This window comes from Coregonus clupeaformis, chromosome 8 (assembly GCF_020615455.1).
Source record: "Coregonus clupeaformis isolate EN_2021a chromosome 8, ASM2061545v1, whole genome shotgun sequence".
Lineage (NCBI taxonomy): Eukaryota > Metazoa > Chordata > Actinopteri > Salmoniformes > Salmonidae > Coregonus > Coregonus clupeaformis.
Window position 1 is genome coordinate 58,084,807 of NC_059199.1, and position 104,796 is coordinate 58,189,602.

Here is a 104,796-nt window from a genome sequence, read left to right on the forward strand (position 1 = left end):
CCAGTTTTACCGCAAGCAACTCTAGATCCCCCACGTGGTAGTTGCGCTCGGCCTCAGACAGGCGGCGAGACATGAAGGCACAAGGGTGTAATCTCCCATCCGCACCCCTCTGTGACAGGACGGCTCCCACCCCCACCTCTGAGGCGTCCACCTCCACCACGAAAGGTCTCTCTGGGTCAGGGGTCACCAGAATCGGAGCAGACGTGAAGCGGCGCTTGAGATCCTCGAAGGCCCCTGCTGCTTCCGGACCCCAGTGAATCTTGGTCCCTCCTCCCTTAGTAAGCGTCGTCAAGGGAGCTACCACCGAGCTGAAATTCTTAATGAACTTCCGATAGAAGTTAGAAAAGCCAATGAACCGTTGAACCTCCTTGACCGTGGCAGGTGTGGGCCAATCGTGGACCGCCTTGACCTTCTTAGGATCCATCTCTAGGTGCCCGGGAGTGACAATAAACCCGAGAAACTGAGTCTGAGAAACATGAAATTCACACTTCTCAGGCTTAACGTAGAGGTGATTGTCAAGGAGCCTCTGGAGAACCCTGCTAACATGCCCCTCATGCTCCTTCAGTGACCTCGAGAAGATGAGGATATCGTCCAGGTACGAAGACGAACAGATTAAGCATATCCCGGAGAACATCATTAATCAGGGCTTGGAATACTGCGGGGGCATTGGTGAGCCCGAACGGCATCACCCGATATTCATAGTGCCCCGTGGGCGTGTTGAACGCCGTCTTCCATTCGTCTCCTTGCCGGATCCGCACGAGATGGTAAGCATTGCGGAGATCCAGCTTAGTAAAAATGGAAGCCCCCTTGAAGCAGCTCAAAAGCAGTGGCCATGAGAGGAAGGGGGTATCGATTCCGAACCGTGATCTTGTTGAGTCCCCGGTAATCAATACAAGGCCTAAGACCCCCGTCTTTCTTTTCAACAAAAAAGAAGCCCGCCCCAGCCGGGGAAGTAGAGGCATAGATGAGGCCGGCTGCCAAGGACTCCTTAATGTAGGTGTCCATAGCTGCGTGCTCGGGGAGGACAAGGAAAAGATCCGACCTCTAGGAGGGCAGCACCCAGGGAGTAGATCAATGGCACAGTCATACGTGCGATGAGGCGGTAAGGAAGTAGCCCGGGCCTTGCTGAACACTGCCTTGAACCGATGGTAAACACTGGGGACTCGGGAGACGTCAACAGACTCTTGAAACTGGGTACTAGGGGCTGAGGGACTCTGTAGCATGCAGGTGAGTTGGCAGGCGGGACCCCAGCTTAGAATGGTGCCCGTAGGCCAGTCGATCTGGGGATTATGTCTGCATAGCCAAGGGTGACCCAGGATAATAGGATACTCGGGAGAGTCAATGAGATAGAAGGTCTCCTCCTGCTGGTGTTGAGAGATGGTAAGTCGCAGGGACTGAGTCGCCTCGGTAACCTTTCCTGGTTCCAGAGGTCTGCCATCTAAGGCTGTAACTGCCTGGGGTTGAGGAAGTAGTTGGGTAGGGATCTTAAGTTCCTTAGCCAAGGTTACATCCAGGAAATCACCTGCGGCACCGGAATCGATCATAGCCTGGACCCGATGCTGGTGGCCCCCAGGACAGAGTGGCTGGAATAGCCAGGACAGCGTTAGTAGGAGGCGCTCTAACTCTCCCCATCACAGCCCTCCTGTAGCTGGGCGGGGACAGGCGTTTCCCGAAGCTCGGGGCAAGCGGAGCGGAAGTGGCCGGCAACCCCGCAGTAGAGGCACCGACGTTCCCTCATGCGACGTTCCCTTTCGTTGGGAGAAAGCCTGGAACGGCCTAACTGCATGCTCTCCGGGGAATCCTGGAGCAGTTCAGGAGCCGGGGACGCTCTGAATGACGGAGTCCAAACAGGAGAAACAGAGCTGCTCAGAGGAACTTGGGAATGAGACACCTGACGGCGAGCCGTTCTCCGCTCTCTTAGACGATTGTCCAGGCGGATGGCCAAGGCTATGAGGGACTCGAGATCACCAGCTGGTTCTCGGGTGGCTAACTCATCTTGAAGGGGCTCAGATAACCCTCCCTGAAAGCAGACCCTCAGCGCTTCATCATTCCATCCGCTCCTTGCTGCTATGGTCCGGAAATCAATGGCAAAATCTGCCGTGCTTGGGGCCCCTGACGGAGAGACAGTAGGCGCTTGGAAGCCTCCCGCCCACTGACAGGATGATCGAACACCCGCTTGAACTCTTCTACAAATGCAGCGTGGGAGTCACAACAGGCCTCCTGGGACTGCCACACCGCAGAAGCCCAGGCGAGCGCCTTGTCTGAAAGAAGGGTAATGATGTAGGCAATCTTGGAACGGTCTGTGGGAAAACTTGAGGGTTGGAGCTCGAAGGTGAGGGAGCATTGGGTGAGGAAACCCTGGCAAGAGCTTGGATCCCCAGAAAGGGCTTGGGAGGTGGTAGTCGGGGCTCCGCCAACCGAGACGACCTGTCGTCACTGGGTGACCTGGGGGAGAGGACCAGGGAGGCGTTCAAAGAGCTGGCGGAGGGAACTCATCATTTCGGCCAGGAGTTGAGAATGACTAGCCATCAGCTCCTCTTGTCGGCTGAGAACGGCTTCATGGCGCTGGAAAGAAGCCTCATGTCGAGTGATCACCGCCAACAGGTCCGGGAACTGAGTGTTTCTGGGTCCATGATTGACTTGGTTATTCTGTCACAAGCCGGGCTAGAAACTCCGGTCTCAGATGTGGAGAGCTGGGGGTACTACCCCTTAGCCACAGAGGAGGTATTGTAGGACCCAAATGAAACACCCAAGGCAATACTCCAGGCAAGTAGATTTAATGTTCCAAAACAGGAGGCAAAACAAAACAACTCCACGAGGGGAGAAAAAACAAACTAAAGATAACTTTGAACAACTTACTAGGACTGACACGGTGGGACAAAGCAGGAGACACATAGTCAGGGACGCAATAACCAAGTGAGAAACAAGGGGAAAACACACAGCTAAAATACACAAGGGGAAACAAGGCACAGGTGACCTGGATCAAGCTAATTAGGACACATGAGGAAGAACTAAGGCAGAGGGGAACACAGATGACCTCTAGAGGCCCGGAGACAAACAGGAGGCAGGAAGCTGACACACACGAGGAAGAACTAAGGCAGAGGGGAACACAGATGACCTCTAGAGGCCCGGAGACAAACAGGAGGCAGGAAGCTGACACATTGAGGCCAAGATGCTGAAGAAAAGTAAGAAGATGATGGAAGATGATATTTCGAGGACAGTGCTTAGAATATAAGCTGTTGAAGAATCCTGATATGTCAACAACAAAGAACAGGACGAAGAAACTCTCAGAAAACTCAATCATACAACTGGTGGAGAAGAGAAGCTTTGGTTATGAAGAATCAGAGTGAACCAAATCAACAATCACTGTTACAGCTTCAACTGAACAATATCAAATGCAATTGTACCAGCCAAGGGGGGTACCAGGTGTTCCATATCCACAGCCAGTTTCTGGACAGACACAGAATTGGAGAGGAAGAGGACGAGAAGGCTTAGAAGGAGGAGGAAGATTTCAGCTACACTTCCAGCAACTTCAGAAGACTGTTATAATTATGGACAGGTTGGTCACTTTACCTGTGAGTGCAACAAGTCAGGAGGAAACAACAGAGAACATTTTTAAGGAAGATACAGGGGCCAGTCAAGATCACCTGTTCTCCAGGTGAATCCTAAGGATTCTAGAGTGCCTAGAAGATACGAAGGGGGGTGTCAGCTGATAGCATCGATTAGAGAAGAAGAAAATATCTAACAATTGAAGTAAAAACCAGAGGACTATGAGAAGTGATAGTGAATAGTGGAAAAACTTATCTGTGTTCAGCCTAAAGAGGTTAAACATCTCACTATGTAAAATGAACTAATTAGGATAGGGAGTTGAGGTAGTAAAACAGTTAATTACTCTTAGGGAACCAATTGAGCTATGCTATAAAAAATCAAGGAGAAATTAAAATAGACATACTAATATTAGAGCATATACCTATTGCAGTGTTGGGAAGAGATGCATTGTTTAAATTGAATTGTACAATAAGATGTACACTAGACAACTGTCTGGTAGAGGATTTTGAGAATAGGGTTTTTGGGAATCATATTGGCTTAAAAAGATCATATCATAGGAAGGATGATAATCTATTAGACTGCCTATTAGACAATCTGTCTGAAAAATAAAGTTAAAAGGGGTGACTGTTATTCTGGGTTACATTCTTACACCAAGAGATTTCAGGCTAGGCTAAAAGGTGTTTAGTCGTTTGCCAAGTCTGTGTGTAAAGAAGTCAGAAGCAGGTGGGGACTTTCCCAATCACATATTCTAAAATTTGGTGGTAAAGGGATTTTGTGAATAAATCAGTGGGAAAAGGTTTTTAAAGGTTAGGAGAAAAGATTAGATTAAAAAGTTAGGAGAACTAGGTTGAAGGAACTCTAAGACAGTAAGCTAAGTTTCAAAGTTAGTAGTAAGAGAGAGAGAACAGTGGTGAAGGACACTTTAGAGTAGGGAGATCAAGGTAATTATAGGTGTATTTTTATAATCAAAAGTTTGAAAGTTAGGGTTTAGAGTAGGGAGAGAGAGTGAATGTAAGTTACATTTACGTCATTTGACACTAGTGGTGATAGATGGAAGTACAAGCAAAGAGTTCAAAGCTTTGGGGAAATGGATGAAGTAACTAAGGACATTAACACTTCAGTCTATTAAAACAACAGTGAGAAGCAATTTAACTCTTTCAACATTGATAGTTATTAAAGCCATAAATATATCGCATTTGATTATAAGGGAACCAATAGCTCCAGCACCAATTTTAGGGAAAAATACTTATTAGGGTTAGGATGGGGACGTTCCTCCCACATGGAGAGATAATTATGGAGAAGAAGTATTGTTATCAGGACCAAGAGTAGAAGCTGTTGCACCTAATCAAAGGAGGTATAGTTTGGAAGAGGGTTATGAGTGACTGTTCACTTATGTTGCGTAATGTTACAGAGAAAGGTCAGGGAGAATATATGTGTACTTATCTAGTGCAAGCATTAAAATTTGTTCCGGTTAAGAATTATTGGTTAAAAGGCTATGTAATTCATAAAGTGACGCTTATAATGGAAGATTTGAAGTCTGTTGAAGTTTCCACAGTCACCAAAGGAGTTCAGGAAGAATATGTTGCAGTAGTCACTCCAACAGTAAATAATACACACAGGAATAGGGGTAGCTTTCGCACTAGAAATAATTAAGGTTGATACATCAACTAAATCAACTACTTTAATGGTAACTTTGGAAGGGATTAATGATATGATGGCAATAGCAAATGTAGGAAGTATGACACCGACAACAACTTTTCTGAAATTAAAGGGGGTCAGGGGTTTTATGTTGAGAGTGCTGTCAATGATAGTACGAATAGGGTTAAAATAGGAGAACAGATAGTAGTAGAGAGAATATAGATTCATCATGGAGGTACAGGATGAGGTCTTTGATTTTAATGACAGACAAGGAGAGGTATCTGATCAGTACCGCTCGTTAGGGAAGAGAGAAACTAAATGGAGTGGTTTGATTCTTCTGTTGTGAAAATTAGAGATAGATGGCAGGTAGGAATCTTTGGTTCCAGCAGCTCATTCTGTAAGATCAGTGAGGAATCTTGAGGGTCCATGTCTGTTGAGAATTCCAGCACCAGACACGTGGGGCTCGACCTCTATCAAGTATGTGTCAATCTTATGTTTTGTCATGACTGTTGTATCAGCAACAACAATCAGTAACAGATAAAATAATGTCGTTGTCAAAACATTTGTTTAAGCCTAGGGTTAGGTGGTATTGGGTTACTTGTGTGCATTTGTTAGATGGGAAGGAAACTCAGGTAACAGCAAACCCTGAAGCATTTGAGGTGTAACCATTGAGGGCTAAAAGTTGTTTGGTTCTAATAAAACATATGAGGTAAGGGGTATGTTTATGGGAATATCAGATTGTGATGACTATATGATAACTTTGGGTATGCATGACCTTAAGGGTAGTAATGAGAAATATGTTACTTTTTATGTACCAGGTAGTAGGAACAGCAGGACTTTGATGGTTAAAAGATTAGCTTTTGCCTGACAATGTGACTATGGGACATTTTAGAGATATTTTGAGGGTTTGTGGTGATAAAGCATATATATTCTTACCCTATTGATGGATAGGATGTTGTTACATATCAACGTTGAAGCTTCCATATGAGGTTTCTACCATTAAAAGAGGGGTACCACCGGACACAGAAATCTGAAGCTAGGTTTGAAATTGGATGAAAAGAGACATGGAGACATGTCATAGTCTTCAAGCCTATCATTGAAGGATGAGTCTAAGGGAGAAGGGGGGACTTTTCCATGGTATGGTGTAACATTTGGGAAGATCATATTGATAATGCTAGTTATACTTTGAGTCCAGATAGTTCAGATATTATCACTAGGGTTATATATGCATTAAAGAATATAAGGGATGCATTTGGTATATCTGAAGGAGCTGGAAGTCAGCGAAGACTTGGTTGCAAGATCAGGTAGGCCCAGTAGGGGCAGTGATGGTTCACATTTTAATTGCAGCTTTGATAGCACTGTGTGTGAGGTTTGTAATTTGTTACTGACCTTTGAGAAAGCTATGATATTGAGATAGGTTGGAGAGTGATGCCTGGAGACAACACTCAGATGCCGTTGTTGACTGTTCCTGATCTGGATGAAGATGGACAAGTAGAACTGGATGGATAAATATCCTTTTTGATGTTTTGATCATTTTTCAAAAAAAAAAAAATTCAATATTGGGGTGATTTTGGTATGATTTTATGAATCAAAGGGGGGAAGTGTATGAATGAATAATTATCCTAGTTCATTATTCTATCATTTATATTGATTCATGCATCATTTATATATCATTTTTATATTCTTAGTTGATATTGATGTTTAATTTGAAAGTGTTGTTTTGCAAAAGATACTGTTTGGTTTTTCCTTTTCTTCCAGAAGCATTTGGGGACATGTGGAGATTGAAATACTCAAACAAGGACAATATGAAAGGACAATATGACTGGAGGAGATGAAACAAGGAGGGTGTGGAAAGATTCCGATTCCATCATCAACAATCCATTGGAAGAGGAGACTACGGGGAGATGAAGTGTAGTGGACTACATTCCAGTGTCTGCAATGAAATATAGACATATTTGATGTGTAATACATAATTGTGTCATATTCTTAGGTATTACGTTTTGTAGAATGATATTTGATGTTATTGAATAGATGTGAGGATCTTAGATGTTTTTGTTTATTTCGTGAATGCTTAGGGACAGGGAGTCTAGGCAGGGAGAGGTCCACTATAGGGTCCAATGGGTTGACCAGCCTTAGAGTGGATATTTTTTGGATAGGATTTTGTTTGCAGGGGCTTACATGTGTATTTAATTGCATCATAGTTTCAAATGCATTTACATTGTTTATGAGGTTATCTGGAGTACTGAGGTGGTTGCCTGGGGCAGAGGGACCGTGAGAGAATTTTACTGTCTTGATTGATGGATGGATTTGGAACGAAGGTTGCCGGACAGTTTTTCGCTCTTACACTCCATAAAGATTTGTTCATATTTCATAGTAATGTATTCACACTTCATAAACAGTTATTCATATTTCATAGAAAGGTATTTACACTCTAGAGAAGAATGGTTTTGGTTTAATGTTAAAGATACTCAATAAGATAAATTGTTACTTGTCATAATCCTATTCTGTTTGTTTTCGAGACTTTTAGTTCGTCTCGAAGGGGGGATATGTCGTGTATTGAGATTATGACGTTGTTAATGTTTTAAGTGGAACCAGAGAGGACGTTAATTTTAGTATCAAGAGGGAATGTTTTAGTGTAACGCCACATACAACAGACAGGAAGTGTGTTGTAGACAGGGGAGACTGGTGATTGGCCAGAAGAGGGAGCCCATCTTTTTGCATTGTTTATAAGTAGGGGCTAAACGAAGGAGAAGGCAGAGCGGCCATTCTGAGGCGTCGCTCTCCGGATGTCATGTCATCTGTCACTTATGCTGAAAGCTTGTGATCTGAATAAACCTTATGATCAAAGTTCAGTATGAGCGGACTCCTTTGTTTATCAGCAATAATTGCCACCATTCACCCGATACGACACTGCCACCCTAGATGTTGTGGTTGCAGCTGCAGCGAAGTACTTGGCTGTACAATGATTTACTGCAGAAGAGTTACAAGGTGTGTTGAAGTACAGAGTCCCTTCCTCCAAGGCCATCCGGTCTGGTGTAGGATCAGTTAGGGTCAAAGTAGTGGAATGGGGTGGTGATTTTTATTTATGAAATAGTGGTATAGGGTCAAAGTAGTGGAATGGGGTGGTGATTTTTATTTATGAAATAGTGGTATGTAGGGTGAGGGTATGTAGGGACATTATTATAAATTCTAGCTATCTACCTTGTGTGGCGATTATTTATTTTTGTAGTCCGTTTCAGATGTTTTCTTCCGGTTCACAGGCCATGCTCTACAACCGTGATAACCAATCATTGTTAACAGCGGAGCGGCGAACCAATTAAACGCCCTGCGAACCGGAAGTACTTCAGGGCTTCGTACTTGTGTAGAAAGCAGTTCGTCGAGAGAAAAGTTCATTCATTTAGGACGACAGTTAAATTCTACTAAATCGTTTTTTATTGATTTGCTTAGCCATGATTGAGCCAAAGAAGAGACCGGGGGACATGGCTTTGGTTCCTGCCGGCGGAGTCAAGAGGCCCAGGACCGAGCTGATCGCTGCGGCACAGTCGCAACAACTCGTGGCCATGGTTAGAAAAGATACAAAATACAAGGGGAACGTTCCTTTCTCTAGCTAGTTTCAGAACGTTGTTAGCTAGTTATATATGTTTTCAGTCTTTCGACTAATGGCAAATTATCTCAAATGCAGCTATGATAAGCTATTAAGCTGTGACTGATATGTGGACTGTTTGCTAGCTAAAGGAAGGCTATCCAATGTAAATACTGCTAGCAGGAAGCTAATTTACTTACCGCTAGCAAGGATACCGGATAGCATGGACCGTTTCGTCGATACCAGATTGCTAGTGATCCATGCACATACAGCAACGCTCTGATAATTGTCCCCAGAGTGTGAGTAAGAGCCAGTGACTGTGTGATATGATAACATGATGTCCCCCTCCTCTCCAGGGCCCTCCCCGCAGCTCCAGCCTGCAGGCTCCCATCATGTTGATGTGTGGCCATGAGGGAGAGGTCTACTGCTGCAAGTTCCATCCTAACGGGGCCACACTGGCCTCCTCTGGCTATGACCGGCTCATCTGTAAGTTATACACTTACTTTATATATATATATATATATATATATACATACATACAGCTCTGGAAAAAAATTAAGAGACCACTGCAAATTTTTCTTAAATCAGCATCTCTACATGTATGACAGTCATTCCATTCCAGTGTCTGTTGAATTCCAACACAGGCACACCTCATTCTACTGAATTAGGTACTGATTAGGTGATCACATGAACCAAATCTTATTTAACAAGGAAAAGTATAAAAACCACTGCTGTGGTCATCACTATCCTCTTGCAATAGGACCAGCTGGATGGCAAAAACAGTGCTAATAGTACCTCAAAAGTAATATTAATCAAAAAATAACTATAGACCATGCCAAAAGAGTTGAAAAGGAAAGTTTTGAGTGAGGAAAAGAAGGGTTCAATTCTGGCTTTACTGGCAGAGGGATACAGTGAGCGTCAGGTTGCTTCCATCCTTAAAATTTCAAAGACAGCGGTTCATAAGAACAAGGTCAAGCAGCAGACATTGGGGACAACAAAGCTACAGACCGGCAGAGGGCGAAAATGACTCTCTACTGACCGGGATGACCGCCAACTCATTCGAATGTCACTCAACAACCGTAGGATGACATCAAGTGACCTACAAAAAGAATGGCAAATGGCAGCTGGGGTGAAGTGCACGGCGAGGACGGTTCGAAACAGGCTCCTAGGGGCAGGGCTGAAGTCGTGCAAAGCTAGAAAAAAAGCCATTCATCAATGAGAAGCAAAGAAGAGCCAGGCTGAGGTTTGCAAAAGACCATAAGGATTGGACCGTAGAGGACTGGAGTAAGGTCATCTTATCAGATGAGTCCAATTTTCAGCTTTGCCCAACACCTGGTCGTCTAATGGTTAGACGGAGACCTGGAGAGGCCTACACGCCACAGTGTTGCGCACCCACTGTGAAATTTGGTGGAGGATCGGTGATGATCTGGGGGTGCTTCAGCAAGGCTGGAATCGGGCAGATTTGTCTTTCTGAAGGATGCATGAATCAAGCCACGTACAAGGTTGTCCTGGAAGAAAACTTGCATCCTTTTGCTCTGACATTGTTCCCCAACTCTGAGGATTGGTTTTTCCAGCAGGACAATGCGCCATGCCACAGCCAGGTCAATCAAGGTGTGGATGGAGGACCACCAGATCAAGACCCTGTCATGGCCAGCCCAATCTCCAGACCTGAACCCCATTGAAAACTTCTGGAATGTGATCAAGAGGAAGATGGATGGTCACAAGCCATCAAACAAAGCCGAGCTGCTTGAATTTTTGCGCCAGGAGTGGCATAAAGTCACCCAACATCAACGTGAAAGACTGGGGGAGAGCATGCCAAGACGCATGAAAGCTGTGATTGAAAATCAGGGTTATTCCACCAAATATTGATTTCTGAACTTCCTAAGTTAAAACATTACTATTGTGTTGTTTAAAAATGAACATGAACTTTTCTTTGCATTATTCAAGGTCTGTTATTTTGACCAGTTGTCATTTTCTGCAAATAAATGCTCTAAATGACAATATTTTTATTTGGAATTTGGGAGAAATGTTGTCAGTAGTTTATAGAATAAAACAAAAATGTTATTTTTACCCAAACACATACCTATAAATAGTAAAACCAGAGAAACTGATAATTTTGCAGTGGTCTCTTAATTCTTTCCACAGCGCTACATTTAAGCATATATGACATTTGAAAAACAACAACAACTTTTAAATGTAGCTAGTTTATGATGTGTGCCCCATAAAAAGACAGGCCTACACGGGTTTCACGCGTTTGTTGTTATTCTCGGCCAATCAAAGTGGTGCTGTCTACATTCAGTGGCTCCATGGGTAGCAAGCAAGGTGGGAGATCTCTAATTAATGCAAGACGGAATTAAAATTACGTAATTTAAGTTAGTTAAATGAGTATGAGTAGGCTACAATGATCAACCAACAGGTAGGCTGTTGTTTAATCTGAATGGAGTTGTTGTAGACAAGGACGGGAAGTGCAGGAAAATAGCCTCAATTTGAGCCTAGTAGCAAAGCTAGCTAGCTGGCTAACAAAACTGGCTGTCTTAGCTAGCTTCTTTATATTGATTTAATGTGGTCAAAACAGGCACTACCAGATGGAATGATGGATAACCTATAGCATCTACAAGTTAGTCTAACTAGGGCAACTCTCTCTCTGTCTGTCTCTCTCTCTCTCTCCCCCCGTGTCAAACTCAAAGGCCCCTGTGGACACTGATACAAGCAGAGCAGCACTTCTCTCCCAAGTTGTGCGCAGCAAGCCAGTTCCCAAGTTAAAAAAAAAACATGATTTTTTAACACATGTATTTCGAATATATGGATATCTGAAAAAAATGTCATGATATTATTTGAATGTGAAATTATTTCAAATGCCCATACCTAACGTACATATTAGAAATACACACACACACACCATACTCTCGCTCACTTGACTAGTTGGCAACAACACTCATCCATCTCCATCTTATCTCTCTCCATCTCCTTCTCTCTCTACAGTGATGTGGAATGTGTACGGGGACTGTGATAACTTATCCATCTCCCTCTCTCTCTACAGTGATGTGGAATGTGTACGGGGACTGTGATAACTTATCCATCTCCCTCTCTCTCTACAGTGATGTGGAATGTGTACGGGGACTGTGATAACTTATCCATCTCCCTCTCTCTCTACAGTGATGTGGAATGTGTACGGGGACTGTGATAACTTATCCATCTCCCTCTCTCTCTACAGTGATGTGGAATGTGTACGGGACTGTGATAACTTATCCATCTCCTTCTCTCTCTCTACAGTGATGTGGAATGTGTACGGGGACTGTGATAACTTATCCATCTCCCTCTCTCTACAGTGATGTGGAATGTGTACGGGGACTGTGATAACTTATCCATCTCCCTCTCTCTCTACAGTGATGTGGAATGTGTACGGGGACTGTGATAACTTATCCATCTCCCTCTCTCTCTACAGTGATGTGGAATGTGTACGGGGACTGTGATAACTTATCCATCTCCCTCTCTCTCTACAGTGATGTGGAATGTGTACGGGGACTGTGATAACCTATCCATCTCCCTCTCTCTCTACAGTGATGTGGAATGTGTACGGGGACTGTGATAACCTATCCATCTCCCTCTCTCTCTACAGTGATGTGGAATGTGTACGGGGACTGTGATAACCTATCCATCTCCTCTCTCTCTACAGTGATGTGGAATGTGTACGGGGACTGTGATAACCTATCCATCTCCTCTCTCTCTACAGTGATGTGGAATGTGTACGGGGACTGTGATAACTTATCCATCTCCCTCTCTCTCTCTACAGTGATGTGGAATGTGTACGGGGACTGTGATAACTTATCCATCTCCCTCTCTCTCTACAGTGATGTGGAATGTGTACGGGGACTGTGATAACCTATCCATCTCCCTCTCTCTCTACAGTGATGTGGAATGTGTACGGGGACTGTGATAACTTATCCATCTCCCTCTCTCTCTACAGTGATGTGGAATGTGTACGGGGACTGTGATAACTTATCCATCTCCCTCTCTCTACAGTGATGTGGAATGTGTACGGGGACTGTGATAACTTATCCATCTCCCTCTCTCTCTACAGTGATGTGGAATGTGTACGGGGACTGTGATAACTTATCCATCTCCTTCTCTCTACAGTGATGTGGAATGTGTACGGGGACTGTGATAACTTATCCATCTCCCTCTCTCTACAGTGATGTGGAATGTGTACGGGGACTGTGATAACTTATCCATCTCCCTCTCTCTCTACAGTGATGTGGAATGTGTACGGGGACTGTGATAACCTATCCATCTCTCTCTACAGTGATGTGGAATGTGTACGGGGACTGTGATAACTTATCCATCTCTCTCTACAGTGATGTGGAATGTGTACGGGGACTGTGATAACTTATCCATCTCTCTACAGTGATGTGGAATGTGTGCGGGGACTGTGATAACTTATCCATCTCCTCTCTCTACAGTGATGTGGAATGTGTCGGGGACTGTGATAACTTATCCATCTCCCTCTCTCTACAGTGATGTGGAATGTGTGCAGGGGACTGTGATAACCTATCCATCTCTCTCTACAGTGATGTGGAATGTGTACGGGGACTGTGATAACTTATCCATCTCTCTCTCTACAGTGATGTGGAATGTGTACGGGGACTGTGATAACTTATCCATCTCTCTCTACAGTGATGTGGAATGTGTACGGGGACTGTGATAACTTATCCATCTCCCCTCTCTCTACAGTGATGTGGAATGTGTGCGGGGACTGTGATAACTTATCCATCTCCTCTCTCTACAGTGATGTGGAATGTGTACGGGGACTGTGATAACTTATCCATCTCCCTCTCTCTCTACAGTGATGTGGAATGTGTACGGGGACTGTGATAACTTATCCATCTCCCTCTCTCTCTACAGTGATGTGGAATGTGTACGGGGACTGTGATAACCTATCCATCTCTCTCTACAGTGATGTGGAATGTGTACGGGGACTGTGATAACTTATCCATCTCTCTCTACAGTGATGTGGAATGTGTACGGGGACTGTGATAACCTATCCATCTCTCTCTACAGTGATGTGGAATGTGTACGGGGACTGTGATAACTTATCCATCTCTCTCTACAGTGATGTGGAATGTGATAACCTATCCATCTCCCTCTACAGTGATGTGGAATGTGTACGGGGACTGTGATAACCTATCCATCTCTATCTACAGTGATGTGGAATGTGTACGGGGACTGTGATAACTTATCCATCTCCCTCTCTCTACAGTGATGTGGAATGTGTACGGGGACTGTGATAACTTATCCATCTCCCTCTCTCTCTACAGTGATGTGGAATGTGTACGGGGACTGTGATAACTTATCCATCTCCCTCTCTCTCTACAGTGATGTGGAATGTGTACGGGGACTGTGATAACCTATCCATCTCTCTCTACAGTGATGTGGAATGTGTACGGGGACTGTGATAACTTATCCATCTCCCTCTCTCTCTACAGTGATGTGGAATGTGTACGGGGACTGTGATAACCTATCCATCTCTCTCTACAGTGATGTGGAATGTGTACGGGGACTGTGATAACTTATCCATCTCTCTCTACAGTGATGTGGAATGTGATAACCTATCCATCTCCCTCTACAGTGATGTGGAATGTGTACGGGGACTGTGATAACCTATCCATCTCTATCTACAGTGATGTGGAATGTGTACGGGGACTGTGATAACTTATCCATCTCCCTCTCTCTACAGTGATGTGGAATGTGTACGGGGACTGTGATAACTTATCCATCTCCCTCTCTCTCTACAGTGATGTGGAATGTGTACGGGGACTGTGATAACTTATCCATCTCCCTCTCTCTCTACAGTGATGTGGAATGTGTACGGGGACTGTGATAACCTATCCATCTCTCTCTACAGTGATGTGGAATGTGATAACCTATCCATCTCCCTCTACAGTGATGTGGAATGTGTACGGGGACTGTGATAACCTATCCAGCTCTATCTACAGTGATGTGGAATGTGTACGGGGACTGTGATAACTTATCCATCTCCCTCTCTCTACAGTGATGTGGAATGTGTACGGGGACTGTGATAACTTATCCATCTCCCTCTCTCTCTACAGTGATGTGGAATGTGTACGGGGACTGTGATAACTTATCCATCTCCCTCTCTCTCTACAGTGATGTGGAATGTGTACGGGGACTGTGATAACCTATCCATCTCTCTCCTCTACAGTGATGTGGAATGTGTACGGGGACTGTGATAACTTATCCATCTCTCTCTACAGTGATGTGGAATGTGTACGGGGACTGTGATAACCTATCCATCTCCCTCTCTCTCTACAGTGATGTGGAATGTGTACGGGACTGTGATAACTTATCCATCTCTCTCTACAGTGATGTGGAATGGGTGTGATAACCTATCCATCTCCCTCTACAGTGATGTGGAATGTGTACGGGGACTGTGATAACCTATCCACTCTCTCTCTACAGTGATGTGGAATGTGTACGGGGACTGTGATAACTTATCCATCTCCTCTCTCTACAGTGATGTGGAATGTGTACGGGGACTGTGATAACTTATCCATCTCCCTCTCTCTCTACAGTGATGTGGAATGTGTACGGGGACTGTGATAACTTATCCATCTCCCTCTCTCTCTACAGTGATGTGGAATGTGTACGGGGACTGTGAGTAACCTCATCCATCTCTCTCTACAGTGATGTGGAATGTGTACGGGGACTGTGATAACTTATCCATCTCTCTACAGTGATGTGGAATGTGTACGGGGACTGTGATAACTTATCCATCTCTCTACAGTGATGTGGAATGTGTACGGGGACTGTGATAACTTATCCATCTCCATCTCTCTCTACAGTGATGTGGAATGTGTACGGGGACTGTGATAACTTATCCATCTCTCTCTACAGTGATGTGGAATGTGTACGGGGACTGTGATAACTTATCCATCTCTCTCTACAGTGATGTGGAATGTGTACGGGGACTGTGATAACTTATCCATCTCTCTCTACAGTGATGTGGAATGTGTACGGGGACTGTGATAACCTATCCATCTCCCTCTCTCTCTACAGTGATGTGGAATGTGTACGGGGACTGTGATAACCTATCCATCTCTCTCTCTACAGTGATGTGGAATGTGTACGGGGACTGTGATAACCTATCCATCTCCCTCTCTCTCTACAGTGATGTGGAATGTGTACGGGGACTGTGATAACCTATCCATCTCTCTCTACAGTGATGTGGAATGTGTACGGGGACTGTGATAACCTATCCATCTCTCTCTACAGTGATGTGGAATGTGTACGGGGACTGTGATAACTTATCCATCTCCCTCTCTCTCTACAGTGATGTGGAATGTGTACGGGGACTGTGATAACTTATCCATCTCCCTCTCTCTACAGTGATGTGGAATGTGTACGGGGACTGTGATAACTTATCCATCTCCCTCTCTCTCTACAGTGATGTGGAATGTGTACGGGACTGTGATAACTTATCCATCTCCTTCTCTCTCTCTACAGTGATGTGGAATGTGTACGGGGACTGTGATAACTTATCCATCTCCCTCTCTCTCTACAGTGATGTGGAATGTGTACGGGGACTGTGATAACTTATCCATCTCCTTATCTCTCTCTACAGTGATGTGGAATGTGTACGGGGACTGTGATAACTTATCCATCTCTCTACAGTGATGTGGAATGTGTACGGGGACTGTGATAACTTATCCATCTCCATCTCTCTCTACAGTGATGTGGAATGTGTACGGGGACTGTGATAACTTATCCATCTCTCTCTACAGTGATGTGGAATGTGTACGGGGACTGTGATAACTTATCCATCTCTCTCTACAGTGATGTGGAATGTGTACGGGGACTGTGATAACTTATCCATCTCTCTACAGTGATGTGGAATGTGTACGGGGACTGTGATAACTTATCCATCTCCCTCTCTCTCTACAGTGATGTGGAATGTGTACGGGGACTGTGATAACCTATCCATCTCTCTCTCTACAGTGATGTGGAATGTGTACGGGGACTGTGATAACCTATCCATCTCTCTCTCTCTACAGTGATGTGGAATGTGTACGGGGACTGTGATAACCTATCCATCTCTCTCTACAGTGATGTGGAATGTGTACGGGGACTGTGATAACCTATCCATCTCTCTCTCTACAGTGATGTGGAATGTGTACGGGGACTGTGATAACTTATCCATCTCCCTCTCTCTCTACAGTGATGTGGAATGTGTACGGGACTGTGATAACTTATCCATCTCTCTCTCTACAGTGATGTGGAATGTGTACGGGGACTGTGATAACTTATCCATCTCCCTCTCTCTCTACAGTGATGTGGAATGTGTACGGGGACTGTGATAACTTATCCATCTCCCTCTCTCTCTACAGTGATGTGGAATGTGTACGGGGACTGTGATAACTTATCCATCTCTCTCTCTACAGTGATGTGGAATGTGTACGGGGACTGTGATAACTTATCCATCTCTCTCTACAGTGATGTGGAATGTGTACGGGGACTGTGATAACTTATCCATCTCCTTATCTCTCTCTACAGTGATGTGGAATGTGTACGGGGACTGTGATAACTTATCCATCTCCTCTCTCTCTACAGTGATGTGGAATGTGTACGGGGACTGTGATAACCTATCCATCTCTCCCTCTCTCTCTACAGTGATGTGGAATGTGTACGGGGACTGTGATAACTTATCCATCTCCTCTCTCTCTACAGTGATGTGGAATGTGTACGGGGACTGTGATAACTTATCCATCTCCCTCTCTCTACAGTGATGTGGAATGTGTACGGGGACTGTGATAACTTATCCATCCTCTCTCTCTACAGTGATGTGGAATGTGTACGGGGACTGTGATAACTTATCCATCTCTATCTCTCTCTACAGTGATGTGGAATGTGTACGGGGACTGTGATAACTTATCCATCTCCCTCTCTCTACAGTGATGTGGAATGTGTACGGGGACTGTGATAACTTATCCACCCTCTCTCTCTACAGTGATGTGGAATGTGTACGGGGACTGTGATAACTTATCCATCTCTCTCTCTACAGTGATGTGGAATGTGTACGGGGACTGTGATAACTTATCCATCTCCCTCTCTCTCTACAGTGATGTGGAATGTGTACGGGGACTGTGATAACTTATCCATCTCCCTCTACAGTGATGTGGAATGTGTACGGGGACTGTGATAACCTATCCATCTCTCTCTACAGTGATGTGGAATGTGTACGGGGACTGTGATAACTTATCCATCTCTCTCTCTACAGTGATGTGGAATGTGTACGGGGACTGTGATAACCTATCCATCTCTCTCTACAGTGATGTGGAATGTGTACGGGGACTGTGATAACCTATCCATCTCTCTCTACAGTGATGTGGAATGTGTACGGGGACTGTGATAACTTATCCATCTCCTCTCTCTACAGTGATGTGGGAATGTGCACGGGGACTGTGATAACTTATCCATCTCCCTCTCTCTACAGTGATGTGGAATGTGTACGGGGACTGTGATAACTTATCCATCTCCCTCTCTCTCTACAGTGATGTGGAATGTGTACGGGGACTGTGATAACTTATCCATCTCCCTCTCTCTCTACAGTGATGTGGAATGTGTACGGGGACTGTGATAACTTATCCATCTCCCTCTCTCTACAGTGATGTGGAATGTGTACGGGGACTGTGATAACTTATCCATCTCCCTCTCTCTACAGTGATTTGGAATGTGTACGGGGACTGTGATAACTTATCCATCTCCCTCTCTCTACAGTGATGTGGAATGTGTACGGGACTGTGATAACTTATCCATCTCTCTACAGTGATGTGGAATGTGTACGGGGACTGTGATAACTTATCCATCTCCATCTCTCTCTACAGTGATGTGGAATGTGTACGGGGACTGTGATAACCTATCCATCTCTCTACAGTGATGTGGAATGTGTACGGGGACTGTGATAACTTATCCATCTCCCTCTCTCTCTACAGTGATGTGGAATGTGTACGGGGACTGTGATAACCTATCCATCTCTCTCTACAGTGATGTGGAATGTGTACGGGGACTGTGATAACCTATCCATCTCCCTCTCTCTACAGTGATGTGGAATGTGTACGGGGACTGTGATAACTTATCCCTCTCTCTACAGTGATGTGGAATGTGTACGGGGACTGTGATAACCTATCCATCTCCCTCTCTCTACAGTGATGTGGAATGTGTACGGGGACTGTGATAACCTATCCATCTCCCTCTCTCTACAGTGATGTGGAATGTGTACGGGGACTGTGATAACTTATCCCTCTCTCTACAGTGATGTGGAATGTGTACGGGGACTGTGATAACCTATCCATCTCCCTCTCTCTACAGTGATGTGGAATGTGTACGGGGACTGTGATAACTTATCCCTCTCTCTACAGTGATGTGGAATGTGTACGGGGACTGTGATAACCTATCCATCTCCCTCTCTCTACAGTGATGTGGAATGTGTACGGGGACTGTGATAACTTATCCATCTCTCTCTACAGTGATGTGGAATGTGTACGGGGACTGTGATAACTTATCCATCTCTCTCTACAGTGATGTGGAATGTGTACGGGGACTGTGATAACTTATCCATCTCCCTCTCTCTACAGTGATGTGGAATGTGTACGGGGACTGTGATAACCTATCCATCTCCATCTCTCTCTACAGTGATGTGGAATGTGTACGGGGACTGTGATAACTTATCCCTCTCTCTACAGTGATGTGGAATGTGTACGGGGACTGTGATAACTTATCCATCTCTCTCTACAGTGATGTGGAATGTGTACGGGGACTGTGATAACCTATCCATCTCCATCTCTCTCTACAGTGATGTGGAATGTGTACGGGGACTGTGATAACCTATCCATCTCCATCTCTCTCTACAGTGATGTGGAATGTGTACGGGGACTGTGATAACCTATCCATCTCTCTCTACAGTGATGTGGAATGTGTACGGGGACTGTGATAACTTATCCATCTCCCTCTCTCTACAGTGATGTGGAATGTGTACGGGGACTGTGATAACTTATCCATCTCCCTCTCTCTACAGTGATGTGGAATGTGTACGGGGACTGTGATAACCTATCCATCTCTCTCTCTCTACAGTGATGTGGAATGTGTACGGGGACTGTGATAACCTATCCATCTCTCTCTCTCTCTACAGTGATGTGGAATGTGTACGGGGACTGTGATAACCTATCCATCTCTCTCTCTCTCTACAGTGATGTGGAATGTGTACGGGGACTGTGATAACCTATCCATCTCCCTCTCTCTCTACAGTGATGTGGAATGTGTACGGGGACTGTGATAACCTATCCATCTCTCTCTCTACAGTGATGTGGAATGTGTACGGGGACTGTGATAACCTATCCATCTCCCTCTCTCTCTACAGTGATGTGGAATGTGTACGGGGACTGTGATAACTTATCCATCTCTCTCTCTCTCTACAGTGATGTGGAATGTGTACGGGGACTGTGATAACCTATCCATCTCTCTCTACAGTGATGTGGAATGTGTACGGGGACTGTGATAACCTATCCATCTCTCTCTACAGTGATGTGGAATTTGTACGGGGACTGTGATAACCTATCCATCTCTCTCTACAGTGATGTGGAATGTGTACGGGGACTGTGATAACTTATCCATCTCCCTCTCTCTCTACAGTGATGTGGAATGTGTACGGGGACTGTGATAACTTATCCATCTCCCTCTCTCTCTACAGTGATGTGGAATGTGTACGGGGACTGTGATAACCTATCCATCTCCTCTCTCTACAGTGATGTGGAATGTGTACGGGGACTGTGATAACTTATCCATCTCTCTACAGTGATGTGGAATGTGTACGGGGACTGTGATAACCTATCCATCTCTCTCTCTCTACAGTGATGTGGAATGTGTACGGGGACTGTGATAACCTATCCATCTCTCTCTACAGTGATGTGGAATGTGTACGGGGACTGTGATAACTTATCCATCTCTCTCTCTCTACAGTGATGTGGAATGTGTACGGGACTGTGATAACTTATCCATCTCCCTCTCTCTCTACAGTGATGTGGAATGTGTACGGGGACTGTGATAACCTATCCATCTCCCTCTCTCTACAGTGATGTGGAATGTGTACGGGGACTGTGATAACTTATCCATCTCTCTACAGTGATGTGGAATGTGTACGGGGACTGTGATAACTTATCCATCTCCCTCTCTCTCTACAGTGATGTGGAATGTGTACGGGGACTGTGATAACTTTGCCACCCTGAAGGGACACAGTGGAGCTGTGATGGAGCTTCACTACAACACAGACGGCAGGTAGGCTATACACACACACACACACACACACACCACACACCACACACCACACACCACACACCACACACCACACACACACACACACACACACCACACACACACACACACCACCCACACACACCACACACACACACACACACACCACACACAACACACACACACTCGCTCAGGTCAGGAAAAATGTGATGTTGTGTGACGGTTATTGTTATTGTTGTTGACAACATGTTGGGGACAATATGACGTGTGTTTTCTGGCCCTGTCCCCTGTGTGTAGCCTGCTGTTCAGTGCCAGCACAGATAAGACTGTGGGAGTGTGGGACAGTGAAACGGGCGAGAGGATCAAGCGCCTGAAAGGCCACACCTCCTTCGTTAACTCCTGCTATCCTGCTCGCCGCGGGCCTCAGCTCGTCTGTACCGGCAGCGACGACGGAACCGTCAAGGTAACCATGGCGACCGGTGTCGTTCAACCCTGGTCCCAGACAGCAACCTGGGTGTGCAGGCTGCAGTTCCAGCCTAGTACAAAGACACCTGATTTAACTGATATATTAATTGAAAGCTGCTTTGAGGAACAGTAAATAATTGACCGACAGTGATATTTGCTTATCTCAACTAGCTATCTTAAGATGAATGCACTAACTGTAAGTCGCTCTGGATAAGAGCGTCTGCTAAATGACTAAAAATGTAAATGTGTTAATGTTGGGCTGGAACTAAAGCCTACCCCGCACAACCTGTGAGTGTTGGTTGACTGCTGTTGTAACTGTGGAACATCAGGAAGTTATATGTGTGTTGTAGCTGTGGGACATCAGGAAGTGTTATGTGTGTTGTAGCTGTGAGACATCAGGAAGTTATATGTGTGTTGTAGCTGTGGGACATCAGGAAGTTATATGTGTGTTGTAGCTGTGGGACATCAGGAAGTTATATGTGTGTTGTAGCTGTGGGACATCAGGAAGTTATATGTGTGTTGTAGCTGTGGGACATCAGGAAGTTATATGTGTGTTGTAGCTGTGGGACATCAGGAAGTTATGTGTGTGTTGTAGCTGTGGGACATCAGGAAGTTATGTGTGTGTTGTAGCTGTGGGACATCAGGAAGTTATATGTGTGTTGTAGCTGTGGGACATCAGGAAGTTATGTGTGTGTTGTAGCTGTGGGACATCAGGAAGTTATGTGTGTGTTGTAGCTGTGGGACATCCGTAAGAAGGGGGCGGTCCATACATTCCAGAACACCTACCAGGTGTTGGCCGTCACATTCAACGACACCAGCGACCAGATCCTGTCTGGAGGCATCGACAACGACATCAAGGTACACGTGTGTGTGTGTGTGTGTGTGTGTGTAGCTGATGTGTGTTTGTGGGAGAGGGAGAGGCGTGGCTACTGTGTCATACGCCATGACATCATGGCACCTCATTCAACCTCTATAACCATGAACCCAGAGCGACTGTTTGCATTTTGGATTCACCACATTGAAAGATCAATCAAGCTAGTCCAGATGAATTATGAATGAATCATGGAATGGCACGCTCCATCAGAACTCAATCCAAACAAATAAAAGGCTATTAAGAATTCTAATGGGATTATTGATCAGGTGGTGGCTGTGTAATGGAGACGGTGAGCTCACAGGACAGGTGATGGACAGGGATAATCAGTTGTGCAGAAGGTTACAGAGAGTGGAGGAGTGACTACAGGACCAAACTGCTGTCGGACCAGGGCTATATGGGAACAGACAACTGGACATGCACACGCACGTTAACACTAAAGCACATTAGCAAGCATACATGCACACTCCCAAACCACTACTGACCTTTATACATCCAGCTCCTACAACTCTTCAACCTTGACCTTCAACTTAACCCTATTTTAAACCAGAGAGAGGCAATCATGTATTCACTTAAAGCAACTGCATATCCCCGGGACCACCCATACACAAAAATGTATGCACGAATGACTGTAAGTCGCTTTGGATAAAAGCGTCTGCTAAATGGCATATTATTATTATTTTCCCAAGGCTTTTTCTGAAATTCTTTTTTTAAAGTTGTCTCTAGTTTCCCTGAAACTGGCTGGCAGGTGGACTTCGTAGACAGCGGCTTCTTCCTCCACTTTGGCGCGCAGGGCCTGTGGGGACTCCATGTGTTGCAGCTCAGAGATTCCCAGCTCCAGGAGCCTGGGATTTCTGGAGCCAGACTGGGGGGGGTGGGTGGGTGTGACTATTTTCTACATTGTAGAATAATAGTGAGACATCAACACTATGAAATAACACATGCCAAGAGTGTGCAAAGCTTTCATCAAGGCAAAGGGGTGGCTATTTGAAAAATCTTAAAATATATTTTGATTTGTTTAACACTTTTTTTTTTTTTGGTTACTTCATGATTCCATATGTGTTATTTCATAGTTTTGATGTCTTCACTATTATTCTACAATGTAAAAAAATAAAGAAAAACCCTTGAATGAGTAGGTGTGTCTAAACGTTTGACTGGTAGTGTACATGTAGGTAGGGGAAAAGGGACTGCATAGTTAATGGATAATAAACAGCGAGTAGCAGTGTAAAAAAACGAAAGGGGGGGGTTAATGCAAATAGTCCTGGTAGACATTTGAATAGCTGTTCAGAAGTCTTATGGCTTGGGGGTAGAAGCTGTTCAGCAGTCTTATGGCTTGGGGGTAGAAGCTGTTCATCAGTCTAATGGCTTGGGGGTAGAAGCTGTTCAGCAGTCCAATGGCTTGGGGGTAGAAGCTGTTCAGCAGTCTAATGGCTTGGGGGTAGAAGCTGTTCAGCAGTCTAATGGCTTGGGGGTAGAAGCTGTTCAGCAGTCTTATGGCTTGGGGGTAGAAGCTGTTCAGGAGTCTAATGGCTTGGGGGTAGAAGCTGTTCAGAAGTCTTATGGCTTGGGGGTAGAAGCTGTTCAGCAGTCTTATGGCTTGGGGGTAGAAGCTGTTCATCAGTCTAATGGCTTGGGGGTAGAAGCTGTTCAGCAGTCCAATGGCTTGGGGGTAGAAGCTGTTCAGCAGTCTAATGGCTTGGGGGTAGAAGCTGTTCAGCAGTCTAATGGCTTGGGGGTAGAAGCTGTTCAGCAGTCTAATGGCTTGGGGGTAGAAGCTGTTCAGCAGTCTTATGGCTTGGGGGTAGAAGCTGTTCAGCAGTCTTATGGCTTGGGGGTAGAAGCTGTTCAGCAGTCTAATGGCTTGGGGGTAGAAGCTGTTCAGGAGTCTAATGGCTTGGGGGTAGAAGCTGTTCAGAAGTCTTATGGCTGGGGGGTAGAAGCTGTTCAGAAGCCTTTTGGACCTAGACTTGGCGCTCCGGTACTGCTTGCCGTGCGGTAGCAGAGAGAACAGTCTACAGTGCATTCGGAAAGTATTCAGACCCCTTGACTTTTTCCACATTTTGTTACGTTACAGCCTTATTCTAATTAAAATGGGATTACATTGTTTTTTCCCCTCATCAATCAACACACAATACCCCATAATGACAAAGCAAAAACAGGTTTTTAGACATTTTTGTACATTTTATAAAAAACAAAACAACTGAAATATCACATTTACATAAGTATTCAGACACTTTACTCAGTACTTTGTTGAAGCACCTTTGGCAGCGATTACAGCCTCGAGTCTTCTTGGGTATGACGCTACAAGCTTGGCACAGCTGTATTTGGGGAGTTTCTCTCATTCTTCTATGCAGATCCTCTCAAGCGCTGTCAGGTTGGATGGGGAGTGTTGCTGCACAGCTATTTTCAGTTCTCTCCAGAGATGTTCGATCTGGTTCGGGCTCTGGCTGGGCCACTCAAGGACATTGAGAGACTTGTCCCGAAGCCACTCCTGCGTTGTCTTGGCTGTGTGCTTATTGTCGTTGTCCTGTTGGAAGGTGAATCTTTGCCCCAGTCAGGTCCTGAGCGATCTGGAGCAGGTTTTCATCAAGGATCTCTCTGTACTTTCCTCTGTTCATCTTTCCCTCGATCCTGACTAGTCTCCCAGTCCCTGTCGCTGAAAAACATCCCCACAGCATGATGCTGCCACCACCATGCTTCACCGTAGGGATGGTGCCAGGTTTCCTCCAGACGTGACGCTTGGCATTCAGGCCAAAGAGTTTAATCTTGGTTTCGTCAGACCAAAGAATCTTGTTTCTCATGGTCTGAGAGTCCTTTAGGTGTCTTTTGGCAAACTCCAAGCGGGCTGTCACGTGCCTTTTACTGAGGAGTGGCTTCCGTCTGGCCACTCTACCATGAAGGCCTAATTGGTGGAGTGCTGCAGAGATGGTTGTCCTTCAGGAAGATTCTCCCATCTTCACAGAGAAACTCTGGAGCCATGTCAAAATAACCATCGGGTTCTTGGTCACCTCCCTGATCAAGGCCCTTCTCCCCCGATTGCCAGCTCTAGGAAGATTCTTGGTGGTTCCAAACTTCTTCCATTTAAGAATGATGGAGGTCACTGTGTTCTTGGGGACCTTCAACGCTGCAGACATTTTTTGCTGCCCTTCCCCAGATCTGTGCCTCGACATAATCTTGTCTCGGAGCTCTACGGACAATTCCTTCCACCTCATGGCTTGGTTTTTGCTCTGACATGAACTGTCAACTGTGGGACCTTATATAGATAGGTGTGTGCCTTTCCAAATCATATCCAATCAATTGAATTTACCGCAGGTGGACTCCAATCAAGTTGTAGAAACATCTCAAGGATGATCAATGGAAACAGGATGCACCTGAGCTCAATTTCGAGTCTCATACCAAAGAGTCTGAATACTTATGTAAATAAGTTATGTTTTAAAAAATTAGCTAACATTTCTGAACATGTTTTTGCTTTGGAATTATGTGGTATTGTGTGTAGATTGATGAGGAAAAAAAGTAATTTAATCCATTTTAGAACACGCTGTAACGTAACTGTGGAAAAAGTCAAGGGTCGGAATACTTTCCGAATGCACTGTATGACTAGGGTGGCTTGAGTCTTGGGCAATTTTTAGGGCCTTCCTCTGACACGAACTACCCTCTGTAGCGCCTTGCGGTTGGAGGCCGAGCAGTTGCCATACCAGGCGGTGATGCAACCAGTCAGGATGCTGTCGATGGTCCAGTTGGATAACTTTTTGAGGATCTTAGGACCCATGCCAAATCTTTTCAGTCTCCTGAGGGGGGAATAGGCGTTTTCATGCCCTCTTCACGACTGTCTTGGTGTGTTTGGACCATTATCATTTGTTGGTGATGTTTACACCAAGGAACTTCAAGCTCTCTACCTGCTCCACTACAGTCCTGTCAATGAGAAGGGAGCGTGCTTGGCCCTCCTTTTCCTGTAGTCCACAATCATCTCCTTTGCCTTGATCATGTTGAGGGAGAGGTTGTTGTCCTGGCACCACACGGCCAGGTCTCTGTCCTCCTCCCTATAGGCTGTCTCATCGTTGTCGGTGATCAGGCCTACCACCGTTGTGTTGTCAGCAAACTTAATGATGGTGTTTGAGTCGTGCTTGGCTACGCAGTCATGGGTTAACAGAGAGTACAGGAGAGGACTAAGTACACACCCCTGAGGGGCCCCCGTGTTGAGGATCAGCGTGGCAGATGTTGTTGCCTACCCTTACCCCCTGGGGGCAGCCCGTCAGGAAGTCCAGGATCCAGTTGCAGAGGGAGGTGTTTAGTCTCAGGGTCCTTAGCTTAGTGATGAGCTTTGAGGGCACTATGGTGTTGAACGCTGAGCTGTAGTCAATGAATAGCATTCTCACGTAGGTGTTCCTTTCGTCCAGGTGGGAAAGGGTAGTGTTGAGGGCATTAGAGATTGCGTCATCTGTGGATCTGTTGGGGCGGTGTGCAAATTGGAGTGGGTCTAGGGTTTCTAGGATGATTGTGTTGTGAGCCATGACCTGCCTTTCAAAGCACTTCATGGCGACAGACGTGAGTGCTACGGGTCGGTAGTCATTTAGGCAGATTACCTTGGTATTCTTGGGCACAGGGACTGGTGGTCTGCTTGAAACATGTAGGTATTACAGATTCTGCCAGGGACATGTTGAAAATGTCAGTGAAGACACTTGCCAGTTTTTCAGCGCATGCTCGGAGTACACGTCCTGGTAATCCGTCTGGCCCTGCGGCCTTCTGAATGTTGACCTGTTTAAAAGTCTTACTCACATCAGCTACGGCGAGCATGATCACACTGTCGTCCGGAACATCTGGTGCTCTCATGCATGCTTCAGTGTTGCTTGCCTCGAAGCACATAGAAGTAATTTAGCTCGTCTGGTAGGCTTGTGTCACTGGGCAGCTTGTTGCTGGGCTTTCCTTTGTAGTCCGTAACAGTTTGCAAGCCCTGCCACATCCGACGAGCGTCGGAGCCAGTGTAGGAGGATTCAATCTTAGTCCTGTATTGACGCTTTGCCTGTTTGATGGTTCGTCGGAGGGCATAGCGGGATTTCTTATAAGAGTCCGGGTTAGAGTCCCGGTCCTTGAAAGCGGCAGCTCCACCCTTTAGCTCAGGACAGATGATGCCTGTAATCCATGGCTTTTGTTTGGGGTATGTACGTACGGTCACTGTGGGGACAATGTCATCGATGCACTTATTTATGAAGCCAGTGACTGATGTGGTATACTCCTCAATGCCATCGGATGAGTCCCGGAACATACTCCAGTCAGTGCTAGCAAAACAGTCCTGTAGCTTAGGATCCGCTTCATCTGACCATTCCATATTGAACGAGTCACTGGTACTTCCTGCTTTAGTTTTTGCTTGTAAGCAGGAATCAGGAGGATATAATTATGGTCAGTATTTCTAAATGGAGGGTGAGGGAGAGCTTTGTACCCGTCTCTGTGTGTGGAGCAAAGGTGGTCTAGAGTTTTTTCCCTCTGGTTGCACATTTAACATGCTGGTAGAAATTAGGTAGAACGGATTTAAGTTTCCCTGCACTAAAGTCCCCGGCCACTAGGAGTGCCGCCTCTGGATGAGCATTTTCCTGTTTGCTTATGGCTTCATACAGCTCGTTGAGTGTAGTCTTAGTGCCAGCATCGGTTTGTGGTGGTAAATAGACAGCTACGAAATATATAGATGAAAACTCTCTTGGTAAATAGTGTGGTTTACAGCTTATCATGAGATACTCTACCTCAGGAGAGTAAAACCTTCATATTTGATTTTGCGCACCAACTGTTTTTGACAAATAGACACAGATCGCCACCCCTTGTCTTACCGGAGGCAGCTGTTCTGTCTTGCCGATGCACGGGAAAAATCAGCCAACTGTATATTATCCATGTCGTCGTTCAGCTACGACTCGGTGAAACATAAGATATTACAGTTTTTAATGTCCCGTTGGTAGGATTGTCTTGAATGGAGCTCATCCAGTTTATTCAAATCAAATTTTATTTGTCACATACACATTTTTAGCAGATGTTATTGTGGGTGTAGCGAAATTCTTGTGTTTCTAGCTCCAACAGTGCAGTGTATCTAACAATCCTTCGCGTCCGACTCGTTAAAGAAAAACATTTGTCCAGTTCGAGGTGAGTAATCGCTGTTCTGATATCCAGAAGCTCTTTTCGGTCATAAGAGACAGAAACATTATGTACAAAATAAGTTTAAAAAAATAATAATAATTACAAATATCGCGAAAAAACACACAAAATAGCGCAATTGGTTAGGAGCCTGTAAAACAGCAGCCATCTTCTCCGGCGCCATTATATTGAGTCAGGGTCATGGTTGATCACAGCGGGACGGCCAGAAGATTCGGCTTCCTCAGATATACTCACCCATAGTCTTGAGGGATCATCCTGTGAGACACCTGTGAGGACGAGGCGCTCATGATGCATGGATGCATGACTGGTATATTCTGGACCAGTCAGCTGGTGGGTGTTGAGCACAGGAGGGTTCAAGGCTTGTTGAATGGCAGGTTCAGGCTGGTTGAGGTTGAAAACTGGGTTGGGCGAGGCCATGACGCTAGCAATCCGCTGCAGGTGGCGGTTCTTCAGATACTCGTGCTGTTGGAGCCACTAATAGCAGCTTATTGGTCACAATGTGGCCGTTCATGTCCCTCAAAGCCCTGGTGGCGTCCTCAGCGGAGGAGAAGGCCACAAATCTAAAACCTTTGTTTCGGCGGCACTCCGTCATCACCTTGGCGCTAATGATGGTTCCGAAGCGGCAAATCATTCTGGAGACAACGATCGTCCTAGCTATCATCCAGATTCTTTACGTACAGGGTTGACTCTGTGGACCTGCGTTTCAACACCGTCTGGCGCTCGTATTTCTTCTGCCAACATGGATCCACAGCCTGTTCACCTCCTTACCATTCATCTGATCCACAGCCTGAGGAGGTCAGATGCACTACAGTGACATTGGGCTCCTAGACTCTGAGCTCTATAACACATCTAGACAGTGACAATAATGGATGGGATCTCTCTCTCTCACCTTCTGTGCATCTTCAGGCCTCTTTAAACTGAGGAAGCCGAATCTTCTGGCCGTCCTGCTGTGATCAATCATGACCCTGACTCTCTGGACCTGACGTGGACAGAATCATCCTCAACTCAATAATAAGGCCGACTAAACCGGCACGAAACACAAGATCACATACCAGTAGGCTACACTAGACACATCTGGCAGAAACCCACCATACTTTGACAAAAATTATTGCAGGTTGTCGCCAATGTTCTTGATGTGCACATTGGTGATTGGTGAACTATTTTGTCCTGGATCCAAATTCAGCCTCTCGCTGTTCATGAGATTTGAAGGGTTCGATAGTCACTCTTTCTTCAGCCAACTTCTTACCATTTCAATATCTTGGCTCGTCCTGCAGCGTCCTGGGTTGTGTCGTGACCATAATCATACCCACAAACAGTCTTGGAGGACCGAAATATCTCAGAACACGTAAAACATGACCTCTGGTGCTTGGCTGATAGACTTATCAATATTCTCAACGCCTCTCTTCCTCAGTGACGGATGTCGTTGATTCCTCATGATTCGCATTGGTCTTCCGTTGATTCTTTCCCATTTTCAGATTGTCCAAGGCAGACTGTGCATCCTTTTGATGGTAAAAGTTTATATGTAGGCGTATCCCAATGATCATTGGGTTTTCTGGTCCCTGCAGACCTTAATTGAGTGGACTGGTGCTTATGGACTGAATTTCCGGAACAGCGTATGCTCGTTGGTGTGCAATATGGAAATCACCCACAAGGAGGCCAGAGGTGCCCTTGGGTCGATGTTTGAAGACAAGGTTTAACACATTTGACATGCTGATATCTTCTCAGTAGAGTAGTTTGATAGATACCTTGCATGCGAGCCAAATGAGTGTTTGTCACGAGAATTCTGTTATCTCAATGGTTGAAGCCGAATAATTCCCAAAAGGTTGTAAATCTCTTAGTTGAAATAAATTAAACAAAGACTCAATCCTGCAATGGTCAGCATATTTATTCATGAGAGCGCTCTGAAACAAAATGATCGTACAATATTTTTTATACGCACACGTCAGAGGAAAAATCCCACCCCTCTTTAGGCGGGCTGTAGTTTTCCACTGGAAAACTGCTCTCCTGACCATCAGGTCACACACACACACACACACACACACACACGCACTCTTCCAAGCCGAACCGTTTCTCTCCTCCCTAAATTGGGAGGCCCCTTTATCTTGGGTTCTCAGTTGTCTGTAGCCAGTTCTCCTTGTCCTTTGTTGTCTGGTCTAACTCCTACTCAAATTGCTAAATAGTAACACAATGTCAATCTTTACTGGTCATACACACACACACACACACACACACTATTAGATTATAGTCTCAGGATTCTAACACATTTCATAAAGTGGAGTGTAATAATTAGTCATTACCAAATGTATTCTATCAGTGTTCCAGCACGAGATATCAACAAGTGTGATTCTGGAACCCCCATATGTCACAGACCCTTTTGTCATAAAGAGTATGTGCAATGAGGGTGCGTTCGTAAATTCACTCTGGCTATCTACTCCGATTTCAGAGCACTCTCGCCTGAGTGTGCCAGAGCGCAGAATAACTGATGAATTTACGAACGCTCAACACCCGTTGAATATGTCCAGTGTCAGTAAATGTCGGCAAAAAAGCCCCCCCTTTTCCCTCAGAACAGCCTCAATTCGTCGGGCCATGGACTCTACAAGGTGTCCAAAGTGTTCCACAGGGATGCTGGCCCATGTTGTGTCAATTTGTCTGGATGTCTTTTGGGTGGTGGACCATTCTTGATACACAAGGGAAACTGTTGACCGTGAAAAACCCAGCAGCGTTGCAGTTCTTGACACAAACCGGTACGCCTGGCACCTACTTCCATACCCTGTTCAAAGGCACTTAAAATGTTTGTCTTGCCCATTCACCCTCTGAATGGCACACATACACAATCCATGTCTCAAGGTTTAAAAATCCTTCTTTAATCGGTCTCCTCCTTCATCTACACTGATTGAAGTGGATTTAACAAGTGACATCAATAAGGGATCATAGCTTACACCTGGGTTCACATGGTCAGTCATGGAAATAGGTGTTCTTAATGTTTTGTATACTCTGTGTATATTGCTGCATGTGTCCTTGGAGGTCTTTTTTGATTTAAAAAAAATATTGTTAGAAATATGTGCTACATTTTCATAATTTTATTAGTCTGCTTGCATCAGCAAGGTTAGGGTGCTGACATATCGCTTTTTTGAAACCATTACTACTTCATAAACGGCAAAGCTTTTTGTCCTTCCAAAAAACCTCCCTTCCACTTCAGAGAGGATGGACTGTTCAGTTATTTCAACACTGTCACAGTCCGACGGTTCCACAGTTGCACACGGTGTACTCTGATTGTCTTTGTTTTGATATCAGCTTGTTTCATTTGTAATTTGATTAATGGTTTGTTAGTTTTGAATGGGACCTCCAGTTTACTGTTTTAGTCCCCTTATTCTTTATTCTCATTGTAATTAATTGAAGCTGAGTTTCATGAGGCCTGGTTGGCCCAATCAGAACATCTGTGAGTGTCAGGTGATGTATCAGTCCTGCCAGGGTTCTTTCTGAGAAGGTTTACAAAAGATTCTAGTAGTGCTGAGGGATTAGTGCTTTTTTGATGTCGGTTTCGGTTAGATTCTTTCAAAAATAATCACGGGTGTCGATTTATGCATTATGTGGGTTGAACGCTGTAACAACACAGAATAAAACAATTAATTAAAAGTCCCATGACGGTAGTGACTGCCCATTACTGCTTATCACTTATTAACCAGCAGTTATTCACATTACTTTACTTCAATAAAATATTTCAGTTGATGTGTATATTACATTAGTTTAATTTGACTGCGTTATTATTTAATTCCTAGTCATCATCTCATCTCTATAGAGGTGCTGCCTGTGCTGTCTGACTAAATCACTATTTTAGTAGTTCTTCAAAGTAAATAAGGCATACTTTTATGACTGCTGAATACCAACTATCAATCACTTAGATCAGTGGTTCCCAAACTGGCGGGGGCTCGGCGCGGGAACTCAGTCCGGCTTTCAATTTAGAGACATTCCTAAATTGGGTAGTGACTCATCAGTTTTCCTCTTGTCTTGTCAGTCATTGTATACCTTAGAGAGCTGTTTATAACTTGTCCGGATCATCTGGCCCATGTCGGCTAACGTTTTTCAGCCAATAGATTTTGTTGTCATGTTTGAGTCACTCAAATATCACATGAATAAACATTAGAAATGGCAAAATGTATAGAATTGCAAGAAAATGCGCTTTAAAACGGCACAATTTTCTCTGCACCAACAAGAGGGGTGTGAACAGTTTGTGTCGTGAAACAGTGCTTGTGCCCATAGAGCTAGACGTGGTGCGTGCGCAGGGAGGTGCGTGATGTTTCCCAATGCTGGATGGAGGAGCTGAGTGAAACGGTTTAGGAAGCCCTGACTTAGTTCATGTATTTTCAGGTAGAGACGCCTCGTGAAGCAAGGGCTCTACATCCCTCTCGATCGCACGTTCTTCTAGTTTTCTTTTTTCAGTGTCCGTGTTTGCCCCCACACAGACCGGACAAGTAGGCGCGCAATGGATTATGGTCATTGTAGTTCATGACCATCTTTTCTGTGCTAAACTATGTAGAATATTGGCTTTATCTCTAGGAAAACGAAATGGAATTCAAATCATTGAGTCGGTGAATGAGTTGTTTTAAACAAAAAAACACAAAACTCTAGATTCTAGACTCAGATGGTGACCCTTAGTTTATTTACAGAAAGGAGAGGGATGAGCGGTAGAGCGATGTCTCTTGTCTGTGAACACATTAGTCTCCACATCTATGTAACTTTAACCATGTGCAGAAGGAGAAATGGAGGTAGACGAGATGCCTCTCTACATGCAGAACCAAGCAGTCTTTCCATGGTTACAGGCACATCTCCTCTCTTCCTCCTGCCATCTGTCACCTATCCCTTTCTCCCTCTCCTCTCTTCCTCCTGCCATCTGTCACCTATCCCTTTCTCCCTGTCTTCCTCCTGCCATCTGTCACCTATCCCTTTCTCCCTGTCATCCTCCTGCCATCTGTCACCTATCCCTTTCTCCCTGTCATCCTCCTGCCATCTGTCACCTATCCCTTTCTCCCTGTCATCCTCCTGCCATCTGTCACCTATCCCTTTCTCCCTGTCATCCTCCTGCCATCTGTCACCTATCCCTTTCTCCCTGTCATCCTCCTGCCATCTGTCACCTATCCCTTTCTCCCTGTCATCCTCCTGCCATCTGTCACCTATCCCTTTCTCCCTGTCATCCTCCTGTCACCTATCCCTTTCTCCCTGTCATCCTCCTGCCATCTGTCACCTATCCCTTTCTCCCTGTCATCCTCCTGCCATCTGTCACCTATCCCTTTCTCCCTGTCATCCTCCTGTCACCTATCCCTTTCTCCCTGTCATCCTCCTGTCACCTATCCCTTTCTCCCTGTCATCCTCCTGCCATCTGTCACCTATCCCTTTCTCCCTGTCATCCTCCTGCCATCTGTCACCTATCCCTTTCTCCCTCTCCTCTCTTCCTCCTGCCATCTGTCACCTATCCCTTTCTCCCTCTCCTCTCTTCCTCCTGCCATCTGTCACCTATCCCTTTCTCCCTGTCTTCCTCCTGCCATCTGTTGTCTCTGTCTCTGGGTCTCGCTCTGTCTCGCTGTCTCGCTCTGTCTCTGTCTCGCTCTGTCTAGCTCTGTCTCGCTCTGTCTCTATGTCTCGCTCTCTCTCTATGTCTAGCTCTCTCTCTAGCTCTCTATGTCTCTGTCGCTGTCTCTCTCTCGCTGTCTCGGTCTCTCTCTCTCTCTCTCTCTCTCTCTCTCTCTCAATCGAATGTACTTTATTGGCATGATGTAACAATGTACATATTGCCAAAGATTACTTTGGAGATTTACAATATTAACATAATTATTAATATTAATAATAATCAATGTTGTCAATGGGACAACAGCAACAACAATAACCATTGAACAATAACAATATAGAGGACAGTTTGTTGGTCTGTCAGACACTGTCCCTCATCTTATGGCAGGCAGCAATGTAGTGAGCTGCCAACCCACAGCTCTCTAAGTCCTCCCCCAACAGGACGGGTAGCCTGAGTCCTCCCCCAACAGGAAGGGTAGCCTATTCTCATCAGAGGTCTTTGAAACCTTGAAAAACTGTTTCAAATTTGGGGAAATGACACTGTTTTATATTTTTTTTTACATTTTGTCAGGAAATGCAGCTCTGTCTCAGGTTCTGCTGTGGTGCAGTGGTTGCACAGCCTTTCCTCTGTCTACCCTTCTCAAAGGCAAGGCTGTGCTCACTGAGCCTGTACTTTGTCAAGGTTTCTCTAAGGTTTTGATCAGTGATCATGGTCAAATAGTTTGCCATGGTGTACTGTCGATTTAGGGCCAGATAGCACTGTATTTTGCTTTGTGCGTGTGCTTCCCAATAGATAATGTAGTTTTGGTTTGACTGTGTTGTAATTTGGTTTATTCTGATTGATTGGATGTTCTGGTCCTGAGGCTTCAGTGTATTAGTAGAACAGGTTCGTGAACTCAGCCCCAGGACCAGCTGGATGAGGGGACTCTTTTCTTTGCTCAGCTCTTGGCATTGCAGGGCTTGGGTATGATATTAGAGGGGGTCACTGTATTTTAGATGTTTCCAAAACTTAATTGCTCTTTTTTTTATTAGTGGAAATTGGCCTAATTCTGCCCTGCATGCATTGTTTGTAGTTTTCCTTTGGACATGTAGGAGAATCTTACAGAACTCTGCATGTAGGGTTTCAATGGGGTGTTTGTCCCGTTGGGTGAAATCTTGTTTTGTAAGTGGACCCCACACCTCACTGCCATAAAGTGCAATTGGTTCAATGACACATTCAATTAGTTTTAGCCTAATTTTAATAGGTATTTCAATTTGAATTTGTTTTTTAGTAACGTAGAATGCCCTGCGTGCTTTCTCTCAGTTCGTTCACTGCCTCATTTAGGTGTCCAGTTGAGCTTATTTTTAAACCTCAGTAATTGTAGTGTGTGCAGTACTCTATATATTTTGTACCAATGAAGAACTTTGGTCTAATTCCCTGAGATAACAATAAGTACCCCCTCTCCCTCTGTCTCTCTCTCCCTCTGTCTCTCGCTCGCTGTGTCTCTGTCTCTCTCTCTCGCTGTGTCTCTGTCTCTCGCTGTCTGTCTCTCGCTGTCTGTCTCTCGCTCTGTCTCTGTGTCTCGCGCTCTGTCTGTCTCTCGCTGTCTGTCTCTCGCTGTCTGTCTCTCGCTCTGTCTCGCTCTCTCTCTCTGTCTCTCTCTCTCTCTCTGTCTCTCTCTCTCCATCACATTGAGTCTATTTCTTAGTTATTGGCTGAATCCCAAATTTTACCCCCTTCCCCTCTGCATTGCATTATTTACAAGTGGAACATGAATTAGATCATTGAAGTCAGTAGTGTGTCCCGAAGTCGATGGGTTTAGTGATCCCGCCACTCTCTGGAAGTCACCCTCTGAGTTTCATCAGCAACGTGACAACGGAGGGTCCACCGAGCAAGTTGGTAGGGGAGAGGGGGTGGTTTGGGATGCCCATAGGGGGCACAAGGGCACGCGCCCCCTCAGATTTGTCCAGTTTTTTTATTTAAATGATATTTTGCGGAGAGGGCAAGCTGACTGGACGCCCCTCTCTTTTAATATAACCACCTAGCAATTTTATGAAGTTGGTTTTAGCTAGCCAGCGAGATAGGTTCCCAACCTCATAACTAGCTACCAAGCCATTTCAGGCTGTAAATCTAGTTAGAGTAGCTTATCTAAGGATCTTAGCTGGCATGACTGTTGGCAAAGTTGCTAGACTTAAGAAAAATACTTAAATGTTTTTAATTATTGGGTTATGATAGTGTATACCAGTGTGGAAGTTGTACTAAGCTCCTCAGGTATAAAAGTTCTTAAAGAATAAATGTGCATCATTTTATTAAAATGACAATTGAACAGGTAAAGAGGTATGCTTAGATAACCTATCCAGAAAAATATACATATTTTTGACATAGAATTAGGCATAATGAATATGGATTGCAGGGAAAAGCTGTTTCAGGTCATTAAAGAATGCCCACTATCCCTCCACCCTCAAATAATGCCCCTGCTCACTCACACATTTTCTTGTGTACATATTTTACCCCCCACTCTCATCTTTGTGGTATTGCACTGATTCGCTCTCTCTCCCCTATCTCCCTCTCTCTCTCCCCCCATCAATCTATTTCTGTGTGTTAGTCTGTGTGCCAGTGAGCTCTCGTGTGTTACTCCATTTTACATTAGGTTACGTCCCCGTACGTACCTTCAGAATGATGCGTGAAAAGAGAGACCAGATCCTACTAGACTGTCGCACCGTCAGACAGTGAATAACTTACTTCCTCTCTCTCTCTCTCGCTCTCTCTCTCTCTCTGTGAGTGCAGGTGTGGGACCTGAGGCAGAATAAGATGATCTACAGTATGCATGGTCATGGTGATTCTCTGACTGGACTCTGCCTCAGCTCAGAGGGATCCTACCTCCTCTCCAACTCCATGGACAACACAGGTCAGTGTGTGAACGAGCAAGATTGTGTGTGGTTTTCAGTACTTGAGTGTTGTCCAATGTGGCTCGGTTGCTTAGGGTATGGCGTTCATAATGCCAAGGGTCGTGGGTTGGATTCTCGCTGGGGGCACCTATACGAGAAATGTATGCACCCATGACTGTAAGTCGCTTTGGATAAAAGTGTCTGCTAAATGGAGTATATTATATATTTATTTAATGTTTTTTTATTGAATATTAAAAAATACAATCTACCTGCAGTGAAGCCGCTCAACATTTACACTACAGTTCAAAAAGTTTAGCTTCACTTAGAAATGTCCTTGTTTTCGAAAGAAAATCATTTTTTTGTCCATTAAAAATAACATCAAATTGATCAGAAATACAGTGTAGACATTGTTAATGTTGTAAATGGCAATTGTAGCTGGAAATGGCTGATTTTGAATGGAATATCTACATAGGCTTACAGAGGCCCATTATCAGCAACCATCAGTCAAATCAAATGTTATTTGTCACATACACGTGTTTAGCAGATGTTATTTCGGGTGTAGCAAAATGCTTGTGCTTCTAGCTCTGACAGTTCAGTAATATCTAACAAGTAATATCTAACTATTTCACAACTTATACCCAATACACACAAATCTAAGCAAGGAATGGAAATAAGAATACATACAGTTGAAGTCGGAAGTTTATATACACCTTAGCCAAATACATTTAAACTCAGTTTTTCACAATTCCTGACATTTAATCCTAGTAAAAATTCCCTGTTTTAGGTCAGTTAGGATCACCACTTTATTTTAAGAATGTGAAATGTCAGAATAATAGTAGAGAGAATGATTTATTTCAGCTTTTATTTCTTTCATCACATTCCCAGTGGGTCAGAAGTTTACATACACTCAATTAGTATTTGGTAGCATTGCCTTTAAATTGTATAACTTGGGTCAAACGTTTCGGGTAGCCTTCCACAATAAGTTGGGTGAATTTTGGCCCATTCCTCCTGACAGAGCTGGTGTAACTGAGTCAGGTTTGTAGGCCTCCTTGCTCGCACACGCTTTTTCAGTTCTGCCCACAAATTTTCTATAGGATTGAGGTCAGGGCTTTGTGATGGCCACTCCAATACCTTGACTTTGTCGTCCTTAAGCCATTTTGCCACAACTTTGGAAGTATGCTTGGGGTCATTGTCCATTTGGAAGACCCATTTGCAACCAAGCTTTAACTTCCTGACTGATGTCTTGAGAATGTTGCTTCAATATATCCACATCATTGTCCTTCCTCATGATGCCATCTATTTTGTGAAGTGCACCAGTGTGTGTATCCATTTGTACACGCGTACAATATATGATATTGTTATATTATGTACTAATGTGTGTGTTGTCCCGTAGTGCGTATTTGGGACGTCCGTCCGTTCGCTCCCAAGGAGAGGTGTGTGAAGATATTCCAGGGGAACATTCACAACTTTGAGAAGGTAAATTTAAGACTTGATCGGAGTATGAGATTCAAGTGTTTTGATTTTGGAACTGAAGAGACTTTCAGTGCGAGTGTCAATGTTTGTGCGAGTGTCATGTTTGTAAGCCTAGTGGCCTGCTATATCATGTTAATAAACTTGTTTCTGCTTTGTCCGCAGAACCTTCTGAGGTGTTCCTGGTCCGCTGACGGCAGCAAGATTGCCGCAGGCTCAGCCGACAGGTGAGAGAGCGCGCACACACACAGCAATACAAAATCCCCCCCCAAAAAAGGCACCAATCACCTCTTGTATTATCCTTTATAAGCTGTGTGTGTGTGTGTGTGTGTGTGTCCAGGTTTGTGTATGTGTGGGACACCACCTCTCGTAGGATCCTGTACAAGCTGCCAGGCCATGCTGGGTCAGTCAACGAGGTCGCCTTCCATCCCGAGGAGCCTATTGGTGAGAGGACTACTGGCTAATCACCTTCTCCCTGTGTCTTTCTATTGCTTTTTTCCATTGAGCGTTTAATATTTTTTCCATCCTCTCGCTTGTTCTTTAATAGTGTTTTGTTTCCTTTCCCACAGTCCTCTCTGGCGCCAGTGACAAGAGACTCTACATGGGAGAGATTCAGTAGGACTGTCGTGTGTGTTAGAGAGAAAGTGTGTGTGTTTTTACGTATGAGCATGTAGTGTGAGTGTGTACAGTATTGGTCTTCACAAAGTTCGCTGCTTCAGTGTTATGATATATTTTTGTCAGATGTTGCTATGGTATACTGAAGTATAATTACAAGCATTCCATAGGTGTCAAATGCTTTTATTGACAATGACATTAAGTTTATGCGAAGAGTCAATATTTGCAGTGTTGACCCTTCTTTTTCAAGACCTCTGCAATCTGCCCTGGCATGCTGTCAATTAACTTCTGGGCCACATCCTGACTGATGGCAGCCCATTCTTGCGTAATCAATGCTTGGAGTTTGTCAGAATTTGTGGGTTTTTGTTTGTCCACCCGCCTCTTGAGGATCGACCACAAGTTCTCAATGGGATTAAGGTCTGGGGAGTTTCCTGGCCATGGACCCAAAATGTTGATGTTTTGTTCCCCGAGCCACTTAGTTATCACTTTTGCCTTATGGCAATGTGCTCCATCGTGCTGGAAAAGGCATTGGTCGTCACCAAACTGTTCTTGGATGGTTGGGAGAAGTTGCTCTCGGAGGATGTGTTGGTACCATTCTTTATTCATGGCTGTGTTCTTAGGCAAAATTGTGAGTGAGCCCACTCCCTTGGCTGAGAAGCAACCCCACACATGAATGGTCTCAGGATGCTTTACTGTTGGCATGACACAGGACTGATGGTAGCGCTCACCTTGTTTTCTCCGGATGCCCCAAACAATCGGAAAGGGGATTCATCAGAGAAAATGACTTTACCCCAGTCCTCAGCAGTTCAATCCCTGTACCTTTTGCAGAATATCAGTCTGTCCCTGATGTTTTTCCCGGAGAGAAGTGGCTTCCTCGCTGCCCTTCTTGACACCAGGCCATCCTCCAAAAGTCTTCGCCTCACTGAGCGTGCAGATGCACTCACACCTGCCTGCTGCCATTCCTGAGCAAGCTCTGCACTGGTGGTGCCCCGATCCCACAGCTGAATCAACTTTAGGAGACGGTCCTGGCTCTTGCTGGACTTTCTTGGGTGCCCTGAAGCCTTCTTCACAACAATTGAACCGCTCTCCTTGAAGTTCTTGATGATCCGATAAATGGTTGATTTAGGTGCAATCTTACTAGCAGCAATATCCTTGCCTGTGAAGCCCTTTTTGTGCAAAGCAATTCTAACTCAATCAGCATGACAGAGTGATCTCCAGCCTTGTCCTCGTCAACACTCACCTGTGTTAACGAGAGAATCACTGACATGATGGCAGCTGGTCCTTTTGTGGCAGGGCTGAAATGCAGTGGAAATGTTTTTTGGGGATTAAGTTCATTTTCATGGCAAAGAGGGACTTTGCAATTAATTGCAATTCATCTGATCACTCTTCATAACATTCTGGAGTATATGCAAATTGCCATCATAAAAACTGAGGCAGCAGACTTTGTGAAAATGAATATTTGTGTCATTCTCAACTTTTGACGACGACTGTATGTTCTGCCCTGGAGCCTTGTGTGTGTGTGTGTGTGTGGATGGATGCAGCCCCTCCCCTGTGTGAATGATCAGTACTTTTCTATGCTTCTGTTTATTTAGTAACAACCTCAAAAGACTGTGATTTAGTTTAGAATGTCCAGTCACAACAACCAACACCTGTGTTTTATTTTTTATTTTTTTTATTGATCTGAATAAATTACATCTGGGAAAAATATTGTTCTGCCATATTCTTTTTTTTTTTTTTTTTTTTTAAGGGTCGTTCCACCAATTATTCTGTAAAGTGCACATGTTCAGCTTCACAAAAAACACATTTTCCCATCTCAAGAGGTTAAACAAATAGAATGACTATAGTAAGCGCCTATTGAAGGTGCTACACAAAGGATTTAATTTTATTTTTGCATTGTAATTTCAGAAAATGTCCATAATATATCTGCTGTAATAGTGGAATGATAGTGTTTCGCAGTATTACTTACCCTGCCAAATAAAGTAACAGGGTTGACAATTTAATCTTAAATCAGCCATAAATCCCCTTGTGACAGCGGGGATGGAAGAGTGTTGTGTGCAACAGTGAGTGGCAATTAAATGCAAGCTTCACCAAAAAAAAAGTCAGTGTTAAAACATTTCTAGCCTGTCTATTTATGGGTAACCGGGTTGATGCGTTACGCTCGACCCGCTCAGTTTTCCACCACAAAAGACCAGAACATTTGCCTGGCTACCCAAACTCATTGCACCGGCCAAATGCCACGCCCACAAACGTTTTTTTCCCTAGATTTGAGTCCTTTGCCAACGATTCCTACAACACAAACACATTCTAACCGTTCTGATTTGATCCAGAGCCAGAACACACGTGGGTTTAGCGGTGGTTTAAAAATGATTCATTGGCTTTGATACATTGATTGGTTAGAGATTATCCAATAGCTGATTACTTTGTTTTGTACAACACCCCTCAATTTGATGTCACCACAAACGACTTCAATGATTGCCGTCTCAGACTGAAGTATGCAGCGGAAGAATTCAGTTGGAGTCGTCAGGCATCCAGAAAATGGCCAAAGAGTAGAACCAGCTCACCTGCTTTTACACTATAATTTGACTATTAGATGTTCAATGTTTCGTTTGAAAAATATATTTGAAAAAGAATAGTTTCACTGGATTAAAACAAGAGTTCAATTCACGTAACAGGATTGACCTTAAAATGAGGGACAGATTTAAATGAATCACTAATCACATGAAATAAATAATCTTCAGAAATTACTTTGTCAAAGCAACAAAATAACTAGGGCTTTACAATGATGGTGAAAACTTGGAGAAATGTTGGAGTTATGTGGGTTGAAATCTTAGAAGTCAGAGGGTGCACGTCAAAATGCTGGATTTATTTAATTCTCCATGTGGTCTATATTAAAGGACACTTCATTTAATATAACAGGCTTTTAAAACACAATACTGCTGTCTACAATGTCTACTTAATATATCAAAGAGATGCAAAAGGACTCTTTTTGTAGAAAGACCCTAAAGCTGAATGTGAGTTTTGTAATACCTGTCATTACTCTGAAAGTATTAGTACTACGTATCCTTTTTTAAAACTGTGACACTCTTAAACACAGCCATACAACCAAATAGGGATTTAAATAGCTATACGGTTTTTGAGAGTTTTAGAATGTTCAATCCAAATCGCACAATCTAAGTAATAAATTAGGTTTATGCAAATGTGAATATTTTTTTTTTTATTAACCACTAGCTGCCTACCAGTATAGAGCATGGACCTAGATATTGTATTTGCTGTAACTTATTTTCTTCCTCTGGTATTATTCACAAACTTTTATTAGATTCGGTCCTGGCCCTGTTTCTTTTGTCTATCTGCTGAACGCCTCGCGCTCCTCTGTTCCGTTCCCCATGCGGTCGCGCGCACGCGGTCGGCAGAATTCAGGGGCCGTGTTCGACTACTTTAACATGTTATCCTCCCTTCCTCCTACGCTCTTCTCCTTGAGGTTATAATTGATTTGACAAAGTTTGAAAGGTAAAATCAATGTAGTGGGAACACTTCCTCTCACCTATCTAATGATGTAAGATCAGTGATCGCCACAAGGATGGAAAGAAGCATTTTTATTGTTCAATCTCGAACACGGCCCAGTTCCTCTGAAATGAGGGGGACTTGCGCTGCCCCCCTGCTCGCGCCCGCCCCAGCAGGCACCACCGATTGTTGACAAAGACGCCGCGAGACGGAGAAGAGAGCCCGAGCCTTGGTTTTAAGCCACAGACCACCGGAGGACTACGGTTAAAGACCCCATCCGTTTACGGAGAACGAGGAAGGAGCGCGAGCGTCTTGAAAACCAACCGTGAGTCACAATGAACCGCTTTGTGTGTGTCGGTGCATGGTAGATTTTATTTAATCAGCCCAGGCAGCAAGCTAGCTACCTCCATCTGGTCATTTCATTCCTCTCTCTCTCTCCCTCCCTCCCTCCCCGTGTGATCCGTTATCATATGCTGCTCATTTCTACCAGTTAACCCGCGAGACCTGCCCCGTTATGACAGCTTTCCGTCTTTCTTTGTGTCTTGTCTCTGTGTGTCTCTTCCCCCTCCTTTCGCGACCAACCCGAAGGTGTGGCCGGCTCGAGGCGATTCGGTAATACTGTCTTTGCTTTAAACAGCGGTCGGACCGGCGCGTGAAGAAGAGAACCTCCCCCGGCAAACCACAGCCACCTTTACATACCCACACCGACAGAATGATCACAGCGGGCCGGGATGGGTTGGTGTCGGTGTGATTAACGTGAGGAGTCTTCAAGGAGTCTTCCATACCAAGAAGAACCAGGAGGCCGGGGTCCAGGCGAGGTCTGGCCGGGCATGGTGTGATCTGAGTTGGGCAGCCAGTCTGGATCTGACCGGTGACCACCCGTCCTTTCCCCGGAGCCTGCGTGGCCCCAAGCCGCGTCCAGAGCCCTCCAAGATGGGGAAATGTGACGGGAGAGTTACACTGGTGGCGATATGTTCACTGCAGCTGGTGAGTGTTTGTTGCAGTGAGGTGGGATTGGGAGAATGGGAAAAGCTTTTTGTTGCTTATCCACAATGCCCATATTTTGACACTCAGTCCCTGTTCCCATCTCTCTCCCTCTTTCACTCAGTCCCTGTTCCCATCTCTCTCCCTCTTTCACTCAGTCCCTGTTCCCATCTCTCTCCCTCTTTCACTCAGTCCCTGTTCCCATCTCTCTCCCTCTTTCACTCAGTCCCTGTTCCCATCTCTCTCCCTCTTTCACTCAGTCATTGTTCCCATCTCTCTCCCTCTTTCACTCAGTCCCTGTTCCCATCTCTCTCCCTCTTTCACTCAGTCCCTGTTCCCATCTCTCTCCCTCTTTCACTCAGTCCCTGTTCCCATCTCTCTCCCTCTTTCACTCAGTCATTGTTCCCATCTCTCTCCCTCTTTCACTCAGTCCCTGTTCCCATCTCTCTCCCTCTTTCACTCAGTCCCTGTTCCCATCTCTCTCCCTCTTTCACTCACTGAATCTTACATGTGTGCCTAAGAGAGAGAGAGATGGTCTGACTGAAAAACGTTTGAACTATTAACAGTGTGTGTCCCATTATTGGTATTATTGGCAACCACAGGACAAGTGTGTGTGTGTGTGTGGCGATCACTGTATTCTGGGAGACCACGTGAAAAGGAACACTTCAGCTTTTGAAAGTTACAGCAGGAAAACAAGGGAGCCCTGTCTTCCTCTCATCTGCTATTCCTCTCTTCCTGCTCTCTCTCTCTCTCTCCTGTCATTCTTGCTGCTGCTTGTCCCTCCGTCTCTCTGGTCAAAACTTTTATTTCTGTTTCTTATTTTCTACTTTTATTTTCTGTGTTTTTATTTGTGTGTGTGTGGCAGTATTCTGTGTTTATTTGATTGTGATATATTGTGACAGTGGGTACTTGGGAATGCAGCTTATTTTCAGTAGTTTGGGGAGTTTATTTGGGTGTTGGGGGGGGGGGTAGTCCCTCGGCTGGTGCTCCTTGCAGTTTCCATGGAAACAACTGCAGCATACTGTGTGTGAGAGACAGTTGTTTCTTTGTGTGTATGTGTGTGTCCCTGTGCATATCTCAGAGAGGGAGTGTGTGTCAAACTGCATCAATGTAATACCATGACGATCCCCTATAAGTATCTTGTGATATACCTGTGTGTGTGTGTAGATGGCAGCACTACAGAGACAGGTGTTTGACTTCCTGGGCTACCAGTGGGCTCCTATCCTGGCCAACTTCCTCCACATCATGGCCGTCATACTGGGGATCTTTGGAACGGTGCAGTTCAGATCCCGCTACCTCATATATGTGAGACGCGTACACATACACACACAAATACACACAAATACACATACACACACACACCCTAATCCCTCTTTGTCTCTGTGGATATCAGTATGCGGTGTGGTTGGTGCTGTGGGTGGGTTGGAACTCCTTCATAATCTGTTTCTACCTTGAGGTGGGACACTTGTCTCAGGTAAGAGATGTGCGTGTGTTTATAACGTGTTTATAACGTGTTTATAACGTGTTTTATAATGCATTTATGTTTATAACGTGTTTATAAAGTATTTGTGTGTGTAAGGTGTTTCTGATTATAACATGTTGATGATGTGTGTTTATGTATTTATGATGTGTTTATAACATTTGTGTGTTCATAACATGTTTTTTCTCATTTGTGTGTGTGTGTGTGTGTGTGTGTAGGACAGGGACTTCCTGATGACGTTCAATACGTCGCTGCATCGGTCCTGGTGGATGGAGCACGGCCCTGGTTGCCTAGTAACGCCGGTGTTGGACTCCCGCATCGCCCCTGACGACCACCATGTCATCACCGTCTCTGGCTGTCTCCTTGACTACCAGTACATTGAGGTGCTGAGCGCAGCGCTACAGGTCCTTCTGGCTGTGAGTAACACACACACACACACCAGGGTTCCCGTTAGGAAAATGTGGTGCCGGACATTTGACCCGCAACGTTTTAATTTACCCGACATTTGAGAAATTTACCGGACCCATATGCATTGGGTGCATAACCTGATTATGGCGTCCACCCACGGTGCTCAGAATGACAGAAATCACATTTAGATTATGGTAAATCATAAACTATTATTTCTTCACATTATAGCTGCGTAGCAATGCACACACGGCAGTAGGCTACGCGCGAATGTCAAAAGCACACTGCCCATGCGAGCGGTTTCTTGTGACAGAGATTAAAATATCGGTTATAAAGTTAGAAAGCTGGGAGATCTAAAGATGCAAAAACTAGCATGGGTTGCTAATGTGACTAGGATTGTGGCTTTGGCTACCGGACAGTGAAAGAAAGTTTATTTGAACACCAATAGAACATGAGAGAAATAGGCTACTTGTTTCATGGCATATGTAAGTCTTTATAAAATAATTGACTCCACGTTTAAAGGAACGGATTTTGGCTCGGCTACTTTGAAACAAGGTAAGACATGCCTCATAATATGTAGTAAAACGTTCAGGTTTCACACAATTAAGTATATGTTTTCAAAATGCACACTGCCTCCAGCTCACATTGCAAAGTGGTGTGTGACGTGCTAAAGCCTGCCTACTGCTGCCAAAGCACTTGAATGGATTGCGTTTAGAATTGTTGTGCAATGATTGGGCTTTATTAAAGCACGTTTCACTCCAGCAACAACAGGAAACAAAGCAGCAGCTCTAGCACTGTCTGACAGATTTTACGCTCAAACGCTGTATCTGTTTGCTGTGCGCGTGTGATAAATACGAAACATAACGACTTACGAAAATACACACGCAACAATTTTAATTCCACTAAATTATGCAAATTAACCTATAGACCGATATGCATGACCGTTCAAATGTATTTCCATCGACTGGTATTTCCATCAATGAATAGGGTAAAAAGCATTATTTTGCACTGGATTTTTTTATTCTCCCGGCTGTCCAGTGCCAATGTTATTTATCAGCTTTTCATATTTTTTTGGGGGGGGGGGTGCCAAAGGCCTGGCTATTACTGGCTAGCGGAAATCCTGACACACACACACACACACACACACACACACACACACACAAACAACATAATACTAACCTTAACCTCCCTGTCTCTCCCTTAGCTCTTCGGCTTTGTGTATGCCTGCTACGTGAGCAAAGTCTTCCAGGATGACGAGGATAGCTGTGAGTGTTGCGTCTGTCTAAGTGATCCGTCTATCTCTGTGTTCTGTCTGAGTATTCCATCTGTCTGAGGGTTCCATCTGTCTGAGGGTTCCATCTGTCTGAGGGTTCCATCTGTCTGAGGGTTCCATCTGTCTGAGGGTTCCATCTGTCTGAGGGTTCCATCTGTCTGAGGGTTCCATCTGTCTGAGGGTTCCATCTGTCTGAGTATTCTATCTGTCTGAGGGTTCCATCTGTCTGTGTTCCGTCTATCTCAGTGTTCCATCTCTCTGAGGGTTCCATCTGTCTGAGGGTTCCATCTGTCTGAGGGTTCCATCTATCTCAGTGTTCCATCTCTCTGAGTGTTCCATCTCTCTGAGTGTTCCATCTCTCTGAGGGTTCCATCTGTCTGAGGGTTCCATCTGTCTGAGGGTTCCATCTGTCTGAGGGTTCCATCTGTCTGAGGATTCCATCTGTCTGAGGGTTCCATCTGTCTGTGTTCCGTCTATCTCAGTGTTCCATCTGTCTGAGGGTTCCATCTGTCTGAGGGTTCCATCTATCTCAGTGTTCCGTCTGCCTCTGAGTTCTCTGTCTGCTTCTGATCTTTCTCTCTCAGTTGATTTCATTGGTGGCTTTGACTCCTATGGTTACCAGCCTCCTCAGAAGACCTCCCACCTCCAACTGCAGCCCCTCTACACGTAGGTAACCTCTAACCTTTCAACCTTAACCTCACGGTGACCCCTTACCCTAGCCCTTAAGGCGTCCGCATGCTTCCCATCCGAAACGTTTTTGTTCGAATTAGTCTTCAGCAAGGGTTTTTTCAGCTGTTCGTGCACACAAGCCTAAGTCGGTAGCCGAAGTCTATAAAGTGTTTGTTGTCATTCAACGAGAGACAAATCGTTTTCATGCACATTTTTTCACTTGAGAAATACATTTGACATTTTAGTCATTTAGCGACTTACAGTTAGTTAGTGCATACATTTTTCATACTGGCCCCCCGTGGGAAACGAACCCACAACCCTGGCGTTGCAAGCGCCATGCTCTACCAACTGAGCTACAGGTGAGCTGCACCAAACATCTTAGTTAGATGTAAAATTGCGTGACTAAGATCTCGACAAAAACGTAAAAATTGATGACAGATTTCTTGAGTTATCTTAGATAAATTCTGACTATTTTCAGGAAGTGTAGACTGGCTACGGTGTCTCAAGATGGACAAACGTTTTTCAAGCGGAGGTCTTTTGAGGGAGTATGCGAGCAACACTCGTTTGGTTTGCGTAGCCGAGTTCGGCTAGATGCCAGCCGATCCAAAGCAGTCGGAAGGCTTTTGGGAGGGAATTGGTTTAACAAAATATACACTGCTCCAAAAAATAAAGGGAACACTTAAACAACACATCCTAGATCTGAATGAATGAAATAATCTTATTAAATACTTTTTTCTTTACATAGTTGAATGTGCTGCCAACAAAATCACACAAAAATTATCAATGGAAATCAAATGTATCAACCCATGGAGGTCTGGATTTGGAGTCACCCTCAAAATTAAAGTGGAAAACGACACTACAGGCTGATCCAACTTTGATGTAATGTCCTTAAAACAAGTCAAAATGAGGCTCAGTAGTGTGTGTGGCCTCCACGTGCCTGTATGACCTCCCTACAACGCCTGGGCATGCTCCTGATGAGGTGGCGGATGGTCTCCTGAGGGATCTCCTCCCAGACCTGGACTAAAGCATCCGCCAACTCCTGGACAGTCTGTGGTGCAACGTGGCGTTGGTGGATGGAGCTAGACATGATGTCCCAGATGTGCTCAATTGGATTCAGGTCTGGGGAACGGGCGGGCCAGTCCATAGCATCAATGCCTTCCTCTTGCAGGAACTGCTGACACACTCCAGCCACATGAGGTCTAGCATTGTCTTGCATTAGGAGGAACCCAGGGCCAACCGCACCAGCATATGGTCTCACAAGGGGTCTGAGGATCTCATCTCGGTACCTAATGGCAGTCAGGCTACCTCTGGCGAGCACATGGAGGGCTGTGCGGCCCCCCAAAGAAATGCCACCCCACACCATGACTGACCCACCGCCAAACCGGTCATGCTGCAGGATGTTGCAGGCAGCAGAACGTTCTCCACGGCGTCTCCAGACTCTGTCACGTCTGTCACATGTGCTCAGTGTGAACCTGCTTTCATCTGTGAAGAGCACAGGGCGCCAGTGGCGAATTTGCCAATCTTGGTGTTCTCTGGCAAATGCCAAACGTCCTGCACAGTGTTGGGCTGTAAGCACAACCCCCACCTGTGGACGTCGGGCCCTCATACCACCCTCATGGAGTCTGTTTGTGACCGTTTGAGCAGACACATGCACATTTGTGGCCCGCTGGAGGTCATTTTGCAGGGCTCTGGCAGTGCTCCTCCTGCTCCTCCTTGCACAAAGGCGGATGTAGTGGTCCTGCTGCTGGGTTGTTGCCCTCCTATGGCCTCCTCCACGTCTCCTGATGTACTGGCCTGTCTCCTGGTAGCGCCTCCATGCTCTGGACACTACGCTGACAGACACAGCAAACCTTCTTGCCACAGCTCGCATTAATGTGCCATCCTGGATGAGCTGCACTACCTGAGCCACTTGTGTGGGTTGTAGACTCTGTCTCATGCTACCACTAGAGTGAAAGCACCGCCAGCATTCAAAAGTGACCAAAACATCAGCCAGGAAGCATAGGAACTGAGAAGTGGTCTGTGGTCACCACCTGCAGAAGCACTTCTTTATTGGGGGTGTCTTGCTAATTGCCTATAATTTCCACCGGTTGTCCATTTCCATTTGTACAATCAGTGTTGCTTCCTAAGTGGACAGTTTGATTTCACAGAAGTGTGATTGACTTGGAGTTACATTGTGTTGTTTAAGTGTTCCCTTAATTTTTTTGAGCAGTGTATATTATTTATTGTGTGACCTACTTTTTCCTTTGAACTGTATGCTATCATTCTCTCTCTTTCTGTCTCTCTCTCTCTCTCTCTCTCTCTCTCTCTCTCTCTCTCTCTCTCTCTCTCAGGGCCAAGTAGGTGAAGGGGGCGCCCCCATCAGATCACACCTCAGCGGTGAAGCTGAGTCGCCTTGGGAACAGAACACTCACTCTGTGTGTCACAGTACAACTGAAAGATGGACTCACCTGTGTGTGTGTGTGTGTGTGTGTGTGTGTATGTGAGACCGTGTGTGTGTGTGTGTGGTAACCGAGGGCAACTGACTGATACCCCTGAGGTGAATGTACAGAGGTCAGTGTGGAACCAGCCGTTCTATGGGAAATGGGGGAGACACTGGGCATGAGAGGACACTCTGCACCTATCGGCTCTCTGCACTCCTAGGACTCAGCGTGTTTGTGTAGCTCTACAGGACTAGCTGAATGACCTCTGAACTATTGTGGGAGGTGCCTCAAAGTCACATGGCTCTTCATGTTGTCGTTTTAGAATGTGATGATGTCATAATAGAACAATCGTACCCCCAAATCCCAAGCTTGTCCCTAGTTCTGTTGTGACAGGGTGAACCTATGTACTCACAATCACAGCAAAAAAGCAGAAGCGGTTTTGTCGCGATTGTGTTTACACCAGGTTAAGTGATCTGTTATGGACCGGTTAAGGATTGGGCTTTAGTGTCTCTGGGGAAAGATGTGGGGATTCTGTGGATGTAAATATCTGACTGATTGGTTGTTGTTTTGTTTGGGGGTGGGGAGGGAGTTGCGTAGCCACGCCCCTTTACGTTTCTCCTCTCACCTTTTTGTCCTTGATGACTAGAAATGCTTCCTCCCTCACACACTACAATCCTTTCTTCCTTCTGTTATTCTCCCTCAACACTTCATTCTCCTTTCTTCCTTAAAGAAATCATGGGTCTGACCTCATGTTATTGATGAAAGGAATACAAGGATACTGATTTATTTCACCAACACAATAGGTCAGAGTGCATTTCTAGGTCGGAAAGGATGAGGGGAGGAGGGAGGCTGTATTTCTGAAGTGGTTTACCTGGGTAATACAGACAGGTGTGTAAGGAGACATTGGGGGTGGGTTGGTGAAAATAAAGAAACTGTTTCTAAATTAAATCAGTCCTGTGTTTTCTGCACACACACACCTTGGGACAAATTGATGTATGAATTTCGCCTCATATTGCATGATAGACCATGTTGCATATAGTATATTCTAGTGACAGTGACATACTAGACTAGTGACACTGTTGAATGTTAATAAAATGTTTTGTAACAGGCTATGTTCTACTTTTCATTAAAGTTGAGTAATTTAGCAGACGTTCTTATCCAGAGCAACTTACAGGAGCAATTGGGGTTAAGTGCCTTGCTCAAGGGAACATCAACAGATTTTTCACGTAGTCGGCTCGGGGATTCACACCAGCGACCTTTGTTAGTGGCCCAACGCTCTGAACCGCTAGGTTACCTGCCGCTACCGCCCTGCCCTTTTTCACACTGGCTGTTGGTTGGTTCACATTGCACCGGTCTAGTAGAGCAGTGGTTCACAACTGTTTTCAGTTACTGTACCACCAAATGAATTTTGCTCTGCCCGAAGTACCCCCTCGTGTGCATTTTACCAGTAGGCCTATGGTCATGAGTCTTCTCAAATACCCCCTGTGGACAGGCCAAGTACCCCCAGGGATCCTAATACCTCTGGTTGGGAACAACTGTAGCAGAGCATCCAGATCCAGCCTCACGAACACCCTCTGGCCCTCTGTGTAGTCAGCACGTTGCCATGGCTGCAGCTGGACTCCAACCATTACCATCATCATCATCATCATCATCCCCTGAACGTTCTGTACAGACCTGAATAGACAGCATTCTGAACATACCTAATAACGGTATATCTGGGACTGGGAATAACAAACTGTCCACACTCACTCCCTAACCAGTGTTAGAGAGACACCACTATAATCTTTATTATGAATGTATTTATTAGTGTATTTTAGATTATTAGTGTATTTTTGCCCAATGTGAGATAGAACAGCATGTCAACAGAGCCACACGTATGTATAACAAAGGGACTGGTGAGACCCTCCCCTCCCAGTTGGCGCAATGAACCGCACGCTCTCAGCTCTCATCCGTTCCCATGATGCAGCGCGTCTGCCTGTCTCTGCTCCCCTCCGAGCCGCCATGTTGTCGGAGTGAAAGCCTGGAAGTCTGGAGAGAGAACTGGGGCTGAAATCTGCGACCATCCGCCCTCTCCGCCTGTAAGTAGCCCTCACCCGGGGGCACAGCGCGCCTCTAGCCGCCTCAAACCACACATCGCCCGATGTATTGCCTTTAACGGGCTGTAACGATAGTTTTGTGGGTTATTTTAACAGCTGTGTTGCCTCCTCTCCCCTGCCTCCTCCAGCTGTTGCCGTCTTCCGCTCTAGCCAGACAGCTAGGGCCTTTGTTAGCTAGCTAACTTACACCCGCGTCACGGAGACCTGTAGAGCCCGAGTTCACGGAAGACGGACAGGGCTTGCCTCTCACCCATCCCGGTGCTAGCAATGGGTCACCGGTGTGTGTTATCCCTGGTAGAGGGGGTGTCGGGGGCGAGTTGATCTGGTCGCTGGCTTGGAGGCCGTGTATTGTTTGTTGGTAGACTTGGGTAGTTAGTTAGCTACTGGAACCAGTACCGTGGTTGGCATCAATACATGCCACTTAAGCTAGTTGGCTAGCGAACACTCCCGTGCATTGATAACTTAATTACCAAGTTATATGTCAACCAGACAAACACACATATTTCTTTACGTCCATTTTCATGTATAAATGGCCTCGTTTTGTTTAGTTAGCTGGATGTTGTGAGTTGTGCCTCGTCCACGTTCCGTTTTTATTGTTCTGGCCCGGGTGGACAGGACAGTAGTTCGCGGTGATAATCGATCCACGGTATTAAGTAATGATTAACCTAGTAATGGGCAACAATGCTATTTCCGGCTGGCGAACGTGATGAGAGGAGACTGGCTCGCTAACGTTACTGATTTCCGGGTGTTTCCAAATAGGTTACGTTACCTAGTTATGATAACATACACCGCTGAGAAATGAATGGCTGTTTGTTTTCTGCTTACATTGAATAACATATTTTCAGACCCAAACAGACCGGAAGTATTTGTGTGTGTTTTCATTGTAAGTGGTTGTCTTGAAGCAGTGTTGGCAGGTTGGCAGGAGCTAGCTGGCTAACTAACATTGCCTGCAGAGGGGGGCGTGCTTGTTATGGAATAGCTCAGACATTATTAACGGCGACCCTGGAGCAATTAGGACAGTGTGTGTACACCTCTGAGCCATAATGGAGGTGTGTGTGAGGTAGAGAGAGGTGTTATGTGATTTGACAGATTCAGGCTATATTTCCCAAATACTTTTGTGGCTTCCTCTCCATCAGAGGTTGGCCGGGTTGAATGCTAAATAAAACCTAGAAACCTAGAACAGATCGCCTGATTGTCTTGAACATAGCTTTCGACTGAACATACCCATCATCCGTGGAGTGGGTGGAATTCACATCACCTGGCTGGGCCACATTCAGCAGGACACAATGTTGTGTTAATGTTGCAGATAGAAAGGTCATGAGTAAAACTGACACTATTTATTTTCTGCAAGTCAGAGAAGAATGTTTGTTCTGCAGAATACAGTTATTCAGACAGTTGGTGAACATAAACAAAGCAGGCTAACTCATCCAAGCCAGCTATGCCCATGGTGGGACACAACGCAAATATTTGCTGCACAATCATGTACAGTATAAATGTCATAGACAGTGTTTCTGTCTAACGTCACGTAGGCCTACATTTTACATAAGGCGAAATAAACCAGACCAATATCCTGTAACTTACACCAGACTTCTGTTACCTACCTACATTACCTAGCTACCTTCAGACCATCTGTAACTAGTGAAAGGGAAAAGACTAGTGGTAGGGCTGGGCGATATGGTCAAAGTATCATATCACAATATATTTCGCATTTACGGCGGTATTTGTCGGTATTTTATCTTTCTGAATAAGAAATGTTCTAAATATGTTTTATGAGTAGGCTAGTGCATAAGCCTAGAATGGCAACAAATTAATTCTTAGTGGTTTTAATGGGCTTTCGGCAAATGAATTCTTAGTGGTTTTAATGGGCTTTCTGCGTTCTGATTTGTTTTATATTCAACCCAACTAGGACAAAACTGATTGAAGTAGTTCAATTTGTTGAACTTTTAATTTATTTAGCACTGTATCAAAATATCGTTATAGGCATTATTGTAAAAATCCAAAACGGACCGGTATGTGGATCCATACCTGTATACCTTTAAAATATGATATATCTCCCAGCTCTAGTTTGTGGTAATGTCATGGTTTTTCTAAGCAAAGGAGTCAGGCTTTAGTTCCATTTCATACTCTTGTTTGGCAGTTAAATCGAACATGGAAATCCCCCACTTGAGTCATGACTTGAATGAAAGTATAATTTAGCTGGAATTTGACTCCATCTTTGCTCTGGGGCTGGGGTGTGTGTGTATTTGTGACACCGTGTGTGTGTGATTCACAACATGTTAGGTATGAAAATAAAGGGACAGTCCCCCCTTAAAATGTAAGTTGGTCAGAAGTTTTCATAACTCAGATGTGACGTTAGAAGAAATCTGCAGGCCTCAACCCCAAATGAATGGGAACGATTGGCATGGTATAATTAGGAGTTAGGTGGTGACAATGTTTCCCATTCATTTGGGACAGAGGATGGTGTCGTAGACCATAAACTCAGCTCCAGCAATGTTTCCCATTCATTTGGGACAAAGGATGGTGTCGTAGACCATAAACTCAGCTCCACCAATGTTTCCCATTCATTTGGGACAGAGGATGGTGTCGTAGACCATAAACTCAGCTCCAGTAATGTTTCCCATTCATTTGGGACAGAGGATGGTGTCGTAGACCATAAACTCAGCTCCAGTAATGTTCCCCATTCATTTGGGACAGAGGATGGTGTCGTAGACCATAAACTCAGCTCCAGCAATGTTTCCCATTCATTTGGGACAGAGGATGGTGTCGTAGACCATAAACTCAGCTCCAGTAATGTTTCCCATTCATTTGGGACAGAGGATGGTGTCGTAGACCATAAACTCAGCTCCAGTAATGTTCCCCATTCATTTGGGACAGAGGATGGTGTCGTAGACCATAAACTCAGCTCCAGTAATGTTTCCCATTCATTTGGGACAGAGGATGGTGTCGTAGACCATAAACTCAGCTCCAGTAATGTTTCCCATTCATTTGGGACAGAGGATGGTGTCGAGACCATAAACTCAGCTCCAGTAATGTTTCCCATTCATTTGGGACAGAGGATGGTGTCGTAGACCATAAACTCAGCTCCAGTAATGTTTCCCATTCATTTGGGACAGAGGATGGTGTCGAGACCATAAACTCAGCTCCAGTAATGTTCCCCATTCATTTGGGACAGAGGATGGTGTCGTAGACCATAAACTCAGCTCCAGTAATGTTTCCCATTCATTTGGGACAGAGGATGGTGTCGTAGACCATAAACTCAGCTCCAGTAATGTTTCCCATTCATTTGGGACAGAGGATGGTGTCGTAGACCATGAACTCAGCTCCACCAATGTTCCCCATTCATTTGGGACAGAGGATGGTGTCGTAGACCATAAACTCAGCTCCAGTAATGTTTCCCATTCATTTGGGACAGAGGATGGTGTCGTAGACCATGAACTCAGCTCCACCAATGTTCCCCATTCATTTGGGACAGAGGATGGTGTCGTAGACCATAAACTCAGCTCCAGTAATGTTTCCCATTCATTTGGGACAGAGGATGGTGTCGTAGACCATAAACTCAGCTCCAGTAATGTTCCCCATTCATTTGGGACAGAGGATGGTGTCGTAGACCATAAACTCAGCTCCAGTAATGTTTCCCATTCATTTGGGACAGAGGCTGGTGTCGTAGACCATAAACTCAGCTCCAGTAATGTTCCCCATTCATTTGGGACAGAGGATGGTGTCGTAGACCATAAACTCAGCTCCACCAATGTTTCCCATTCATTTGGGACAGAGGATGGTGTCGTAGACCATAAACTCAGCTCCAGCAATGTTTCCCATTCATTTGGGACAGAGGATGGTGTCGTAGACCATAAACTCAGCTCCAGCAATGTTTCCCATTCATTTGGGACAGAGGATGGTGTCGTAGACCATAAACTCAGCTCCACCAATGTTTCCCATTCATTTGGGACAGAGGATGGTGTCGTAGACCATAAACTCAGCTCCAGTAATGTTTCCCATTCATTTGGGACAGAGGATGGTGTCGTAGACCATAAACTCAGCTCCACCAATGTTTCCCATTCATTTGGGACAGAGGATGGTGTCGTAGACCATAAACTCAGCTCCACCAATGTTTCCCATTCATTTGGGACAGAGGATGGTGTCGTAGACCATAAACTCAGCTCCACCAATGTTTCCCATTCATTTGGGACAGAGGATGGTGTCGTAGACCATAAACTCAGCTCCACCAATGTTTCCCATTCATTTGGGACAGAGGATGGTGTCGTAGACCATAAACTCAGCTCCACCAATGTTTCCCATTCATTTGGGACAGAGGATGGTGTCGTAGACCATAAACTCAGCTCCACCAATGTTTCCCATTCATTTGGGACAGAGGATGGTGTCGTAGACCATAAACTCAGCTCCACCAATGTTTCCCATTCATTTGGGACAGAGGATGGTGTCGTAGACCATAAACTCAGCTCCACCAATGTTTCCCATTCATTTGGGACAGAGGATGGTGTCGTAGACCATAAACTCAGCTCCAGTGCTCCACACATTAAAACACTTAGAATATGTTGTCATTTATTTTTTGCAAGTTGCCTGACTTCACTGGCTGGTGGACCAACGTGTTGATTGCAGTCCCTGCAAGTGTGTGTATATGTTCCAGATTGTGTTAAAAGGAATGTAGCGTGTGTGTGTGTGTGTGTGTGTGTATTGGAATGAGTTGTGTTGAAGCTGTGTGTGTATTGTAATGAGTTGTGTTGAAGCTGTGGGTGTGTGTGTATTGTAATGAGTTGTGTTGAAGAGGTGTGTGTGTATTGTAATGAGTTGTGTTGAAGCTGTGGGTGTGTGTGTATTGGAATGAGTTGTGTTGAAGAGGTGTGTGTGTGTATTGGAATGAGTTGTGTTGAAGAGGTGTGTGTGTATTGTAATGAGTTGTGTTGAAGCAGTGTGTGTGTATTGGAATGAGTTGTGTTGAAGAAGTGTGTGTGTGTATTGGAATGAGTTGTGTTGAAGTGTGTGTGTGTATTGGAATGAGTTGTGTTGAAGCAGTGTGTGTGTATTGTAATGAGTTGTGTTGAAGAAGTGTGTGTGTATTGTAATGAGTTGTGTTGAAGCTGTGTGTGTGTATTGGAATGAGTTGTGTTGAAGCTGTGTGTGTGTGTAACTAGAGTCCGACCATCAGTTGACCGATACGAGACTTTTACGGATGTATTTGTATCGGTGTTTAAACCACCGAAAAGGACCAATATAAGATGCGGAGAAAACGCTCGGGGGGGAAAAAGCTGTTCTTCATAGAATTTGACTCCGACTCGTTTGCCCTGAAGAGGACACTCTTTACATGGCTATAAGACTATCTTGTTAGACTAGTCGGAGAGGAGAGTGAAATACTGTGAACTAACGGTTACTGCTTCTAGTGAGTGCTAAGTAGATAGAAGCTTGCCAGCTCAATAAAGAGCCAAAAATGTGCACTGGCCATACACTGTTAAGTGAAGTGTTATGGTAGGGTGTTGGATGTCGTGACAAACAACGGATGATATGCCCAAATGTAAAGCAAGTGCTGTGCTAAGAACGTTCAACGTTGTGGCGATGTTAACGTTACAGCCACTTAGTGAAGCCCTCTAAATCTGGTGTGTTTATATTTAAGCAATATCGCACGAGGGGGTGTGGTAGAGCATGGCGTTTGCAACGCCAGGGTTGTGGGTTCGATAAAATAATGTATGTGCTAACTGTAAGTCGCTCTGGATAAGAGCGTCTGCTAAATGACTAAAATGTAAATGTAATGTAATGTATATGGCTAAGGGCTGTTCTTAGGCACAATGCATCGTGGAGTGCCTGGATACAGCCCTTAGCCGTGGTATATTGGCCATATACCACAAACCCCCGAGGTGCCTTATTGCTATTATAAACTTGTTACCAATGTAATTAGAGCAGTACAAATAAATGTTTTGTCATACCCGTGGTATACGGTCTGATATACCATGGCCAATCAGCATTCAGTGCTCGAACCACCCAGTTTATAATTGCTCTTTGCGAAGGGTATTCCTCAAGCTCTGCCTCTGTCATTCAAATGTTTTCAAAGACACTAAAAAACATAGCAGGTTACAAAGTAGCGCTTCGTTGTTACGTTTTAATCTATGGGTTGTCACTTGTCAGGGACTGGTCCAAATTCCCGTTTTGCCACCCCCATCTAGACAGCCAACTAGCTGTGGGAGAGGACTTGACACCGTTCACTGAGGGTTAGTGCTATCCGGGATCCTTGGGACATCCCAACCCTAAACCTTATAGTGGAACTGACAGCGTTTTAACTACTTTGCAGATATGAAACAGACAAACATAATCAGTGAAAAATATACAATTCCCAGTTTATGCTACAAAACCAACCGTATGAGGTTTTAGAAATAGGTTCTATTTGACACAAAATTCTATGACGTACAGTAAGACATTGTTGGCAGAATAGATATGGATGCAGTTGTGAAGAAGGCTTCAGGGTGCCCAAGAAAGTCCAGCAAGCGCCAGGACTGTCTCCTAAAGTTGATTCAGCTGCAGGATCGGGGCACCACCAGTGCAGAGCTTGCTCAGGAATGGCAGCAGGCAGGTGTGAGTGCATCTGCACACACAGTGAGGTGAACTTTTGGAGGATGGCCAGGTGTCAAGAAGGGCAGCAAAGAAGCCACTTCTCTCCAGGAAAAACATCAGGGACAGACTGATATTCTGCAAAAGGTACAGGGATTGAACTGCTGTGGACTGGAGTAAAGTCATTTTCTCTGATGAATCCCCTTTCCGATTGTTTGGGGCATCCGGAGAAGACAAGGTGAGCGCTACCATCAGTCCTGTGTCATGCCAACAGTAAAGCATCCTGAGACCATTCATGTGTGGGGTTGCTTCTCAGCCAAGGGAGTGGGCTCACTCACAATTTTGCCTAAGAACACAGCCATGAATAAAGAATGGTACCAACACATCCTCCGAGAGCAACTTCTCTCAACCATCCAATAACAGTTTGGTGACGACCAATGCCTTTTCCAGCATGATGGAGCACCTTGCCATAAGGCAAAAGTGATAGCTAAGTGGCTCGGGGAGCAAAACATCGATATTTTGGGTCCATGGCCAGGAAACTCCCCAGACCTTAATCCCATTGAGAACTTGTGGTCGATCCTCAAGAGGCAGGTGGACAAACAAAAACCCACCAACTCCAAGCATTGATAATGCAAGTATGGGCTGCCATCAGTCAGGATGTGGCCCAGAAGTTAATTGACAGCATGCCAGGGCGGATTGCTGAGGTCTTGAAAAAGAAGGGTCTACACTGCAAATATTGACTCTTTGCATAAACTTAATGTAATTGTCAATAAAAAGCCTTTGACACTTATGGAATGCTTGTAATTATACTTCAGTATACCATAGCAACATCTGACAAAAATATATCATAACACTGAAGCAGCGAACTTTGTGAAGATCAATACTTGTGTGATTCGCAAAGCCTTTGACCACGACTGTGAATGGTGGCAGGCCCTTGTGGCAAATGGCCTATTTGTGTAAAGGCCTACGTAGCTAATCAAATGGCCACCCGGAATATTTACATTGACCCCCCCACTTGTTTTTACTCTGCTGCTACCCCCTGTCTATTATCTATGTATAGTCACTTTACCCCTACCTACATGTACAAATTACCTCGACTAACCTGCTCCCCCGCACATTGACTGGGTACTGGGACCCCCTGTATGTAGCCTCGTTTATTGTTATTTTATTGTGTTAATTTTTTACTTTCGTTTATTTGTTAAATATTTTCTTTACTCTTTCTTGAGCTGCGTTGTTGGTTAAGGGCTTGTAAGTAAGCATTTCACGGTAAGGTCTACACCTATTGTATTCGACGCACGTGACAAATAAAGTTTGATTGGCTATGGCGCACCGGTCTGCGTAGACTCCGGTCCTGTACGAGATATGTTTTTATGAGGGTTTATTTACTGCAGTGTCTATTAATTGTCCAAACGCATGGCCACTTTCCCACTCTATTGATATAGAATTTTCACAAATGCCTTACTCTACGTCATTCCAAAACATTCTATGAATTTATCTATGCTCTTGCTTGTCAGAAAATGTATAGGAAGTTATTTGAATACGATTTCGTTGTCAGTTCCACTTTAACCCGAACCTTAACCCTTACCCTAACCATTTTAAATGTAAACTTCAATGTAGTGAGGATGGCCCAAGGATTCCGGATAGCAAGGACCGTTCACTGAGGCAATGCTTGGGGTGTATTTTGTGATGATCCAGGCTCTGTTGTAGCCGGCCGCGACCGGGAGACCCATTTGGCCCAGCGTCGTCCAGGGTAGGGGAGGGAATGGCTGGCAGGGATGTAGCTCTGTTGGTAGAGCATGGTGTTTGCAACGCCAGGGTTGTGGGTTCGATTCCCACGGGGGGGTATGATTTTTTATTTATTTTTAATGTATGCACTCACTAACTGTAAGTCGCTCTGGATAAGAGTGTCTGCTAAATGACTAAAAATGTAAAAAATGTCTAAAATGAAGTTTGGAACATCCGTGCGTCACAACTGTTAAACGACCCCATTTTGATATCTGAAGATTCTCTCGACTCCAACCATGTGAAAAAAATTATGTAATTAACAGCCAATGTTTTACTTTTTTTATTCGGGGTTATGGCAGTCAATTGAAAAACATTCTAACAGTATTTCTGATTTGTCTTATCAACTCGCCATCACATACTGTTAATGTGGGGCTATGACAGTCAATTGCAAATTAGTCTTACTATTGAGATGGGTGTGGCTTGATGCATGTCGCGTCGGAGCTTCTCAAAGTCAGGGGGCGTGGTCAACAGTGTGCACCTCATGTCTGCTGTCGCATCCAAGCTGGTTCGATATTTGGTTTTAATGCAGACGGGAGCACTGAATCCAGCTTCACACAGGTATGAGTTGGCGAACGGTACCATGAGTTTTACGATGCTTTCAAGACAACTGGGAACTCAGAAAAATTAAAGGTCAAATCATGACCTTCAGTTCGGAAAGTTGGAGCTCTTGAAAGAGTCCAGAGTTCCCGAGTTGGAATTCCGAGTTGGATGACCGTTCAAAACGATTTTTCCCAGTCGGAGCTCGTTTTTTTCCTGAGTTAGGCAAAGAGAATGCACGGTATTCCCTCTGAGTCAGGAACCAAAACGCCTCCATAGTGACCCGTGAATGCGTTGTCTGCAGCATTTGGTCACATGACAGCTCAATCAGCTGTTCGATTTCACTTATCGGCATGTCAACTGAGCCAGGATCAGTGTCAAACGGATTGGGAAGTAGGTCCCAAAGTTCTCTTCCAAGTGTTTGAGGTGAGCAGTCATCACTCGCGTGGGACACTTACTGATTCAGTTTTTTGTTAGAAACATGCACAGCCGAGGGAAGGGGCCATGGTTCTCTTGAAAGAGACTCTCTCCAATAAGAATTCTTTCCTCTGAATCCACTGATTCGGTCACTCATCTGTAGAATGTTTTGGTATTTTCCCTGCATGCTTGCGTTCAGTTAGTTCCATTTCCCAAATATGTCTGTTACATAGGCAAGGAGACATATTTTATTTTCTTTACACAGAAAGTCAAACAAGTCCGTTTATTATTTTTTACATTCATTGTGAATGACAACAGTTAATCTCTCAATGCGAAAAAATCTTTCCAACACTCACCATCGATAACCACCAAGCCTCGGAGTGATATAGGACATTGTCATGCTCTGATCCCATATCTCCACATAGTTTTGCCAACAGACGTGCGCGCAGTGGACGTGGTTTGATGTAGTTTACAATCGAAGTTACCTGCTGCAGTATATCTGAGTTCTGTGCTTAGCTCTTTTGCCGCCGGTTGCTCTCGGTGTATCATACTCAATGCGTCCATATGGCAGAGGGAGACGCATTCATAACTAGAGTGCAGAGGCCTGCCCGCCGTCCCGCCATAGATGGAGCCCCATCTGTGCAAAAACCCACCATTTTGATCCCATATGGAATCTGTTTTTCGTCAATCTAGCCACGCAGAACACCGAACATCCCCTGTGCCGTTTCATGCTCGGGAATCTTGAGACAGAACAATATGTCCTCGTGAATAGCAACCCCCGACATGTATTGCGAACAAAAGTCAATGCATGGGCATCTCGGCCCTCAAAGTTAATGTCCATTTGGAGAGCATACGCTGCAGAGTTTTTGAGTCGTTCATTCAGTTTCCTCTCGATTGCTAGCAATAGCATAAATTATTTAACAGTGTTATCTGACAAAGGTATTGATGTGAGTTTCTGTGCCTATGCCTCCCCACATGTTGTTTTCACCATATCAATTGCGGCCGGTAATATCAAAGTCTCTGCAAAGTCTCTGCGGTAATATCAAAGTCCCTGGTTAGATTCCAGGCTGTATCACAACCGGCTGTGATTGGGAGTCCCATAGGGCGGCGCACAATTGGCCCATCGTCGTCCGGGTTTGGCCGGTGTAGGCCGTCATTGTAAATAAATAATTTGTTCTTAACTGACTTGCCTAGTTAAATAAAGGGTCAATAAAAAATGTAAATAGCGTGTGGTTTCATAGCGTAGTGGGCGTTCACCATGGGAATGATTCAAGTGCTTCCTTTTCCCATGATGTAAGGGCGCTCTCTGGTTAAATTTGATCTTTATTTGAATAATTTTCATTTTAGATTTTTACGGTTAACCACATAACAATGATTTAGAGATACAAATATGATATAGTGTGTGTTAGGGCTGATCTCAATTATTCGACTGGTCGATAGGCTGTTGGTGGACCGTGATTTTTAAAAATTTGTTGAGCGGTAACGAATATGTATATATATTATTTTATGGCACACGGGACACCTGTCTCATTTGCGCCCATTTTAGTGAGCTAATCCGTTGCGGAGGCCGAGACTAATCCGTTACTGAGGCCACGGGGATGGCACAGTCCAAGAAGAAGGGGGGTGTGGCTGCGCAATGCATGTCTCTCTCCAGAATGTGGTCTCTCCTGCCAATTTGTGCACATTCATTGTTTCATAACTTCATTGTGTAAATTGTTTGCGTTTGATTGTTAGTGTATATCAATTCCCCATTACATATATCACCAGTAGTACATGTACCGTTAATTTCTATCCTTTCCAATCTACAATGTTTGTTTGGTTACGGTAATGTCTGTTAATGAGTGAGTGGACACATTTATTGCGCACAACCTATGCTACACTTGTGAGAAACAAGTTTAGATTTATTTCATTCCACTTATGAGTTTTGTCAATTTAGTGATCGTCTTTTGTTTGGAACGCTCCTGTCAATGTTGAGTAAGGATGCACACCTGATTACGCATAGAAGTAGACCTATAGGCTACCTGGCCTGCTTGCAAATGTAGGCATGAAATATGCCCATTTGGGGATCTGATAGTATTTCTGATTGGCTTAATGCACCACCACTAATGACCTGTGGAGCTTTTCAAAGTAATGTTTTCTTCACCTCAAACAGCAAGCAAACGAAGTCTGTTTTTACATCCATTGAGAATGACAATAGTTCCTTAATGAATTTGAAATATCTTTCCAGCTCTCTACCTTTCGATAAACACTCAGCGTGAAAGGGAAAAATGTCATGCTCTGATCCAGTGGAAACGTCAGAAAATATGCCTACATGATTACTTCTTATCCCTTGCGCAAAATAGCCTACAGATGTGTTTGTCCCGAGCTCACTGGCAGGAAACTCTAAGGGCTCAGGATATTTTATACAATGTTGCAAGGAGCTTCAGGCCAGACCCAAGTTAATAGTTGATACAATGTTTCAAGTTCGTTGTAGACAGGCCATTTGTAGTCAATGTGGTTTATAGGATATACATTTTTTTTATCAGGATATCTACCTGCAGGCTGCAATGTTTTTATTTGTTGGTTTTATAGGCTATTTTTACATAGTTGGCAATGGCAATAGAAGTTACTTTTCAGGTTTATCATTTTGATTTGGATATAATTTTGATTAACCACGTAACAATGATTTTGAGATACGAAGACGTTATTATGAATTAAATGTAAATGTGCATATGAAAACCATAACTGGCTCGCAGATCGGTAGAAATGGTTAGATAAATTGGCATTCCATATGAGAAAGTTTGCAGACTCCTTGTGTAGCCTATTACCGGAAACTTCAGGAGAGTAAGGACTGAATCTGCGAAAGCCAGTAGGTGTGGGAGGAGGATGCTCGGTACAGGTTAAGGTTTATTTATTCTGGTTATCTTGATCTCTGGTTCCCTCTTCAGTCATTTGTGTCTTATTTCATCAAACAGTGAGCTTAAAGCATCAGACAAGCTCAGTGCACATACAGTTGATTTTAATGAAACACATAGGGTGTGTCTAAATGGAAAAAGACACGTTAAAAAAATATACCAATCGATTGTTCGAAAGAACAGACAACGTTCGGTCGACCCAAGATTTGTTTTAATCAAGCACAGCCCTAATGTGTGTGTGTGTGTGTGTGTGTGTATATAGATCGAATTTGGATTTTGAGGAGGTGAAATAAGCTTCCGCTTCTACAGTGTCTCATGGAGGACAAACATCACTAACCAAACGCGGAGTCGGCCATCGGTGTGTTCAGTGGCTCTTTAAGAAATCTGCTTTCGGAATATAATTGTAGGGCTGTTTTAAGCACAATCCACATAGAAAGTCATTTTTCTAAAATAATAAAAAAAACATCTGCAGATATATCGGTTATGGGTGAATATTTCCACTCTAAAATCTGAATCGATCAAAAAAATCCCATATCGGTCAGGATTTGTGTAACTAACGGTGTGTGTGTGTGTTTCTCTTCCCCAGGCCGTGGTGGAATGAGCAGCGTGTGTGTGCTGAAGGGTAAAGCAGTGCTCTGGCAGGACTCGTTCAGCCCCCACCTCAGAACTTCAACTCCCAGCATGCCCGTGGTGCTGAGCAGCGGAGGACACGCCCCTCCGGCCGGACAGACCCCACATGCCCCGCCCCCTTGCCAGCAGGTAAGGGATGGAGACCAGGGCCTAAATTTAACACCTGCCAAATGCATTGGCTGGTAGGATGTCTATTTCACCAGCCACGTTGGCTGGTGGTCAGGGCTCCACAATGCGAGCATTTCACTCGCATTAATGAATAAAAATAGTAAAGTATGATCACATTTATAGTAAAATAAATGCTGCAGTAGCTGTTTTCAAAGTATTTATTTTAATTTTTAATTAGATTATTTTATTGGACATATAAAGAAATACAAATTGAACAGATACGTCCTTTTATCCCCCTATACTTGTTAAAACACCTCCCTCCTCTTATCAACAAAAGCAGCATACATACAAAAATAAAATAAATTAAAACATACAATTGGAAATAATAATAAATAAATATACAGTACCAGTCAAAAGTTTGGACAAACCCTGGAATGAGTAGGTGTTTCTTTATTTATTTATTTTTTACAATTTTCTACATTGTAGAATAATAGTGAAGACATCAAAACTATTAAATTACACATATGGAATCATGTAGTAACAAAAAAGTGTTAAACAAATCAAAATATATTTGAGATTCTTCAAAGTAGCCACCCTTTGCCTTGATGACAGCTTTGCACACTCTTGGCATTCTCTCAACCAGCTTCATGAGGAATACTTTTCCAACAGTCTTCAAGGAGTTCCCACATATGCTGAGCACTTGTTGGCTGCTTTTCCTTCACTCTGCAGTCCCACAACTCATCCCAAACCATCTCAATTGGGTTGAGGTCAGGTGATTGTGGAGGCCAGGTCATCTGATGCAGCACTCCATCACTCTCCTTTGTCAAATAGCCCTTACACAGCCTGGAGGTGTGTTTTGGGTCATTGTCCTGTTGAAAAACGAATGATAGTCCCACTAAGCACCTACCAGATGGGATGGCGTATCACTGCAGAATGCTGTGGTAGCCATGCTGGTTAAGTGTGTCTTGAATTCTAAATACATTTGAAATGGACCGATATCCACCACATTCCACCGGATCTTTATCTTTCTTGAGTATAAGTGAGATGGAGGCTTGAGTTCGCGTCGGGGGGAGAGAGCCCTGTGAAAACGAGTCGGTGAACATATCTAATAGCAATGGGGTGAGTTGATCTGGCCCCAGGCCATCGGCCTTGCCACTTTGCATTAACTTTTGACCCTGTTATCTCATCAAGATGCAGAGGGTTATCCAGAACTTTACTCATGTCCATATCAATGGATGGAATATCCAAGTTATCTAAAAAGTTGTCCATAGCCGTATTATTTGATGGGGGTTCAGATTTGTAGAGGTTAGAAGTCAAAATACCATCCTGACTTGTTGTTGATCTAGATATTAATCCTTATAAGAGAAGTCAAAATACCATCCTGACTTGTTGAACTAGACGTGAATCCTTATAAGAGAAGTCAAAATACCATCCTGACTTGTTGTTGAACTAGACATTAATCATTTACATTACATTTTAGTCATTTAGCAGACGCTCTTATCCAGAGCGACTTACATGAGCAATTAGGGTTAAGTGCCTTGCTTAAGGGCACATCGACAGATTTTTCACCTAGTCGGCTCGGGGATTAGAACCAGAGACCTTTCGGTTACTGGCACAACGCTCTTACCCACTAAGCTACCTGCCGCCCCGAACTAGACATTAATCCTTATAAGAGAAGTCAAAATACCATCCTGACTTGTTGAACTAGACATGAATCCTTATAAGAGAAGTCAAAATACCATCCTGACTTGTTGTTGAACTAGACATTAATCCTTATAAGAGAAGTCAAAATACCATCCTGACTTGTTGTTGAACTAGACATTAATCCTTATAAGAGGAGAAGTCAAAATACCATCCTGACTTGTTGTTGAACTAGACATTAATCCTTATAAGAGGAGAAGTCAAACTACCATCCTGACTTGTTGTTGAACTAGACATTAATCCTTATAAGAGAAGTCAAAATACCATCCTGACTTGTGGTTGAACTAGACATTAATCCTTATAAGAGGAGAAGTCAAAATACCATCCTGACTTGTGGTTGAACTAGACATGAATCCTTATAAGAGAAGTCAAAATACCATCCTGACTTGTTGAACTAGACATTAATCCTTATAAGAGGAGAAGTCAAAATACCATCCTGACTTGTTGTTGAACTAGACATTAATCCTTATAAGAGAAGTCAAAATACCATCCTGACTTGTTGAACTAGACATTAATCCTTATAAGAGGAGAAGTCAAAATACCATCCTGACTTGTTGTTGAACTAGACATTAATCCTTATAAGAGGAGAAGTCAAAATACCATCCTGACTTGTTGTTGAACTAGACATTAATCCTTATAAGAGGAGAAGTCAAAATACCATCCTGACTTGTTGTTGAACTAGACATTAATCCTTATAAGAGGAGAAGTCAAAATACCATCCTGACTTGTTGTTGAACTAGACATTAATCCTTATAAGAGGAGAAGTCAAAATACCATCCTGACTTGTTGTTGAACTAGACATTAATCCTTATAAGAGGAGAAGTCAAAATACCATCCTGACTTGTTGTTGAACTAGACATTAATCCTTATAAGAGGAGAAGTCAAAATACCATCCTGACTTGTTGTTGATCTAGACATTAATCCTTATAAGAGAAGTCAAAATACCATCCTGACTTGTTGTTGAACTAGACATTAATCCTTATAAGAGGAGAAGTCAAAATACCATCCTGACTTGTTGTTGAACTAGACATTAATCCTTATAAGAGGAGAAGTCAAAATACCATCCTGACTTGTTGTTGAACTAGACATTAATCCTTATAAGAGGAGAAGTCAAAATACCATCCTGACTTGTTGTTGAACTAGACATTAATCCTTATAAGAGGAGAAGTCAAAATACCATCCTGACTTGTTGTTGATCTAGACATTAATCCTTATAAGAGGAGAAGTCAAAATACCATCCTGACTTGTTGTTGATCTAGACATTAATCCTTATAAGAGGAGAAGTCAAAATACCATCCTGACTTGTTGTTGAACTAGACATTAATCCTTATAAGAGGAGAAGTCAAAATACCATCCTGACTTGTTGTTGAACTAGACATGAATCCTTATAAGAGGAGAAGTCAAAATACCATCCTGACTTGTTGTTGAACTAGACATGAATCCTTATAAGAGGAGAAGTCAAAATACCATCCTGACTTGTGGTTGAACTAGACATTAATCCTTATAAGAGGAGAAGTCAAAATACCATCCTGACTTGTTGTTGAACTAGACATTAATCCTTATAAGAGGAGAAGTCAAAATACCATCCTGACTTGTGGTTGAACTAGACATTAATCCTTATAAGAGGAGAAGTCAAAATACCATCCTGACTTGTTGCTGAACTAGACATGAATCCTTATAAGAGAAGTCAAAATACCATCCTGACTTGTTGCTGAACTAGTATCAAAATACCATAGAAACACAACACAATAATCTTTGGATAATGCCAACATAACCCCACCCTCAACATTCCCAACATACACAAAAATAAAATAAAAGTGATAGTACAATCTCTCCCGAGTGGCGCAGTGGTCTAAGGCACTGCATCGCAGTGCTAGCTGTGCCACTAGAGATCCTGGTTCGAATCCAGGCTCTGTCGTAGCCGGCCGCGACCGGGAGACCCATGGGGCGGCGCACAATTGGCCCAGCGTCGTCCAGGGTAGGGGAGGGAATGGCCGGCAGGGATGTAGCTCAGTTGGTAGAGCATGGTGTTTGCAACGCCAGGGTTGTGGGTTCGATAAAATAATGTATGCGCTAACTGTAAGTCGCTCTGGATAAGAGCGTCTGCTAACATGACTAAAATGTTAATGTTAATGTACAATACCCTTCAAATAAAAAAATTAAAGGGAAAAAAATAAAAATCCTAAACTCGTCATTATGAACGCGACGATCAGCTGGAGTTCTCTTACTCCGCATCTGTTGATCACCCTAAACATGTGCAGTGAGGTCAAACTGACCTAGGAAAGTAGTTACATACGCCCTTGAAATAAAAAAAAATGAAATCTGACAGTAGGCAAGTACACAATTTGGGTTTCGGTCACACTTTAAACAAAGAGTATAACCTTCAGCTTCGGTTATTGAATTTTTTTTAACCGCGATCAGTGGCATTTCAATGGCCATAATATGAGTGGTGTCGCCACAGGGCTGAGTCATGAGAAACATTCTAAATTAACCAGTAGGCTATGAAAAGCATAAAAAGTTGGTATAATTTACTTGAAAAGAAAGTCTACTGAAGTGAGACTTTGTCCTTGTGTTTCTTGGCAATTTACATTGTTTTGTTCACAAGCTAGTTTTTTTTTAATGTTTGAATTTCAACTGCTAGGGAAGAGAAGACAACGCCTCTACTAGTCAGACTCAATCGCACAGGCACAAACATGACTTGAGTCGTGCTACCACGGTAACCTCCCGCCCTTAAAGAGGCAGGTGAAAATCTGTCTCATCTGTGATATTTCGGATAAAATCTCGGGTCACAAAAAATTTAATTAAACAATATACCACATTACTTCTTACTAGTAATACATTTGTTTTTGAAACATTACAAAGCATGCTCATCCGTTTGTTTTGTGTTTTGCTGGTGTTATTTTGGCAAGAAAAAATAATATTATGGCAAGTTTTTAAATCTACCTGCCACAGTGGCTGATGGACCAAAAAGTACATTTTATGCCCTGATTTGAGAAGGATACAAAAAAAGAGACACATTTACATTTGAGTCATTTAGCAGACGCTCTTATCCAGAGCCACTTACAGTAGTGAGTGCATACATTTTCATACTAGACACATGCTGGTAGTTAAACACCAACACAAACGTGTTCTCCTGTTTATACAGTACACGTCAGACTGCAGTACACGTCAGACTGCAGTACACGTCAGACAGACTGCAGTACACGTCAGACAGCAGTACACGTCAGACAGACTGCAGTACACGTCAGACTGCAGTACACGTCAGACAGACTGCAGTACACGTCAGACAGACTGCAGTACACGTCAGTCAGACTGCAGTACACGTCAGACAGACTGCAGTACACGTCAGACAGACTGCAGTACACGTCAGACAGACTGCAGTACACGTCAGACAGACTGCAGTACACGTCAGACAGACTGCAGTACACGTCAGACAGACTGCAGTACACGTCAGACAGACTGCAGTACACGTCAGACAGACTGCAGTACACGGTCAGACAGACTGCAGTACACGGTCAGACAGACTGCAGTACACGGTCAGACAGACTGCAGTACATGTCAGACAGACTGCAGTACACGTCAGTCAGACTGCAGTACACGGTCACAGAGACTGCAGTACACGGTGACAGAGACTGCAGTACACGGTGACAGAGACTGCAGTACACGGTGACAGAGACTGCAGTACACGGTCACAGAGACTGCAGTACACGGTCACAGAGACTGCAGTACACGGTCACAGAGACTGCAGTACACGGTCACAGAGACTGACAGATGTACGGTTTTTGGAGCCACTGTGGCGGCGGAGGCGTTAGCTAAGTGTATGTGTGTGTTGCAGGGCGTGGCAGGTGCGGGGCGGTCTCAGGATGATGCCATGGTAGACTACTTCTTCCAGCGGCAGCACGGAGAACAGCCTGGCAAACACCGCTGGCCCCCTGGGGATAACATCCACGACAGCCAGGTACTAGGGGGGGGGTGTAAAATCAGAAAATGCTCTAGGTTTGAGTTTATAGGCCTAGTCTTTACTGGCCGTCTCTCCTTAGCTCTGTGTGTGTAACCTGGTCTCTCTGTAGGGGTGTGTGTTACTCTACCCTGGTCTCTCTGTAGGGGTGTGTGTTACTCTACCCTGGTCTCTCTGTAGGGGTGTGTGTTGCTCTACCCTGGTCTCTCTGTAGGGGTGTGTGTTACTCTACCCTGGTCTCTCTGTAGGGGTGTGTGTTACTCTACCCTGGTCTCTCTGTAGGGGTGTGTGTTACTCTACCCTGGTCTCTCTGTAGGGGTGTGTGTTACTCTACCCTGGTCTCTCTGTAGGGGTGTGTGTTACTCTACCCTGGTCTCTCTGTAGGGGTGTGTGTTACTCTACCCTGGTCTCTCTGTAGGGGTGTGTGTTACTCTACCCTGGTCTCTCTGTAGGGGTGTGTGTTACTCTACCCTGGTCTCTCTGTAGGGGTGTGTGTTACTCTACCCTGGTGTCTCTGTAGGGGTGTGTGTTACTCTACCCTGGTCTCTCTGTAGGGGTGTGTGTTACTCTACCCTGGTCTCTCTGTAGGGGTGTGTGTTACTCTACCCTGGTCTCTCTGTAGGGGTGTGTGTTACTCTACCCTGGTCTCTCTGTAGGGGTGTGTGTTGCTCTACCCTGGTCTCTCTGTAGGGGTGTGTGTTACTCTACCCTGGTCTCTCTGTAGGGGTGTGTGTTACTCTACCCTGGTCTCTCTGTAGGGGTGTGTGTTACTCTACCCTGGTCTCTCTGTAGGGGTGTGTGTTACTCTACCCTGGTCTCTCTGTAGGGGTGTGTGTTACTCTACCCTGGTCTCTCTGTAGGGGTGTGTGTTACTCTACCCTGGTCTCTCTGTAGGGGTGTGTGTTGCTCTACCCTGGTCTCTCTGTAGGGGTGTGTGTTACTCTACCCTGGTCTCTCTGTAGGGGTGTGTGTTACTCTACCCTGGTCTCTCTGTAGGGGTGTGTGTTACTCTACCCTGGTCTCTCTGTAGGGGTGTGTGTTACTCTACCCTGGTCTCTCTGTAGGGGTGTGTGTTGCTCTACCCTGGTCTCTCTGTAGGGGTGTGTGTTACTCTACCCTGGTCTCTCTGTAGGGGTGTGTGTTACTCTACCCTGGTCTCTCTGTAGGGGTGTGTGTTACTCTACCCTGGTCTCTCTGTAGGGGTGTGTGTTACTCTACCCTGGTCTCTCTGTAGGGGTGAGTGGGGTGTGTTACTCTACCCTGGTCTCTCTGTAGGGGTGTGTGTTACTCTACCCTGGTCTCTCTGTAGGGGTGTGTGTTACTCTACCCTGGTCTCTCTGTAGGGGTGTGTGTTACTCTACCCTGGTCTCTCTGTAGGGGTGTGTGTTACTCTACCCTGGTCTCTCTGTAGGGGTGTGTGTTACTCTACCCTGGTCTCTCTGTAGGGGTGTGTGTTACTCTACCCTGGTCTCTCTGTAGGGGTGTGTGTTACTCTACCCTGGTCTCTCTGTAGGGGTGTGTGTTACTCTACCCTGGTCTCTCTGTAGGGGTGTGTGTTACTCTACCCTGGTCTCTCTGTAGGGGTGTGTGTTGCTCTACCCTGGTCTCTCTGTAGGGGGTGTGTGTTACTCTACCCTGGTCTCTCTGTAGGGGTGTGTGTTACTCTAATGGTCTCTCTGTAGGGGTGTGTGTTACTCTACCCTGGTCTCTCTGTAGGGGTGTGTGTTACTCTACCCTGGTCTCTCTGTAGGGGTGTGTGTTACTCTACCCTGGTCTCTCTGTAGGGGTGTGTGTTACTCTACCCTGGTCTCTCTGTAGGGGTGTGTGTTACTCTACCCTGGTCTCTCTGTAGGGGTGTGTGTTACTCTACCCTGGTCTCTCTGTAGGGGTGTGTGTTACTCTACCCTGGTCTCTCTGTAGGGGTGTGTGTTACTCTACCCTGGTCTCTCTGTAGGGGTGTGTGTTACTCTACCCTGGTCTCTCTGTAGGGGTGTGTGTTACTCTACCCTGGTCTCTCTGTAGGGGTGTGTGTTACTCTACCCTGGTCTCTCTGTAGGGGTGTGTGTTACTCTACCCTGGTCTCTCTGTAGGGGTGTGTGTTACTCTAATGGTCTCTCTGTAGGGGTGTGTGTTACTCTACCCTGGTCTCTCTGTAGGGGTGTGTGTTACTCTACCCTGGTCTCTCTGTAGGGGTGTGTGTTGCTCTACCCTGGTCTCTCTGTAGGGGGTGTGTGTTACTCTACCCTGGTCTCTCTGTAGGGGTGTGTGTTACTCTACCCTGGTCTCTCTGTAGGGGTGTGTGTTACTCTACCCTGGTCTCTCTGTAGGGGTGTGTGTTACTCTACCCTGGTCTCTCTGTAGGGGTGTGTGTTACTCTACCCTGGTCTCTCTGTAGGGTGTGTGTTACTCTACCCTGGTCTCTCTGTAGGGGTGTGTGTTGCTCTACCCTGGTCTCTCTGTAGGGGTGTGTGTTACTCTACCCTGGTCTCTCTGTAGGGGTGTGTTTGCTCTACTCTGGTCTCTCTGTAGGGGTGTGTGTTACTCTACCCTGGTCTCTCTGTAGGGGTGTGTGTTACTCTACCCTGGTCTCTCTGTAGGGGTGTGTGTTACTCTACCCTGGTCTCTCTGTAGGGGTGTGTGTTACTCTACCCTGGTCTCTCTGTAGGGGTGTGTGTTACTCTACCCTGGTCTCTCTGTAGGGGTGTGTGTCACTCTACCCTGGTCTCTCTGTAGGGGTGTGTGTCACTCTACCCTGGTCTCTCTGTAGGGGTATGTGTTGCTCTACCCTGGTCTCTCTCTCTAACCTGGTCTCTCTGTCTGTAGGTGCGGTCGATGGATGCGCTGAACCATGACTTCCAGGCTCTGGCTTTAGAAGGGCGTGCCATGGGAGAGGTAAGGGGTCAGGGGTTACAGGTCAAGTAGTTTGAGGACCATAGACACTCAGCCTACCAAAGGCCACGTGACGGTGGTAGGAAGAGTGCTGTAGCCCAGAATAAACCGTCCCGTACATCAAATCCTGCTGCTATAGCAACCTTCAGCAATGTAATATTAGCTAGCAGTTAGTGATTTGACAGTTATTTAGCCGTTCAGAGGAAAACGCCCTAACACTTCTCTCTCTCTTTTACTCTGGTTCCTCTTTCTCTCTCCCCTCCCCCTCTCCTCTACAGCAGCTTCTGACAGGTAAGAAGTTTTGGGAGAGTGATGAAGCTGGAAAAGATGGACCAAAAGGGATCTTCCTGGACCAGTGGCGGGACAGCGCATGGGGGGCCACAGGTAAGACCGAGAGTGGGCCCAGCCCCAGGATTGAAACACCAAGTATGAGTGCCCAGCGAAATGCGTGAGCATGTTTGTAGTTTTAACAATAGTTCTTTCTTTCTCCTCTACCAGACCACTCGGTGTCTCAGCCAATCATGGTGTCTCGTCGGCCGGGTGGGGGGTTCCATGGTGGCGGCGAGGTGGGCGGGTCAGTGATGTCACCGCGGTCAGAGAGCGGGGGGTTAGGGGTCAGTATGGTAGAATACGTCCTCTCCTCCTCTCCCGCCGAGAAACTGGACTCCTGCCTCCGCAAGGGACCCTACGTAAGTAGCTTACACTCATTTACACTCCATCATTCTATACCTTTGTCAATACATGGTTCACTGTCACCAACACTGACCCCCTCTCATCACTGACAACCTGGAACTTCTACCTGCACTAGGTTACATTGCATACATCCTCTCGTTTAGAACTCCCCCTCTCTCACTGGTTCGTTCCTCCCAAGGCTCTATGGATCTCCTGCTCTTTTCACTATAGATTACTGTCACTTTATTGATCAATCTGTCAATCACAGTGTTCTCAATCTGTCGTCCAACTATTTAGTTATGCAATTTATGCATCTCTCTCTCTCTCTCTCTCTCTCTCTCTCTCTCTCTCTCTCTCTCTCTCTCTCTCTCTCTCTCTCTCTCTCTCTCTCTCTCTCTCTCTCTCTCTCTCTCTCTCTCTCTCTCTCTCTCTCTCTCTCTCTCTCTCTCTCTCTCTCTCTCTCTTATCTCTCTCTCTCTCTCTCCATCTCTCTCTTTATCTCTCTCTCTTAGGGTCCGAGGGATGGAGAGGTGGAGGAGGAGAAGCGGGAGAAAGCAAAGGCTCCATTTGAAGGAGAGAAACTCAAGGAGATGGCGGAGGGAGAGGTTGATGTCATCAGTGATGTCATCAACCCCAACGGGCTTCCTGTGCAGAACGGCCTGGATGTGGAAGTCAAAGAGTACAGGTACACACACACACACACACACACACACACACATTCCTCTTCCGTGTACACTGAGTATACAAAACATTAAGAACACCTGCTCTTTCCATGACATAGACTGACCAGGTGAATCCAGGTGAAAGCTATGATCCCTTATTGATGTCACTTGATAAATCCACTTCAATCAGTGTAGATGAAAGGGAGGAGACAGGTTAAAGAAGGATTTTGTAAAGCCTTGAGACAATTGAGACTTGGATTGTGTATGTGTGCCTTTCAGAGGGTGAATGGGCAAGACAAAAAATGTAAGTGTCTTTGAACGGGGTATGGTAGTAGGTGCCAGGAGCACCGGTTTGTGTCAAGAACTGCAACGCTGCTGGGTTTTTCACGCTCAACAGTTTTCCTTGTGTATCAAGAATGGTCCACCACCCAAAGGACATCCAGCCAACTTGACACAACTGTGGGCCAGCATCCCTGTGGAACACTTTGGACACCTTGTTGAGTCCATGCCCCGACGAATTGAGGCTGTTCTGAGGGCGAAAGGGGGGGGGGTGCGCAACTCAATATTATGAAGGTGTTCCTAATGTTTAGTATACTCAGTGTACATGCACACTCACACGGATGCCAAAGCTCACCATGTTTCCCCTTCTCCCCTGCTTTCTTACCCCTCTCTCCCGCTTTCATCCCCCCCCGCTCCTCTCACCCCCACCGCTCTCTTCCATCTCTCCAGTCGTCAAGGCCAGATACAGCCCGTGGGGCCGGACACTGACATGATAGGGGGTGTAGGAGGGGAGGGTATGGGCTCCATGGGAGGCGGGGGTCCCAAACCCCAAGAGGACTTCTCTGGGGTGGAACAGGGCGTTACCATGGATAACATGCAGTCTGTGATGGAGCCTCTGCAGTTTGACTACAACTCCCAGATGGCCATGGACTCGCAGCCTACCGTGGGCCTGTTCGACTACAGCAACCAACAACAGGTGTGTGTGATGACGACCATGGACTCCTCTACTAATGCAACCAGCAGAGGTGTATGTGTGTGTATCCTAACGTGTGTGACTGTGAGCATAACGTGTGTGTGTGTGTATAATATAACCTGTGTATATACAGTGCATTCGGAAAGTATTCAGACCCCTTTACTCTTTCCACATTTTGTTACGTTACTGCCTTATTCTAAAATTGATTAAATAGTTTTTTTCCCCCCCTCGTCAATCTACACACAATACCCCATAATGACAAAGCAAAAACAGGTTTTTATACATTTTTGCAAGTGTATAAAAAAAAATAAAAAAAAATACCTTATTTACATAAGTATTCAGCCCCTTTGCTATGAGACTCGAAATTGAGCTCAGGTGCATCCTGTTTCTATTGATCATCCTTGAGATGTTTCTACATCTTGATTGGAGTCCACCTGTGGTAAATTCAATTGATTGGACATGATTTGGAAAGGCACACACCTGTCTATATAAGGTCCCACAGTTGACAGTGCATGTCAGAGCAAAAACCAAGCCATGAGGTGGAAGGAATTGTCCGTAGAGCTCCAAGACAGGATTGTGTCGAGGTACAGATCTGAGGAAGGGTACCAAAAACATTTCTGCAGCATTGAAGGTACCCAAGAACACAGTGGCCTCCATCATTCTTAAATGGAAGAAGTTTGGAACCACCAAGACTCTTCCTAGAGCTGGCCGCCCGACCAAACTGAGCAATTGGGGGAGAAGGGCCTTGGTCAGGGAGGTGACCAAGAACGCGATGGTCACTCTGACAGAGCTCCAGAGTTCCTCTATAGAGATGGGAGAACCTTCCAGAAGGACAACCATCTCTGCAGCACTCCACCAATCAGGCCTTTAGTCCCGTGTAGCTCAAATGGTAGAGCATGGTTCGTTTCCCACGGGGGACCAGTATGAAAAAAAAATTATATATATATATGTATGCACTCACTATATCTGTAAGTCGCTCTGGATAAGAGCGTCTGCTAAATGACAAAAAAACTAAAAAAATTATGGTAGAGTGGCCAGACGGAAGCCCCTCCTCAGTAAAAGACACATGACAGCCCGCTTGGAGTTTGCCAAAAGGCACCTAAAGACTCAGACCATGAGAAACAAGATTCTCTGGTCTGATGAAACAAAGAAAGATGAACGGAGCAAAGTACAGAGAGATCCTTGATGAAAACCTGCTCCAGAGCATCCAGGACCTCAGACTGGGGTCGAAGGTTCACCTTCCAACAGGACAACGACCGTAAGCACACAGCCAAGACAACGCAGGAGTGGCTTCGGGACAAGTCTGAATGTCCTTGAGTGGCCCAGCCAGAGCCCGGACTTGAACCCGATCAAACATCTCTGGAGAGACCTGAAAATAGCTGTGCACCGATGCTCCCTATCCAACCTGACAGAGCTTGAGAGGATCTGCAGAGAAACTCCCCAAATACACGTGGGCCAAGCTTGTAGCGCCATACCCAAGAAGACTTGAGGCTGTAATCATTTATTTTATTTTATATAAATATTTTCTAAAATGTCTAAAAACCTGTTTTTGCTTTGTCATTATGGGGTATTGTGTGTAGATTGACCGGGGGGGAAACAATTTAACCCATTTTAGAATAAGGCTGTAACTTAACAAAGTGGAAAAAGTCAAGGGGTCTGAATTCCTTCCGAAAGCACAGTATATAATATAACCTGTGTGTGTAGTTGTTCCAGAGACCCAGTGCTCTAGCAGCCCAACAGCAGCAATATGCCTTGGCAGCAGCACAGCAATCTCACATTGGTAAGAGACAGAGACAGAGGGAGTGTGTGTTGTTGCGTTCTATGTTTTAGGTGAAAGACACGATACTCCACTGACCCATTTCTGGGCAGTTATTCAGTGACGAAAAGTTGTTCTTGGACTAGGTGTGTGTGTCTCACTCTTAGGGCTGGCACAATTAGCATATAACAGTGTAACCGACGGTTATGGATGAAGACTGTCAGGAAAATAAAATAACAGTCATAACTGTTTTAAACATAAAAAAAAAAAAAATTGGAACGAAAAGCTGACTGAATACGGGACGGCTGGGCATTCGTGCGGTTGAGTCAGTTTTGGCCGTAACATGGACTCTTAACACTAGAACCGCCATAGGCCAACAGCTACTGACGTTTGATTTTGTAATAAAAAAAAAGATTGGCCTAAAAAAAAAACCTATGTCCTGCTCCTTCCCTAACTTTTCCTAAATGTTTGTATTTTACACTGCTCATGTGTCCGAATTTTGAAATCACAAACGGAAAGTATTTAGCGCCTTTTTTACCTGTCATCACACCTACTCCTAAGTTAACCCGCCAAGACAATGTGCTGTAGGACGTTGGTCCCCAGCCAGGCGCTAATGCGTCTCTCTCTCCTCACAAATGGATGAATGGGTGATAATTGTGCACCTTACTTCACAATGTAATTTAAATTAGGACTAAACTGAATGATAAGGAAGAGTAAAGAGGTTGATTTTTAATTTAAAAGACAATAGTTTAATGATGAGTTGAATGCCTATTTATCAGCAGCAAATCATTTGACCGCACGCCTTGGGGTTTGATACCATTCTCTTTTACGTTTTACTTTGTAAAAAGAAGTGGTTATGGGACTGTTTTATTTACTATAACTCTATCACTAATCAAATGTATTGTAAGGGAAGGCCGTTAGAATAACGCAAAACATATCCTCGACTCTATCCAACTTGATGAGCAAGTAACAAACGATGCCAGTCAGCGTGCACAGCCGGCCCATCGAAACTATACCTAAACTACATTTACATTTACATTTTAGTCATTTAGCAGACGCTCTTATCCAGAGCAACTTACAGTTAGTGAATACATATTTTTTTATATATACTGGCCCCCCGTGGGAATTGAACCCACAACCCTGGCGTTGCAAACGCCATGCTCTATCAACTGAGCTACATCCCTGCCGGCCATTCCCTCCCCTACCCTGGACGACGCTGGGCCAATTGTGCGCCACCCATGAGTCTCCCGGTCGCGGCCGGCTGCGACAGAGCCTGGATTCGAACCAGGATCTCTAGTGGCACAGTTAGCACTGCGATGCAGTGCCTTAGACCACTGCGCCACTCAGGAGGTTAAACTATACCAAAACTAATTTCACACATAGTAAGAGTTAGCCTATAGACAATATTAAATTGACAGTCTGATGAGCAGATTCTGCTGTTTCAATTACATTAACCTTTGTTAAATAACTCTCGTAATTCAAGATGTGCAGCTCTATTTCAAAATTTCACATTTTCAAAGAATATCCGTGCTGTGCAGGCATTCAGCACATGACCACTTGCTCTGGCTTCTAAGCAAAAACTAGTAATATAATAAACTTTAATTTAAAGTTAAAGCTATTCTGTCGTCAATGGATGAATGGGGGATGGAAAGCAGATTGAAACTGATAATGGTGCATGTGACTTCAATGAACTGAATGATGAAGAGTTTGATTGATCTGAATGATGAGGGTGAAGAGGGTTGAATTTAGAACAATGTGATGATGTAGATGAAGAATTGTGGATGAAAGGCTGGAATAATATAATAATAATAATAAATAATCTCCCCTCAGAGAGTCAAATCAGACACAGTGCATTCAGAAAGTATTCAGACCACTTTACTTTTTCCACATTTTGTTATGTTACAGCCTTGTTCTAAAATTGATTAAATTGTTTTTTTTCCCCCGTCATCAATCTACACACAATACCCCATAATGACAAAGCAAAAACTGGTTTTTTAGAAAGGTATGCTAATTAATTACAACAACTAAAAACTTAAATAGTATATTTACATAAGTATTCAGACCCTTAACTCAGTGTTGAAGCACCTTTTGGCAGCGATTACAACCTTGAGTCTTCTTGGGTATGGCGCTACAAGCTTGGCACACCTGTATTTTGGGAGTTTCTCCCATTCTTCTCTGCAGATCCTCTGAAGCTCTTGTCAGGTTGGATGGGGAGCGTCGCTTCACAGCTATTTTCAGGTATCTCCAGAGATGTTCGATCGGGTTCAAGTCCGGGCTCTGGCTAGGCCACTCAAGGACATTCAGAGACTTGTCCCGAAGCCACTTCTGCGTTGTCCTGTTGGAAGGTGAACCTTCGCCCCAGTCTGAGGTCCTGAATGCTCTGGATCAGGTTTTCATCAAGGATCTCTCTACTTTGCTCCGTTCATCTTTCCCTCTATCCTGACTAGTCTCCCAGTTCCTGCCACTGAAAAACATCCCCACAGCATGATGCTGCCACCACCGTGCTTCACCGTAGGGATGGTATTGGCCAGGTGATGAGCAGTACCTGGTTTCCTCCAGACGGGATGCTTGGCATTCAGGCCTAAAAGTTCAATCTTGATTTCATCAGACCAGAGAATCTTGTTTCTTTTGGTGCCTTTTGGCAAATTCCAAGCAGGCTGTCATGTGTCTTTTACTGAGGAGTGGCTTCCGTCTGGCCACTCTACCATAAAGGCCTGATTGGTGGAGTGCTGCAGAGATGGTTGTCCTTCTGGAAGGTTTTCCCATCTCCACAGAGGAACTCTGGCGCGCTTTCAGAGTGACCATCAGGTTCTTGGTCACCTCCCTGACCAAGGGTCCTTCCCCTCAATTGCTCAGTTTGGCCGGGCGGCCAGCTCTAGGAAGTGTCTTGGTGGATCCAAACTTCTTCCATTTAAGAATGATGGAGGCCACTGTGTTCTTGGGGACCTTCAACGCTGCAGAAATGTTTTGGTACCCTTCCCCAGATCTGTTCCTCGACACAATCCTGTCTCGGAGCTCTACGGACAATTCCTTCGACCTCATTGCTTAGTATTTGCTCTGACATGCACTGTCAACTGTGGGACCTTATATAGACAGGTGTGTGCCTTTCCAAATCATGTCCAATCCATTGAATTTACCACAGGTGGACTCCAATCAAGTTGTAGAAACATCTCAACGATGATGGAAACTGGATGCACCTGAGCTCAATTTCATGTCTCATAGCAAAGGGTCTGAATACTTACGTAAATATGGCCTTTCTGTTTTTATTTTTCATAAATTAGCAAAAATGTATAAAAACCTGTTTTCACTTTGTCATTATGGGGTATTGTGTGTAGAATGATGAGAGAATTTTTATTTAATCCATTTTAGAATAAGGCTGTAACGTAACAAAATGTGGGTCTGAATACATTCCCAATGCACTGTATGCTAAGGTGGATGCCCGTCAACGTTCTCTAGCGGGTACTTATATGCTGAAAGGCCAGGCGGTTTTAGTGTTAACACTGTGATGAAACCTTTGCTCCTTGCTGAATCATCAAGCAAATGAGTCTTCGGTTGCCTAGGCAACACCCCTCCCACAATGCAGCAGCACACATATAGAAATAGAATGAATAGAACATGCTTGGAAACCTAACACTGGCAGTTTGACTGGTAAACTCATGCTCCAGGGGAGAACGACTGTCCCCTCTCATTGAAGCAACGAAGTTCCAGGCCGACCGCGTTACTGCAGGCATTGTTAGCAAAAAACAGGATCCCCATTATAGTTAAGGGGAAAATGTCAATCTTCATGTTTAATTAAAAAAAAAAAGACTATCATGGCACCAATAATTAATTCCACTACACCAGATGTCCTTGAACCGATTTTATAAAAAATCACACACAGACGTTATAAGATCATTTAGTAGCTAGTGGCAGCCTGCAGGACCCTGGGTGGCTTTCAACTTGAGTTACTCAAAGAGAGGAGGCAGCGGTGTGCTAGCCTGCAACGTCACCTCTGGAGTAGCTCACACTGTGTTGATGTCTCCATGAGACGCCATCTTTAACCGCCTTCCTGGGCTTCAAATGCGTTATTGAGTCTTCACATGGGAATGAACGGTGTCACGTGAACGATGGCTTTGTCAGTATACAGTAATTGGTACACTCACAGTGGCTGCCCGGTATTGTGATGCAATAATTTCCATGGTAATGTAGAATGTTCATTCAAATTATGTTAACTGATGTGGCTCATGCAATTCAATTATTTATTTTTTTGTCAGTTGAGCCGAATCAGCAAATCATTGCACATATTTTAACACATATTTTACTTCCTGCATTGTTCCTGTGGGTACACTTGCAATGGCCGCCAGTCCACCCATTATGCCACCATTGTCATGAATGGGGATGGCTGTTGTATTCGTTCTCTTTCTATGGCAGCACGTGTAGTCAGGAGCGGAGGAGAGGAGAAAATGTGTTTGTTTTTTTTCTGGCCAGTTACGTCAACCAAAATTCCATGACTGTTACAGCCCTAGTCTCTCTTTCTCTCTGACCTTTTATTTCTTTGTGTGTTTTCAGGTTTGGCTCAAGCGTTTGTTCCCAACCCTTACATCATCAGTACCGGTCCGCCTGGAACGGACCCCTACGCTGCTGGACTGGCAGCTGCTGCAACTCTGGGTAAGACACGCACACTCTCCTGCCATTTTTTTAACATTTCATATCCAGCGGTGATGCCTCCCCAGTACTATGGTAACATAATGACAGTCCAGCGTGCAGACATTTTACATTTACATTTACGTCATTTAGCAGACGCTCTTATCCAGAGCGACTTACAGTTAGTGCATACATTATTCTTTTTTTAAATTTTCATACCCCATGGGAATCGAACCCACAACCCTGGCGTTGCAAACGCCATGCTCTACCAACTGAGCTACCTCCCTGCCGGCCATTCCCTCCCCTACATATGGGTGGTCCCAGGAATCTAACCTACTGTCTTGGCGTTGCAACCACCATCCTATACCAACAAACTTAGTGTGTGTGTGTGTGTGTTCAGGCCCAGCAGTGATGCCTCCCCAGTACTACGGGGTCACTCCCTGGGGAGTGTATCCAGCCAATCTGTTCCAGCAACAGGCTACAGCTGCCAACAACTCAGCCAATCAACAGGCTCAAGGACAGAACCAGCAGAACCAACAACAGGTCAGTGGCTTCCTATTGGCTAGACCTCTCCTCGTTAGATAAAGCTACTGTCAGACATTTTAGCTTCAGTGCTCACCGCTTTGTGGTTGTAGGATTACTACAAGCACGCCCAGAGAAAGTATTTATGCAATCATGCACATTATTTTGTGCAATGTCACGTTGTCAGCCCTCCCGCTCCTCAGCGTTTCCCCTTGGCTCAGTCTCAGACCCTCTGCCCTCCTATTGGCTAACCTTTGTGTAACCCCAGGTGATGCGTGGGGGCGGTAACCAGCGACCGCTGACCCCTAGCCAAGGTCAACAGGGTCAGCAGAACGACCAGCTGATCTCCGCCGCAGCAGTCAACTCAGCGCTCGCCTTCGGACAGGGGCTGGCTGCCGGCGTGCCTGGTGAGCAAGATACTTACTTACACACACACACACACACACACTCACACATTTACACACACTCACACACACATGCACACGCACACACACACCGATTAACCCATGAGTTCCTCTCTACAGGCTATCCCATGCTGGCTCCAGCTGCTTACTATGACCAGACAGGGGCGCTAGTGGTCAACACAGGATCTAGGGGCGGACCCGTACGCCTCATGGCACCCGCGGGGTCTGTTATTATCTCTCCATCCGCTGCACAAGCAGGTAACTCACTTCTCCATTTACACTATCACTCCATCTGTCACTCAATCACCCTAATACATTATCTCTCCATCACTTGGATCAGCCCACCAGACTCTCTCACTTATGATGCTTTATTTATGTCTCTCTCTCTACCCCTCTCTCTCTACCCCCTCTCTCTCTACCCCCTCTCTCTCTACCCCCTCTCTCTCTACCCCCTCTCTCTCTACCCCCTCTCTCTACCCCCTCTCTCTACCCCCTCTTTCTACTCCCCTTCTCTCTACTCCCCGTCTCTCTCTACCCCCTCTTTTGCTCAACTCTCTCTCGCTCTACTCTGTCGACTCTCTCTACCCCCTCTCTCTCTACCCTCTCTCTCTCTACCCTCTCTCTCTCTACCCTCTCTCTCTCTACCCTCTCTCTCTCTACCCTCTCTCTCTCTACCCTCTCTCTCTACTCTCTCTCTCTACCCTCTCTCTCTCTACCCTCTCTCTCTCTACCCTCTCTCTCTCTACCCTCTCTCTCTCTACCCTCTCTCTCTACCCTCTCTCTCTCTCCCCTCTCTCTCTACCCCCTCTCTCTCTACCCTCTCTCTCTCTACCCTCTCTCTCTCTACCCTCTCTCTCTCTACCCGCTCTCTCTCTACCCTCTCTCTCTACCCCCTCTCTCTCTACCCCCTCTCTCTCTCTACCCTCTCTCTCTCTACCCCCTCTCTCTACCCTCTCTCTCTACCCTCTCTCTCTACCCTCTCTCTCTCTCTCCAGTGGCGGCTGCAGCAGCTGCGGGTGGTGGGGCTAACGGCGGTATGGGAGGCGGGGCCAATGGTCCGTTCCGAGCCATGCAATCCCAGCAGCCTCAGCAGCAGGGGGGAGGGGCTATGTCAGGAAACTCTTTTTATGGATCCTCCTCTCTTAGCAACTCCTCTCAGAGCTCCTCCCTCTTCTCTCAAGGTAGCCAATCAATGTACTGTGAGTGAAAAACAAAACGGGTGAATTGGCAGAGGTCGGTTCCAGGCCGACTACATTGGAGACGTTGCATTGCATCAGCCAATGGTAGCATGCAGCGTCATAGACTGTGCAGTCGGGCATCAGATTCCTATATCATGTGGTAGTTCATATGTCAAAAACCTGTCTAGGCATTGTGAGATCTGGCAGGTGTCTGTAATGTAGTCAGCCTGGAACGTGACCAAAATGTGTGTTTAAAAAAAAAAAAAAGCTTTTGTTTTAGCATTTTTAAATTCAGTGACAAATTTAGATTAACAAAGGTGATTGGTTGTTTTCTCTAAAGGCTCCGCCCAGCCGGGCCCTGGCTCCGCCTCTCTGGGTTTTGGTCAGAGCAGCTCTTCACTCGGTGCAACACTGGGAGCTACGTTGGGCGGCTTTGGTACTGCAGGTGTGTATGTGTGGTGGTTTGTGCAACCCCAAGGCTCAGTAGACTTAAGAATGGAGAGCAGGGATGGGCACGGTTATTAGAGTATGCGAACGGACGTTAGTATTCAATTACTTGCGAGAGTATTCGTTTTTTGAAAAATAAAATAAATGCTTATTTTAATGAGGGCTTTGTCTAAAATGTAATTATCTGTGAGATTTGTACATACAGGGATAAACCATGACATTAGAAATGTTAATAAAACAATAGATTTATGACAGTTTTTATGGGTGCACCCCATTTAAAAAAAGACTGGTAGCCCTACACACTTTTCACCTGTGTAGCTTGTTATTGTCGGTCAATCAAAGCAGCACTACCGTCAGAGGCTTCATGTGTAGCAAGTGAAGTAGAAATCAAATCAAATGGTATTAGTCACATGCTTCGTAAACAACAGGTGTAGACAAACAGTGAAACGCTTACTTCCTTACTTCCCAACAATACAGAGAAAAATAATGAGACAGGGAATATAGATACACAATGGGTAAGGATAACTTGGATATATACACGGGGTACCAGTACCAAGTCGATATGCAGGGGTACCAGTACTGAGTCCATGTGCAGGGGTACCAGTACTGAGTCCATGTACAGGGTTTTACGAGGTAATTGAGGTGGATATGTACATATTGGCAGGGATAAAGTGACTAGGCAACAGGATAGATAATAAACAGTAACAGCAGCGAATGTGATGAGTTAAAAGAGTTAGTGCAAAAAGGGTCAATGCAGATAGTCCGGGTAGCTATTGTTTAACTATTTAACTATTTAGCAGTCTCATGGCTTGGGGGTAGAAGCTCTTCAGGGTCCTGTTGGTTCCAGACTTGGTGCATAGGTACTGCTTGCCATGTGGTAGCAGAGAGAACAGTCTGACTTGGTGGCTGGAGTCCTTGATCATTTTTAGGGACATCCTCTGACACCGCCTGGTATAGAGGTACTGGATGATGTACTGGATGATGTACTGGATGATGTACTGGGCCGTCCTCACTACCCTCTGTAGAGCTTTGCAGTCGGATGCCAAGCAGTTGCCATACCAAGTGGTGATGCAGCCAATCACTGTATACTTTTTGGATGATCTGAGGGCCCATGCCAAATCTTTTCAGCCTCTTGAGGGGGAAGAAGCGTTGGACCAAGATAATTCCTTAGTGATGTTGACACAGAAGAACTTGACGCTCTCGACCTGCTCCACTACAGCCCCATCGATGTTGATTGGGGGCGGGCTCGGCCCACCGTTTCCTGTAGTCCATGATCAGCTCCTTTGTCTTGCTGACGTTGAAGGGAGAGGTTGTTTTCCTGGCACCACACTGCCAGGTCTCTGACCTCCTCCCTATAGGCTGTTTCATCTGTGATCAGGCCTACCACCGTTGTGTCGTCTGCAAACTTAATGATGGTGTTGGACTCGTGCGCGGACACGCAGTCGTGGGAGAACAGGGAGTGCAGGAGGGGACTAAGCACGCACCCCTGAAGGGCCGCCATGTTGAGGGTCAGCGTGGCGGATCCTGGGGGCGGCCCGTCCAGGATCCAGTTGCAGGTGTTTAATCCCAGGGTCCTTAGCTTAGTGATGAGGGCACTGGTGTTGAACGCTGAGCTGTAGTCAATGAACAGCATTCTCACGTAGGTGTTCCTTTTGTCCAGGTGGGAAAGGGCAGTGTGGAGAGTACTAGATATTGCGTCATCTATGGATCTGTTTGGGCGGTATGCAAATTGCAGTGGGTCCAGGGTGTCTGGGATGATGGTGTTGACGTGTGCCATGACCAGCCTTTCAAAGCATTTCATGGCTACAGATGTGGGTGCTACGGGGCGATAGTCATTTAGACAGGTTACCTTGGCATTCTTGGGCACAGGGACTATGGTGGTCTGCTTGAAACATGTAGGTATTACAGACTAGGTCAGGGAGAGGTTGAAAATGTCAGTGAAGACACTTGCCAGCTGCTCAGCGCATGCTTTGAGTACACGTCCTGGTAATCCGTCTTGCCCTGCAGCCTTGTGAATGTTAACCTGTTTAAAGGTCTTACCCACATCGGCTACGAAGAGCGTGATCACACAGTCGTCCGGAATAGCTGGTGCTCTCATGCATGGTTCAGTGTTGCTAGCCTCGGAGCAAGCATAGAATGTATTTATCTCGTCTGGTAATCTGTTATAGTTTGCAAGCCCTGCCACATCCAATGAGCATCAGAGCCGGTGTAGTACGATTCGATCTTCGTCCTGTATTGACACTTTGCGTGTTTGATGGTTATTTGGTGGTTGTAGCGGGATTTCTTATAAGCGTCCGGATTAGTGTCCCGCTCCTTGAAATCGGCAGCTCTAGCCTTTAGCTCAGTGCAGATGTTGCCTGTAATCCATAGCTTCTGGTTGGGATATGTACGTACGGTCACTGTGGTGAATACGTTGTTGATGCACCTATTAATGAGCCAGTGACTGATGTGGTAAACTCCTCAATGCCATTGGATGAATCCCAGAACATATTCCAGTCTATGCTAGCGAAACAGTTCTGTAGCTTAGCATCCGCTTCATCTGACCACTTCCATATTGAGCGCGTCACTGGTACTTCCTGTTTTGAGTTTTTGCTTGTAAGCAGGAATCAACAGGATAGAGTTATGGTCAGATTTGCGAAAGGGAGGGAGAGCTTTTTATGCATGTCTGTGTGTGGAGTAAAGGTGATCTAGAGTTTTTTCACCTCATGCTGGTAGAAATACGGTAAAACGGATTTCAGTTTTCCTGCATTAAAGTCACTGGCCATTAGGAGCGCCGCTGGGTGTGTATTTTCTTATTTTCTTATGACCTATACAGCTCGTTGAGTATGGTCTTAGTGCCAGCATCGATTTGTGGTGGTAAATAGACAGCTACTAAAAATATAGATCAAAACTCTCTTTTTAAATATTATGGTCTACAGCTTATCATTAGGTATTCTAACACAGGTGAACAGAACCTCAAGACCTCCTAATATTAGAGATTGCACACCAGCTGTTGTTAACAAAGAGAGAGACACCCCCTCCCCTGAGCTTCCCCGATGTTGCCGATCTGTCATGCCGAAAGATAAACCAGCTAGATTTATATTCACAATGTACTCGTTCAGTCACAACTCTGAGAAACATAGGATATTACAGTTCTTCAGATCAGTCTCGAACGGAGCTCATCCAGTTTATTCTCCAGTGATTGCACGTTCACCAATAGAATGGAGGGTAGAGGCGATTTTTTTTGTCCACTCTCTGACGTAGTCTTGTCAGGTATCCCAAACGCTAGCCTCTATTGCACCGTCTCCTCCTCCTTCGAGTGGCGGGGATTTGTGCCTGGTCTGGAATAATACATGTATTTATCCTCCGACTCATTGAAGTAGAAGTCCTCTTTCAAATCAAGGTTAGTGATCACTGTTCTGATGTCCAGAAGCTCTTTTCGGTCATAGGAAACAATGGCAGAAACATTATGTACAAAATAAGTTAAGATCATCGCAAAAAAAAAATACACAAAATAGCACAATTGGTCAGGAGCCCGTAAAACAAACGCTATTCCCTCCAGTGCCTTTCTTCACCATTGATTTCTAATCGATGCAAAATGGAATTACAATTACGAAATTAAGTTGGCTAACTGAGGAGTAGGCTACAATGATCAACCAACAGGTAGACTGTTGTTTAATATGGAGTTGTTTTAGACAAGGTCACAGCAAAATAGCCTGAATTAGCCTTGCTAGCTAGCTGGCTAACTAACTTAACTGGCTAGTGTAGCTAGCTAGCTGGCTAACTAACTTAGCAGTCTAGTGTAGCTAGCTATCTTTACAGCCTTATCCTAAAATGGATGAAATACTTTTTTTTTCTTCTCATCAATCTACACACAATACCCCATAATGACAAAGTGAAAACAGGTTTTTAGACATTTTTGCTAATGTATTACAAATAAAAAACGATACCTTATTTACATAAGTATTCAGACCGTTTGCTATGAGACTCAGGTGCATCCTGTTTCCATTGATCATCCTTGAAATGTTTCTACAACATGATTGGAGTCTACCTGTGGTAAATTAAATGGATTGGACATGATTTTGAAAGGCACACACCTGTCTATACAAGCTTGAGAGGATCTGCAGAGAAGAATGGGAGAATGTCCCCAAATACAGGTGTGCCAAGCTTGTAGCGTCCTACCCAAGAAGACACAAGGCTGTAATCGCTGCCAAAGGTGCTTCAACAAAGTACTGAGTAAAGGGTCTGAATACTTATGTGAATGTGATATTTCATTTATTTTTTATACATTTGGAAATGTTTCTAAAAATCTGTTTTTGCTTTGTAATTATGGGGTATTGTGTGTAGATTGATGAGAGAAAAACTATTTAATCAATTTTAGAATAAGGCTGTAACGTAACAAAATGTGGAAAAGTCGAGGGGTCTGAATACTTTCTGAATGCACTGTATGTGTGAATAGCTCTCTCTACCGGCCAACTCTAGTGACAGCAATGGTTGTTTTTTGTGTATATATGTGTATGTATATATGTATGTATGTATGTATGTGTGTATATATATGTGTGTGTTAATGGTCTCTCTGTTTCTCTCCAGTGGCTAACTCCAGCGGTGGCAGCAGTTCTCGTCGTGACTCTCTGACCGGCAGTAGTGACCTGTACAAACGCACGCAGTCCAGCCTCACTCCCATTGGCCACGGGGGGTTCTACAACGGAACCCTGGGCTTTAGCTCCTCCCCCGGGCCGGTCGGAATGCCCCTGCCCAACCAAGGCCCCTCCCACTCCCTAACTCCACCCCCCTCTCTGTCCAATCACAGCTCCTCATCCAACCTCAACCTGGGTGAGTGACAAGGTCTATTGTTACCATGCTGACATAAAACTTGCCGTGTATTTTTGGGGTTATAACATTTTATCATCGTTATTATTATTATTATGTTGTCCAATCAGCACTAACCATCCTTCCTCTGAACCCTTCCACAGGAGGTCTGACCAATGGCAGCGGTCGTTTCATCTCTGCTGCTCCAGGGGCGGAGGCGAAGTATCGCAGCGCGAGTTCTGGCTCCTCCCTCTTCTCTCCCAGCAGCCAGCTCTTCCCGTCGTCACGGCTACGCTACGGAATGTCGGACATGATGCCGTCAGGGCGGAGCCGGCTCCTGGAAGACTTCCGGAACAACCGCTACCCCAACCTGCAGCTGAGAGAGATCGCTGGGCACATCATGGAGTTCAGCCAGGACCAGCATGGCAGCAGGTAGAGAGACGTAGAGACACACATCATGGAGTTCAGCCAGGACCAGCATGGCAGCAGGTAGAGAGACGTAGAGACACACACACATCATGGAGTTCAGCCAGGACCAGCATGGCAGCAGGTAGAGAGACATACAGACACACACACATCATGGAGTTCAGCCAGGACCAGCATGGCAGCAGGTAGAGAGACGTAGACACACACACATCATGGAGTTCAGCCAGGACCAGCATGGCAGCAGGTAGAGAGACGTAGACACACACATCATGGAGTTCAGCCAGGACCAGCATGGCAGCAGGTAGAGAGACGTAGAGACACACACCATGGAGTTCAGCCAGGACCAGCATGGCAGCAGGTAGAGAGACGTAGAGACACACATCATGGAGTTCAGCCAGGACCAGCATGGCAGCAGGTAGAGAGACGTAGAGACACACACCATGGAGTTCAGCCAGGACCAGCATGGCAGCAGGTAGAGAGACGTAGAGACACACACACATCATGGAGTTCAGCCAGGACCAGCATGGCAGCAGGTAGAGAGACATAGAGACACACACATCATGGAGTTCAGCCAGGACCAGCATGGCAGCAGGTAGAGAGACATAGAGACACACACATCATGGAGTTCAGCCAGGACCAGCATGGCAGCAGGTAGAGAGACGTAGAGACACACACATCATGGAGTTCAGCCAGGACCAGCATGGCAGCAGGTAGAGAGACGTAGACACACACATCATGGAGTTCAGCCAGGACCAGCATGGCAGCAGGTAGAGAGACGTAGACACACACACATCATGGAGTTCAGCCAGGACCAGCATGGCAGCAGGTAGAGAGACGTAGAGACACACACCATGGAGTTCAGCCAGGACCAGCACAGCAGCAGGTAGAGAGACGTAGATACACACACCATGGAGTTCAGCCAGGACCAGCATGGCAGCAGGTAGAGAGACGTAGAGACACACACCATGGAGTTCAGCCAGGACCAGCATGGCAGCAGGTAGAGAGACGTAGAGACACACACCATGGAGTTCAGCCAGGACCAGCATGGCAGCAGGTAGAGAGACGTAGAGACACACACACATCATGGAGTTCAGCCAGGACCAGCATGGCAGCAGGTAGAGAGACGTAGAGACACACACACATCATGGAGTTCAGCCAGGACCAGCATGGCAGCAGGTAGAGAGACGTAGAGACACACACACATCATGGAGTTCAGCCAGGACCAGCATGGCAGCAGGTAGAGAGACGTAGAGACACACACACATCATGGAGTTCAGCCAGGACCAGCATGGCAGCAGGTAGAGAGACATAGAGACACACACATCATGGAGTTCAGCCAGGACCAGCATGGCAGCAGGTAGAGAGACGTAGACACACACACATCATGGAGTTCAGCCAGGACCAGCATGGCAGCAGGTAGAGAGACGTAGAGACACACACACACATCATGGAGTTCAGCCAGGACCAGCATGGCAGCAGGTAGAGAGACGTAGAGACACACACCATGGAGTTCAGCCAGGACCAGCATGGCAGCAGGTAGAGAGACGTAGAGACACACACCATGGAGTTCAGCCAGGACCAGCATGGCAGCAGGTAGAGAGACGTAGAGACACACACACATCATGGAGTTCAGCCAGGACCAGCATGGCAGCAGGTAGAGAGACGTAGAGACACACATCATGGAGTTCAGCCAGGACCAGCATGGCAGCAGGTAGAGAGACGTAGACACACACATCATGGAGTTCAGCCAGGACCAGCATGGCAGCAGGTAGAGAGACGTAGAGACACACACACATCATGGAGTTCAGCCAGGACCAGCATGGCAGCAGGTAGAGAGACGTAGAGACACACACCATGGAGTTCAGCCAGGACCAGCATGGCAGCAGGTAGAGAGACGTAGAGACACACACCATGGAGTTCAGCCAGGACCAGCATGGCAGCAGGTAGAGAGACGTAGAGACACACATCATGGAGTTCAGCCAGGACCAGCATGGCAGCAGGTAGAGAGACGTAGAGACACACACCATGGAGTTCAGCCAGGACCAGCATGGCAGCAGGTAGAGAGACGTAGAGACACACACACATCATGGAGTTCAGCCAGGACCAGCATGGCAGCAGGTAGAGAGACATAGAGACACACACATCATGGAGTTCAGCCAGGACCAGCATGGCAGCAGGTAGAGAGACATAGAGACACACACATCATGGAGTTCAGCCAGGACCAGCATGGCAGCAGGTAGAGAGACGTAGAGACACACACATCATGGAGTTCAGCCAGGACCAGCATGGCAGCAGGTAGAGAGACGTAGACACACACATCATGGAGTTCAGCCAGGACCAGCATGGCAGCAGGTAGAGAGACGTAGACACACACACATCATGGAGTTCAGCCAGGACCAGCATGGCAGCAGGTAGAGACACACACCATGGAGTTCAGCCAGGACCAGCACAGCAGCAGGTAGAGAGACGTAGATACACACACCATGGAGTTCAGCCAGGACCAGCATGGCAGCAGGTAGAGAGACGTAGAGACACACACCATGGAGTTCAGCCAGGACCAGCATGGCAGCAGGTAGAGAGACGTAGAGACACACACCATGGAGTTCAGCCAGGACCAGCATGGCAGCAGGTAGAGAGACGTAGAGACACACACACATCATGGAGTTCAGCCAGGACCAGCATGGCAGCAGGTAGAGAGACGTAGAGACACACACACATCATGGAGTTCAGCCAGGACCAGCATGGCAGCAGGTAGAGAGACGTAGAGACACACACACATCATGGAGTTCAGCCAGGACCAGCATGGCAGCAGGTAGAGAGACGTAGAGACACACACACATCATGGAGTTCAGCCAGGACCAGCATGGCAGCAGGTAGAGAGACATAGAGACACACACATCATGGAGTTCAGCCAGGACCAGCATGGCAGCAGGTAGAGAGACGTAGACACACACACATCATGGAGTTCAGCCAGGACCAGCATGGCAGCAGGTAGAGAGACGTAGAGACACACACACACATCATGGAGTTCAGCCAGGACCAGCATGGCAGCAGGTAGAGAGACGTAGAGACACACACCATGGAGTTCAGCCAGGACCAGCATGGCAGCAGGTAGAGAGACGTAGAGACACACACCATGGAGTTCAGCCAGGACCAGCATGGCAGCAGGTAGAGAGACGTAGAGACACACACACATCATGGAGTTCAGCCAGGACCAGCATGGCAGCAGGTAGAGAGACGTAGAGACACACATCATGGAGTTCAGCCAGGACCAGCATGGCAGCAGGTAGAGAGACGTAGACACACACATCATGGAGTTCAGCCAGGACCAGCATGGCAGCAGGTAGAGAGACGTAGAGACACACACACATCATGGAGTTCAGCCAGGACCAGCATGGCAGCAGGTAGAGAGACGTAGAGACACACACCATGGAGTTCAGCCAGGACCAGCATGGCAGCAGGTAGAGAGACGTAGACACACACATCATGGAGTTCAGCCAGGACCAGCATGGCAGCAGGTAGAGAGACGTAGACACACACACATCATGGAGCTCAGCCAGGACCAGCATGGCAGCAGGTAGAGAGACGTAGAGACACACACACATCATGGAGTTCAGCCAGGACCAGCATGGCAGCAGGTAGAGAGACGTAGAGACACACATCATGGAGTTCAGCCAGGACCAGCATGGCAGCAGGTAGAGAGACGTAGAGACACACATCATGGAGTTCAGCCAGGACCAGCATGGCAGCAGGTAGAGAGACGTAGACACACACACATCATGGAGTTCAGCCAGGACCAGCACGGCTCGCTCGCTCTCTCATCTCATTGGTTGGTGAGTGGACCCCCCCCCAAGCCTTGCTGCCACTCACAACCATAAAGGGCAATGGGTTCTATAACTGCTAAAAGTATTTTTAGCCAGATCCTAGTTGGGATGTCATGTTTTATGTTCCTTTTGATGGCGCAGAAGGCCCTTCTTGCCTTGTCTCTTAGATATTTCTCTCTCTCTCTCTCTCTCTCTCTCTCATCTCTCTCTACATCCCTATGTGGTAAATAGAAGAACATTAATCGAGGAGTGTTGTGAATCTCCAGGTTTATCCAGTTGAAGTTGGAGAGGGCCAGCTCAGCAGAGCGTCAGCTGGTCTTTAGTGAGATCCTCCAGGCTGCCTACCAACTCATGGTCGACGTCTTCGGAAACTATGTCATCCAGAAGTTCTTTGAGGTGTGTGTACACTGAGGATACCGGACATTAAGAACATCTTCCAAATATTGGGGGGGGTATTTACGTTGTTGTTTTTTGCCAGGTACTTTCTCCAGAAGTTCTTTGAGTTGTCTGATTTGTAACAGGCCTGTCACTCTGTGTGTAACATTGGTTGTGTGTTTTGCTACATCATCATCTAAAAGTGTGTTAACTGGTCTCTCTCTCTCTCTCTCTCTCTGTCTCTCTCTCTCTGTCTCTCGCTCTGTCCCTCCCTCTGTCCCTCCCTCTCTCTCTGTCTGTCTCTCTCTCTCTGTGTCTCTCTCTCTGTGTCTCTCTCTCTGTGTCTCTCTCTCTGTGTCTCTCTCTCTCTGTCTCTCTGTGTGTGTAGTTTGGCAGTGTGGACCAGAAGCTGGCTGTAGCCGAGAGGATCCGGGGTCATGTCCTGTCTCTGGCCCTACAGATGTACGGCTGTAGAGTCATACAGAAGGCACTGGAGTTCATCCCCTCAGACCAACAAGTTATAGTATGTATTCAACTGTGTGTGTGTGTACGTACGTGCGCACGCACGCACATTGTCCATGTCTGTGTATGAGAAGCCTCAAAGCGAAGGCCAACTGGAGACTGTTTGTGTGAATATGAACAGTAATTGAGGTGCGTGTTGACTCCTGCTACAGTAGCTTTAAATGACTTGCAGCTTGTAAAGAGGGCGGCAGGTAGCTTAGTGGATAAGAGCGTTGTGCCAGTAACCGAAAGGTCGCTGGTTCTAATCCCCGAGCCGACTAGGTGAAAAATCTGTCGATATGCCCTTGAGCAAGGCACTTAACCCTAATTGCTCCTGTAAGTCGCTCTGGATAAGAGCGTGTGCTAAATGAATAAAATGTCAAATGTAGCCGCTAGCTGTTGTTTTAAGAGGATAAAAAGGCTTGTAAGTGTCCGACTGTTACTCCTGGTTATTACAAAATAAGCACTCATAGAACCACAAGGCCAGACATCTCAAGGGTCACATTAACTCAGAATTCTTTGTTTGATCACGCAGAAGAAAAAAGGTCAAACGCATAAGATACACTAAAATGCTTCTTATTGTAATTTCTGCTCGGCATCAGACTAATTTTCTGCTTCAGTTGCATTTCTCCACTCTGATGACAATTCAGGAACGGGGGTTCTATCAGCAGACAGCGCTCTGATGCGTAGCCTACTTTTCTCTGGTACTTTTCTCTGGTACTTTTCTCTGTGTCGCTACTTTTCTCTGGTACTTTTCTCTGGTACTTTTCTCTGGTACTTTTCTCTGGTACTTTTCTCTGGTACTTTTCTCTGTGTCGCTACTTTTCTCTGGTACTTTTCTCTGGTACTTTTCTCTGGTACTTTTCTCTGTGTCGCTACTTTTCTCTGGTACTTTTCTCTGGTACTTTTCTCTGGTACTTTTCTCTGGTACTTTTCTCTGGTACTTTTCTCTGTGTAGCTACTTTTCTCTGGTACTTTTCTCTGGTACTTTTCTCTGTGTCGCTACTTTTCTCTGGTACTTTTCTCTGGTACTTTTCTCTGGTACTTTTCTCTGTGTAGCTACTTTTCTCTGGTACTTTTCTCTGGTACTTTTCTCTGTGTCGCTACTTTTCTCTGGTACTTTTCTCTGGTACTTTTCTCTGGTACTTTTCTCTGTGTAGCCTACTTTTCTCTGGTACTTTTCTCTGGTACTTTTCTGGTACTTTTCTCTGTGTCGCTACTTTTCTCTGGTACTTTTCTCTGTGTCGCTACTTTTCTCTGGTACTTTTCTCTGGTACTTTTCTCTGGTACTTTTCTCTGTGTAGCCTACTTTTCTCTGGTACTTTTCTCTGGTACTTTTCTGGTACTTTTCTCTGTGTCGCTACTTTTCTCTGGTACTTTTCTCTGTGTCGCTACTTTTCTCTGGTACTTTTCTCTGGTACTTTTCTCTGGTACTTTTCTCTGTGTAGCCTACTTTTCTCCAGTAAAATGCAAGATTAACTTTAAGCAAAACATTAGAAATATGATGGCCATGCATCGTTTTTGCAAAAAAAAATACCTTGCTATTTCATTGTAAGCTCATTTAACCTACTTGTGTGACTGCCAGCCAAATAGCGTTGCACTTCTGTTGTCATCTGATGAAAATGAAGCTATTTTCTGCCGAACGTGTTGCACTAATGTATTTTCTGTGAAGGAAAACTATAGATGCACATCCCTGATCACTCTAATGAAGCAAAAAAAGACTTGACTTTTAATATGAAATGTAGGTGAAATGGTTTAAAATGCAGATTTTTTTTGATGGTCTGCGTTTAGAAAATGCAGATATCTGACCTCAAAAGTATTTGGTGTATCTGTGTGTGTGTGTAACCATGTGTTTGAAACCCTGTGCGTTTGTGTGTTTATCTCTAACCCTGTGTGTGTGTGTGTGTGTGTTGCAGAGTGAGATGGTACGGGAGCTGGACGGCCATGTGTTGAAGTGTGTGAAGGATCAGAACGGGAACCACGTGGTGCAGAAGTGTATCGAGTGTGTTCAACCCCACGCACTACACTTCATCATAGACGCCTTCAAGGGACAGGTGGGTGACACACACACTCCACCATACACACACACACTCCACCACACACACACACACTCCACCATACACACACACACTCCACCATACACACACACACTCCACCATACACACACACACCACCATACACACACACACCACCATACACACACACACACTCCACCATACACACACACACTCCACCATACACACACACACACACACCACCATACACACACACACACCACCATACACACACACACACACTCCACCATACACACACACACTCCACCATACACACACACACTCCACCATACACACACACACACTCCACCATACACACACACACACTCCACCATACACACACACACTCCACCATACACACACACACTCCACCATACACACACACACTCCACCATACACACACACACTCCACCATACACACACACACACACCACCATACACACACACACTCCACCATACACACACACACACACACACACACACACCATCATCATCATCATCATCATGGTCCTCTGTAGCTCAGCTGGTAGAGCACGGCGCTTGTAACGCCAAGGTAGTGGGTTCGATCCCCGGGACCACCCATACACAAAAATGTATGCACGCATGACTGTAAGTCGCTTTGGATAAAAGCGTCTGCTAAATGGCATATTATTATTATTATTATTATTATCATCTCCCACAGGGGACAGGTGGGTCACCATGGTAATGGAAACAGCAGCGCAGCGGCAGCCATCTTCTGTCCACTGACTAAATGTCAACATTAGCATAAAGCTTGTGTTTTTTAAAGAGGGAGCTAATGCACTATAAATGGTTATTTTAGCATACACAAAGATTGTCTGTATGTCAGTCACATTTGATTGGGCTCTTGGATTTTTACAATGGTACCAATTTCCACACATGTTTTCCCTGTGTTTTTCATTCCTACCCATCAGATAGTCAGTTGCGTAAATGTTAGTGATTGTTTGTCTAGCTGGTTAGGTAGGTTATCAGGAATGGACTTTCATCTGTCTTTCACTGGTGTGTGTGTGTGTGTGTGTGTGTGTGTGTGTGTGTGTGTGTGTGTGTGTGTGTGTGTGTGGGCGGGCGGGCACCGGGTGTGTGTGTGTGGGAGCCGGGTGTGTGAATGAGTGAACAAAGGTTTAAGGTGTAGGTGTGTGTCCCCGCAGGTGTATAACATGTGTGTGTGTGTGTGTGTGTGTTTGTGGGCGGGCACCGGGTGTGTGTGTGTGGGAGCCGGGTGTGTGAATGAGTGAACAAAGATTTAAGGTGTAGGTGTGTGTCCCCGCAGGTGTATAACGTGTGTGTGTGTGTGTGTGTGTGTGTGTGTCTCTGTGCAGGTGTTTGCCCTCTCCACCCACCCCTACGGTTGTAGAGTGATCCAGCGTATTCTAGAACACTGCCTTCCAGACCAGACCCTGTCCATTCTGGAGGAGCTGCACCAACACACAGAACAACTGGTGCAGGTAAAAAAAAAAAAACGCTGCCGGTTTGACCGGTCATTTTGTTGCAAAACTGTTGTTAAAAATGCATCTGCTGGTGTCAAGATGAGGACATTGTCATCACACTGACATTCTGGATTGTGGTTTTGGCTGAAAACTGCTAGAGCTTGAAACTTGTTGAAACAAGTGTTCGGCCTTGCCAAGTAGCTAACGTAAATGCTCAGCCTTGCCAAGTAGCTAACGTAAATGCTCAGCCTTGCCAAGTAGCTAACGTAAATGCTCAGCCTTGCCAAGTAGCTAACGTAAATGCTCAGCCTTGCCAAGTAGCTAATGTAAATGCTCAGCCTTGCCAAGTAGCTAACGTAAATGCTCAGCCTTGCCAAGTAGCTAACGTAAATGCTCAGCCTTGCCAAGTAGCTAACGTAAATGCTCGGCCTTGCCAAGTAGCTAACGTAAATGCTCAGCCTTGCCAAGTAGCTAACGTAAATGCTCGGCCTTGCCAAGTAGATAACGTAAATGCTCAGCCTTGCCAAGTAGCTAACGTAAATGCTCAGCCTTGCCAAGTAGCTAACGTAAATGCTCAGCCTTGCCAAGTAGCTAACGTAAATGCTCAGCCTTGCCAAGTAGCTAACGTAAATGCTCAGCCTTGCCAAGTAGCTAACGTAAATGCTCAGCCTTGCCAAGTAGCTAACGTAAATGCTCAGCCTTGCCAAGTAGCTAACGTAAATGCTCAGCCTTGCCAAGTAGCTAACGTAAATGCTCAGCCTTGCCAAGTAGCTAACGTAAATACAAAACTCTGCTCTTTCTCTCTCCTCTCCTTCTCTTTCTCTCTCTGCTAGGACCAGTATGGTAACTATGTGATCCAGCATGTGTTGGAACACGGCAGAGCGGAGGATAAGAGCAAGATAGTAGCTGAGATCAGAGGAAACGTACTGGGGCTCAGCCAACACAAGTTCGCCAGGTACACACACACACACACACATCAATTAATCACGTTGATTTATAAACCATGTTGACATCTTCGGTTGTCACAAAGTTACAGTCAACCTGTTGTAGCAGTGTACTAACCAACCTCCTCTCTCTCTGCAGTAACGTGGTGGAGAAGTGTGTGAGCCATGCGTCGCGTGCGGAGCGGGCCGTGTTGATAGACGAGGTGTGTATCCTGACGGAGGGTCCCCACAGCGCCTTGTACACCATGATGAAGGACCAGTACGCCAACTATGTGGTGCAGAAAATGATTGACGTGGCCGAACCCACACAGAGAAAGATCGTCATGCACAAGGTAGGTGTGAAGTAGTTTGAGTGAGTGTTTTGAGGTAGTTTGAGTGAGTGTTTGAAGTAGTTTGAGTGAGTGAAATTATTTTTTATTTGTATTTAACCTTTATTTTATAACAGAGAAGACATATTGAGATCTAGGTCTCTTTTACAAATGCACCCAAACTACACTAAACATAAATAAACGCAACGTGTAAAGTGTGTTGGTCCCGTGTTTCATGAGCTGATATAAAAGATCCCAGAAATGTTCCATACGCACAAAAAGCTTATTTCTCTCAAATTTTGTGTACACATTTGTTTACATCCCTGTTAGTGAGCATTTCTCCTTTGCCAAGATAATCCATCCACCTGACAGGTGTGGCATATCAAGAAGCTGATTAAACAGCATGATCATTAAAACAGTTGCACCTTCTGCTGGGGACAATAAAAGGCCACTCTAAAATAATATGTGTTGTTTTATCACATAACACAATGCCACAGATGTCTCAAGTTTTGAGGGAGTGTGCAATTGGCATGCTGACTGCAGAAATGTCCACCAGAGCTGTTGCCAGAGAATGTAATGTTAATTTCTCTACCATAAACCGCCTCCAACGTCGTTTTAGAGAATTTGGCAGTACGTCCAACCGGCCTCATAACCGCAGACCACGTGTATGGCATTGTGTGGGCGAGCGGTTTGCTGACGACAACGTTGTGAACAGAGTGCCCCATGGTGGGGTTATGGTATGGGCAGGCATAAGCTACGGACAACAAGCACAATTGCATTTTATCGATGGCAATTTGAATGCACAGATACCGTGACGAGATCCTGAGGCCCATTGTCGTGCCATCCATCAACCGGCATCGCCTCATGTTTCAGCATAATAATGCACGACCCCATGTCACAAGGATCTGGACACAATTCCTGGAAGCTGAAAATGTCCCAGTTCTTCCATGGCCTGCATACTCACCAGGCATGTCACCCATTGAGCATGTTTGGGATGCTCTGTCAGCATCCAGCCCAATATCATTGTGAATAGGCATAGAAGTTGTGGCAGAGAGGAGAAAGTAGAACCCTTAAGGGATTTGACCGTTTTCCTGAATTAACCGTGTTCCCATTACAATCGGTTACATAATAATCAGATTTAGCCTTTCAGATTTGTTTTACACAATGATTCCTCAGTTGCTGAAAAGCTTTCCAGACAGGGACTAAACCTGTGTTCCTGGCCTTGACCCAAGCCTCATCTATTTCATGAATGACTTCTGATAATTCCGGAGTGTACCAGACATTCCATCTACCTTCTTAACCCTTCATTTTTTTAAGGGCGCATGAGTTTGTCTGTGAGAGAGGGAAAGAGAGTGAATATGAATAGATGTGTCTGCAATTGTGTGTTTACTTATCTCTCTCTCTCTCTCTCTCTCTCTCTCTCTCTCTCTCTCTCTCTCTGCCTCTGCCTCTCTCTCTGCCTCTCTCTCTCTCTCTCTCTCTCTGCCTCTCTCTCTCTCTCTCTCTCTCTCTCTCTCTCTCTCTCTCCCTCTCCCTCTCTCTCTCTGCCTCTCTCTCTCTCTCTCTCTCTCTCTGCCTCTCTCTCTCTGCCTCTCTCTCTCTCTCTCTGCCTCTCTGCCTCTCTCTCTCTCTGCCTCTCTGCCTCTCTGCCTCTCTCTCTCTCTCTGCCTCTCTGCCTCTCTCTCTCTCTCTGCCTCTCTCTCTCTCTCTCTCTCTCTGCCTCTCTCTCTCTCTCTCTCTCTCTCTCTCTCTCTGCCTCTCTGCCCAACCTCACCCCTCAGATCCGGCCCCACATCTCCACTCTGAGGAAATATACGTATGGCAAACACATCCTGGCAAAGCTGGAGAAATACTACATGAAGAATGGAGTGGACTTGGGTCCTCTCTGTGGCCCTCCCAACGGCATCATGTAAACTACTACCCTTCCAACCCCTTGTTCACTACACCTTAACCCTTAGGGACAAGACAGAGCAACAGGAACGTCGGCCGTGCTCAGTAGATCACCGGCTGAGTGTGGAGGAACGGTGGGTGATTCAACATGTAGGACGGCCACCCTCTGTGCGCAGCTGAAGTTGTGTTGGAATGTCATGTATTTTTATACCATAAGCCCTAGCCTATATAACCTACATGAAAAATGACATCATGTTAACTACTACCCCATTATATCCCACACCCTACCACCCTATACCCCCACCCCCTCTATTCCCCTCTTAATGAGATAATGTAAACTACTGCCCTACCCACAATGACATCATGTAGAACCCTCTTTACCTACTCCAACCCTCCTCCTTTTCCCCTCCCACTCTTATCGCCACGGTAACCCATTGGTAGGAGCCTGTGTCTGAACAGGAAGGAAGCCTTGGTTAGTTTAGAGGGGGGTGAGATGCGTCCCGACCCTCCGTTACTTCTCCCCCTTTTTTTCTTTTTTCTTTATTCGTCTTTTGAATAAACTAGAATCATTTCACTTTTTTTTTTTTGCTACTGCTGTGGCATACACAGTTCTATGTCATATCGCTATTATGGGATGGAACAAACGTATTTAATTTGACTGACGTCGTCACCGAATCATAGTCACAAACAGACACAAGCCATGCGCTTACCAGCAGATCATTTAGCATGGGAGATTAGTTTCCGGTCCTGCTTCCATCTCTCTCTCTCTATATATATGTGTGTATATATATATATATATAGAGTGTATACTTGGTGTAGACCTTTGCATATATATATATAAAAAACTTTGTAGTTTTTCTGGTTTTTGCTGTTGACTATCTATAATGTATCCTAGTAGTGAACACATATTTCTGACTGTATAATTGTACATTTGTAAACCCTTGTAATGTAAAAGTGATTTACAACCGTTTTTGGTATCGGACGATATAAAAAAAAAAAATATAATTATTCAAAAAAATTCTTCCAAAAGCTCTTGTGCATTTCAGTGTATATTCTCACATCCTTCGTTGTGACATGAGTTGTTGTATATTGTAAATTGTAATATCAAATTTTTTGTTTTGAAAAGCCCTTTCTATACTGCGTAGTACTTGTACAAAGCCCTCAACCCCCCTCACCCTCTGGTTTTAACTTCTACTCACTGCTTCAACAGAACTCACCTCCTCCCTGACCCCCGAACTACAGTGCAAACGCTGCGTGTCCGTTTACTAAACGTCCAGTAGCCACAGTTGAAACAAATCCACTGAAATCAACGAGACGTGGTTCACCAACATGTCAGTAGTGAAGCAAGTCTTTTTACACTTCAAGTCTATTTAAAATGCAGAGAGAGAGAGAGAGACGTGGCGTCTGACTGAAGCATAAACAACTGATAAAGTGACTTTGGTTTCCGCCTGTGCTGTAAGCAGTCAAAACATTATTATTACAGAACACGCAAGATGTTTGTAGTATAGTTTGGGGGTTGTAACCGCCACCACAGGACACACTGTTTGTAGTCATGTCTGCTTTAACTTGAAGCTTTATTTGTTGTTTTTTTAGATCTTTTATAGGAATGCTTTCCCCCTGTCTAAGGTTAGTGGATGGGGTGAGGGGGTTTGAGTTTAAAGGTAGACTCAGTGATATGACATCGTACACACCGGGGCAACTTCCGGCTTGCAGACATCAACAACGGCCTATTTCAAATCTGCCAAGACTACCACTATTGGTTCTTCTCTTGAGGCATGACGCCCACATTGAGAAGAGCCGTCAGTTGACAGTCTTGGGATATATGATTTGTGTTGTTACTGATGTCTGGAAGCAGGAAGTAGCTCCACTGTGTACTACGTCATATCGCTGAGTCTACCTCTAACCCCTCCACTCTCTCAGGGCACAGTGAAACCATGGGTTGTACAAAAGAGTTGAGGAGCGTGGTGTGCTTTTGTTTTTTTGACCTATAATATTCCTGTAAAAGTGATGTATCATAATGTCCATGTCCCCCGGTAAAGGCCGGGCGTCTCCTGTCTTGCCGTCCGTAACCATGACTATTGTGGCGGCGGTGGGCAGCAGCACGTGTACATTTGGAGCTGCGAGCCTTGTGTATCTGAATAGAAGCACCACCTGTAACCATAATGTGTATAACTCTAACAGAAACCTGTGTGTGCTTGTTGCCTGGGCAACTATTTTTTTGTATCTCCTGTTGTAGATTGTCTCTCTAAACAATGATGTGTGATTCTTTATTTTGAAACAAAACTGAACAAAAAAACTCAAAATTTGAACTGTGGTTTGGAGTGGTTTGTCTGTGATTTGTGTTGGGTAACATCCTCACCACCCCCGAGAATGCAGAGTTACTTGTCCTACTAGCACTGATTTTAAGCTGATAACTGCTTTATTGAGGAAATATTTACAACAGGTCCTAAGGCACAAGGACCCAGTTTGGAAATCCCTGATTTACACAATGATTGTGATATGTGGTTGCCACCTAGTGACATTTAGGATGATTCATTATCTGAAATGATTGATTGGTTTCTATTGATTCATTGATTGGTTTGATCATTTAAGAGTACACATATAGCCCTTTCACTGCAGAGTGATTTGATTAGCCTATCATGATAAAACAGATCTAGCCAATAATCCTATAGAAGAATATAATAGTTGAATTTTATTGTCATCCAAGAAGGGAATCTTTTTTTCTTTTCAGACTGGCTGCATTTACACAGGCAGCCCAATTTATGATATTTTGCCCAATTATTGGCAAAAGAGCTGATCTGATTGGTCAAAAGACCAATTGGTGGAAAAAAACAAACCAACAACAGCAGACTTGATGAGGCTACTTTGTATTAGGGGAAGGGAATCTGGAAAGACTTTGTATAGGCCTAATTGTGGTGTTTTCTAATAGGCTTACTTGTAATAATTTTTACATTACATTACATTTACATTTTTTATTACAAATGTAATAATTTCATTTTAAATTGGCCTTTCTTACAATTATTTGTTAAATATTTAACCAAACCATTAAATCAAAAGACACTCCTGTAGAAAATCTGATTTATTAGCGTTGTGTTTCAATAGAAAGTGTCTACCTCCTGTCCTTCCCCTGCTCGACTGTTCTGTATACAAAGGACATGTGAGACAAAATGGCAGGAGAAGGGGGAGGTCTCATGGGAACGTGCCCTCACATGCCCAATAATGATAGGCCAATGTCAGCTCACCTCAATATGATGGAATGGGAAAAGAGGTCAGTCTGGGTCATTATTCAGTGGTAGAGAATAGGCAACATAGAAAAACGTTTATAAACACATCGCAATTGATTGACCCTCCTTTCATTGGGCAAGTTCAAGTTGATAAATGTTTTAAAAAATTGTCTAGGCTACTGAACGCGACCCTGTAGAATTAGTTGATATGTTGGCGTGAAAGCCCTCGGTTATTATTTTTCGGTTGGAAAACGGGGCCAGTAGCCAGATGGTCTGGGTGGTCTCGAGCACACCGGAGACCCACTGAACACGCCCCCTATAACCTACTGGAGCTGCGCCCAATGCGCCCTGCAGTGTAGAATGCGCCCTACCTCGGCCCCCGGTGCTGTTTCGTT

The 104,796-nt window shown here is 45.2% G+C and overlaps 3 protein-coding genes and 1 pseudogene across 10 annotated transcripts; 3 read left to right on the forward strand and 1 right to left on the reverse strand.

Annotated features, from left to right (window-relative positions):
• Positions 1 to 8,525: 8,525 nt before the first annotated feature.
• LOC121573019 (U5 small nuclear ribonucleoprotein 40 kDa protein-like) lies at positions 8,526 to 39,228 on the forward strand. Its single transcript, XM_041885055.2, has 10 exons — positions 8,526 to 8,750; positions 9,127 to 9,256; positions 21,022 to 21,115; positions 21,389 to 21,554; positions 22,292 to 22,414; positions 36,895 to 37,015; positions 38,389 to 38,471; positions 38,631 to 38,692; positions 38,806 to 38,909; positions 39,035 to 39,228. Exons 1-10 carry the CDS (start codon positions 8,637 to 8,639, stop codon positions 39,082 to 39,084), a joined length of 1,047 nt encoding a protein of 348 aa, XP_041740989.1. The 5' UTR covers positions 8,526 to 8,636; the 3' UTR covers positions 39,085 to 39,228.
• On the reverse strand, positions 28,728 to 32,633 carry LOC121570991 (annotated as a pseudogene).
• Positions 39,229 to 42,484: 3,256 nt separating the features above from the next.
• LOC121572257 (sodium/potassium-transporting ATPase subunit beta-1-interacting protein 1) lies at positions 42,485 to 50,760 on the forward strand. Of its 3 annotated transcripts, none has more exons than XM_041884235.2 (8): positions 42,485 to 42,906; positions 43,219 to 43,568; positions 44,733 to 44,870; positions 44,959 to 45,039; positions 45,264 to 45,461; positions 46,655 to 46,715; positions 47,308 to 47,393; positions 49,723 to 50,760. In XM_041884235.2, exons 2-7 carry the CDS (start codon positions 43,515 to 43,517, stop codon positions 47,391 to 47,393), a joined length of 618 nt encoding a protein of 205 aa, XP_041740169.1. In that variant the 5' UTR covers positions 42,485 to 42,906; positions 43,219 to 43,514; the 3' UTR covers positions 49,723 to 50,760. The 3 variants fall into 3 exon arrangements, with proteins under 3 accessions (XP_041740169.1, XP_041740168.1, XP_041740167.1); XM_041884234.2 differs by having other exon boundaries at positions 42,486 to 42,906; positions 43,170 to 43,568; positions 47,308 to 47,389; XM_041884233.2 differs by having other exon boundaries at positions 42,486 to 42,906; positions 47,308 to 47,389.
• A 1,019-nt stretch (positions 50,761 to 51,779) lies between these two features.
• On the forward strand, positions 51,780 to 103,486 carry LOC121572255 (pumilio homolog 1). 6 transcript variants are annotated; one of them, XM_041884228.2, is made up of 24 exons: positions 51,780 to 51,890; positions 64,686 to 64,858; positions 70,374 to 70,496; positions 73,320 to 73,388; positions 73,667 to 73,769; positions 73,884 to 74,074; positions 74,570 to 74,742; positions 75,449 to 75,695; positions 77,397 to 77,472; positions 81,997 to 82,095; positions 82,472 to 82,614; positions 82,862 to 83,000; positions 83,118 to 83,255; positions 83,993 to 84,196; positions 84,516 to 84,620; positions 89,192 to 89,434; positions 89,575 to 89,842; positions 93,927 to 94,056; positions 94,424 to 94,558; positions 96,453 to 96,590; positions 97,928 to 98,053; positions 98,869 to 98,990; positions 99,119 to 99,311; positions 101,069 to 103,486. In XM_041884228.2, the coding sequence occupies exons 2-24, from the start codon at positions 64,697 to 64,699 to the stop codon at positions 101,198 to 101,200; spliced, it is 3,459 nt and encodes a 1,152-aa protein (XP_041740162.2). In that variant the 5' UTR covers positions 51,780 to 51,890; positions 64,686 to 64,696; the 3' UTR covers positions 101,201 to 103,486. The 6 variants fall into 6 exon arrangements, with proteins under 6 accessions (XP_041740162.2, XP_041740165.2, XP_041740160.2 ...); XM_041884226.2 differs by having other exon boundaries at positions 51,781 to 51,890; positions 73,664 to 73,769; XM_041884229.2 differs by having other exon boundaries at positions 51,781 to 51,890; positions 73,664 to 73,769; positions 83,993 to 84,178.
• The last annotated feature ends 1,310 nt before the right edge of the window (positions 103,487 to 104,796 follow it).

What these genes read in the sequence shown, in the direction of transcription:
- LOC121572257 (XM_041884234.2), top strand. Translation starts at nt 43,515, where the DNA reads ATGGGGAAATGTGACGGGAGAGTTACACTGGTGGCGATATGTTCACTG. An exon ending in GATCCCGCTACCTCATATAT is followed by an intron (nt 44,871 to 44,958) that starts GTGAGACGCGTA and finishes TGTGGATATCAG; the next exon opens with TATGCGGTGTGGTTGGTGCT. An exon ending in CCAGGATGACGAGGATAGCT is followed by an intron (nt 46,716 to 47,307) that starts GTGAGTGTTGCG and finishes TTTCTCTCTCAG; the next exon opens with TTGATTTCATTGGTGGCTTT.
- LOC121573019 (XM_041885055.2), top strand. Translation starts at nt 8,637, where the DNA reads ATGATTGAGCCAAAGAAGAGACCGGGGGACATGGCTTTGGTTCCTGCC. An exon ending in GCATCGACAACGACATCAAG is followed by an intron (nt 22,415 to 36,894) that starts GTACACGTGTGT and finishes CTGTGAGTGCAG; the next exon opens with GTGTGGGACCTGAGGCAGAA. An exon ending in CCATCCCGAGGAGCCTATTG is followed by an intron (nt 38,910 to 39,034) that starts GTGAGAGGACTA and finishes CCTTTCCCACAG; the next exon opens with TCCTCTCTGGCGCCAGTGAC.
- LOC121572255 (XM_041884226.2), top strand. Translation starts at nt 64,697, where the DNA reads ATGAGCAGCGTGTGTGTGCTGAAGGGTAAAGCAGTGCTCTGGCAGGAC. An exon ending in AAGGGCGTGCCATGGGAGAG is followed by an intron (nt 73,389 to 73,663) that starts GTAAGGGGTCAG and finishes TCTCCTCTACAG; the next exon opens with CAGCTTCTGACAGGTAAGAA. An exon ending in GGGCGGCTTTGGTACTGCAG is followed by an intron (nt 84,621 to 89,191) that starts GTGTGTATGTGT and finishes GTTTCTCTCCAG; the next exon opens with TGGCTAACTCCAGCGGTGGC.